This window comes from Somniosus microcephalus, chromosome 5 (genome assembly GCF_052327205.1).
Source record: "Somniosus microcephalus isolate GS21.2 chromosome 5, FLI_Smic_1.0, whole genome shotgun sequence".
NCBI classification, from domain to species: Eukaryota; Metazoa; Chordata; class Chondrichthyes; order Squaliformes; family Somniosidae; genus Somniosus; species Somniosus microcephalus.
Window position 1 is genome coordinate 37,495,753 of NC_140991.1, and position 144,179 is coordinate 37,639,931.

Consider the following 144,179-nt stretch of genomic DNA (forward strand, 5'->3'; position numbering starts at 1 on the left):
GGAGCAGGAGTAGGCCAATCGGCCCCTCGAGCCTGCTCTGCCATTCAATCAGATCATGGCTGATCTGATCCTAACCGCCAATCCACTATCCCAGAACCATCTCCTGAATCTAACAGAATTAGACACACGAAATGGGAGCAGGATCAGGCTACACGGCCCCTGGGCCCACTCTGCTACCCACAGGGCCATGACCGATCCGAACCTAGACTCATGTCCAAATTCCTGCCCGCTCCCCGTAACCTTTAATTCCCTTTACTTCTAGGAAACTGTCTATTTCTGTTTTAAAGTTATGTAATGATGTAGCTTCTACAGCTTTTTGGGGCAGCATATTCCATGGACCTACCACCCTCTGAGTGAAGTAGTTCCTCCTCATCTCAGTTTTGAAAGAGCAGCCCCTTATTCTAAGACTATGCCCCCTAGTTCTAGTTTCACCCATCATCGGGAACATCTTCCCCGCTTCCACCCGATCCAACCCCTTCACAATCTTATATGTTTCAATAAGATCGTCTCTCATTCTTCTGAACTCCAATGAGTAGAGTCCCAATCTACTCAACCTCTCCTCATATGTCCATCCCCTCATCCCCGGGATTAACCGAGTGAACCTTCTTTGTACTGACTCGAGAGCAAGTATGTCCTTTCTTAAGTATGGACACCAAAACTGTACGCAGTATTCCAGGTGCGGTCTCACCAATACCTTGTACAACTGAAGCAATACCTCCCTATTTTTATATTCTATCCCCCTAGCAATGAAAGCCAACATTCCATTGGCCTTCTTAATCACTTGCTGCACCTGCATACTAACCTTTTGAGTTTCGTGCACCAGGACCCCCAGATCCCTTTGTACTTCAGTACTTTCCAGTTTCTTGCCATTAAGATAATAACTTGCTCTACGATTTTTCCTGCCAAAGTGCATAACCTCACACTTTCCAGTATTGTATTCCATCTGCCAAATCTCTGCCCACTTACTTAGCCTGTCTATGTCCCCTTGCAGGTTTTTTATGTCCTCCTCACTCACTACTTTCCCTCCCATCTTAGTATCATCTGCAAACTTTGATATGTTACACTCGGTCCCCTCCTCCAAATCGTTAATATAGATTGTAAAGAGTTGGGGACCCAGCACTGACCCCTGCGGAACACCACTAGTTACTGATTGCCAGTCTGAGAATGAACCATTTATCCCAACTCTCTGCCTTCTGTTAGATAGCCAATCCTCTATCCATGCCAGAATATTACCCCCAATCCTGTGATTTTTTATCTTAAGCAATAATCTTTTGTGTGGCACCTTGTCAAATGCCTTTTGGAAGTCTAAATACACTACGTCCACTGGTTCCCTTTTATCCACCCTATATGTTACTTCCTCAAAGAACTCCAGCAAATTTGTCAAACATGACTTCCCCTTCATAAAACCATGCTGACTTTGTCCTATTAAATTATGATTATCCAAATGTCCTGTTACTGTCTCCTTAATAATGGACTCCAAAATTTTATCTACCACAGATGTTAGGCTAACCGGTCTATAGTTTCCAGCCTTCTGTCTACTGCCCTTTTTAAATAAGAGTGTTACATTTGCAGTTTTCCAGTCGGCCGGGACCTTTGCCGAGTCCAGGGAGTTTTGGAAAATTATTACCAATGCATCCACAATCCCTACCGCCACTTCCCTCAAGACCCTAGGATGTAAGCCATCAGGTCCAGGTGATTTATCCGCCTTGAGTCCCATTATTTTACCGAGTACCACTTCCTTAGTGATTTTGATCATGTTTAGCTCCTCCCCCCTTTAGCCCCCTGTTTGTCCAGTGTTGGGATATTCTTAGTGTCTTCTACTGTAAAGACTGATGTAAAATATTAATTCAGTGTTTTGCCATCTCCATATTTCCCACCATTAATTTCCCGGTCTCATCCTCTAAGGGACCAACATTTACTTTAGCCACCCTTTTTCTTTTTATATAACTATAAAAACTCTTACTATCTGTTTTTATATTTTTTGCTAATTTACTTTCATAATCTATCTTCCCTTTCTTAATCAATCTTTTTGTTATTTTTTGCTGTCTATTAAAGTTTTCCCAATCCTCTATCCTCCCACTAGATTTGGCTACCCTATATGCCCTTGTTTTTAGTCGAATACTATCCTTAATTTCTTTACTTAGCCACGGATGGCTGTCTTTTCTTTTACACCCTTTTCTTCTCAGTGGAATATATTTTTTTTGGAAGTTGTAAAATAACTCCTTAAATGTACACCACTGATCATGTATCGTCTTACCCTTTAATCTATTTTCCCAATCCACTCTACTCAATTCCGCTCTCATACCTTCATAGTCTCCTTTATTCAAGCTTAGCACGCTTGTTTGAGATCCAACCTTCTCACCCTCTAATTGAATATGGAATTCAACCATGTTATGGTCACTCATTCCAAGGGGATCCTTTACTAGGACATTTTTAATTAATCCTGTCTCGTTACACAGGACCAGATCTAAGGTTGCTTGCCCCCTGGTCGGTTCAGTTACATACTGCTCAAGAAACCCATCCCTAATACACTCAATGAACTCATCCTCAAGGCAGCCCTGCCCAATTTGATTTGTCCAATTAATATGATAGTTAAAATCCCCCATAATTATAGATGTTCCCTTATTACAAGCCTCAACTATTTCCTGATTGATACTCTGTCCAACAGATTTGCCACTGTTCGGAGGCCTATAGACTATGCCCACTAGTGTTTTTTTCCCCTTATTATTCCTTACCTCCACCCAAACTGTTTCATTATCCAGATCTTTTGACCCAATATCATTTCTCTGTATTACAGTGATTCCTTCCTTTATTAACATAGCCACCCCACCTCCCCTTCCTTCCTGCCTGTCCTTCCTGATCGTTAAATAACCTGGTATGTTTAATTCCCAGGCATTGTCACCCTGCAGCCATGTTTCTGTAATGGCCACAAGATCATACCCATATGTAGTTATTTGTGCCATTAACTCGTCTATTTTGTTACGAATGCTACGTGCATTCAGATAGAGAACTTTCAAAGATGTTTTGTGACACTTAGTTCCTGCTTTTGCCCTTTTTATTACTTTACCTTTTACTCCATACCTTCTGCCCCTTCCTGACACGCTCTGGTTTTTAATTTCCCCACTGCTACCTAAGTCTATGACCTTCTCTGTTGTCATTTTTATTATTTGCTCTCTAGGAACCTCCCCCCCACTAGTTAGTTTAAAGCCCTCTCTACAGCCCTAGTTATATGATCCGCCAGGACTCTAGTCCCAGCACTGGCCAAGTGAAGCCCGTCCCGACGGAACAGCTCCCTCCTGCCCCAGTACTGGTGCCAGTGTCTCTCCTCATACGACAGTCCTGCCATCCCAGGAATCAGTCTGGTGAACCTTTGCTGCACTCCCTCTAAGGCAAGTATATCCTTTCTTAGGTAAGGAGACCAAAACTGCTCACAGTACTCCAGGTGTGGTCTCACCAAGGCCCTGTATAAATGTAGTCCTTGCATGTCCTACGAATCACAAAAAAATAATAATTCTGGAACCCTGCCCCCAGTTCACTGGACTCGGCAGGGAGTGTCAGGTCACTTGCAAAGATTGACACGGGCTCATTTTAGGAGTTGTAGTGTGATACCTGGTGACCTTGTACATTGACTGCTAAAGTACCCAGCATTTCAAAATGGCTTTGCATCTGTAATAAAGTGTGACATGTGGTGTATGATGTTTATGTGCTCTGAGTTGGGAGTGTATGAGAATATCAGGGGGCAGAGTCTGTGGGCCGGAGAGTACAGTGCGCTATGTTCTCGGGCCTGGGAGAATTTAAAGGGAAGTCTCATAATCTGTGGGTATGATAGTCTATAATTCGACAATACTTTGAAGGGCGTCCAACAGTGTGGGAGGATTGGGGAGAGGAGAAGGTCTGGGCTCTGGCCCAATTGTGGGGAGGATGGGGTGAGGAAAATGGCAGCTGTGTACCTCCCTGGATAATAAAAAGAAAGAATTGCATTTATATAGCGCTTTTCATGACCACCGGGCATCCCAATGTGCTTTACAACCTTTACTTTTTGAAGTGTAGTCACTGTTGTAATGTAGGAAACGCAGCAGCCAATTTGTGGGCAGCAAGCTCCCACAAACAGCAATGTGATAATGACCTGTTTTAATAATCTGTTTTCAGTGATGTTGATTGAAGGATTAATATTGGCCAAGACACCGTGGGTAATCACGGCTTTCAAAAGAGAGTTGGATAAGTATCTGAAGGAAAGAAATTTGCAGGGCTACCAGGAAATGGCAGGGGAGTGGGGCTAGCTGAAGTGCTTTTGCAGAGAGCCAGCACAGGCTTGATGGGCCGAATGGCCTTCTTCCATGCTGTAACCATTCTATGATTCTATGCGAACTTCCCAGCTCTTCTTCGAAATAATGCCACTGGATCTTTTACGTCCATCTGAGAGGGCAGACAGGTCCTCGGTTTAATGCCTCATCCGAAAGACGGCACTTCTGACAGTGCAGTGCTCCCTCAGTACTGCACTGGAGTGTCAGCCTAGCTTTATGTGCTCAAGTCTGTGGAGTGGGACTTGAACCCACAATCTTCTGACTCAGAGGTAAGGGTGCAACCCACTGAGCCACAGCTGACACATCATTAGCCAATTCCCTTCTAACTGCCACAAGTATCTTTATTGATCAAGTGCTTACCGTCCTTTGATGGTGTTATCGCTGTCTTAATAAAGTTGCTCTGCTTCGCGCAGAACCTGACATAATATGAATTTTGTCAATGAATTTTTCTGCTGATCAAAGGCAGTTATATTTCTGATTGGGTGGAAAGTTTCTGTGGACCAATAAAACCATATCAATGGCAGAAACTCACTTGCAGTGATAAACAAAGCAAGAGGATGATGTGAATCCAGATTTAGGCTCAGATTGTTATTGTTCCTTTCTTTGCAATGAGCAATATTTCATAATTGCGTTGCATTTTATGGATAAAGAATGCGCACACACGTACTGTGGTAACTAATGACTACTGTTGATAGCTCTAGTCATTAATAATGTCCTCAGGGTAACAGAAGTGATGTGCTGAGTGCATTATGTGACACAGGTTACCGCAGGAACCTAAGGGACAACAATCTACTTTCATTGCCTGAAAATTGCAGTCAGTGTTTGTTTTTATTATACTCTTGAGATATGATTATTTATGCTGCATATATCTGAAATCAGTAGTCAACAGTTTCCATTTCAATGGCTGTTGTCAGCAATCGCTGAAGACCATTTTCCCTTGACGTTATTCAGTAAAAATTGCTTCCTAACTCAGAAGAGCTAGTAGTGGAAGGATTCATAGGCTGATTGATAGTCTGACAGGCCTTGTCTGTGTGGAGTTTGCACATTCTCCCCGTGTTTGCGTGGGTTTTCTCCGGGTGCTCCGGTTTCCTCCCACAGTCCAAAGATGTGCGGGTTAGGTTGATTGGCTATGATAAATTGACCCTTAGTGTTAGGGGGATTAAATACGTGGGGTTACGGGGATAGGGTGGGATATGTGTTGGTGTAGGGGTTACGGGGATCGGGTGGGATATGTGTCGGTGCAGGCTCGATGGGCCGAAATGGCCTCTATCTGCACTGTGGGGTTTCTGTGATTTCTGTGACGTGAATGCTGCTTTCAGGGTCGCAGCCATCTTTAAACCAGCTGATAGGGCGGCTAGTTATATATAGCAGAAGGTATTTTTTTGGGTTCCCACTACCCATAGGATGAGGGGTGGGGCCATCCACATCCACGGACGCAGGTATCCCGCTTGATGTCAAACTCAAAACTCAGTGCTGGGGCCCTGGTCTCCACTCATCAGGACTGTTTGGAAGTAGGGTTTAAAACCTTCGCCTTCTGACTCAGAGGCAGGAATACTACCACTAAGCCAAACAACAACAACAACTTGCAATTATAAAGCGCCTTTAACATAAGGAAACGTCCCAAGGCTTTTCACTGGAGCGTTATCAGATAGAATTTGACACTGGGCCACGTAAGGGAATATTAGGACAAGTGACGAAAAGCTTGGTCAAAGAGGCAGGTTTTAAGGAGCGTCTTAAAGGAGGAGAGAGAGAGATAGAATGGTGGAGAGGTTTAGAGAGGGAATTGCAGAGCTTAGGGCCTAGGCAGCTGAAGGCACGGCCACCATTATCGCTCCCACGGCCTAAAGTAAATTAGAACCGGCTGGCCTAGATTTTTCCAACCGCCGTGGTGAAAGAGTTAACAAACTGTGAATTACAACTTTCATAATCTATTTAGCACCCTACTCCATATCGACGTCTGTCAATGGAAGATTATGAGTGGGTACTGCTTTGTATGAGACATGAATAGGTAATGTGTGATGAATTATTTTATTGTTCATGTATACAATACGCAAAGTAAAGGCTCATTTCACTCATATCCTGTCATTTATAACTATTAAATGTGCACTGGATTTTCTTTCATTTTCAGATGTATAGAGACCATTATGCTGGCTTAAAGCTCTTCAAACAGTTTGAACTCAGCAATATGCTAACATTGCACCGAAAATGTAACCTTTGAATATTTAGACAATACCAGTGGAAGTTGATATCACAGAACCTTAATTTCCTGCATATGTGAATTATGGTGACGAGGGCCTTAGAAAAGGTTGTTTTCTTAGTTTCCTTTGCCTTTGCAGGCCACTTTCCGCAATTCCACCTGCTTCTGTTGGAAGGGTGTGACGGGTCTCAGCGCAACAATCTCCCCGATTGCTGTCGATGTCACTGCATGAATACTTGAGAGAAGAGGCCAGGCAATGTAGAGCAAAGTAGAGATGGTCAGAAATCTCCCACCAGCCCCACTGCCCCTTGCACCTTCACCTGCAGTCTTCCCCTGATTGGTGCTTAGCAAATAACAACGACAGGCACACATATAGTGCCTTTAACATAATAAAATATCCCTAGCCATGTCATGCAAGAAAGCAGGCAAAGTGGCAGTAGGTTGAACACGCGGTCAAAAATGTACGTTTTAAGTTTACTTTGCGCTTTTTTTAATTGCTTTTTTTAAATAATAGGGCCAAATTTTCATCCTCCCATTGCGTAGGAACAGGCCAGTAGTGCCATGAAAATAGCAATGCAGCACTTACAGCCTCGTTCCCTCTGATGTCCAGGTCACTGCCATGTTGGATGTGGGTTCTTGAAACGCACGGTCCAGGCACCTAAAGGATACGGGGGAGCCTCATCAGGTGATGATGCAAATCAGGGTCATTTGTGGTCAATAGGACCGTGATGTCATTTTGAAGTACCAATGGGTGGAGCGAGGCCCCATGTATGTTCTGTCCAATGGCACTTGGCACCATGCACACTCTGACCAATGGTACCTGGCACCGTGCACACTCTGCCCAATGGTACCTGGTACCACACACACTCTGCCCATTGGTACTTGGCATCATGCACACTCTGCCCATTGGTACTTGGTACCACACACACTCTGCCCATTGGTACTTGGCTCAAAGCACTCTACTCATTGGTACTTGGCACCACACACTTTCTGCCCATTGGTACTTGGTGCCACACACACTCTGCCCACTGGCACTTGGCATCATGCACACTCTGCCCACTGGCACTTGGCATCATGCACACTCTGTCCACTGGCACTTGGCAGCATGCACACTCTGCCCAATGGTGCTTGGTACCACACACACTCTGCCCATTGTTACTTGGTACCACACACACTCTGCCCAATGGTACTTGGCACTGCGCACACTCTGCCCAATGGTACCTGGCACCGTGCACACTCTGCCCAATGGTACCTGGTACCACACACACTCTGCCCATTGGTACTTGGCATCATGCACACTCTGCCCATTGGTACTTGGTACCACACACACTCTGCCCATTGGTACTTGGCTCAAAGCACTCTACTCATTGGTACTTGGCACCACACACTTTCTGCCCATTGGTACTTGGTACCACACACACTCTGCCCACTGGCACTTGGCATCATGCACACTCTGCCCACTGGCACTTGGCATCATGCACACTCTGTCCACTGGCACTTGGCATCATGCACACTCTGCCCAATGGTGCTTGGTACCACACACACTCTGCCCATTGTTACTTGGTACCACACACACTCTGCCCAATGGTACTTGGCACCGCGCACACTCTGCCCATTGGTACTTGGTACCACACACACTCTGCCCAATGGTACTTGGCACCACACACACTCTGTCCAATGGCACCTGGCACCGTGCACACTCTGTCCAATGGTACTTGGCACCATGCACACTCTGCCCATTGGTACTTGGTACCACACACACTCTGCCCACTGGAAATTGGCATCATGCACACTCTGCCCACTGGCACTTGGCATCATGCACACTCTGCCCACTGGCACTTGGCATCATGCACACTCTGCCCAATGGTGCTTGGTACCACACACACTCTGTCCAATGGCACTTGGCACCGTGCACACTCTGTCAAATGGTACTTGGCACCATGCACACTCTGCCCATTGGTACTTGGTACCACACACACTCTGCCCAATGGTACTTGGCATCATGAACACTCTGCCCATTGGTACTTGGTACCACACACACCCTGCCCAATGGTACTTGGCACCATGCAAACTCTGCCCATTGGTACTTGGCACCACGCACACTCTGCCCATTGGTACTTGGCATCATGAACACTCTGCCCATTGGTACTTGGTACCACACACACTCTGCCCAATGGTACTTGGCACCATGCAAACTCTGCCCATTGGTACTTGGCACCACGCACACTCTGCCCATTGGTACTTGGCACTACACACACTCTGTCTAATGGTACATGGCACTGTGCACACTCTGCCCGTTGGTACTTGGTACCACACACACTCTGTCTAATGGTACTTGGCACCGCGCACACTCTGCCCATTGTACTTGGCACCATGCACACTCTGCCCATTGGTACTTGACACCGTACACACTCTGCCCATTGGTAGTTGGCACCATGCACACTCTGCCCATTGGTACTTGGCACCACACACACTCTGCCCAATGGTACTTGGCACCATGCAAACTCTGCCCATTGGTACTTGGCACCTTGCACGCTCTGTCCTTTGGTACTTGGCATCATGCACACTCTGCCCATTGGTACTTGGCATCATGCACACTCTGCCTATTGGTACTTGGCACCGTGTACACTCTGCCCATTGGCACTTGGCACCATGCACACTCTGCCCATTGGTACTTGGCACTGCACACACTCTGCCCACTGGCACTTGGCACCACACACACTCTGCCCATTGGTACTTGGCTCCATGCACACTCTGCCCATTGGCACTTGGCACCATGCACACTCTGCCCATTGGTACTTGGCACATGCACACTCTGCCCATTGGTACTTGGCTCAATGCACTCTACTCATTGGTACTTGGCACCGTGCACACTCTGCCCATTGGTACTTGGCACCATGCACACTCTGGCCATTGGTACTTGGCACCATGCACACTCTGCCCATTGGTACTTGGCTCAATGCACTCTACTCATTGGTACTTGGCACCGTGCACACTCTGCCCATTTGTACTTGGCACCATGCACACTCTGGCCATTGGTACTTGGCACCATGCACACTCTGCCCATTGGTACTTGGCACCTTGCACGCTCTGCCTTTTGGTACTTGGCATCATGCACACTCTGCCCATTGGTACTTGGCATCATGCACACTCTGCCCATTGGGACTTGGCATCATGCACACTCTGCCCATTGGTACTTGGCACCGTGTACACTCTGCCCATTGGCACTTGGCACCATGCACACTCTGCCCATTGGTACTTGGCACGGCCCACACTCTGCCCACTGACACTTGGCACCACACACACTCTGCCCATTGGTACTTGGCTCCATGCACACACTGCCCATTGGCACTTGGCACCATGCACACTCTGCCCATTGGTACTTGGCACATGCACACTCTGCCCATTGGTACTTGGCTCAATGCGCTCTACTCATTGGTACTTGGCACCGTGCACACTCTGCCCATTGGTACTTGGCAGCATGCACACTCTGGCCATTGGTACTTGGCACCATGCACACTCTGCCCATTGGTACTTGGCACTGTGCACACTCTGCCCATTGGTACTTGGCACCTTGCACACTCTGCCCATTGGTACTTGGCACTGCGCACACTCTGCCCATTGGCACTTGGCACCACCAACACACTGCCCATTGGTACTTGGCTCCACGCATACTCTGCCCATTTGTACTTGGCACCATGCACACTCTGCCCATTTGTACTTGGTACCACACACACTCTGCCCATTTGTACTTGGCACCATGCTCACTCTGCCCATTGGTACCTGGCTCCGCTCATGCTCTACCCATTGGTACCTGGCACCTTGCACACTCTGCCCATTGGTACTTGGCACTGTGCACACTCTGCCCATTGGTACTTGGCACCATGCACACTCTGCCCATTGGTACCTGGAACCTTGCACACTCTGCCCTTGGCACTTGGCACCGTGCACACTCTGCTCATTGGTACTTGGCTCCATGCACACTCTGCCCATTGGTACCTGGCTCCACTCATGCTCTACCCAATGGTACGTGGCACCATGCACACTCTGCCCATTGGTACTTGGCTCCATGCACACTCTGCCCATTGGTACCTGGCCCCGCTCATGCTCTACCCAATGGTACATGGCACCATGCACACTCTGCCCATTGGTACTTGGGTCCATGCATACTCTGCCCATTGGTACTTGGCACCATGCACACTTTGCCCATTGGTACTTGGTTTAGAGTGGTCTAATCAGTGGCCTTTCAAAGCTTCTCAAAAAAGTATGAAAAACAGGTTCTCAAATGATTTTGTGGGGCCAGGAGGAGCATTAATGCTGACCCCACAAAAATCGCACACTCTGTCCCGATGTCTGCTCCTCCAGAGTCCTCCCCTGATATTGCCCTTCCCTTAACGTATCTGCACTCACCGGGTTCCACGATGAAGTCATTGGATCTTCCGCCCCCTCTGGTTGGTGAGCTGCTCCAAACCTGCGAGCAGCTCGCTAAAGGAATGCTATAGAAGCCAGGCCATGAAAAAAGTTTGGGCCTCCAACCACTTCTATCAGGTAGGTGGTAGGCAAGGATTTTAAATTCAGTGTTCTTGAGGGATAGGGAGACAGTGGAGACTAGCAAGAACAGTTGGAATTGGCAAGTGGGACTTGGTACAGGACAGAATCCAGGCGGCGGAGTGTGGAATCTATGTTGGATGAAGGCCTGCAAGAGGGCACTGGAGAAGTTGGGCCTTAAGGTGATGAAGGTGTGGATAATGTTTCAGTGGCCTCGAGGGTGAGGTAGGGTCAGAGGAGGTAGGGTCAGAGGAGGCAGACAATGTTGTAGAGGTGGGAGTATGCGACCTGAGTGATAGATGTGATTTGAAGCTCAGCTCAGAATCGAACAGGACAGCAAAGTGGCTCACAAACTGTGAGAGAGCAGCTGGGGAGGGGAACTAGAGTTGGGGCAAAGGCTACGCAATTTTTTGCAGGAGCCAAATATAATGGACGGATCTTTCAATCTTGGTGAGGAGGTAAAACGGGCAGTAGTGGATCAGCTTCAATGGAAAGGAAAGGTGGGCAGGGTGCATGAGGGGCGGCCGATCCGCTCCCGCCATTTTACGCCACTGTCGAATTGGGAAGTTCCAGCGAATACCTTTGGTTTCTTCACGGTTCAATTAGAGAAACTTCTGGGTCAGCTAGGAGGTCTGACAAAGAGGAAGCGATAGTCGGAAGACATATTGGCGAGTATACTATTGTGTGGCCCTGAGCAACATTAGACATAAGATAACAGGATAAAACGCATGACTTTCTGCTTGTGATCCAAAGGCTTAATTACCTGTGGCACCATTATAGTGCCCAAATCTGAAATCCTTTCATGTTATACACAAGGAGTATAAGCCAGAGATCTCCATTGAGTTGTCTCAATGCCTAAATGAGTTGGTCTTTTACTAAGGACTAAAAAATTGCACCTTTCACGACCTCAGGACATCCCGAAGCGTTTTACAACTAATTAAGTACTTTTGAAGTGCAGTCACTATTCTAATGTAGGAAATGCAGCAGCCAATTTACACATAGCAAGGTCCCACAAACAACAATGACCTGTTTTAGTGGTGTTGGTTGAGGGATAAATATTGCCCAGGACACCAAGGAGAACTCTGCTGCCCTTCTTCGATATAGTGCCATCCACCCGAGAGGGCTCAGTTTAACATCTCATCCGAAAGACGGCACCTCCAACAGTGTAGCACTCCCTCAGTACTACACCGGCATGTCAGCCTGGAATTTGTGCTCAAGTCTCTGGAGTGGGCCTTGAACCCACAACCTTCTGATTGACTTGGAGTCGAGGGTGCTACCACTGAGCCACAGCTGACACTCATTTGAAGATTCAATTCATTGATCATCAATCCCCTGCGACATCAGAGCATGCAATAATTTTTTGGAGGGTGGGCGGGGGGCAAGTCTAGTGGTGTCCACCTAAGAGACACACCCAACTTTTCCACCTTTTCACAAAGATCAGCTGCCATACTGGGACCTGTCGGAGATGTGTTCAATAATACAATAATACAATACAAATCGCTTTATTGGCATGATAAGGTACATCTTATGTTGCCAAAGCATCAAAATACATTTATGGTTGAACACATAAACGCGGTTCCATTCATACAGTGTATAAACAGGTATATCCCTGAGTTTATAAATATATTTTCGCCTTGTTTATATATACTCTTGTCTTAGTTTACTGGTTGTCCCTCTGTTCATGGCAAGCTGTAACATAGTGTGCCGCCAGCCTCATTGGTGATATGATCCTGTCATCTTTCTCCCAGTGCCGCTCAGGAAAGATGTTAGTTTGGACATCAACCGATGGCATCAGCACACTTAACAGCATTTACGCTACAGCTGTAAACATAGGTTTGTTCTGCATTTCACCTGTTTCAAATCAAAATGCTCTGTGTGAACAGTGAAAGCTAATTTACTCCAGTGTTACAGCACACTCACTTCCTGGGTTGGGTTTAGAATTGTGAATCAAATGGATTAGAACCAGGCTGGTATAAACAGTATGATTTGAATCCCTGCTGGTTTCCTGCTCTGCCTGACACTCCAGTGCATTTTCTGACAGATAATTTGATACTGCCAAGCACAAGTACAGAAATGAGAGGGAATTTTAGAGAGGAATTAAACACAATACAGACGAACAGATTAAAACCGAACTTGGGCCTCAGTCGAATGCTTGGAATGAATTCGAAAAGGATTGACAGAATTAAAGACTATTGTGGAGGGGAGAGGGGGCGGTTTGAAACAAAGTACTTCAATAGGAGAGAGAGAATAAGAAGAGTTTAAAAAGCTCGTATCAATGTTTGAGTCCTCTGGCTCTCATTATGTCAGGTCACAGACCCAGCATGGCAGGCAGCTCATTTAGTTACTCAAAGATTGAGTCTGTAAAGTTGTATAATGCAATTTATTTTAATTATAGTTATTGGAAAATGGCAGTGAATACTAATTTTAACATAATTAAACATGCTGCTAGTACCGACGCAAGCAATATTTCTTCTTGTCTTCTTCACCCCTTAATCAATCCAAGTCAATGGCCAACACTTGTTGCAGAATCGATATTTGTACAGATTCCTGCGATGCCATCAGTTCTATGGGTTTTATGTCCACATGTGCTGCCAATTTATATTTCCACAACATGGAACGGGTTATCTGAAATCTGACCAGCAATGTGCACGTGTTGTATAGGCCCAGAGTCTGGTTTATTTTTTGCTTTTAACTTAGGCAGCAGTGAGCGTGTGCTGCAGTGAGCGAGACATTATTCGAAAGCCACAAACACGGGGCAACAGTCAATAATGGAGCAAGTCGAATTCAATCGTATCAGTTAGTTCGATGTCAGTGGTGGGGAAAAAGCTGGAAGGCATTAATGGGCAGCATGATGTCTCATCACCTGTAGAGGTCGGCAGTTATTCGAGAATCCCGGCATGAGAAACAGAGCTTCTGCTTCTCTAACCTGATGGAGTCCTCCAAAGAAAGAACCACGTTAGTGGATGACGGCAGGCTGCTTGATGTTGTCTACCTTGACTACCAGCAAGTCTTCTGACAAAGGGCCACACGGAAGGCTATTGGGGAAGATTGGCAATCAGGTGTTATATGGTGGGATATACCGGTAAACCTGACATCGGTAGTGGGGAAAATGCTAGAGTCCATAATAAAAGATGTAATAGCAGAGCACTTGGATAACAGTGACAGGATCGGACAAAGTCAACGTGGATTTACAAAAGGTAAATCGTGCTTGACTAATGTACTGGAATTTTTTGAGGATGTAACTGGTAAAATAGATAAGGGAGAACCAGTGGATGTGGTGTATTTGGACTTTCAGAAGGCTTTCGATAAGGTCCCGCATAAGAGATTCGCGTGTAAAGTTAAGGCGCATGGGATTGGGGGCAAGGTATTGACTTGGATAGAGAACTGGTTGGCAGATAGAAAGCAAAGAGTTGGAATAAACGGGTCGTTTTCCGAGTGGCAGGCAGTGACTAGTGGGGTACTGCAGGGATCGGTCCTTGGACCCCAGCTATTCACAATATATATTAATGATCTAGACGAGGGAACTAGATGTAATATCTCCAAATTTGCAGATGACACAAAGCTGGGTGGGCATGTGTGCTGTGAGGAGGATGCCGAGAAACTACAGGATGATTTGGACAGGTTGGGTGATTGGGCAGAAGCATGGCAGATGCAATATAACGTGGATAAATGTGAGGTTATCCACTTTGGTAGCAAAAACAGGAAGGCAGATTATTATCTGAATGGCAATAGATTGGGCGAAGGGGAAGTGCAATGAGACCTGGGTGTCCTTGTGCACCAGTCGCTGAAGGTAAGCCTGCAGGTGCAGCAGGCGGTTAAGAAGGCAAATGGTATGTTGGCCTTCGTAGCGAGAGGGTTTGAGTACAGGAACAAGGATGTCTTGCTGCAGTTGTACAGGGCCTTGGTGAGACCACATCTTGAGTATTGTGTGCAGTTTTGGTCGCCTTATCTGAGGAAGGATGTTCTTGCCATGGAAGGAGTTCAGCGAAGGTTCACCAGGCTGATACCCGGGATGGCAGGAATGATGTATGAGGAGAGATTGGGATGATTGGGCTTGTGCTCGCTGGAGTTTAGAAGAATGAGAGGGGATCTCATTGAAACTTATAAAATTCTGACAGGACTGGACAGACTAGATGCAGGAAGAATGTTCCCGATTGTCGGGGAGTCCAGAACCAGGAGTCACAGTCTAAGGATAAGGGGTACGCCATTTAGGACAGAAGTGAGGAGGAATTTCTTCACCCAGAGAGTGGTGAACCTGTGGAATTCTCTACCACAGAAGGCAGTAGAGGTCAATACATTAAATATATTCAAGAAGGAGTTGGATATATTTCTTAAGGCTAAAGGGATCAAGGGGTATGGGGAGAAAGCAGGGACCGGGTACTGAATTTGGATGATCAGCCATGATCGCATTGAATGGCGGAGCAGGCTCGAGGGGCCGAATGGCCTACTCCTGCTCCTATCTTCTATGTTTCTATGTTTCTATGGATAGGAAATTGTTTGCATCTTATAGGCAGAGGGTGATTATCAATGGGAGCAGACCAGCTCATGGGTCGAGTCCTGCGGGAATCTGTGCTAGGACATTTGTTGTTCACCATCTTGGATGAGAGCAACAATGGAACCATTCATTAGCTTTCAGATGACACCGAAATGTGCCCAGGAGTTTGGAATTTAGATCAAATAACGAGGGTGCAGGCTGATAGGTTAAGGGTAAGGGTGGTTCTAACTTGAGATCTTGCTCTACGGCTCCCGAACCCCCTTAACAGCCAGAGGCAGGCCAGTGGAGTGGGTATCACCATCTTTAACCCCTTCATACTGTTGTGTATGTAATATGTGTGCTACTTGAACCTATGGACAGGACTGCACTACTTGTTGGGCGTAGTGATACGCAGTACCACTCCTGGCCATAGGGGTATAAATAGTACTGTGGGTACTGATCTCCCCTCAGTTCCCGCCTGTGGGCATGAAGTAAAGACCTACGTATAGTCCCTACCTCCAACCAGTAAAGACCTGTTTTATTGTTACTGATTAAGTCTGAGTATTAATTACTTGAACAACTCACAGATTTAACACTGGCGACGAGTCTGATTCGGACCCTGCGGCAGTCACTCCACGGCAGCTTCGTCCACAGCCAGGACATTGCAGAGAGGTTTCCACCCTCTCCACCCCACTGGAAGACATCCTGACCTCGGAGCCTCCATCGGCGACCGTCAGCTTCTTCTCCAGCTTGGTGGTGGGTAAGCCGTTGTCTGAGCCGGGCAGCGACGCGACAGGCAGTCGACCGCGTTGGCCGCACGAACGGGGCTGGGGGAGCTGGAGGAATAGGGCGCGAGAGCCGCTTCGAGCGGGAGGCGTTTCAACGGAGCGATCGCATCTCCTGATAAGAGCCGAGAGCCGCTTCGCGATCCAGCGATCGCATCCGCTGATAAGGGCCGCACTCGGGCGATCGCGGCGAAGATAAGGGCCGCACTCGGGGGCTGAAGGGAGACGGCGTTGGGGGACGGGTGAAGACCGCCAAGCGCGGGAAAACCGCCATTTTGTGGGCGGAGGACGACGGCAAGAGCGGGAAGCCGCCATCTTTGATAACAAGTAAACAAAATAAAATCTGAGAAATTGCAAATCTACAATGCCTAAACACGGGAATATTAGCACCTTTGATAGTGACCTCGAAGATTGGGCCATATATGTTGAAAGAGTAAAAAATTATTGTAAGGCCAATAAAATTCGTGACCAAGATAAAGCTCTAACATTATTAAATTTAATGGGTGCGAAGACTTACGGGCAATTGAAACACCTGTTATCACCAGATGAACCGGCGGATAAGACGTTCGATGAGATTGTTACTGTCCTGAAAGATCATCTAAACCCCACGCCGCTGATGCTAGCGGAACGATTTAAATTTTACGACAGAAGGCAGCTACAGCATGAAAGCAATGCTGATTATTTGCTGGAATTGCGTAAATTAGCGAAATATTGCCAGTTTGGAACGGGACTGACAGAGGCACTTCGAGACAAATTTGTGTGTGGTTTATTTAAGCAGGATACACAAAAGCGACTGCTCGAGGAGAATGAGCTGACGCTTGAGAAGGCGGTCACTATGGCAGCAGCACACGAAGCCGCAGCGAGAGGCACGGCAGTAATGCAGCTACGGTCACCGGAGCTCAGTGCACACAAATTGGGTGTGAGTTCTGGCAAATGTTATCGTTGTGGAAAGACAACGCATGATCAGAACCAGTGGTTTAAAAACCAAGAATGTAGAACTTGTGGTAGGCTTGGACATATAGCTAGAGTATGCAGGTCAGGGAAGAAGACCAGCAACAAGAAGTCACCGCAAGGAAAATACGCAAAGGTACACAAGGTGACCGAACAGGAGTCCGATTCAGACGCTAGCAGTAATGAACTGGCTAGCTTAAGCTGTAATGAACTGGCTAGCTTAAGAGTACTCAATGCTGGTAAGGGTGCAGACCTCCAGACAATTTGGGTCACTCTTCAGATAGAAGGAGTCCAAGTAAAACTGGAATTGGACACTGGATCGGCATTGACGGTCATAAATAAGAAAGATTACGGAAAGTTATTCCAACATATTCCCCTACAGGATACGGGGATTATATTGAAAACATACACGGGGCAAAGAGTGTACCCCATCGGGAAAATAGAGGTTGCAGTGGTCCACAAGGGCGAAGACAGTCAAATAATGGACTTATATGTGATATCTGAAGGAGGTTCTCCACTACTAGGACGGGAGTGGATTAGGAAAATGAATATGGACTGGCATTTCCTACAAACAATAACGAGTGAGAACTCGGTGAAGATAGTCGGCCCAGACTCTGGAACGGATGATGGTAAGCCCAACTCAGGTGCAAAAGACAAAGTTTCAGCACAGAATTCCACTGAGCAACAACAACATAGTTTAACTGTGGATTCTGAGTCTGGCAAGTCTACTGATGTGCCCATTTCTGAGGGACACCGGGCTCGAACTCAACTCCATTTCAAACTACAACAGCAATTAGAACAAATGCTTCGCCGTTGTGAGCAAGAGTTGAATGCAACGAAAGAGTTCTTTGATATAGAGTTGGAGAATCTGGAAAGACAACAGAAGCAGCTGATGGAGAAAATGGAGCAGGAGCACACAAAACGTCTGATGTCAGAGGAGTTAACGGTCAGCCAACTCCTGCATATGCTGAAGGACAGGACTCTGAAATGGGAAAAACTTGAACACGAACTTCAATATTCAAACGAAAGGGGTTCGGAGCTCTCAAAGGTTATTGGAAGAGCTGAGGTGGCAACACAGACTGAGATGACTGCAACAGAGCAGCCCTTGGATGCCAAAAGTACGCTGACTCACGTCAACGTAGAACAACAGACCGCTGAAACAGCTGCTCCGGTAGAGGGATTGAATAGTCCGATCAATCAATCTCCAAAAGAAGTTGAAGTAGTAAAATCTCAAATGAGGTCATTAGTAAACGACTTGCTGAAAGCCCAGAAAAAGCTGGATGAAGAGGTACGCATGAAGAAGTCTCTTCAGGAAAGATGTCTGGACTTGGAACAAAAGCTGGCTAACGCCCAGCTGGGTATGGAGGAAATAGAAGACCCTCTCGCTGGCCTAGATCAGGACGACACCGAATATTACTATGTCCTGTCCTGCCCAACTTGTAACTTCGACTCCCACCATACAGAAATCATGGAGGAGCACCGAAAGTCTACGGAACATCGGGAGAAGGTGGCTCTACTACGGAAAAAGGAGGGAGAGAAGGAGGAACTGCGCATGCAGCTGGCAGCTGACAGTGGAGCCCAGAGAGTCTCCAAGAAGCAGAAAAGGAAAAGTCGAAACAGAAGATGACCCATCTGAACCATTATTACCTCTACCAGATCACACACGTGGTCCCTCCGAACGGAGCCAATTCAGTTCGGAAGTTCAAACTGTTAAATCCATGGAAGGACTATTGAATGAGTCACTCCAGCAACGTGAACCGACTCCACCACAGAGATTGAATCTGTGAACTGTTTTCCGCAGAGACTGAATCTGTGATCTGTTTTGACATGAAGTTATCTATGTATCTATGTTATTCTGTTATGTAAACCTGAAGTTATATATGTATATATGTTATTACGTTATGTTAAATGGGGAGATGACTGTAAAGCTAGGAAGGGAGGAATGTTGTGTATGTAATATGTGTGCTACTTGAACCTATGGACAGGACTGCACTACTTGTTGGGCGTAGTGATACGCAGTACCACTCCTGGTCATAGGGGTATAAATAGTACTGTGGGTACTGATCTCCCCTCAGTTCCCGCCTGTGGGCATGAAGTAAAGACCTACGTATAGTCCCTACCTCCAACCAGTAAAGACCTGTTTTATTGTTACTGATTAAGTCTGAGTATTAATTACTTGAACAACTCACAGATTTAACACATACAATATGAGAGAAGGCTGTGGAGCTCATGGGAATGCACTCTGCTCCTACTGTGGGAGATGGTGAAGCCAGCGACATATCACCAGCACCAAGTTAGTGACTGAACACTTACACTATCGCCCTGATGTCCCTGGGAAGCAATGCACAGCCACACAAGCTTCCACCCACCTTCTCTGTCTCCTTAATCCCAAGGGGGTAATGCTCACCCATTAATGGTTTCTATCCTTTTCCTGCAGATCCACCACAGCAACAGGGAGCACAGGAGGAGGAAGAACAGATATTTCACTACCTCCTGCTACGATGACGTGGAGGATGATGATGAAGAGTCCAAAGATTTCAAGACTACTGGACTGGATGAGGTTTTTCTATTCATTGCACTTGAAGAACCATCTGCTCCCATCTTTGGGAGATGGTTAGTGAAGTTGCCAAGCCTCGTTCAACAACTAAACCTCATACCACAGATCACGCAGTGAGAAGAGCATGTCATACCTTCATGGGAATTGGATAGTATTTGTATTTTCCTGCTCTTCTAGAAATAAAACACAAATAATCACTTGGCTATGGTTTAGTTTATATCTAAATCTGACGTTAATCTGCAACAATTTGTCTGAATAATACTGGGGCTCTGCATCATCTCACCACTCATGCACCAGATTAACCAGAAACTGAGATCAGAGCCAGAGCACTTTATTCCGTGTATGTTGCAGTTACTTAACATTGTAGTGAATATGTTACTTCAACAAACAAAAGCCTATCAGATGATTTGTAATGTTCCACTCTATCAATCAGTGCACTCTCATTTAAATAGCCCAGTGGTATAAAAAAAATTGTGCTTTTTTAATGCAATAGGGAAATGCTTTTTTTTTCACACTGGATCTCTTCCCTCCTGCCTTACTCTTTGATAGATTCTCTGTCAAGTCAAAACATTAAGAAGTATAATTAATTTATATCTATATTATATTAAAAAGCTTATGTATGGGTGCATGCCCCATCCCAAAAACTTAACTTCCAGGATTTTTGAGTAATGTTCCCCAAGTTAGTGGTGCTGGAATATTACCAAGCCAACATTTATAATGGGAATTCCCGATTTACTTCCGTCAACAAAGGGCTGTCTCGATTCAGGCCTCCATCCAGTAGGTGGTGGCGTGGCAGCTCCTCTGTCCCTCTCCCAACAATTTGGGTTTTTGTACAGCTGCCCATCAATCTCCTCCACCCTGCTCAGCCTCTCCCTTTGAGGTTCATGTAAGTTCTCAGCTTTTGCGACCATTTTTGTGATCTTCTTCCCAGTACCATGGACAATGCCACAGGAGGCTTACTAATAAATAGCAAAACATTTTTGACCCCTTCCTCCCGCGCCCCCCCCCCCCAATCATTTATTACCTAAATGATTGGGAGGAGGTTAATTTGGGTTTCACTGGTTTATATCTAAAGCTTAGATATGATGTCACATCAATGGGTAGATATTGGTTTTGTCCTTCGATTGAGAGGTTAAACCAGGGCCCCGCCCACACTCTCAAGTGGATGTAAAAGATCCCATGGCACTATTTTGAAGGGCAGAGTAGTTTTCCCCGGTGTCCTGGCCAATATGTTTCGCTCAACCGACATCACTAAAACAGATAATCTGGTCATGTATCTCTTTGCTGTTTGTGGGACCTTGCTGCCACGGTTCCTACATTACAACAGTGACTGCACTTCCAAAAGTACTTAATTGGCTGTAGAGCACTTTGGGACATCCTGAGGTCATGAATGGCATTATTTAAATGTTCTTCCTTTCTTCTCGTTCTTTGTAAGAGTGTAACTGACCGTGACATGTACAGGTGACCTTTCTTGCTCATCACAGTTGGTAATTGTGGCACTGTTTGGGAATGTATGGAGAAAACCAACCTCTTGCCGTTGGTCTGAGTCAGTCCCAAAGTTTTCAAGATGACTGGACTGGATGAGGTTTTCCTATTCATTGCTGAACATCTTTCTTTCTATAATCTTATAAAGATGTGAGTCCTTTTCAAGATCATAATGACTACAGCATCACAGGAGGCATCAGCTGCTCAGTCTGACCAGGAGCATGTGCCAGGAACACGCAATCTACTGCAGCTGTACCTCGACATTCTGTATCAATCGGAAATGTCTATGAAGTGTACCACTGGCAAAGCCTTAAATGAACACCTCCTGCTTCTAAAAAAAAAACTCAGCCACGTTATGTTGTCACAACACCTTGGTGCTTTGAATGCAGCATTTTAAACACAGGTTTAACTGTCACCTGCTGAGGTAGGGTTCTTTCAACATTGAGGACACTGGGCTTGCACATTAACATCAGAGCGCATGCCCTCCATGATTTCTGTGTTCACAGCAGCCAAATGGTCCAGCTTTGTGAGATACCTTTCCTTGTCATAGTAGCCTCGAGCTTCTCACAATGTACCAAAAAAAACAAATATAACATATCAGCACTAATTGAACTAAAAGAGCAAAAATTAACTTTCAGCATCAACTGTAATGTGCTTGCATAAAATCAAGCCCAGGGATATTGGCTTAGAAGTTGAAGAAGCTCCTAGATTCAGTGAAGCCAGTTGTGTTCAGTAAACTAGAACAAGAACATCAGTTACTATTGGATTTGTTGGCAAACATTTCAGTAGCAACAGACAGTGACTTTCATTCAGAAATTTGTCAGCACTTTTCATTTGGTTTAGAAGCTTGCAAGTCTGCCATCTGAATGAAAGTGCATCATGAAAATGGGCCATTAGCATGGGCTAGATGTGGGCTGAGGGTTAGAGTTGGTCTGATGATTCGAGTTGGGCTGAGGGCTGGAGTTGCGCTGCAGGCTAGACCTTGGCTGGGGGTTAGGGTTATGCTGAGGGGTAGAGTTGAGATGAGGATTGGGTTAGGGTGAAGGTTGGCTTACACTAATGATGAAGGTTGATTTTAGGATTAGGGTTTGGCTCATGGTTAAGGTGAATGTATTTTGGAAGGCAGCTTTATTTTGTTGAAGAATAATGATTATTTTGACGTGGAAGACCCTGTAATAGATTGATTCACAGGAGCATGTGAGAGATCTGTCACGGGGCAAATATATTTCATGAAACCATAGACATTTCAGACCTATATTCTCTAGAGTTTAGAAGAATGAGAGGTGATCTCATTGAAACATACAACATTCTTACAGGGCTTGACAGGGTAGATGCAGGGAGGATGTTTCCCCTGGCTGGGGAGTCTAGAACCAGGGGTCACAGTCTCAGAATAAGGGGTCGGCCATTTAGGACTGAGGTGAGGAGAAATTTCTTCACTCAGAGGGTGGTGAATCTTTTGGAATTCTCTACCCCAGAGGGCTGTGGAGACTCAGTCGTTGAGTATATTCAAGACAGAGATCGATAGATTTTTGAATATTAAGGGAATCAAGGGATATGGGGATAGTGCAGCAAAGTGGAGATGAGATAGAGGATCAGCTTGATCTTATTGAATAGCGGAGCAGGCTCGTAGGGCCAAATGGCCTACTCCTGCACCTAGTTCTTATGTTCTTATGAAAGTGGCTCTGGTATCATCCAATGTGGCCTTGCTGCTGCTGCTCCTGTTCCTCACCATTGGCCATGCACTTCTGCTGCTTTTTTAAAATTCATTTTTATGGGATGTGGGCGTCGCTGGCAAGGCCAGCATTTATTGCCCATCCCTAATTCCTGGGTTCAAAGGTTGCATGCGAGCGGTCAAGATTTGGTGGGTGGCACAATCCAAGCGGTGCTGGTGGTGGAGGGGTTGGAAGAGGTGAGTACCCCTTCTTAACAAATCCCACTTTAATCACTGTCTAAAACTCACTGTTAGAAGAGGAACAAAAGTTTCACCCCATCAGTCTGGGCTGCATTCAAATCCATGGTCGAGGACTGGAAGCACAGTGTTCTACCCCTCACATTCCTCGCCTTTTCAACCATGGGGATACTTTAAGTTTCTAGTTTGTGTCTCATTGACACAAAAATATAAACATCTTTCAACACTGCCAAATGCCAATAAAAGGGACCCTAACCCTATTTTAGCTCCTTCTGCAATCTGCCATTTAAAAAAAATTGTATATTAATCCTTAAGTATCCATTGAAAAAAGTATTACCGGCATTTATCTGGTATCTTATGTGTCAATGCACCTTGAATCACTTCACACAATGAATTGCCTTTGGAATGCAGTGACCGTTGTTGTGTAGGTAAACACAGTGGCCATTCTGTGCCAGCAATGTCCCATAAACAGTAAAGTGAATTGTTTTTTTGGCACCAATGAGTCACATAGTAAGAAATTCAAATAGCCCTCGACCAGTGATTAAAATATAAGAACATAAGAACGTAAGAACATAAGAACATAAGAAATAGGAGCAGGAATAGGCCACTTGTCCCCTCGAGCCTGCTCCGCCATTCAATAAGTTCATGGCTGATCTTGGGCTCAAATCCACTTCCCTTCCCGCTCCCCATAATCCATCACTCCCTTATCTTGCAAAAATTTGTCTATCTCCACCTTAAATGTATTTAATGACCCAGCCTCCACAGCTCTCTGCGGCAGAGAATTCCACAGATTTATGACCCTCTGAGAGAAGAAATTCCTCCTCGTCTCAGTTCTAAAAGGGTGACCCTTTATTCTGAAACTATGCCCCCGAGTTCTAGATTTCCCCACGAGGGGAAACATCCTCTCTGCATCTACCTTGTCGAGCCCCCTATATAAGCATAGAAATTGCTGCTGGCATAAAGGCATTAAAGGTTGGTAGCACATATTTCTGGTCCACACTCTCTTCTGTATTTCTGACAAACTCGAGGAGATTTCTGTGTACTGGAGCAGTGTAGACTTAGAGGCGACCTAATAGAGGTTTATAAAATAATGAAAGGGCTAGATGGCATGCCTATTGATAGATTATTCCAGATTGACAGGAGAACCAGGGGACATGTGTAGTAGGAAAAGTATCAGAGTCATGAATAAATAGGAATAGGTTAGATGTTAGGCTGTTCTTCTATTCCCAGAGAGTAGCGAGCCTCTGGAATACATTGCCGGCTGGTGTGGTGGGTGCGGACTCTCTCTGCATGCCTTCAAGAGGGAGCTGGACTGGTTCTTGACTGGGGCGTCATATAGAAGGGAAGTGGATTAACAGATAACAAACACATGTTCCATACGATCTCCTGCACTGGTTTTGAATGACTGAGAGGGTTGGAGGGGAATTTTTCACAGTTTTCCCCCCCCTTATTGGCCCTGGATTTTTCTCTGTTCTTTTGCCTCTCCTGGGAGGTTACACGGTCATGGGGGGAGGAGGGGGGGGGGAGGAATTGCCTAATCACGATGCCCCAGCCATCATGAGTGTGGGGCAGGCTTGATGGACCAGCTGGTCTTTTCCTGCCTGTCATTTTAGTAAGTACATAATGAAAGAAAGGCTTGCATTTATATAACGCCTTTCACGACCACCGGACGTCTCAAAGCGCTTTACAGCCAATGAAGTACTGTTGTAATGTTTTAATGCACATATTAGCACAATTAAGCCTATTAATGCTGGTATAGTTGGGGATGAACTGGATATGAACCATCTTGCTGAGCTTCTAGATCCTACCTGGAACCTTCCTAATGAATTTTTGCAGCACCTTTTCCATGACTCCAATAACCTTCCTATAATTGTGTGCCCAAATCTGCACACAGTATTCCAACTGTGGCTTAATAAATGTCTCATATGAATTCATCATCACTTCCTTGCTTCCTTTTGTACATTCTGGGGTTACTTTAACAGAAGGAGCCTCAGCCTATAAAAACACTGAGTTACTGACACACTGATAGATCTATGGAGATGCTGACTGTCAGCAACTTGTTCCCTGCCTCCACATTCAGTTTGGAAAATTGACACAAGCGATGTCCCCTCATCACCCTTACTGCAGAACTAAACCTTCATGACAAAACAATTTTAAGATAATTGGCAAAAGAACCAGGGGGACGATGAGAAGAACTTTTTTTTACGTATTGAATTATGATCCGGAATGCACTGCCTGAAAGGGCGGTGGAAGCAGATTCAATAGTAACTTTCAAAAGGGGATTGGATAAATACTTGAAAAGGAAAGGATTGCTGGGCTATGGGGAAAGAGTAGGGGAGCGGATCTAATTGGATAGCTCTTTAAAAGAGCCGGCACAAGCATGATGAGCCAAATGGCCTCTTTCTGTGCTGTATGATTCTATGATTGATTCTATGATTCGCGCCACACAAGTGCCAGGCAATGACTATCTCCAACAAGCGAGAGTCTAACCACCGCCCATTGACATTCAATGGCATTACCATTGCCGAATTCCCCACCATCAATATCCTGGGGGTCACCATTAACCAGAAACTTAACTGGACCAGCCACATAAATACTGTGGCAACAAGAGCAGGTCAGAGGCTGGGTATTCTGTGATGAGTGTATCACCTCCTGACTCCCCAAAGTCTTTCCACCATCTACAAGGCACAAGTCAGGAGTGTGATGGAATACTCTCCACTTGCCTGGATGAGTGCAGCTGCAACAACACTCAAGAAGCTCGACACCATCCAAGACAAAACAGCCCGTTTGATTGGCACCCCATCCACCACATTAAGCATTCACTCCCTCCACCACCGACGCACCGTGGCTGCAGTGTGTACCATCTACAAGATGCACTGCAGCAATTCGCCATGGTTTCTTCGACAGCACCTCCCAAAGCCGCGACCTCTACCACCTAGAAGGACAAGGGCAGCAGGTGCATGGGAACACCACCACCTCCAAGTTCCCCTCCAAGTCACACACCATCTTATCTTGGAAATATATCACTGTTTCTTTATTGTCACTGGGTCAATATCCTGGAACTCCCTCCCTAACAGCACTGTGGGAGTACCATCACCACATGGACTGCAGTTGTTCAAGAAGGCAGCTCACCACCACCTTCTCAAGGACAATTAGGGATGGGCAATAAATGCTGGCCTTGCCAGCGACACTCACATCCTATGAACAAATTTAAAAAATGATTCTATGCAAAGTAGTTAAGAGACATGATCCATTTATAATGTAAAGTCAAGCATATTATTTAGCTTTGACTGTGATTGTTAAATTAGCATGAGTACAAAATTAGCAAGCAAGTTACTGGCGATCAGGAGAAATTAATTGTTTCACAAAGTAGTGGATACATGGAAGCAGCTCCCAGCGAATGTAATTGCTGGGATTGTAGTCCTCATCCACCGAGCTGATTAAATGAGACGCGAATGGCATCAATCTGGCCATTTCTAGGAGTACATAACTATATTCTGGTGGGGTCCACCAGGCTAAGAAAGTGCCCATGAAAGAGTCTGTCTGAAGTTTGGAACCATTCCTCATAGTGACAATAAGGTGGCAATTCCTATTAATGACTCGCTTAAACAATGCACCGCTTAGTCTAGGAAAATTCATAACCTTTCGTCATGTTCGAGGCTGTGTGAAATAAATGGAATGTGCAAGCAAGTGGAAAGTATGACATTAAGCTTATCAAAGGTTTGTATTGAAACCTTGGGTGAAAAGAAAAACTATTGGATTCAGACCCTGGTCCTCCACAGGATTACTGCCACAGTGCTATGATGCGATATAATTGGTTGGTCCTCTTTGGTAGAACACAGAATGTATTCCTCAAGTGAGTTGTGCAGATTCAATTCATGAGTGTGATAAATTCCCTATTCAAACTGGGTACTTTACAGTATTTGCTTTATATGTCACATGTATGGTATAGCACGTTATAATGAAAGAAGTTTGATGCGGCAATTAAAATAAAAATGCAATTAAAATTAAAATGCAATTTTATTTTAATCTGGTTTATTGAAAAGGCAAAAGGTGCAATAATACGTCTTACACTTTTACATGAAATATTTTTGGCCTCTCTCGAAGGTTCACCTTTTGTGGAAATCCTGTTAAAGTTAAAATCTATGGGTAGGTACATTCACTCTAAATCACTGATTGAATTACAAGTCTTGGGTATAGTAGCCATCTGTCACCTCATACCTTTCAAAGGAAGCATAACTGGAGTTTGCCCTCAGAGGGAACAGGCTTAAAATGTGTCACACTTTAGGGTGTCACATTTCAGGCCGTCACGACTGAAAGCGTCACTTGTCTGCCAGGCGGAGTATGAGGCTGGATTGAAATGAGGGCTTATCTGGCAAACTACTGAACAATTACCCAAACTAAACATGAACAAATCAAAAACAGTTTAATGCAGCAATCAGTTCGGAGGTTACAATATGCAGGATCTGCTGGGACAGTGATGCACTTTTAGAGCTATTGGTGCATGTTTTCAGCAAGAGTGTCTTGGCTTGTTCAGGGCCAAGGTACTTGTCTGGAGGTTGTGATGCCCTGAATTCTGTGTGACTGCACAGCAGGGTAAATTTGTCCGACCTTTGCCCCCAGCAAGGAGCTGCACTCAAAGGTGAGTTTGGGTCAGAAACAGACTTCAGGAAGACATAGACGATCTGGTGAAATGGGCAGAGACACATGGCAGATGAAATTTAATGCAGAGAAGTGTGAAGTGATGCATTTTGGAAAAAAGAATGAGGAGAGGCAGTATAAACGAAATGGCACAATTTTAAAGGGGCTGCAGGAACAGAATACCTGGGGGTTTAGGTACACAAATCTTTGAGGGTGGAAGGACAAGTTGAGAAAGCTGTTAAGAAAGCATATGGGATCCTTGCCTTTATAAATAGAGGCACAGAGTACAAAAGCAATGAAGTTATGCTAGATCTTTATAAATCACTGGTTAGGCCTCAGCTGGAGTTAAGTGTTCAATTCTGGGCACTGCACTTTAGGAAGGATGTCAAGGCTTTGGAGAGGGTGCGGAGAAGATTTACTAGTGTGGGGGATGAGGGACTTTGATTATGTGGAAAGACTGGAGAAGCCGGATTATTCTTTTTAAAGCAGTGAAGGTTAAGGCTGATTAAATAAACGTGTTCAAAATTTTGAGGGGTTTTAATAAAGTACATAGGGAGAAATTGTTTCCACTGGCAGGAGGGTTGGTAACCAGAGGACACAGGTTTAAGGCAATTGGCAAAAGAACCAGAGGCGAGTTGAGGAGAAATGAGTTCATGCATCTAGTTGTTATGATCTGGAACGCACTGCCTGAAAGGCTGGTGGAAGCAGATTCAATAGTAACTTTCAAAAGCGAATTCGATAAATACTCAAAAAGGAAAGAAAATACAGGGCTATGGGGAATGAGCAGGGGAGTGGGACTATTTCAAAGAGTCGGCCCAGGCTCGATGGGCCAAAATGGCCTCCTTCTGTGCTGTATGATTCTATGGGCTAGAAATTTGGTGCCCTAGTGCCTCCGGGGGGCGATAACGGGGCGCTAAGGTCTTACCACCAGGCGCAAAATTCACCTGCTGGTTGCTGCGGCGGTAACCCCTATAGCCACGCCCACCTGCGGCTGGAGATCGTGATGTCATCCGGCCGCTCATTGCCCCGGTAGCACCCCGGAACCGAAATTCATTTCCGCCCCCTGAAGCATCGCCGGGCGAAAACAACGCCAGCTTCAGGGGACGTGCATCGGGCGTCCGGCCGCTTCGGGGGCGATGCTTAAAGGCGAGGTGGCCGAGGTAAGTATAAAAAAAGTACCTTTTTTGATCCTTTTTTTGTGGGTTCCTTCCCGTGAGCGACTCTGAGTGAGTGCCGGGCTGATCGCATGGGTTCGCCGCTCCCTTGGTAGTCCAGGTAGGTGCCCTTTCTTTTGCAGAGCCTGCAGTGATGGACCTTCCCTTTAAGGGAAGGAAGGAGCCTTTGAACATGGCAGCGCTGCACGGCCCAGTGTGCATCGCTGCAGAACTCAACGCCCTGCCTGCTGCCAATCGCGCTCCAAGAGGGAAGTGGAGCGCTTAATTTACCGAGAAAACCACATTTTTTAAAAGTTAGAAAAACATAGCGCCTGCCGCTAATTTTTCAAACTTTTAAAAATTATCGCCCCTGATGTAAGAAAACTACTAGGCACTTGGTCTGAGTATTAAACAAGGCTTTAATCAACTGTTTTTCAACATGGAGATCTAGTTGTGTCCTTCACTAGTTCCTGTTAAAGAATGTCCTGAGCAAGCTGGGCCCATGCCTGAGTATTTATACTCTCCCTGGACAGCGCCACCAGCAGGCCACCCAGTATTATTTCATAAGTCATTTCCACATGAATGACAAGATTCATGTCAGCCCCCAATTTCACCCCCTCTGATTCTATGAAAATCAAGTGCTGCGGGTCCATCTGCAACTTGCATTCTGTCTCACTGGAAGCAATGGAACTGTGAATTTACCTGCACGTTCCCATTGCAATCTGCAATTTCGTGCTGTGCAAAAGCTACCAATGAAGTCCAATGCCTTCACTAAGCTTTTTGCACTGTTGCATATCTATTTACTGCTTGTGGGTTCAAGACCCACTCCAGTGACTTGAGTTCAACAATCTAGGCTGACACTCCAGTGCTGGACTGAGGGAGTGCTGCACTGCCGGAGGTGGCGTTTTTCAGATGAGACGTTAAAACGAGGCCCCGTTTGCTCTCTCAGGTGGACGTAAAAAATCCCATGGCACTATTTCGAAGAAGGGCAGGGGAGTTACTCCCAGTGCCTTTACCCCTCAGTTAACATCATTAAAATAACAGCAGATTACCTGGTCATTATCACATTGCTGTTTGTGGGAGCTTGCTGTGCGCATATTGGCTGCCGTGTTTCCTACATTACAACAGTGACCAAGCTTCAAAAGTATTTCATTGGCTGTAAGGTGCTTTCGGACATCCTGAGGTTGTGAAAGGCGCTATATAAATGTAAGTTTTTTCTTTTCTTATTTTTAACCAATACAGCTGTGAATTTTCACATATCTCTATAAATGCAAGATTGACTGATCCTGAAAAGAGCCTAGAAGCCATTAATAGCACAGAACTGAAGTTCTGCAGTCACTTTCTGAGCTATTGGCTCCTCTGTGGCATTCATGGGTTCTGACTCAATGCTCTCCTGCAACTTGCTGCAGAATCTTTCCTTTATGTGAAAGAACTTTATAGCTCGCTCATGCTGTCTAATGCATCAGCACTTTTAGAGAACCAGAGAATTACTGCAAGGTATGTGGCTCTATCCTGTGGATGATGGGTTTCTCCCCATCATATTGTTGGGCTTTGTCTCTCAACAACAACAACTTGTATTTATATAGCACCTTTAAAGCAGTAAGACATCCCAAGGCGCTTCACAGGAGCATTATCAAACAAAATCTGACAGCGAGCCACAGAAGGAGATATTAGGGCAGATGACCAAAAGCTTGGTCAAAGAGTTAGGTTTTAAGGATCGTCGCGTCTTAAAGGAGGAAAGTGAGGTAGTGGGCCGGAGAGGTTTAGGGAGGGAATTCCAGAGCTTAGGGCCTTGGCAGCTGAAGGCACGGCCGCCAATGGTGGAGCGATTAAAATCTGGGATGCTCAAGAGGCCAGAATTGGAGGAGCGCAGATATCTTAGAGTGATAAGGCAGCTAAAATGTTCTGATATTTAAATATCAGCCTTGGCTCAGTCAGTCAGTTGTGGGTTTAAGCCCCATTCCAGCGACTTCAGCACGTAACCTAGGCTGACTGTCGGAGGAGATATTAAACCAATCAATGGCACAGTTTTAAAGCGTGTGCAGGGACAGAGGGACCTGGGAGTTAATGTGCATAGGTCCCTGAAGGTGGCAGGACATATTGAGAGAGTGGTTAACAAAGCATATGGGCCTAGAAATTTGGTTGTGGGTTCGCCAGGGCTTTAGCGCCGGAAATTTAGCGCCGGCGCTAAGTCCCCCTGCGCGCGCCAAAAATTCAGTAGCGCCACGCCCAAACGGCTGCCGGCGCTACTAGAGGGTGTCAGCGCCTCGAAATGGGCGCTGAGTGCCGCATTGCGGCGCAATTCCGGCGCTGCGGCACCCGATGCGGTGCGGCAGGCTGGGGAAGTGCAGGCCTCCTCCTTCAGTTAAGGAGGAGCTGCCTTCACCCGCCCGCTGGCCGTTCAAATGTTCAGAAAAATGAGCCCGGCACCTCGGACAAGTGCCGGGCTTGCAGGCCAGACGCATCTGTTCCGCGGGGGGGGGGTGGAGGAGTCCGGGGAGGGAGGTGCGGGCAGGCGGCCGGCGGGAAAGCGGCCGGCCGCCGCGCGACCTTAATGCGCCGGCGCTAACTCCTGCAAGACTCGGTTGCCAAAGTCTTAGTTGCGGCTGCCACGGGCGAGGCGGCCGCAACTCAATTTCGGCGCTGGGGCCCGTCACCACGGCAACCGGGACGCTGCGCACACCGATGACGTCATCGGTGCCGGCGCAGCGCAACCGGTGTAACGCCGACGGAAGGGCCCCACTGAATTTACCAACTGGCCATAACTCCGGCGCTAGGCCCTCCAGCGCCCCAAATGGGGCTATAAGCCTACTGAATTTCTAGGCCATGGGATCTTGGGTTTCATAAATAGAGGTATTGAGTACAAAAGTAGAGAAGTTATGCTGAATCTTTATAACGCGCTGGTTAGGCCACAACTGGAGTATTGCGTCCAGTCCTGGTCACCACATTTTAGGCAGGATGTGAAGGCCCTTGAGAGGGTGCAGAGGAGATTTACCAGAATGGTTCCGGGGATGGGGGATCTTAGCTACAAGGACAGGTGGGAGAAGCTGGATTTGTTTTCATTGGAGCAAAGGAGGTTGAGGTGTGAGTTGATAGAGATGTACAAGATTATGATGGGTTTGGATAGGCTAGATGGGGAAAGGCTGTTCCCACTAGTTGATGGTACAACGACTAGGGGACACAGATTTAAGATTTTGGGTAAGAGATAAAGGGAGGACGTGAGGAAAAACTTTTTTACGCAGCGAGTGGTGAGGACCTGGAAATTGCTGCCGACGGAAGTGGTGGAAGCAGAGACACTCAATATTTTCAAGGGGAGACTGGATAGGCATTTGAGGGAAATAAACTTGCAGGGCTACGGGGATAGAGCAGGGGAATGGGACTGACTGGATTGCTCTACAGAGAGCCAGCACGGACTCGATGGGCTGAATGGCCTCCTTCTCTGCCGTTATGACTCTATGAAAAAATATCAAGCTGATGCAAAAAAAAAATCCGATAACACTTTAACCCTCAGCCAACAACAATAATAACAGGTTATCTGGTCATTTATATCATTGCTGTTTGTGGGACATTGTTATATGCAAATTGGCCGCCACATTTCCCCAATAGGTTACAACATTGACTACACCTCAGAATTACTCATTGGCTGTGAAGCACTCAGGGATGTCCTGAGATTGTGAAAGGTGCTATATAAATGCAAAATCTTCCTGCTTTCTTTTTGTCTGTGGTATAATTGAGATCCTATGGTTCTCACAATTGCTATTGCTCTAACCAACTGGACATCAGTGCCTCTTGCATTAAAAATAAGAGGGAAAATCTACCAGGCGATGAACCTGATTATGGTTGCATTATTGGTTAAATTCCCGAATTCGGGGGTCCCGACACCATCCCGCCCCCAACCCGCCTCCATGTAAGTTTCAAAGGAGGCGGGTACCCGCCCCGCACTGGGACCCGCCTACCCGAGGCGGGAAGGGATTAGTGCCAATTAACTACCTGCTAACAGGTAGTTAACAGGCAGTTTTTAGCCTAATCCCTATTTTAAAACTTGAAACGTGGGATTCCCAACGGCTCCAAACCATGCCAAGTTAGAGGAGTCGGGCCGTTGGGTTGAAGGACTTGGAGGGGTCGAGATGTCGGTGTTCAGGTGAGTGATGGGTGCATGAGTGCAAAGGTAAGTGTGTTTGTTGTGTCTAAAGTGTGTAAAGAAGTTTAAATTACCAGTACTTACCTTTTCAGTCTTCCTTCTTCTAGGTTTCGGGAGTCCATCATCTAACCGGCACAGAAAGCAGAATGGCTGCGATCTGTCAAAAGTGACAGCCTGCAGCTTTCTGTGCCGGTGAGATTTCTAACTGAGTCTGTGTAGAAGGACTCAGGTTAGAAGTAAGACTGTCAGTGTTTGACAGCTTCAAACAGCTGTGAAACACTGATATTTAATCTGTCAAAACGTCTTGACAGATGAAATTTCAGTCTGTGATGTCACCTGTTGCCGGGTGGCCCTTAATTGACCTGCTGGGCGGGCTCAACAAGGTCAATCAAGTTAAAATCGCGTGGATTGGCCACATCTCGATGGAAGCGGGACTACAACCCCGAAAGTTGTAGTCCCGCCTCCTTCCCGACTTCTGAATGAAAATCACCCCCATAGAGTTATACAGCACAGAAAGAGGCCCTTCGGCCCATCGTATCCGCGCCGGCCATCAAGCCCTGTCTATTCTAATCCCATTTTCCAGCACTTGGTCCGTAGCCTTGTAAGCTATGACGTTTCAAGTGCTCATCTAAATGCTTCTTGAATGTTATGCGGGTTCCTGCCTCTACCACCCTTTCAGGCAGTGAGTTCCAGATTCCAACCACCCTCTGGGTGAAAAAGTTTTTCCTCCCTCAAATCCCCTCTAAACCTCCTGCCCCTTACCTTGAAACTATGCCCCCTGGTTATTGACCCCTCTACAAAGGGGAAAAGTTCCTTTCTATCTACCCTATCTATGCTCCTCATAATTTTGTACACCTCAATCAGGTCCCCCCTCAGCCTTCTCTGCTCTAAGGAAAACGACCGCAGCCTGTCCAGAACGGTAATGATATTACCGTTGAGATAACTACAATGGCAACCAGAAATAGAATGGTTAAGCTGCCCCACCTCTATCAGGGACAATATTCAGCGCTTAACAGTAGTGGAATCCAATTTAATTTTAGTGGTCACTATAAACGACTACAGACAAACCTGTTGAAAACACCTTTTACAGCAGACTTGACTAAGATAGTATTGGCAGGTTGAGGATTAGAGCTGCAGTCAGTGAGTAGCAAAGGTTGAAGTGACTCTTTCACCTCTGTCTGTGCCAACAGTCCATAAAATGTACTCGCTGATTCAGCCGCCACAGTGCAATGGAATCGGCCCTGTTTTTTTTTAAGGTGGCCCATTCAGCATTGGTGTATAATTGGCATAAAATAAAACAAGGAAGCATCAGGAAAGATAAATAAATCAAGATGAACTCATTGCCTTTAACATTTAAATAACTACCTTTTTATTGAAAAAAAAAGCTTAGGGGTAAACAAGAGGTCAAAAGGAACTATTTAATGAGAAACACAGTATTGGCCAGGATCAACGAGTAGTAACAAGTGTTTATGACTGCACTCCCAGCAGCAACCTCATAACATCCTTCTGGTCTCAGGAGGGTTATAAAAATGTGGCATCATTGAACAAACACAGGATATCGGTGCTTGAACTTTGTTTTCCAGCCCCCCTCCCCCCCACCCCACAAGAATATAAAATCAAAGTCGCAAAAACCTTAGGGACGAGAATGAGTTACACAGCCTGTGAAAATGGAATAACTCTTGTGACATACTGTCAGTGCTACACACGGTGTGCCATTTCTTTCAACTTAAAACCACTCTTCTGTAGAGTGAGCAATTAGATAGTTCACGTCGGTTTTTATCTCCACCGCACCTAATTATTGCAGTTCTGAGATGTAAAATTATTAGCGAGAAAGTAAATGACTGCAGCAGGTAATTTTACTAACCTATGATGTAAGATATAAATAGCTGCCACTGTGAAAATGAAGGAATCTTGCTTAGCTAGGAACCAGAGGAACTGGCCAACACAGACATCAGAGGAACTGGCCTTAATTCTTTAACTGTTTAGGTTTAGTAACACTGGGGTAAGCTCTACCCTGATCGCTATATATGTGACGTCCTAAATGTAGTCCAAAGATTTATTTTGTTTGGCTTATTTAGCAAAAACACATTCATAACTCTGCTAAACTTTACAGTCTTCCGGCTAGGTTTGAGCTGTTGCACAAGCACGGTGTTCCTTTAAAATTACTAGTAGATGCCCTGTGGCATTGCTCAAGGTCAGTCTAGAATTTGAAACATAGATGTGATGCCCAGCTGCTAAGGCAGAGCAGTGTTTAACCTGGCTTGTCCGTACCAGGCCACTGCTCATGTAGTTTTGATGGGAAAGTGGTCTAAATGCATATGATTATAACTGCTGTAAAGTACTGAGGGCGATTAACCCCTTGTAAATATCTGGCTTCAGGTGCGATATTTTGAAGTGCATTGGATACGTGCTCAGTACAAAACTTTTTTACAGAATAAATAACTGTTATATCATAAAGGAGAGCAGACTGACATAATACCAGGGGATGTCAATGATAGGTGTACATGCAACATTCCTTACTTTTCTGTCATAAAGGAAAAATTAAACTCTTCTGTGTTTGTCAATCAGTTGTCATCTTCAGGTCAACCATGGACACAACAACTCCTTGACAACACACGCTTTTATCTGCCAGCTCTTGCAAATGTCTACCTGTTGTCACTCTGCCGTTTGGATCTTCTGGTACACAATCCCACCGTCCCAACTTTGGCCCTCCATCCAGTCTTTTACCCCAGAGGACCCATTCTGTCACTTTTGCAAGGTACTGATCTTCAGCCACATGTCACGCTTGATCTTCGGCTGTAATGTGCTCTGTTACTCCATGCAGGCCAATCCTTCTCAGTACTTCAGTATTAACCGCACAATCCTAAAATAACAATAACTTGCACTTATATAGCGCCTTTAATGTAGTAAAATTTCCCAAGGTGCTTCATAGGAGCATTTTCAAACAAAATTTGACACTGAGCCACATAGGAGATATTAGGACAGGTGACCGAAAGCTTGATCAAGGAGGTAGGAGTGTCTTAACGGAGAGGAGAGAGGTAGAGAGGTGGAGAGTTTTAGGGAGGGAATTCCAGAGCTTAGGGCCGAGGCAGCTGAAGGCACGGCTGCCAATGGTGAACCGATTAAAATCAGGGATGCGCAAGAGGCCAGAATTGGAGGAGCGCAGAGAACTCGGAGGGTTGTAGGGCTGTATAATAATGTATTTCGTTAGTAATATAACACGCTCCATTACTCTGTTTGTAAAATTAGAGATAGTTGAGAAATCAAGAAACACCTTTGTGATTGGAACATAGTCTTTATTAATAAATTCCAACTTTTATATGTCACGGCACTTCCATGTGCAGTAGAAGTCATGTAACAGATTTATACTAAAAGCATTTATTTCATAGAGAAATAATAAACCCCACTTCACATGGACTTTAGTAACACCCACACTTAATACTCAAGAAAGTGATGGAAAAAAGTATCCTGACTTTTTGAGGCTGTCCCACCTCTTAATGATTAGTTTGATTACTATTTATCTACAAGAGGTATATGCTAATACATCGCAATTGACTCGGTGCTAAATGTAGATTAATGGTAATAATGCACAAAGTTGGTTTCTCAAATTTCAACTGACCACTAATAGTCCAGCATACTTTTTTTTCACTCAGAGAATTGTCGGGATCTGGTACGCTCTATCTGAAAAGGTGGTGGAAGCTGATCCCATAAATTATTTTAAAAGGGAGTTGGACGGATACTTGAGGATGAAGAACTCACAGGGTTACGGACAAAAAGCAGGGAGTGTGGGGCGAAGCACTACGGCTCTTTCGAAGAGCCGGTACAGGAATGACAGGCCGAATGGCCTCCTTCTGTGCTGTAAGTTTCTACGCATCTTTCTATGAATCTACTACATCTAGGATGGTTCCATGGCAATTAAGAATGGGTTTGTGGAAAGAAATGATGAATGCAAGCAATGCATATGGGGAAGGGCAACACTGAGTGCATTTACATTCTTTCATTGCTGCTGTTGGATCAAGTGATTAAGCTGATTTCTAGATCACGATTTGCATTAGGAAACAGCATTGAGTTCAACTCAAACTGACCCAAAACGGAATGTGGCATCTCATTCTGAGCGTGCTCTGACCATGTGCTGGAAAGCATCAAACTATCAGCCCAGCACATGTGCTGTGATCATCATTGAGCAGGAGGTGATCATCAGTTGGGTCTGATTCTAATTTCAATCACAGTGCTTTGCAGTCAGATTGAAACCAGCCTGCAAAAGGTGGGAACATTTACTCGGAAGTTACAACGAGTCTAGGCAATCGTGCCCTGGCAATTTTAATAGGAAACAGCTGCAAATGCAAAATAAGTGCAAATTTTGCAGTTTTGGTCCAGTCGAGGCTTAGAAAAATTGCTTGAAAGCACATTTAAAGAAAAGAAGCTGGAGGTATGGGGTCCCACCTCTTTAATTCCATTATGATTGTACAATGTTGGCCTTTGTGACAGACTGTAGTAAGCTGCACACTTTTGCAAAACATGATCCTTTCACTTCTTGAACCTATAAATTGTTTAGCAAACAGAAGGCGTTTCGCACTGAAAAACCCGTAACATCATCCATCTCCACCCCTGCCTCAGCCCATCTGCTGCTGAAACCCTTATTCAGGCTTCTGCTACCCTCAGACTTGATTATTCCAATGGTCTCCTGGCCGGCCTTCCATACTTTACTGTCCATAAATTGGAGCTCCTCCAATACTCTGCTGCCCTTGTCCTAACTCGCACCAAGTTCCACTCACCCATCACCCCATAGTTGACCTACATTGAGTCCCGGTCCACCACCGCCTCCATTTTAAGATTCTCATCCTCGTGTTCAGATCCCTCCATTGCTTCGCACCTCATTATCTCTGAAGCCACCTCCAGCCCTGTAACCCTCAAAGAACTCTGCATTTCTCCAACTCTGGCCTCTTGTGAATCCCCCATGACTGTCATCCCACCACTGGCAGCTATGCCTTCAGCCGTCTGGGCCCTAAGCTCTGGAATTCCCATCCTAAACCTCGTTGCCTCTCCACCTCATTTTCCTCCTTTAAAACCCTCCTTAAAACCTCCTCAGATCAAACTTTTAGTCACTCCTCCAAATATCCTAATATCTCCTTCTCTGGCTTGCTGGTAATTTTTTTATCTGATTGCACTCCTATGAAGAACTTTGGGACATTTCCCTACGTTAAAGGCACTCGTTATTATTGTAGCAATGCTGCTGCCACAATTTTCCGATTTCCTTGAACCTCTTCTGCATCTGAAAACTTTGGCAGGTGACCTGAAAATCTACCTTACCAAGTGGACATGTGATAAGCCATATGATGTGATGTAAAAGAAAAGAAAGAAATTCATTTATATAGCGCCTTTCACATCTCCAGGATGTCCCAAAGCGCTTCACAGCCAATGAAGTACTTTTGAAATGCAGCTACTGTTGTAGTGTAGGCAAATGTAGCAGCCAATTTGCACACAGCAAGATCCCACAAACAGCAATGAGTTAAATGTTTTAGTGTTGTTGGTTGAGGGATAAATGTTGGGAGAATTCCCGTGCTCATCTTTGAAAAGTGCTCTGGGATCTTTTACATTCTTTTGAGAGGGGAGACAGGGTTTAATGTTTCATCCAAAAGACATCGGCCATGATTTTTCCTATCGATGCGACTTGGGGGTGGAACAGCTGCCTTCTGGGTTCCAGTCCCGCCCCCAGCGACATCAGATGCACAGACGCGATTTTGCATCAAATGGCCTTGTTAAGCCCGCCCTGCGGGCTTGCCGGCCAATTAAGAGGAAGCCGGTGTCCGATGACGTCAGTTGATGATGCGTCAGCTGCCGATTTTCTTAAAGGGGCTACGCATCATTTTTTTTGACAGCTGATTTTTCAGTGTTTGACAGCATTGAGGTGCTGCAAATGCTGACAATCACTGTACAAAGGTGAGCCCTTGCACCCAGGCTCTCCAGTGACTCCCTCCAAAGGCTAGAACAGATGGCAGCTGCAGGTGAGGTTGCAGACGCGATCTGTCACTGGTGAGAGAGGTTCTCCCAATGAGGTGGGACTACACACACAATCCAAAACTTGTCACCTACAGAAAAGTGTAAATGCATTAAAAATTATTTTCCCAACATTTTCTTATCTCAAACTCACCAGTGAACCATTGGATCCTTCACACCACTTCTGCAGCTGTCATCAATGCAGAAACATTACAGTAGGCCCACAGCATGCCACACTTACCTGGCGTGGTGTCCGGACATCGGGAACCCCGCAGTAGACCTGTCAAAATTGCACAAAGCCTCTTAACTGCCTGCTAACAACCTGTTGACAAGCAGTTAAGTGCCTATAATCCTCTTCCCACCGCTAGGTGTCGGGTCCATGCGCAAATCAGGGACCCGACACCTGGGAAGATTGTTTGGAGGCGGCTTGACAGCGGTTTTCCGACCTGCTGTCAATCTTTGCAAATTTGCCAGATGCCCCGCCTCCACACCCGCCCCCTGAGCGCCGGCAAAATTCCAGCCATCACTTCTGACAGTGCAGCACTCGTTCAGTACTATACTGAAGTACCTTGACTTCCAAAAAGCATTTGACAAATTTCTGCATGAAAGGCTTAAAGCGATGGAGACTCTTAAGGTAAAATGCAAAAATGGATAAAAAGTTGGCTGAAGTAGTGGGTACTTGTTAGAAGAGTTATTTTGGGTTGGGAGCAAGTGCTGCGATGGGCGCCCAGGGATCGATGTTGGAACTTTAAACATTTCTAATTAATTTAAATGAATTGGATTCAATATTCAATCCAAACTGGTGAAATTTACTGATGATGTCAAATTAGGAGTGGCCTTTGAATCTGAGGCAACAGCCCAGGCACTACAGGATGAGTTTGACAAAATATGTAAGTAAGTTGAGTAAAGGCAGGCAAAAGTTAGCATGGACAACTATTAAGTATTACATATAGGAAAAAGAAAGGGATGTCCTATGCAGTCCACAGATGGTCTCGAAATAGGTAAGGATAAATTTCGAAAGAGATCTAGGCGGTTCTAGCAGACTTTGTGCTGAGCTCACCCTATCACTGCAAAGCAGCAATCAATAGAAGCAACTAACAAGCTGAACTATAGAGCCAAAACAAAGGAGCACAAGTCAAAGGACATCATGCTTAAACTGTGTAGTGCTCTGGTCAGATCATACCTTGACTACTACGTCTACTTTTAGTCAACAACACACAAGGGAGGAGTTAAACCTTGGAGCCACTGTAGAGAAGAGCGATGAGGCAGATCCGGAATTTCAGGGGATTGAGTTGTGAAGAAACTTGGGGTTATCAGCCTTGAAAGGAGGTGACTGAAAGGTGACCTTATTGAGGTATAGATGGGAAATGATATATGGAAGGTAAACCTGTAGCACTGCTTCAAATTAAACCATGGCAGTAGGACAAGGACCACACCAGCGAAAGGCCAAATTAAAATTGATGTTAAGAAACTTTTCTTCACATAAAAAATGATTAACATGTGAATGGACTTTGAATTGGGCAATGGAAAGAAAGAAAGGGAAAGAATTTGAATTTGTAAAGTGCCTTTCATGTCCTCGGGGCATTCTAAAGCATAAATTACTTTTACGATAGCAAAACACTGCAGATGCTGGAAATCCGAAATAACAACAGAAAACACTGGAAAAACTCAGCAGGCCAGGCAGCATCTGTGGAGAGAGAAACAGAGTTAACGTTTCAGGTTGAAGACCTTTCGTCAGAACTGGAAAAAAGCAGGAAATGGAAAGCAAGTTTAGGGGAAGTGTTAAATCTGTGAGTTGTTCAAGTAATTAATACTCAGACTTAATCAGTAACAATAAAACAGGTCTTTACTGGTTGGAGGTAGGGACTATACGTAGGTCTTTACTTCATGCCCACAGGCGGGAACTGAGGGGAGATCAGTACCCACAGTACTATTTATACCCCTATGGCCAGGAGTGGTACTGCGTATCACTACGCCCAACAAGTAGTGCAGTCCTGTCCATAGGTTCAAAGTAGCACACATATTACATACACAACATTCCTCCCTTCCTAGCTTTACAGTCATCTCCCCATTTAACATAACGTAATAACATATATAACTTCAGGTTTACATAACAGAATAACATAGATACATAGATAACTTCATGTCAAAACAGATCACAGATTCAGTCTCTGCGGAAAACAGTTCACAGATTCAATCTCTGTGGTGGAGTCGGTTCACGTTGCTGGAGTGACTCATTCAATAGTCCTTCCATGGATTTAACAGTTTGAACTTCCGAACTGAATTGGCTCCGTTCGGAGGGACCACTTGTGTGATCCGGTAGAGGTGATAATGGTTCAGATGGGTCATCTTCTGTTTTTCCTTTTCCTTTTCTGCTTCTTGGAGACTCTCTGGGCTCCATTGTCAGCTGCCACAGCTGCCAGCTGCATGCGCAGTTCCTCCTTCTCTTCCTCCTGTTTCCGTTGTAGAGCCAGCTTCTCCCGATGTTCCGTAGACTTTTGGTGCTCCTCCATGATTTCTGCACTTTGGGAGTCGAAGTTACAAGCTGGGCAGGACAGGACATCGTAATATTCGGTGTCGTCCACCAGGTCATAGTAATATTCGGTGTCGTCCTGAGCTAGACCAGTGAGAGGGTCGTCTATTTCCTCCATACCCAGCTGGACGTTAGCCAGCTCTTGTTCCAAATCCAGACATCTTTCCTGAAGAGACTTCTTCATGTGTACCTCTGCATCCAGCTTTTTCTGGGCTTTCAGCAAGTCGTTTACTAGTGACCTCATTTGTGATTTTAATACTTCAACTTCCTTTGGAGATTGATTGATCGGACTATGCAATCCCTCTACCGGAGCAGCTGTTTCAGCGGTCTGTTGTTCTACGTTGACGTGAGTCAGCGTACTTTTGGCATCCAAGGGCTGCTCTGTTGCAGTCATCTCAGTCTGTGTTGCCACCTCAGCTCTTCCAATAACCTTTGAGAGCTCCGAACCCCTTTCGTTTGAATATTGAAGTTCGTGTTCAAGTTTTTCCCATTTCAGAGTCCTGTCCTTCAGCATATGCAGGAGTTGGCTGACCGTTAACTCCTCTGACATCAGACGTTTTGTGTGCTCCTGTTCCATTTTCTCCATCAGCTGCTTCTGTTGTCTTTCCAGATTCTCCAACTCTATATCAAAGAACTCTTTCGTTGCATTCAACTCTTGCTCACAATGGCGAAGCATTTGTTCTAATTGCTGTTGTAGTTTGAAATGGAGTTGAGTTCAAGCCCGGTGTCCCTCAGAAATGGGCACATCAGTAGACTTGCCAGACTCAGAATCCACAGTTAAACTATATTGTTGTTGCTCAGTGGAATTCTGTGCTGAAACTTTGTCTTTTGCACCTGAGTTGGGCTTACCATCATCCGTTCCAGAGTCTGGGCCGACTATCTTCACCGAGTTCTCACTCGTTATTGTTTGTAGGAAATGCCAGTCCATATTCATTTTCCTAATCCACTCCCGTCCTAGTAGTGGAGGACCTCCTTCAGATATCACATATAAGTCCATTATTTGACTGTCTTCGCCCTTGTGGACCACTGCAACCTCTATTTTCCCGATGGGGTACACTCTTTGCCCCGTGTATGTTTCCAATATAATCCCCGTATCCTGTAGGGGAATATGTTGGAATAACTTTCCGTAATCTTTCTTATTTATGACCGTCAATGCCGATCCAGTGTCCAATTCCAGTTTTACTTGGACTCCTTCTATCTGAAGAGTGACCCAAATTGTCTGGAGGTCTGCACCCTTACCAGCGTTGAGTACTCTTAAGCTAGCCAGTTCATTACTGCTAGCGTCTGAATCGGACTCCTGTTCGGTCACCTTGTGTACCTTTGCGTATTTTCCTTGCGGTGACTTCTTGTTGCTGGTCTTCTTCGCTGACCTGCATACTCTAGCTATATGTCCAAGCCTACCACAAGTTCTACATTCTTGGTTTTTAAACCAACACTGGTTCTGATCATGCGTTGTCTTTCCACAACGATAACATTTGCCAGAACTCACACCCAATTTGTGTGCACTGAGCTCCGGTGACCGTAGCTGCATTACTGCCGTGCCTCTCGCTGCGGCTTCGTGTGCTGCTGCCATAGTGACTGCCTTCTCAAGCGTCAGCTCATTCTCCTCGAGCAGTCGCTTTTGTGTATCCTGTTTAAATAAACCACACACAAATTTGTCTCGAAGTGCCTCTGTCAGTCCCGTTCCAAACTGGCAATATTTCGCTAATTTACGCAATTCCAGCAAATAATCAGCATTGTTTTCATGCTGTAGCTGCCTTCTGTCGTAAAATTTAAATCGTTCCGCTAGCATCAGCGGCGTGGGGTTTAGATGATCTTTCAGGACAGTAACAATCTCATCGAACGTCTTATCCGCCGGTTCATCTGGTGATAACAGGTGTTTCAATTGCCCGTATGTCTTCGCACCCATTAAATTTAATAATGTTAGAGCTTTATCTTGGTCACGAATTTTATTGGCCTTACAATAATTTTTTACTCTTTCAACATATATGGCCCAATCTTCGAGGTCACTATCAAAGGTGCTAATATTCCCGTGTTTAGGCATTGTAGATTTGCAATTTCTCAGATTTTTTTTTTTTTTTTTTACTGCTATCCAAGATGGCGGCTTCCCGCTCTTGCCGTCGTCCTCCGCCCACAAAATGGCGGTTTTCCCGCGCTTGGCGGTCTTCACCCGTCCCCCAACGCCGTCTCCCTTCAGCCCCCGAGTGCGGCCCTTATCTTCGCCGCGATCGCCCGAGTGCGGCCCTTATCAGCGGATGCGATCGCTGGATCGCGAAGCGGCTCTCGGCTCTTATCAGGAGATGCGATCGCTCCGTTGAAACGCCTCCCGCTCGAAGCGGCTCTCGCGCCCTATTCCTCCAGCTCCCCCAGCCCCGTTCGTGCGGCCAACGCGGTCAACTGCCTGTCGCGTCGCTGCCCGGCTCAGACAACGGCTTACCCACCACCAAGCTGGAGAAGAAGCTGACGGTCGCCGATGGAGGCTCCGAGGTCAGGATGTCTTCCAGTGGGGTGGAGAGGGTGGAAACCTCTCTGCAACGTCCTGGCTGTGGACGAAGCTGCCGTGGAGTGACTGCCGCAGGGTCCGAATCAGACTCGTCGCCAGTGTTAAATCTGTGAGTTGTTCAAGTAATTAATACTCAGACTTAATCAGTAACAATAAAACAGGTCTTTACTGGTTGGAGGTAGGGACTATACGTAGGTCTTTACTTCATGCCCACAGGCGGGAACTGAGGGGAGATCAGTACCCACAGTACTATTTATACCCCTATGGCCAGGAGTGGTACTGCGTATCACTACGCCCAACAAGTAGTGCAGTCCTGTCCATAGGTTCAAAGTAGCACACATATTACATACACAACAGGAAGGGAAACTGAAAGCAATGAAGTTGAACAAGGTTGAAGAGACAAACGGAAATCTCGTCGAAGAGAAGAGCAGAAGTATAGTCACTGTTGTTATGTAGGCAGTCAATATGCAAACAATGAGATCCTGCAAACTACAAATAAGGTGAATGTTAATCTAATTTTGGTGGTATTGGTTGAAGGAAGAATGCTGAGCACAGCTGTTCTTTTGAATAGTGCCAAGATTTTTTTTACATCTAACTGAGCAGACAGACAGGGTTTGATTTAACATCACATCTGAAAGACAGCGCCTATGACAATGCAGCACTCCCTCAAGAGAACACTGAAGTGTTATCATACGTTATGCACTGGAAGTCCTATAGTGGGAGCTTGAACCCACAATCTTTTAACTTCCTGTCCAAAGTGCTGCCAACTGAGCTGAACTAATAGAGACAAACCTCCCCCACCCCCCCCCTGAAATAATTCAAGTAGCAGTCCTTCTGGGTGGATGATGGCTGAATTGCCTACTTCATTCATATCCATCTTGAAATCTCGTGAGTGCTTCAATTGGGTGCAAATTCTTCTGTAGATCCCAAGACTGTGACACAGCTTCGTACTGCCTGACGTTACCCATCGGTATGGATTTTAACCTTTGATCCTTTGCACTGGGTTCAGCTGTGATACTGGCTCGGATCCTAAATATGTTCAAGCCCAGGTATCTTGTTCTTTACATGTGCGGCGCTTTCAAAGGGTAAAATAAATTGCGAGGAAACTGAAGAAAATGTAAAGATATTTTTTCAATGAAGACGCGGAGATTGTGTCCACCGATGGCTCAGTTGGTAAACGCACCACACAAGCTATGAGGGTACCAAATTCAATCATCGGTTAAACCTGAGTGAGCTGAGTCAAAAAAAATGGCTTCAATGAACCAAGGTTAGGGAGGGGAATAATTAGCTTGGGCTCCTGCTCCTGATCACTATCCAGGGAACCGCTATTGGAAAGTGCGCTTGTGTTCTACGAGGGCAGGATTGCCCTACCATTGGCAGCCATGCCTTTAACCATCTAGGCCCCAAGCTCTGGAATTCCCTGCCTAAACCTCTCCACCTCTCCACCTATCTCTCCTCCTTTAAGATGCTCCTTTAAACCTGCCTCTTTGACCAAGCTTTTGGTCACCTGTCCTAATGTCTCCTTCTTTGGCTCGGTGTCAATTTTTGTCTGATTAGGCTCCTGTGAAGCACCTTGGGACATTTATCTATGTTAGTTGTTGTTGTTGATTGGGCTCAGTTGGGATGTACCCCTCCCTCATGGTGAAGTAATCTGAGAACATAAGAACATAAGAAATAGGAGCAGGCATAGGCCATTCGGCCCCTCAAGCCTGCTTCACCATTCAATAAGATCATGGCTGATCTGATAATGGCCTCAACTCCACTTTCCTGCCTGTTCCCCATAACCCTTGACTCCCCTTTAGCTCAAATATCTGTCTATCTCCACCTTGAATATATTCACTGACCCAGCCTCCACAGCTCTCTGGTGTAGAGAATTCCAAAGATTCACGACCCTCTGAGAGAAGAAATTCCTCCTCATCTCCGCCTTAAATGGGCGACCCCTTATCCTGAAACCTTATGGTCGAGGCTCGCACTTGCAGAATGGCCACTTGAGTAGGGTACCAGAGGGCGGTTGGCACCCGTGGAACAGCTGCCCCGACAAGAGGCAACGCCTTCAGGAAAGGACTGGAAAAAAATTGGAGAATATACGGAGAAGAAAACTGGGGAAAAAAAAGAGAGTTTCAGAGATTAGGAAAAACGGGCCTTCACTTCCTGCCCTGCAAATTCATTTAAAAAAAGCAAAATTAAAAGATGTTTCAATCCTAAGAACTGACAAAGAAAATCCTAGATGAAGGAATCACACAAGTTCCTGCAGCTCTTGTTCAGAGAGCGAGAATATCGACCAGTGGCAGATTCCATTGATTACATGTCACTTGTGTTATTTAATCATACTCTTCTTTTTTTCCTGTTTGCACTGTTTCTCTATTGTCTGGCGCAGTGCCCCAGCCGAGGCCTTCAGAATAACTAAACCTTCCCATGTCCACTTTGTTTTTGATAGGTGGGTAAATAGCAGGCTACAGGTACTGTGAAGCCATTCTGACTTTATATGTACTTTAGCAGGATCTAGTTACGTATCTACGTGACTATTCCTTTGTGTCAGAGCTCCAAGAATTCGAAACATTCCTGCTGGATTATTCACCTCTGATAACCAGACGAGTGTCAAATATTTAGCTGTCTGTAACAAATTTTTAAAAAAATGAATATTTTATTTCAAAATGCTGTCATTGTGAAGGACAAAAGGAAAAATTGCTCTTTTATTGAAATAGCTCCCTCCCATCACCACAGCGATGGCTTTCACTCAATGCAACCAAAGATTGTGACAGTAATGTGACGTCATAGTAATTTCTACCATCATTTAGATGTTTGTGGGACCTTGCTGTGTATAAATTGGCTGCCGCATTTGCCCATGTAAGACCAGTGACTATAAAGGTAGTTAATTGACTGTGAAGTGCTTTGGGATGTCCCAAGGACATAAAAGGCACTGTACAAACCAAGTTCTTTCTTGAAGAAAAGTACCGGTAAGTATTTCATTTGTCTAATTTTGAAATGTATTTTCTCTCCATCTTTAGTCTTCCATTGCTGCACATCCATTCCCAGAACACAAGTGCAGGGTGGGAGGGAACACTTCGAGGCAGACTGTTGCCAGTGGTTGAAGGGTCTTGGATGAGGACGACACAGAAATAAGGTTAAATGTAAGAGATTTAGGACAAAGAGCAGGACAAACTTTTTTTTGGTTGCGAGGCTGTGGAATACACTTTTAGGAATATCTCCTAATGTCCCTTAACTTCTCCTGCCTTCTATCCTATCACAAACCTTCCCTTTTGTTTTTTCATCCCCTCCCCCATTTCCCAGCCCCTACCCTTGCTTAAAAATCTGTTCCATTTCCTGCTTTGTTCCAGTTCTGACGAAAGGTCATCGACCTGAAACGTTAACTCTGTTTCTCTCTTCACAGCTGCTGCCTGACCTGCTGAGTATCTCCAGCATTTTCTGTTTATATATGTGGAATACACTGTTGGAGCTGGGGTTTGAAGCAGAGACTGTATCAACATTTTAGAATAGGTTAGCTTGGTAGTTGAAGGAAAGATGGATAGAGGGATAGGGAACAGCGTGGGCACATAGGGGGAGATTTTGCTAGCCCTGGGGAGGCAGATTTGGAGGCAGGACTGCCAGGAAAATGGCAGAAGCTCGGGGCGGGTACCCATCCCGGCCCCAACTCCGCCTCCGTACCATCTTCCCAGGAGGCGGGTAGCCGACCCATGCCGGGTTCCGTCTGCTGGAGGCGGGAAGGGGATTACAGCCACTTAACTGCCTGTTAAGAGGATTATCCCCATTTTTCCAGCAGATGTGCGGTCTTCCCGACGTCAGGAAACCCCGCCAGGGTCACCGAGGCGAGCAGTGGGTCTGCGGGGGTCGGAGGTGTCCAAAAGTGCACTGTGGAGGTGAGTGATGGGTGCAAGTGTGGAGAGCTAACTATGTGAGGTGAGTGAAAAGTGATAGAAAATGTTTCCTTACCTTGCAGGCTTCAATCGGGGAGGCGGAGGCTCCGGCACCTCAATGGCAGAGATAACAAAATGGCTGCTGCATTCTCCGATGCAACAATCATCTGATTTCTGCTCACAAAATAGGTTTGGAAAACCTTGAGTACAAGAACTCACCAAACAACAGAGAATGTCAGTGTTTGACAGCTTCTCAAAGCTGTCAAACGATGACAATTCATCTGACAGATGAAATGTCATATGCTGACGTTCTCTGTAACCGGCTTGACCTTGTTAAGCCCACCCAGCGGGCTTAGCAGGTCAATCAAGGGAAAATAGTGTGGGTTGGCCACAAGTCGATGGAGGCGGGACTAAAACCTGACAAGCAGCAGTCCCGCCTCCAACGTGCCCCCATGGATCAGAACCATTCTTACGTGGAGGAGAAGCACTAAAAGAAAGAAAAAACTTGCATTTATATAGCGCCTTTCAGGACCTCAGGACGTTCCAAAGCACTTTACAGCCAATGAAGTACTTTTTGAAGTGGAGCCACTGTTGTAATGTAGGAAACGTGGTAGCCAATTTGCGCACAGCAAGCACCCACGAACAACAATGTGATATTGACCAGATAATCTGTTTTTAGTGATGTCTTCTTCGAATTGTGCCATGGAATCTTTTACGTCCATACCTGAGAGGGCAGACAAGGCCTTGGTCTCACGTCTCATCTGAAAGGCGGCACCTCCGACAGTGCAGCACTCCCTCAGTACTGCACTGAAGTGTCAGCCTAGAATTTTGTGCTGAAGTCTCTGGAGTGGGACTTGCACCCACAACCTTCTGACTCAGAGGCGAGAAAGCCAACAACTGAGCCATGGCTAACACCTAATACGACTAATACCAACAGCTGGGCCCCACGGCTTGTTTCCCTCTTGTAATTTCGATATAATTCTACGTAATTCCTGTGGGGCCTTTCAGCTTGATTCTGATCTGGGCAAGAGGACAGGCTATCGACCTCCCAACAGCTTCTGTGCTAATGCTGCTCTCTGCTCAGGGGATGCTTTGCCTGTGGGCTGGCATGGTCTGGCTTGTGTCTTTTTTTCTTCCATAATGTGTCTACCTAGCAATCCAACTGAGCACTAAGAAAAGTGATAGGTTGGATCTGAATCTTCTTCTTCTTATGCAGTCCCTCGGAACCGAGGATGACTTGCTTCCACATTAAAAATGAGTTCGCAGGTGACTGATGAGTCCAATGTGGGACCTACAGTCTCTGTCACAGGTGGGGCAGACGGTGGTTGAAGGGGCGGGTGGGTGGGGTGCTTGGGTTGACGTGCGCTCCTTGCGCTGCCTGCGCTTGGCTTCCGCTTGCTCCCTGCGAAGAGACTCGAGGTGTTCGGCGCCTTCCCGGATGCTTCTCCTTCACTTGGTGCAGTCTTGGGCCAGGGATTCCCAGGTGTCGGTGGGGATGTTACACTTTTTCAAGGAGGCTTTGAGGGTGTCCTTGAAGTGTTTCCTCTGCCCACCTGGGGCTCTCTTGCCGTGTCGAAACTCCGAGTAGAGCACTTGTTTTGGGAGTCTCGTATCGGGCATGCGGACAATGTGACCCGTCCATCGGAGCTGATCAAGCGTGGTCAAAGCTTCGATGCTGGGGATGTTGGCCTGAGCGAGAACACTGACGTTGGTGCGCCTATCCTGCCAATGGAGTTGCAGGATTTTGTGGAGGCAGCATTGGTGATACCTCTCCAGTGCTTTGAGGTGCCTGCTGTACATGATCCATGTCTCTGAGGCATACAGGAGGGCGGATATCACTGCTGCTCTGTAGACCCTGAGCTTGGATCTGAATACCAGAGCGTAGACAACTCCAGAGTTGTGAAGCAAGCATCTCAGCTACTACACATATAAGGAGAGGAAAGTCTGTGTGGACCCAGTACGTCCTGTTCATAGTACTGCCCACATGGTTTGTTAAGAACAATATATATTTCTGAAAATATTCTTTGAGCTTTTATTTTATAGCTGTCAACTTCCTTACTATAACAGAGACTCAGCCTGTTTCTTCTGCCCTCTAGGCTGCTCTGGTCTTGCCAATAACAGAGAGGCACCCTATGAATTCAGGAAAATGCTCAGTCCACGCTATACTTTTATTACCAAAATTACAAAGCCACGGATAACATGTTATCCTTGTTATTTTCTGTGTTTTGCCCTTTTGTTAAAGCTTCTTATTTGCGACTGGGAGTCAGCAGTGAATTAAAACTGTATATCAGCTACAAAGGAAATGCATCTCACTCGTGAAAATCTAAACCCACATTAACTTAATAACATTTAATAAGGTGTTTACAAATGTTTTCAAAGAAAAGTCATAAATTAGAGATCACCCAGGATGTCTTCTCTTCCTGCCATTAAGCAGCCATTTGTCTTTGAAAAGTTTTGCCTTATTTAACAGTTGATACATGTAGCCATTCTGCTACCTATAATTAGATTAAAGGTAAATTAAATTACTATACACAAACATGGAAATTATTGCGCTGCCGATATCAAGTCTCTGTTTCCCTGTTATCCTTCTATAATTATCTTCTTTTTGGTAAGATTTGAAAAAAAAAATCACCTGGTGAAGGGAAAGGGTTAAAAGATTAAAAGTGATTTATTTGCTTGTGTTTTTTTTTTGTTACATTTTTGCATTATCTGTGCTTAAACGAGAGAGGATCTACCAGGTGAAAAAGCTGGAATATGCCAGACAGAGAGAGGGGTTTACGCCAAGCGATTGCTTCCTTTTGTGGTTGTTCAAGTGGAGATGACACTGATTTGGAGCTGAGGTAAATCTACGAGGTGAGTTTATTCACTCTTCGCTTTTGTTTGGCTGGGCAAATCTCCATTGCTCAGCTTGCCCTTGAAGCGGCTCGAGAAGAGGCCTGCTGTATCAATACTGGCCGCTCAGTAAATGGGCATATTTTTCCTCTGACCTTTGACGTAGCTGACGACGCCACTGGTGGGTGGGGGGCTGGGGAGTTGGGCTGGCGGGGGGGGTGGGGTGGGGGGGGAGGGGGTGGAGTGAGCAGTTGACCCCATTCAGCCCTGAAGACCCAACCCAAGGCCACAGCCAGTGTAGAACAAACACCATCTGACAGTTGCTATACACACAGCACACAGCATAGAAATCCCCGGCTGCGGCCTAAAACTGATATCGACAGGTTTTTTTTTGTGTGTTGCAGAAGGCTGTAGGTCTCCAGAAGGCGTTTACAATGTAAAATGCCGACTTTTGACCTTACTGCCTTGACAATTGAAGAAAAAAAAGATGATTAAACGTTTAGCCACTTATTCACATTGATAATTTTTTGCCAGATTACTTAGTAGGCGACGTTTAACATTTGACAGCTCATTATTTATCATGAGAGAAAATGTTAAGCGACCACGAAAAATAAGAAAAAAGTGCCATTACTAGATCGGCATGGATTGTACTGAATGGAGTACTTTCTGTAATTCTCCAATGTGGGAGGCTGACGTACAATATATCAACTGTGAGTGGGCCTTTTAAAGCGGCTTTTGGAGATTCACAGGTTTCGATGAGATTGCACATAAAACAGTGAATGGCGTGGGGCTGCCCAGCTGATGCCAGCCGCGCCTGATTGTTGGCAAAAGTGCCCTCTTGCATGACCCCACGGGGTCGCCTATCCGCATTTCTTCCGTCGCTGTATCAGAAGCATTTTTGTTGCATGGCGTAGACTTGCAGACAGCAGCCAGTCTACCTCCTGCCACCACCACCCGCCACCCCAAACCTCAACGATTGGGCATGGGGCCAGTCTGCACAGGGATAGACTCAGGCCTGCCGTTCAATCCCGCTCGTCATACTTGCCCTGCTCTGTTGCATTCCGCTTGCCGAGAAATGGCATCGCAGTGAGTAAAAACGCACCCACTTGCGACAGTACACAGAGCCGGCCCGTGATTGGAATGGCATGCAATATACAAAAATGTCTTGAATTTTGTTGCAGACAGTTCTTTCCGCAAAGGAGGGCGCTCAACAGTATTCCGACACTTTAACCAACCAACCTGCACCCCCCACCACCCCCCCCCACCCACTTTACAGCAATAGTCTCTTTTGCTTTCTGTCCTCAAAAAACAGCAATAGTAAGAATCTGAAAAATTAATATTGTTGAAAGGTTAAACTACGTGTATTTCTCCCCCTCGATTTTCGGCCCGGTTTGCCCCACTGCTCCTGAAAGTGCTGCCTTATGCTGGAATAAATTAAGGGGAACTGATAGGGTAGATGGAGAGAAACTATTTCCGCTGGTTGGGAAAGTTAGAACCAGGCCTTTCAGGAGTGAAGTTGGGAAACATTTCTACACGCAAAGGGTGGAGAAGCTCGGAACTCTCTTCTACACATGGCAGTTGATGCTGGGTCAAAATGCAGGACAAATCCAATTCGGCCAATTACCGCCCCATCAGCTTACTCTCAATCATCAGCAAAATGATGGAAGGGGTCGGCAACAGTGCTATCGAGCGGCACTTACTCACCAATAACCTGCTCACTGATGCTCAGTTTGGGTTCCGCCAAGACCACTTGGCTCCCGACCTCATTACAGCCTCGGTCCAAACATGAACAAAGGAGCTGAATTCCGGAGGTGAGGTGAGAGTGACTGCCCTTGACATCAAAGCAGCATTTGACTGAGTGTGGCATCAAGGAGCCCTAGTAAAACTGGTCAATGGGAATCAGGGGGAAAACTCTCCATTGGCTGGAGTCATACCTAGCACAAAGGAAGATGGTTGTGGTTGTTGGAGGTCAATCATCTCAGCCCCAGGACATCACTGCAGGAGTTCCTCAGAGCAGTGTCCTAGGCCCAACCATCTTCAGCTGCTTCATCAATGACCTTCCCTCCATTATAAGGCCAGAAATGGGGATGTTCATTGATAACTGCACAGTGTTCAGTTCCATTCGCAACTCCTCAGATAATGAAGCAGTCTGTGCCCGCATGCAGCAAGACCTGGACAACATTCAGGCTTGGGCTGATAAATGGCAGGTAACATTCGTGCCACACAAGTGCCAGGCAATGACCATCTCCAACAAGATAGAGTCTAACCACCTCCCTTTGACATTCAGTGGCATTACTATCACCGAATCCCCCACCTTCAACATTCTGGGAGATCACCATTGACCAGAAACTTAACTGGACCAGCCACATAAATACTGTGGCCTCAAGAGCAGGTCAGAAGCTGGATATTCTGTGGCGTGTGTCTCACCTCCTGACTCCCTAATGCCTTTCCACCATCTACAATTCACAAGTCAGGAGTGTGATGGAATACTCTCCACTTGCCTGGATGAGTGCAGTTTCAACAACACTCAAGAAGCTCGACACCATCCAAGACAAAGCAGCCCGCTTGATTGGCACCCCATTGACCACCTTAAACATTCACTCCCTCCACCACCAGCGCTCCATGGCTACAGTGTGTACCAGCTACAAGATGCACTGCAGCAACTCGCCAAGGCTTCTTCGACAGCGCCTCCCAAACCCGCAACCTCTACCACCTAGAAGGACAAGGGCAGCAGGTGCATGGGAACACCACCATCTCCAAGTTTCCCCCAAGTCACACACCATCTTGACTTGGAAGTATATCGCCGTTCCTTCATCGTCGCTGGGTCAAAATCCTGGAACTCCCTCCCTAACAGCACTGTGGGAGTACCTTCACCAGACGGACTGCAGCGGTTCAAGAAGGCGGCTCACCACCACCTTCTCAAGGCCAATTAAGGATGGGCAATAAATGCTGGCCTTGCCAGTGACGCCCACATCCTGTGAATGAATTTTAAAACAATTGTTAATTTTAAATCTGAGATTGATAGCTTTTTGTTAACCAAAGGCATTAAGGGCTATGGGGCAAAGGCGGGTATATGGAGCTGGGTCACAGATCAGCCATGATCTCATTGAATGGTGGAACAGGCTCGAGGGGCTAAATGCCCTACTCCTGTTCCTATGTTCCTAATATTCTTTAAACTTTATGGCCTAGAAATTCATTAAGGCGCTGCCAGCTTTGCGGCCAGTTGCCGCCTAAAGAGGGCTTCTGCGCCAAAAAGGAGTTTGCGCTGATATTCAGCGCAGCGGTAGTGGCGGCGGTAGCCATTAGCGCTGCGCCGGCACCGATGACGTCATCGGTGTGCGCAGTGCCCCGGTTCCGCCCCGAAACCGGCCCGATCCCCATATTGAGTTGCGGCCGCCTCCTCCGCAGCGGCCGCAAACAGCAACCAGAAAACGGGGCCGTACTGTAGCCTTAGTGGGGCGCTTTAAGGTGGAGGTGCGGCCGGCCACTTTTTCGGCGGCTGCCTGCCCGCACCTCCTTCCCCGGCCTCCTCCACCCCCCCCCCGCGGCATTGCCGGCTGCTTTCCGCGAACCCGGCACTTCTCCGTGGTGCCGGGCTCATTTGCCGACACTATCCAGCGGCGATCTCCCCGTTGCAGGCAGCTCCCCCTTAAGAGAAGGAGGAGGCCTGCAGTACCGCAGCCTGCCACTCCGCAGCGGCTGGCGCAGCGGCGCCAAGAGCGCTGAAATTCAGTTTCAGCGCCCCAAGCGGAGGCGGGCACACCCTGGAATAGTGCCCGGTTCCGAATTGGGGCGCAAAAACTGAATATCTGACGATCGCAAATGGCTCCCCGCCCAGCGCTAACTTTTGGGCGCTAGCCAGCTGGCGGGGCCATAGTGAATTTCTAGGCCTATATCCCTCATCCAAGTGGCCATTCTTGATGTGTGAGCTTAGGCAGTGGGACCAATTTTCACCGGTGACAAAGGGTTTCCCAGTGGGAATCACCCTATCGGAAATGTTTGGAAGACGAGATGCTTATTGACCATCTGCCGATACCTGTAACACCCACATTTGAAAACATAAGTCAACATACCTTGTTTGGCACATCATTTCCATTTTTGGGCAATCGACCAGCGCAACTATTTTATACTTGGGCCACATAGGAACAGAGGAACAGGAGTGGACCATTCAGCCCCTTGAGCCTTTCAATTAGATTATGGCTGATCTGTATTTTAACTCCATTTAGCCGCCTCGGTTCCATAACCCTTAATAACCTGGTTTAACGAAAATCTACCGATCTCAGTTTTTAAATTTTCAATTGACCCTAGCTTCAACGGCTTTTTGGAGGAGAGGGTTCCCCATTTCCACCACCTTTTGTTTGAAGAAGTGCTTTCTGACATCACCCTCAAACGGCCTAGCCCTCGCCGGTGAGCTGCACTACCCGAAAGGGTGTCCCACTGCTGCTCAACAGCTTTGAGCTGGCTGAATATCGGGCGGGGGCTAGTACGCCACGCTGGCCTGCAGGTAAGTCCGGGAAGCGAACACAGAGTGGGGTTGGGGGGGTGGGGGGGCGGGGGGCGGCGGGGGTTGCAGGTGTGGGGGGGGGTCCTGCCCGAGTCAGCAGCAACCCGCAATATTTCTGTGGAGCCAGGAAGAGCACTTCTGCTCCTCCAAGCACCACACCATAATATAACCCAGCAATTCTCTGGGTTACAGAAGCATAATACTGCGGATGCTATAGTTCCCTGGGTTGTTTTTGGAGTGGCCAGCCGTGGTCCCTTTAAGGACCACTACTTGGACCGCTCACCACCTCCACCCGTGTATCCCGGAAATTTTCAATCGGGGTCGTAACAATGTTGTAGGAGCCCAATTTGCATAATCAAGAAGCCCATCATCTGTGGGTGGACGGAGCCACCCAACGGAAAGCCCCTTTAAATGTGGCGGTGACTGGAGCATCGACGTTAACAGGGTGGTAAGTCTACTTACCCTATTTTGAGACCGTCACTTCCCCGTTAATGTCGATTTGGCCAGGTGAAAATTGATTCCAGCGATCCTATCATGGGAAGCCCTTATCTGACACCCATGCACACACACATTCCAGCCAGGCTCAATGGGCGACAGTCAGGAACAGGATCCCTAGCACATTTTCCTTCTCCATCGAGAAGCACCATGGAGTATTCTAGAACACTTAATTGCCATTCCAGCAGAGATCAGCTATCTCAGCATGGATTAAGACTGACCTGCGACCTTGGCCTATATGGGTGTGTATCATGTTGGATCCGTGATTTTTAAAGTATGATGTTTTCCAATAACTACACGGAGGCTGTAACTTAACAATCAACAGGTGTTTACTGGAGTAGGGTAGTCTCAAGACTGACAGTACAGAGGCATGCTCAAGGCTTATATACAGGTGTGGTCACTGCCGGTACTACAGTATACAGGAGCTGTAAAAGTAGTTCTCTCTTAAAGGTACATACACTACAGTTCCTCCCCTTTTAGATTAGCAGTACCCATAATATTCAAATAACAATTAACACTTTAACATGCACATTAAACAGAAATAGTCCATTTATAGATTCAGTCTTTGGGGCGGCTTCCTGATCCTTTCTGGATAGCGCCTTTCCTGAGGTTCTTGTTCTTGGTGCGGAGGCGATTCTGGCCCCCTTTCGTCGGTTAGTTCATCAGTTTCCACTACTACTGTTTCTGAGGTAGATGCTACCGGTATGTCGGGTTCATCCCCAGGTATGCGAGACATGGGGTTGACTCGTTACTGTGACGCTAAGATCTGGTCGACGTGGCGTCTCACAATGTTCTCCCCGACATCCACTGTGTACATTAATGGCCCCTGCCGTATGCATATCATTCCAGGTTGCCATTTCTCTGTTCTGTAGTCACGGGCCAAGACTGGTTGTCCTACATTGAAGCTCCTTGTCGGCTTCTCATTGATGTGCTGGAATTGTTTATCCTCAACATTTCTTCGCACATTTGGTCTGAGCAAATCCAGATGAGATCTCAACCTTCGGTTAAAGAACATCATGGCCGGGGTCTGGTTGGTAACTGCATGTGTCGCATTTCTGTAGGCTAACAGGAAATTGTCCACCGTATGCTGTAGTGGAATTTCATCATCGCACATGGCCTTTATCGCCTTTTTAAATGTTTGTACGAACCTCTCAGCCAATTCATTTGTGGCTGGATGATACGGGGCGGATGTGTAATGCCTTACCCCATTCCTTCTCATAAATTTCCGAAACTCTTCGGACACAAACTGTGGTCCATTATCAGAGCAAATCTGCTCTGGCAAGCCATTCCTGGCAAATATGGTCCGTAGGACTGCAATCGTTTTCTCTGTAGTGGTTGAGGACATTTTTATCACCTCAGGCCATTTTGAGTGCGCATCCACTGCTATTAAGAACATTGAGTCCATGAATGGACCAGCAAAATCAATATGCACCCGTTGCCATGGAGAGGAGGGCCACTCCCATGGGTGTAGAGGGGCATGTGGTGGTGCATTTTGGACCTTCTGGCATCCTGAGCAGCTCTTGGTTAGGTCCTCGATTTGTTGATCAATCCCCGGCCACCACACATAAGCCCTAGCAAGGCTTTTCATTTTCACCCCTCCCAGATGACCTTCGTGAAGCTCATTGAGCACTCTCTCCCTTAACTTGGGTGGAATTGCGACTCGGGATCCACACATCAAGGTCCCCTGGCTTACTGACAGCTGTTCTCTTCTGGATGAGAATGCTGACAACAGTGAGTCGCCATGTGTTGGCCATCCCCTCACCATCAAATCATATACCCGAGACAGTGTCGGATCATTGCGGGTCTCCTTCTCTATATCTGTGTTAGTTACTGGCAATCGTTCAATTATTGACAAATAAAATATCTCGACAGGGTCCACTGCTGGTGCTTCCTCCACAGTAGGCAGTGGCAAGCGTGAGAGCCCATCAGCGTTTCCATGCTGTTTCGTGCCTTTATATTATATTTCATATTGGTTCGCCCCTAGAAAAAGGGACCATCTTTGTAACCGTTGTGCAGTCATCACCGGAACGCCCTTCTTTGGATTAAAGATGGAGACAAGTGGTTGGTGGTCAGTCAGCAAGGTGAACTTCTGCCCATGCAGATAGTGGTTGAATTTTCTTACTCCCCATACTAGGCTGAGGGCCTCCCTGTCGATCTGGGCGTAGTTGCGCTCGGCTGAGGTTAGTGACCGAAACGCAAAAGCTACTGGCGTCTCCAACCCGTCTCGGAATTTGTGCGACAGCACCGCTCCAATACCATAGGGTGATGCATCACATGACAACCGAATTGGTAGTGCTGGGTTGAAATGGGCCAACACCTCTTTTGATGTGATCAATTCTTTGCACTTCTGGAAAGCTCATTTACATTCGTCATTCCACTTCCATGGTACCCCGTTTGCAGTAGGGTGTTCAGTGGGTGTAATACTGTAGACAAATTTGGTAAGAACTTATGGTAGTAGTTCACCAGCCCGAGGAACGACCTCAGTTGTGACACATTTTCCGGTGCTGGAGCCTTGACTACTGCCTCAATCTTTTCAGGGGACTTATGTAACCCCCCTTCATCAATAACATGGCCACAATACGAGATCTGCTTCTGGAAAAACTCGCACTTGTGGCGATTAGCTCGTAGCCCATATTCCTTTAATCTAGTGAGCACCTTCTCCAGGTTGGCGAGGTGATCATTGTCATTTTCGCCCGTGACCAGGATGTTGTCCAAATAACACTGGGTCCCTGGAATCCCTTGCAGGACTTGATCCATTGCCCTTTTCCAAACAGCCGGAGCCGATGCTACCCCGAACACCAGCCGGTTGTATTGGTAGAGACCTTTATGAGTGTTGATCGTGAGGTATTGTTTCGAGGCTTCTTCTACCTCCATTTGCAAGTATGCTTGGGCCAGATCAATTTTGGTGAAGCGTTTACCTCCAGATAGCGAGGCGAAAATATCCTCAATCCGTGGAAGCGGATATTGTACCGTGTGAAGGAGTGGGTTCACTGTTACCTTAAAATCCCCACAGATGCGGACCTTCTTTGGTTCCCCAGGCGTATTACTCAACGACCTCTTCATTACAGGAACGATGGGTGTAGCCCACTCGCTCCAGTCTACTTTGGACAGTGCTCCTGAACGTTCCAACCCTTCCAGCTCTGCTTCGACGGCTGGTCGGATCGCTTAAGGCACCGGTCTGGCCTTAAAAAACTTTGGGCTTGCATTTTCCTCTATTTTAATCGTTGCTGTTATGCCTTTTAGTGTTCCGAGTCCCTCCTGGAGCACTTCTTGTGCATCAGTTAGCATTTTTGACAGTCGTCCAGGTGTGACATTGTCATCCTTTTTGGCCTCAACCTTCAGTGCCTGTATGGAATGCCAATCTAATTGTATCTTCCGGATCCATTCACATCCTAGTAGTGGTGGTCCTCCATCTGGCAATACATATAGGTCCATTTTAGGTATTTCCTGGCCTTTGTATATCACTTTCACCCTTATTTTTCCTTTGGGGTAGACTTTTTGCCCCGTGTACGTCTTCAAGACAATCTCTGTAGCTTTCAAGGGTATATGTGAAAATAGCCGCTTGTAGTCCCTTTGGCTTATGACTGTTAGGGCTGATCCAGTGTCCAATTCCATTTTCACTTGGACTCCGTCTATCTTGAGTGTGACCCAGATAGTCTGGTGATCCTCCATTTTGATTACCTTATGTCGTTTCAGACAACCCAGCTCCTTGCTTCTGGAGTCTGTATCACTTTTCTGTTCATCTGAACTACTGTCCATCACCTTATGTACCTTTTTGTACTTCTCCTGTGGAGATTTCTTGCTGCTGGTTTTCTTCCTTGACCTGCAGACTCTTGCTATGTGTCCTGCTTTTCCACACTGTCTGCACACTTGGTCCTTGAACCAACAATCCTTCTGGTCATGTGTTGTTCTGCCGCAGCGATAACACTTCCCTGCTCCATATGACATTTCATTGGTGCCATATTCTTGCGGTCTCCGTTGTATCTCTGCCGCGCCCCGTGCGGCTGCTTCGTGTGATACTGCCATGCTGAAAGCCTTGTCCAGCGTAAGATCCTTGTCTGATAGAAGCCGTTTCTGGGTTCCTTCACTTTGAAGCCCACACACAAACTTGTCCCTTAACGTATCTGCTAGTCCCACTCCAAACTGGCAGTGTTTCGATAGCTTGCGCAGTTCCTTTAAGTACTCAGCATTACTTTCGTCTTTATGCTGGTTCCTTTTGTGGAACTTAAATCTTTCTGCTATCAGCAGCGGTGTGAGGTTTAAGTGGTCCTGTAGGATTCCTACTAGGCTTTCGAAATTCTTATCCACGGGCTTCTCTGGGGTTATTAGGTTTCGCAGTAAGCCATAAGTTTTTGCACCCATTGAATTTAACAAAACCTGTGCTTTCCTAGCATCTGCCACTTCATTCGCCCTGCAGTACACCTCAATGCATTCCACATATGTTGCCCAATCTTCGACTTCATTGTCGAACGCAGTGATACTGCCACTCTTCGGCATCCCTGGGTGTGATTTAACTGTCTAAAATGGCGTCTCCCGCGCTCTTCCTTCTTCTCCGCTGGCACAAAATGGCATCTCCCGCGCTTTCCTTTCTTCCCGCGCTCACCCTTCTTCTCCACTGCGGCTTCTAAAAATGGCGTCTCCCGCGCTCTCCCTTCTTCTCCCCGCGGACGCGGTTCAGCCCTTGAGCCCTGGCTGTGCTCTGCGCGTTCTCCTGTGTGCCTTTCCTGTTGTCGTCGCTCGGTCCTGAACCCGGCTGCTGCTTTACCCTCTCTCTCTCTCTGTTTGTTTTTCCTCGACGCCGCTCAGTTTTCAACCCCCGGCCGCGCCCTGTGTGCTTCACCCTCTGTCTTACCCCATCGACGCTGCTCGGCTTTTTCTATGCCGTCGGTCGGCTCCAGCCGCCGCTGTCTGGGAAGGGTCTGCGCTGTACCTGTTGCCAGTCTGTTGCTGGATCATTGTGGCTGGGGAACCAAGCCCGGCTCTCAACAGCCTCCCCTGCGATGTTCACTCTCTGCCAGATGACTGGGCGGTTGCTCGTGGTCGATGCCCGTGCTTCTGGCCTCGACTTTCTTCCACCGCCCTCCCGGAGCGAATCCTTGAAGGGAAATGCAGAGTTGCAGGCAGATTCGAATCGACCTCGTCGCCACTGTTGGATCCGTGATTTTTAAAGTATGATGTTTTCCAATAACTACACGGAGGCTGTAACTTAACAATCAACAGGTGTTTACTGGAGTAGGGCAGTCTCAAGACTGACAGTACAGAGGCATGCTCATGGCTTATATACAGGTGTGGTCACTGCCAGTACTACAGTATACAGGAGCTGTAAAAGTAGTTCTCTCTTAAAGGTACATACACTACATATCACAGTGACTGTACATTCATAGAATCATAGAATTTTGCAGCACAGTCGGCCCATTGCACTTGTGTTGGCTCTCTGAAAGAGCTATCCACTTTGTTTCATTCCCCCATTTTTCCTTTTCAAGTATTTATCCATTTCCTTTTTAAAAGCTATTGTGGATTCTGCTTCCCCCACTGTTTCGATAGGGCATTCCATATCCTCTGTGTAAACAAAAATCTTCCAGCCGAGAGTCGTGGTGAACAGTCGTTTGTCGGACTGGAGGGAAGTATACAGTGGTGTGCCCCAGGGATAGGCATTAGAACTGCTGCTCTTTGTGACATATTAATGGCCTGGTCATGGGCATACAGGGCATGGATTCAAAATTTGCAGATGACACAAAACATGGATATGTAGAATAGCAGACTTCAGGAGGATATAGACAGACTGTTGAAATGGGCAGACACCTTGGGCTGGATTTTGTCAATTCCTCCCCCCGGTAGATTTAACGCAGAAAAGTGTGAATTTTGGAAGGAAGAATGAGGAGAGGCAATAGAAACTAAATGGTACAATTTTAAAGGGGGTGCAAGAACAGAGAGACCTGGGGGTGTGCGTACAGAAATCTTTGAAGGTGGAAGGACAAGTTGAGAAGGCTGTTAAAAAAGCATACGGGATCCTTGGCTTTCTAAATAGAGGCACAAAGTACAAAAGCAAGGAAGTTATGCTAAACCTTTATAAATCACTGGAGTTAAGTGTCCAATTCTGGGCACCACACTTTCGGAAGGACGTCAAGGCCTTGGAGAGGATGCATAAGAGATTTACTAGAATGCAGTGAATCACCTCTGTCAATGCAGCACTCCCTCAGTACTGTACTACAGCGCTAGCCTATATTATGTGCTCAAATTCAGGAGTAGGAGCTGAACCCACAATCTACTGAAACAGAGGCAAGAGTAGGGCCAACTTTTAGAGATTTACCAGAATGGGACCAGGGATGAGGGAATTTTATTATGTGGAGAGACTGGAGAAGCTGGGATTGTTCTCCTTAGAGCAGAGAGGGTTAAGAGGAGATGTAATAGAGGTGTTCAAAGACATAAAGGGTGAAAAATTTGGTTGCTTTGCGCCTCCCGTTAGCACCCTAAGAAATTCAGCGGGAGATTAGCGGCGGCAGTAACTGTTAGCGCCCCGTGGTACTGTGCTGCCGGCGATGACGTCATCGCCGTGTGCAGCGCCCTGCTCACGCCCTGGCCGCGATCTTCGGTATCGCCCCCTGACTTACCGCCGGATGCTATGTCCAACAGGGTCAGGGGGGCCTACCTGCGGCTGGGCCAGTCTAATTAAAGGCGAGGTGCCGGGTGGCCATTTTTGTTGCTGGCCGCCTGGCAGCACCTGCCCCCGTTGCCGTCCCCGGCCTCCTCAGCAGCCCCCCCGCGGAGTGCCGGCTGCGCTCCGTGAGCCCGGCACTCCTCTTGAGTGCCGGGCTCTTTTGCTGGCACTCTGATCCCTGGTGGCCCAGTTGGGCCCTGGGTCACACTGCGCTAGGCCCCTCCCCTTTAAGAAGTGGAGGAAGGCCTGCAGCACCGCAGTAGCGCCCTGCTTCCCTCTTGGGGCGCTACCGATGAATTTCAGCCGCGGGGGCGCTAATCTTTCCGGGGCGCGACTCAATTTTTCCCCCAAAAGGTTTTGATAGAGTAAGTAATGAGAAACTGTTTCCACTGGCAGAAGGGTCGGGTAACCAGAGGGCACAGATTTAAGGTAATTGGCAAAAAAGCCAGAAGTGAGATGAGGACCCTGCGCTCATGACTCTTACAAGGACAATTTTTTTACGCAGCGAGTTGTTATGATCTGGAATGCACTGCTTGAAAGGGCGTTGGAAGCAGATTCAATAATAACTTTCAAAAGAGAATTGGATAAATACTTGAAGGGGAGAAAACTGCAGGGCCATGCGGAAAGAGCAGGGGAGTGGGACTAATTGGATAGCTCTTTCAAAGAGTGCTCTTTGACAAATGCGTTGATGTGTAAAATTCCACAGTCCACTCCTTTACTGAATGGCGTCTATATCATTCTATGATTCTACCTTCTCCTTTTGAGGAGGGGTGGGGGAGAACCACAATAATCAAACTATTAATACACTCGCAATCAGGAACAGGATGCAGAAGTGATTTTTTTCCCCTCCCCAGCCCAATAGTTCTGAGACTAATTGTAGCGAAGCTCAACTAAATCAGCATTGAGAAATGATTGATGGCAAATAAAACATTTTAAAGATCTGTGCTGTAATTAGCACCTAGTTCACATTAAAATGTTTAAAAAAATAATTCAAGGCATTTGGGTGTCAAAAGTGACACTGAAGTTTTCAAACAGATCAATGTTAGATTAAACAAGGATGGAACGTAAATAAAAGTTAGAACACAGCAAGGTACATTTTGCAAGGTTCCGAGTGCTCTATTTATCTGATATGCACTCACTAAGTATGATCCCCTCCCTCAGTGGCCTGGCGTCTCACAAAACCTATCTCGATCAAGATCAATTTAACAACAAGCTGTTTAGTTAGCATCTCTTTATCATTTGTCACCTTGGTTAAGCTTTATACTTAACATTTCTAAGTTATTTGTTGTGTGAGCGCTTTGAGACATTAGGACATGAACAGGCAAATATTAAATAAATGAAAGCACAAAACCTTCTTAATGTTAACACAAATGAGAAAAAATGGAGCCTCTGAAAACCCTCTGCCTTTTCTGTTGGTGTGTGTGCAGCATAGTGGGCGCCACTGACCTCCGCTCCTGACTCTTTCAGCGTATCCAGGAGTCAGGGTGGGGTCAACTAAATAACATATGGTCGGCGGGTACCCGCACCAGTATCGGCGCATCAGGTGTGGTGGGAGGGTGCGAAATGCAGTGTGGGATATCTGCCTCGGGAACCCCTGGTGACCACCCACAAGAGTGGAGGCGCCGCTCCCCAATCTCTCAGGGATTGAAATCATGCTAAGCAATATTAGTGTCAAATGTGTTGATGTTTAAAATTCCACTGTACACTCCTTGAGCAAAGGTGTTAACCTACAGGTGGCATTAGGCTAATATAAAAGCCCGTAAACACCTGCCTTTTAAAACCGACTAGACAGACCCCTTAGTTGTTTTTAGTCTCCACTCTTCAGAAGTTACCAGGTCTCGTTCTCTCTCTCTCTCTCTCAGTTACCCTGTCTCTCTCTCACTCTCTCAATTACTCTCGCTCTCACATTTAAGACTGAGATGATGAGGAATTTCTTCACTCAGAGGGTTGTGAATATTTGAAATGTTCTACCCCAAAGGGCCGTGGATGTTGAATCGTTGAGAATATTCAAGGCTGAGATAGATAGATTTTTGGACTCTTGGGGAATCAAGAGATATGGAGATCGGGTGGGAAAATGGAGTTGAGGTCAAAGGTCAAAGAATCATAGAATGGTTACAGCACACAAGGAGGCCATTCATCCCACCGAGCCCGTGCCGCCTCTCTGCAAGAGTACTTCAGTTAGTCCCACTCCCCTGCCCTTTCCCCATGCTCTACAAATTTTTTTCCTTCAGGTACTTATCCAATTCCCTTTTGAAAGCCACAATTGAATCTGCCTCCACCACCCTTTCAGGCAGTGAATTCCAGATCCTAACCACTCGTTGCGTAAAAAAGTTTTTCCTCATGTCGCCTTTGGTTCTTCTGCCAATCACCTTAAATCTGTGTCCTCTGGTTCTTGACCCTTCCGCCAATGGGAATAGTTTCTCTCTATCTATGCTGCCTAGACCCCTCATGATCTTGAACACCTCTATCAAATCTCCTCTCAACCTTCTCTGCTCTAAGGAAAACAACCCCAGCTTTTCCAGTCTATCCACGTAACTGAAGTCCCTCATCACTGGAACCATTCTTATAAATCTTTTCTGTACCCTCTCTAAGGCCTTCACATCCTTCCTAAAGTACGGTGCCCGGAATTGGACACAATATTCCAGTTGAGGCTGAACCAGTGTTTTATAAAGGTTTGTGGCAGAACCACTGAATGACTCTGGCTAACTGTATATAATTCTCTTTAACAATGTTCTAACACCAGTCTAAACCTGTACCATTGTGTTAGGCATTACTGTGTCTTGTATATAGAGTTTGCATGTATGGGGCGTGGCCCCTTTAAGAGCGCGGGAAAACGCGGGCAAACGCGATGACATCACGTCGCAAACCACGGGACTGCCCAGGCAGTCCTCGTGGCATCTCTGTTGAGTAAAGACCTGTTTGATTGTTCTCTTGTGTCGATCTCCGTTATTCGTAGGAATTCATTAATTCCTACAGGTTCATCATAATTTCCTTCTTTTGTACTCTATGCCTCTATTTATGAAGCCCAGGATCCCGTAAGCTTTTTTAACTGCTTTCTCAACCTGCCCTGCCACCTTCAACGATTTGTGCACATATACCCCCAGGTCTCTCTGTTCATGCATCCCCTTTTGTACCCTTTAGTTTTTATTGCCTCTCCTCGTTCTTCCTACCAGAATGTATCACTTTGCACTTTTCTGTGTTATATTTCATCTGCTACGTGTCTGCCCATTCTACCAACCTGTCTATGTCCTCTTGAAGTCTATCTCTATCCTCCCCACTGTTCACTATACTTCCAAGTTTTGTGTCAGCTGCAAATTTTGAAATTGTGCCTTGTACACCTAAGTCTAAGTCCTTAACATATATCAAGAAAAGCAGTGGTCCTAGTACTGACCCCATCAGCCATGATCTTATTGAATGGTGGAGCAGGCTCGAGGGGCCATATGGCCTACTCCTGCTCCTAATTCTTATGTTATCTCTCTCTCGCATATCCCAGCCTCAGCCCGGGCTTCTCTTCTGCCCACAGACCCGGACGCCAGAATGAACCCAGTGTACAAGTCAGCCATGGTTTGGAAGTTAGGGCTCTCTGAGGTCTCCAGGCTGGAGTCATGGCCTGAAAGATCTTGGCATTCAAATATGTTGATGGGCCCTCCTATAAAGCAGAGTGGGGAGGATTGAGGGACAGAAAAGGGTGAGGAAACCCTCCATTTTTTCTCATTTTTGTCCACGCACAATGTCACTGGAGATCAAGAATAACTCCTGAGAGTTTGGATTTTGGAATTAATTGTATAAAGAAAACACTTGGGGGGAAAAATTCGGTTGCTTTGCGCCTCCCGTTGCAAAGCAACTAGCGCCCGGGCGCGGCGATGTTTGCGCCACTCGTGAAATTGACCAGACATTTTGCGGCTGCGCTAAACACTACCGCCATGATCTCTTGCGCCCGCAGATCGTGATGTCAGTCGAGTGTGCAACGCACCGGTAGCACTCAAGACCGAATATTGAGTGGCACCCCCTGCCTTACTGCCTGCCGCTAGCAACGACAGGTTGAGGGGAGCGTTTTGCAGTCAGGAAGGGACTGGGGGAGCGCTATTTAAAAGCGACCGCTTCCTGCCTTTTTTATCGGTGACATTTTTGCACCACGCATTCTGACAGAGAGAGAGAGAGAGAGAGACTTCTGGAGAGATTCAACGCTGTGCGAAGGAGTTTTGGGTACTGAGCAGCACTTTGCAGGTTCATTTTTATTTGACCTCCCTTGCATCAATTTAGAAGAGACTATGTGGGGTGCACTCTGAGCTCTTTCCCTGGGCCTCTCCATTGTTCTTTCCAGCAGATTTGATGTACGGGTCTCTCCAGGCCGAGATTCAAGGCTGCAATGAGCAGGGTATGGATGGAGAGCAAGATCGACCCTCCCCTTTAAGAATTGGCTGGCACCAGTGTGTCTGTGTTCCATTGCTCACTGGCATCACATGAGCTTAAGAGAGGTGTGTAGCGTCTGATTTAGCACTCCAATCACCTCCAGGGGCGATAGAAGCCAAGTTTGTAGTCGGAGGCGATAATTAGCGCCAGGCGCTATACTTTACGCCCGGCCAATAATTGCACCCTAAACGGGGCGATACTGAATTTCTCTCCCTTGTTGGTTTTGCTCTAAAAATGTCAACCAGAGGAAATCCTCCCCCTTAATCTCTAACACGTACATCATCAGGGCTTCATAAATTTCTTTGGGGACTCTCCCGATCAGCCGTCATAACTTGGCATAAACCCCATTTGTGCAGCTATTCAACGATTCTGCCAATCTTCCGAAGTTAAGGTGGCCGATTGGGAGAATCACCAAGGAAATTCCCAGTGTAGATGTAAATAAATAATGAGTTTAAAATTAAAGCCTAAGGGGTAGAATTTCATGGGTAGTAGCACTAAACGGGTGGTATTCCATCGGCTGCCCGCTTGATGTTCACTTCGATTGAAGTCAACGGAACTGAATATCGGGTGTGGCGTATAATGGACGGCTGATTCGATAACACCCGTTTTGTGTGAATTTCTACCCCTTTGTACTGTCTCCTCAGATATAAAGCTATGGATTATTGTAGACCAGTTATACCACACAGTCTCTGGGCAATGTGGAGCAATTTCAGCAAACTGCACAGCGCAATTCAGGTACGAAGATGTCAGAATCAAAGTGGTATGTTAGCACCTCTGGGAGATAGGCTTCAGCTTCACACCAACTGTAGTGGAAGCGCAGCCAATGAGAAGCAAAGCCAAAGACCTTCCCAGGCAGCCAATGGACCTCCTGGGAACTTTATAAGATTCATTCTTCATCTTCTTACTATTAGCTGAGAGCCAAACAAAGAGTAAAATTTAAAGCTCGCGGAACAGCACCTCATCTTCCGATTAGGCACTTTACAGCCTTCCGGACTCAATATCGAGTTCAACAATTTCAGATCATAACCTCGGCCCCTATCATATTTTTATATATTTTTTATCCACACTTTTGGTTTGTGCCTTTTTCCTTTTTTTTCTCTTTCCCACATGGCAGCTGTCTCTCATTCTGCCAGCGCATTTCACACTTCATCGAGAGCCATCCTTTGTTTCTTTACCTGCCCTATTACCATCTCGTCTCGCCTTGAATATCTCTTAATGTCTCTTCACCTCTCACAGACCTTCCCTTTTGTTCTTTCATCCCCTCCCCCATTTCCCAGCCCCCAAACTTGCTTCTTAATCTGTTTCATTTCCTGCTTTTTTCTCAGTCCTGACAAAGGGTCTTCGACCTGAAACGTTGACTCTGTTTCTCTCCATGGATGTTGCCAGCGTTTTCTGTTGTTATTAAAATTGAATTGGTGTTTGGACGTTGTGCACTTGCATACATCTACAGAGTTCAATTTATTCTGACCAGAGAACAACATGGAGCTGGCAGTGTAAATTGGGTCTATTGGTGCAGATGTAGGGGTGTCTGGTCGGTACTGCTCCACCAGTGGTTGCACTCTGAGTCCGAAGGTTGTGGGTTCAAGTCCCACCCCAGACTTGAGCACATAATCTAGACTGCGACTTCAGTGCAGTACTGAGGGAGTGCTGAACTGTTGGAGGTGCTGTCTTTCAGATGAGATGTTAAATCGGATGAGGCATCTGCCCTCTCAGGTGGATGTAAAAGATCTGATGACACTGTTTCAAAGAACAGCAGGGGAGTTCTCCCCGGTGTCCTGGCTAATATTTATCCCTCAATCAACATCACTAAAACAGATGATCTGGTCGTTATGTCATTGCTGTTTGTGGGAGCTTGCTGTTTGCATATTGGTTGCTGCGTATCCTACACTACAACAGTGACAACACTTCAAATGTATTTCATTGGCTTTAAAGTGCATTGGCACATCCTGAGGTCATGAACGGCGCTATATAAATGCAATTTCTTTCTTTCCTTTCCTTCCTCACAGCCCAGCATGGCTCACAGCCTGAACTAATGGCGTGTTCGGCAACATTCAAGAGCTTCAGGTGAGTCTTTTGCTTGGTGTACAGCTGCTCGGGGATGGGCTGAAAGGTAAATCTGACACGTGTTACAGCTGCAAACTGCCTGCGTCCTGCTGGGCTAGTTTGGGAAGTTGTGTAGATGGAGGAGATAGACTGCGCTCTCTCTCTGTCTTTACCTGGCTGTAATGACCTGCCTACAGTGGCTGGAGTGTGGCACAACTGCTCAGGCCATCACTACATTTCTCTCAGGGGGCCTCCTTCCTGTATTGGTGATTGTCACCAGCATAATGTGGAGAGATCAATCTGCAAAACTTCAGAATCTTGATTACCCAGGGTGGGTACCTAATGGTTCATGTGAGAGAACGGGCATTCACTTTGTAAAATCAAATTGTAAACCTGACAGAGTTGGTTGGTTTTACTGAAAACCTTGCTTTGTTGGTTCTGCAAAAGGTCTCCAGTCTGAAAAGTGGTGAGTACACCTTGAGACCTTATGCTTGCTGCCTATTAGTTGTCATAGTAAATGTGATGTGAAGTAAGAGCTTTCTTTTTAAAATGTTTAATAATAGGGAAAATTGTGCAATTATTACAAAGCCATTGGGTCTCATAGTGCCTCAGTCCTGCCCCCACAACGTTACACTTAAGTTGACACCATTGCTCGATTCTGCTAACCATACATTGCTTTCAACAGGTAGTGATCTCAAACTAATATGAATAGTGTAATAATAATACACTTAAATGTGTAGTTAGATGTGAGACTTCCATAAATGTACTGCTTATGACACGTTTAGCAAGTCAATTGAATTTGAATGTTCTTTTGAGATGTAATTTTGTTGATCATTAAGCCAATGGATGGTTTCAGTGTTGCTTTACATTCACCAGGTATAAAATATATTCCCAAGTATCTCATAGGCTGGGAAATTCCTCAGAGCTGCTCCTGCTCCACTGGCATTACTTCGAGGGAAACTCTGATTACGTCATAGATGGGGATTCTACCATACCTTTGGTGAAGTAACGTCAGTGGAGCGGGAACAGCTGTGAGGACTTTCCTGGCCATAGATTACTAGCAATGCTGCAATTATGACTGTGTGTTCTCACATCCAATTGAAAGGATTATCCCTGGATGTGAAGGTGATGCACTACAGTGTTGTAGCAACCAAGCAGTAAGATGCAGGTGTGCAACCACAACTTCCCTGCCCTAGGTAAAATGTGAGAAGGTGAGTCAACCCCATAAGCTCTCATGTACTTCCCCCAACAGGTACAGGGCTGCACCTCTTTGCCCTTTCAGTTGGGCATGTCGGACAAGAGCAGGATGTAGAGAGGTGAGGATTCTTTCTCTAAAAGTGCAAAATAATAAAGAAGATATTTCAGGCGGGTGGACTGTTTGGTCATTTACAGTCCTGCTTGAATATGATACCATTGGGCACCAATGGGGCAGCACCTCCGCCCCACTGATATTCAACTCTTGGGCGCCTGCTTTTCAGGTTCAAACCAAATGGAATTGGCAGTGAATCACAAAGAGCAAGTGCTTTCCAAGCTAGATGTTAGACACTTGAAACGTCTATTTCATAGGCCAATAAGAGGACAAAGCAGCCTGCTTGATTGGCACCCCATCCACCACCTTAAACATTCACTCCCTCCACCACCAGCGTACCGTGGCTACAGTGTGTACTATCTACAAGATGCACTGCAGCAACTTGCCAAGGCTTCTTCGGCAGCACCTCCCAAACCCGCGACCTCTTCTACCTAGAAGGACAAGGGCAGCAGGCGCATGGGAACACCATCACCTCCAAGTTCCCCTCCAAGCCACACACCATCCTGACTTAGAAGTATATCGCCGATCCTTCATCGTCGCTGGGTCAAAATCCTGGAACTCCCTCCCTAACAGCACTGTGGGAGTACCTTCACCACACAGACTGCAGCGGTTCAAGAAGGCGGCTCACTGCCACCTTCTCGAGGGCAATTAGGGATGGGCAATAAATGCTGGCCTTGCCAGCGACGCCCACATCCCAGAAACGAATTAAAAAAAAAGAGCTGCAGACAGATACATCACCAGAGCAATCAAGATGTGGCTGATAGTCATGGTGCAATGGCACTATTTCAAATTTAGCTGGTGATTCTTGTTGTGACCTCTGAAAATAAAAAGCCAAACTGCAGCAGTTCATTGACTGTAGTCTCTTCTAACCTATCCCCACCTTGTTGCTTGATTTATCACCTGTCGTGACTTTCAGCAATTATAGCCAAATGTGTTGAAACAGCACATACAAATAAAAATGCTGGAAGACAGTAAAGTATTGTTTTAACAAACAAAATTCGCCAAGAACATCCTATGAAGTAATCCATAAAAAGTCTCAGCTGCACGACTGAAAGTTAAGAATATCAGACGCGTTAGAGAGAAACATGATTCGCATTTACACAAGCTTTACATGTGGTTTCCAACACAGCACCATCTTTTTCATGCATCTGCTCCTGAAATATCCGCTATGCAATCAAACACTAATTAAGCAACCTTCAGCGCTTTTCATATTCAGTGAGAGCTTAGGAACAGTTTCCACCCCCCCCCCCATCAACCCACCCCCTTTTGTTGAGTGCTTTAAAACACTTCTCTGTTTCGCGGTATAGGATCTGACTTGCTCTGAATAAACAAACAACTCACTAACTTTTGAACCACACACGTCACAAGCCAACATATTGGCTTTGGCTCACGGGTAAAATGCAGAGCAGAAGCTTATAGTGAAACGGTACTGCCACTTATATAAAAAGTAACATGCTTGGCTGTCCCAACGGGCTCAGTTGGTACGTGCATCATGTGTGCAATGGTGACATACACACCCAAGAAAGCCCCTAGGTACATTTCCCATTCTGTCCAGAGCTAGCTGGTCTCAGGATAGCAATAGGGGCACTATAATTGTCTGTATTCCCTTTTGATTAGGAAGGGGGGCAAAACTCAGTCATGCTTTCCACTCCTGATCTATCAATTAATTCCTGCTGCGAAGTGCACTTGGGTCGACATCGGACAGGATCTGGCTTGGCTGGCATACTCCTCATGGTTGAACCTCTTGGCAATACTCAATGTCCAGGTTCACACATAAAGAACAATTGCTGTGGAAAAGAAATCCATCAGGAGGCTAAAGGAAGGCTTAAGGAAATCAGAGGATGTAGTCTCCCAGGAAAGTTCAGACTTTGGTGTTCATGAGTTTGGTCTTGTGGCTTAACTTTTGAGGTCATTGCGATTATATCAGATGACATTGTCAAGGATAGGGATGATTGTGCAGGAAGTTAGCAACTATCTATGGAAGTGGCTAGGGATGCCCAGAAGTTTGACTAATATTGCTCTATACAGTTCAAAGACAAGATTTTAGCTATTGCTGACCTCCATTGTGGAAGAATTCAATGCCGGTAAGGTACGGCTGCAAAATATGCGCCAGAAATTCCAAGACCCAGTGACCCATGAATGAAGTGCCCTTATTGCGATCTGACAAGAAATGGAGCACGTGGGATGCCACAGAAAGAGCAGAGCCAAGTACCAATGCACAGGGACATTATGGGGTCAGCGACTCAAGGATATGCCGCTGTTGTTACAGGCATTTTAATGTAGAAAGCAAAAGTTGGTGGTCGGAGAGGTGGGAAAAGAAAGAGGCAAAGCACCTGGATGGGTTGGGAATGGAATAGAGGACGAGAAGTTCTCGTGGATTGGCGTTTGCAAGATTCACCTATAATGTGCTGCCTGCGCCTTTTAAAAAATTCATTCTTGGGATGTGGGTGTCTTTTGCATTTATTGCCCATCCCTAGTTGCCCTTGAGATGATGGTGATTCAACTGAACGGCTTGTTAGGCCACTTCAGAGGGCAGTAAAGTGCCACCTCCCATTAGTATGGATCTGGAGTTGAGTTGCACATAGGCCAGACTGGGTGAGGATGGCAGGATTCTTTCCCTAAAGGACATTAGTGACCCCAGTTGGGTTTTGACAACAATCTAACAGCTTTAAGGTCACTTTCACTGACACCAGCTTCTTTTTTTTATTTTCAGATTTGTATTTTGAACTGAATTTAAATCCTCAAACTACCATGGCGGGATTAAAGCTCAGGTTCTACTGGATTACAAGTCCAGCAACATAACCACTACTGTACGCTATTTTACCCACCTGTGAGCCTATCCGTGTGGAGGTTCAAAGGTGAGGTTTGTGTGATGGAAAGACGACATAGATAAGACCCTGATGCCGCTTTTGATTTAAAATGCACGGCACCCATGTCACCCACTGAACCTGAGTGGCAAGCGGTCAAACCAGCGTCTCTTAAAGGGACCACTGGAGAAAGGTGAGAAATGTTTTGGGGGAGGATATTTTTGGGAGCGGGAGAAGCTTGATTGCTTGCCCTGCGCCTTCACAAAAGTCCTCCCCGACTGTTGCCTTACCTTCTGGTGCCTCCCCCACCCCTCCCCCCCAGAATTAGCCTGACCCTGGCCCTTCCCCTTCTGCCGCTTGGCTCTGCCAACATGCCCCGGTCGGCGAACTGCCTATTAGCACTCACTTAGCATTGGCAGCTCGCTGCTTTCAATTCATTGAGGCCTAATGCATGAGGCCTCTGGCGAGCTACGTCTTGCCCAGGGGTTTGGTAGCTAAGTGGTTATGTTACTGGACTAGTAATCCCAAGGCACTAGACTAAAAATTCAGTTCTGGAACTGTGAGTTCAAATCCCACCAAGTAAAAGTGAAGCTGTCAAATTGATGCAATAAACCCACTTTCGAGAAGGAAACTTGCTGTCCTTACCTCATCTGGCCTGTACGTGACTCTGAAGTGGCCTAGCAAGCCACTCAGTTGTATCAAACTGCTGCAGAGAATCAGTAGTTCAAGAAGAAAGCCCATCACCAATCTTCCCTGTAATTTTTTTCGGGGCCCTGTGTGACCCCTTTAAGGGGCCGCACGAGCTGTACATTGAAAAACCGGCAAGCCGGCTGCGTGGGTTCCCTGGAGCGGCTGTGCAGCTTAAAGGGAAGATTGCACACCACCACCTTCTCTGGGCAACTAGGGAGGGGCAATAAATGCCGGCCTTGCCAGCGACGCCCACATTCTGGGAATTAATTTTTGGAGAAAGGGCTGGCGTTGGATTGGCCCTGCCCAGTGTACCCTCTACATCCAGCAATAGTGTGAGCTGACAGATTATCTGTAGACTACAAGAGTGCATTGTTCACAATATCATTGGTAATCATTTAAGGTACATATAATTTCTCAGCAGCGAGATATTATAACGCGATTAATCATATCACGGCATCTGCCATTTCTTCCAACTTCTGAGAAAATGATTCTGTTTTTTTAAATGTCTTTTAATCTCTCTTCTGCTGTGGTCTTTTAAAAAGATTTTTATTAGGGGACATACAACCGGCAGCGACACGAGATGCAATCTTTGTGAGATTACATCAGAAGATGAATGATGCCGCCTCGACCTAAATGCGCCCAGTGTTGAAGACATAATTCTAAAGACAACATGCAAATTGACTAAAGAAATGGTGCAATCTATCGTAAAAAAAAAATACGAGAGACGGTGACAAAATGCAAGCAGTATTACACAGACCAGTCGCTCATCTGATTCCAATGAGGGTTAATGGTTGCATTTAGACCATATAATCATAGAATCTTACAGCACAGAAGGAGGCCATTCAGCCCATCATGCCTGTGCCAGCTCTTTGGTAGAGCTCTCCAATTAATCCCACCCCCCTGCTCATTCCCCATAGCCCTGCAAATGTTTCCTTTTCAGGCCTATATCGAATTCCCTTTTGAAAGTCACTATTGAATCTGCTTCCGCCACTCTTTCAGGTAGTACATGCCAGATCAGAACAGATGTTATATATTATATATATGTATGGATCTGCCATCTATACTGTGCCATGCTGTTGTCCCCTATAGACCCTTAACCTCATACATTTATTTTCCCCCCGTTGTGTGGTATTATTTTATCTGACAATCCAACTGCTCAGGCAGAAAAAAGAAAGCTTCTTCAAATTGCTTTGATTTCTGCTCTGCTTATTATATCTTCCATTATTTTGAATGTGGAACTTGCCACCACATGGAGAGGTTGAGATGAATAGCATAGACGCATTTCGGGGGCAGCTAGCTAAGTACATGAGGGAGAAAGGAATAGAAGGTTATGCTGATAAGGTGAGATGAAGTACGGTGGGAGGATGCTCGTGTGGAACATAAACACCGGCATGGACCAGTTGGGCCGAATGGCCTGTTTCTGTGCTGTAAATTCCATGCGTATTTGGTAAATAATGAAGACATGGATTGTGAGCAAATATGATCAAAATAAACATTCACTTTTAACATTTTCATTGGTGTCCGCTGTAAGAAAACAGTGAAAGGGCAAAAGTTTCTGCTGCGACGGCCTATCAATCTATAATTAACTAGCTGGAGTGCCCGGCGGTGCCGAGGCTTTGTCAGGGGCATGTTGTTGTTGGAAGAGAGAGCAACTGGGGGGGGAGAGAGAGAGCGACTGGGGGGGGGGAAGAGAGAGAGCGATTGGGGGGGAAGAGAGAGAGCGACTCGGGGGGGAAGAGAAAGAGTGACTGGGGGGGGAAGAGAGAGAGCGACTGGGGGGGAAGAGAGAGAGCGACTGGGGGGGAAGAGAGAGAGAGACTCGGGGGGGAAGAGAGAGAGTGACTGGGGGGGGAAGAGAGAGAGCGACTGGGGGGGAAGAGAGATAGCGACTGGGGGGGGAAGAGAGAGAGCGACTGGGGGGGGAAGAGAGAGAGCGACTGGGGGGGAAGAAAGAGAGTGACTGGGGGGGAAGAGAGAGAGCGACGGGGGGGAAGAGAGAGAGCGACTGGGGGGGAAGAGAGAGAGTGACTGGGGGGGAAGAGAGAGAGCGACGGGGGGGGGAAGAGAGAGAGCGACTGGGGGGGAAGAGAGAGAGAGACTCGGGGGGGAAGAGAGAGAGCGACTGGGGGGGGAAGAGAGAGAGCGACTGGGGGGAAGAGAGAGAGCGACTGGGGGGGAAGAGAGAGAGCGACTGGGGGGAAAGAGAGAGAGCGACTGGGGGGGAAAGAGAGAGAGCGACTGGGGGGAAGAGAGAGAGCGACTGGGGGGGAAGAGAGAGGGCGACTGGGGGGGAAGAGAGAGAGTGACTGGGGGGGAAGAGAGAGAGCGACTGGGGGGGGAGAGAGAGAGCGACTGGGGGGGAAGAGAGAGAGCGACTGGGGGGAAGAGAGAGAGCGACAGCGGGGGAAGAGAGAGAGCGACTGGGGGGGAAGAGAGAGAGCGACTGGGGGGGAAGAGAGAGAGCGACGGGGGGGAAGAGAGAGAGCGACTGGGGGGGAAGAGAGAGAGCGACTGGGGGGGAAGAGAGAGAGCGACTGGGGGGGGAGTGGAGGGGGGAGGGGAGGGGGAGAGGGAGTGGGGGAAGAGGAAGTGGGGGAAGGGGAAGGGGAAGAGTGGGGAGGGAGTGGGGGGAGGGGGAGTGGGGGAAGGGGGGGAGTGGGGGAAGGGGAAGGGGGGAGGAGTGGGGGAAGGGGAAGGGGGGAGGGGTGGGGGGGAGGGAAGGTGGTGTGGGGGGGGAGGGGAGTGGGGAGGGGGGAGGGGAGGGGGAGTGGGGAGGGGGGAGGGGGGATGGGGAAGGGGGGTTGGGGAGGGGGAGGGGAGGGGTGGGATGGGGAAGGGGGGTTGGGGAGGGGGAGGGGAGTGGTGGGGGGGAAGGGGGGTGTGGGGGGGAGGGGAAGGGGGTGGGGGAGGGAGGGGGAAGGGGGTGGGGGAGGGAGGGGAAGAGGGGAAGAGGGGAGGAGGGGGTGGGGAGGGGGAGGTGGGGTGGGGGGGAGGGGGAGGAGGGGTGGGGAGGGGGGAAGGGGGTGAACGGGAGGGGGAAGGGGTTTGGGGAGGGGGTGGAAGGGGGGGTGGGGGTGTGGGGGGGAAGGGGGGTGGGGAGGGGGGAAGGGGGTGTGGGGGGGAAGTGGGTGGGGGGGGAGGGGGGGTGGGGGCTGGGGGTGTGGGGGGTGTGGGGGGGAAGGGGGTGTGGGTGGGGAGGGTGGAGGGGGTTGGGGGGGGAAGGGGGTGTGGGGGGGGTGGGGGGTGGAAAGGGAGGGGGGAGATAAACTTTAAGTACGGGAAACTCTCCAGAGTTAATGTTGAGAGATACGGAGATTCTTATCTCTGTATTTAACAACAAACACTGTTGCTTAGCAACAGCTTCTAAACACTGGGTGTGGCCCTAAAGCTCTGTAGCTAAAGCTGTTGCTATAGCTACAGACCTTGCACAGCTTGATTGTTCAAACAAAGCAAAAAAAACAAAGAATGAAAAACAGCTGCTGATTTTTGCGGTGGCTCCAGATTGCCGGATAGCTCACCTCCGGATAGCACAAAGTTTCCTGTACTTATAAAACATTTTTGGTAAATCTTTCTATAACATACACTTTACAACTTCACCAATCTTTTTATTAAAAAAGGGGTGCTCACCTGAGTGTGTTTTATCACAAACAATGGCCGCCGCTTGCTTTTCAGTTGGAAAGATTAGGCCCCGCCCACACAGTCGATTGTCTGTCACAGACACAGATTTGGAGCACAGAAGCCCCACCCACTCTATGTTCCTGTACTAAGATGGCCACGCATGCACTCTGTTACACACTGAATCAAAATGGCGTCGCACTGAAACTTTTCACCCTCCTTGACAAAGATGGCTGCCGTTAACTTGGGGCTGTCAGCAGAAGAAATTTCCTCAACTGCAAACACAGGATCTTCAGATTATTATTCGGGGCTTGCGACCTACCCCAGTTGCTTATGAAGCCTCCCCACCTACTGACCCCGGGAATGGAGCTGAGGCAGCACACCCGCTGCCCTCTGCCAGTGTTTGTCTCTGTCTAGGCTGGGAGCCTGGGTCTAGAGTTCCACTGCTGGCAGTTGGAGAAGTCTAGGCCCCGGGCCTGGAAAAACGGTGAAAGGTAGGAGAATTATAGAGGTTAGACAAAAGATTTACAAATTAATTAACTTTTTTTAAAAACAATTTGTGTTTTAAAAGCAACTTTTTTTTTCTGGAACTGTAGGTTTGAAAAGAAACACGCAGAAAGTGGGAAAAGGAAAGGAAAAGTTTGGAATCAAGATGGCGGCGACTCACCTCGGTTCAGAACGATAAGGCCCGCCCACACATGCACCGATTGGTCGACCGTCAGGTCACCGAAGCGTAGGATTGGTCAATCGTCCCGTCACTCGACCGTAAGAGGGCCCGGTCGCACGCGTCAGGAACCCGGCGTACGATTGGTTGACCTCGAGGTCACTCTATTGCTAATGAGCGGATAATGAGCGGATAATGAGATGCTAATGAGCGGAATGTTGAACGTTTTTCGGATACCGCGGGCGCGATTTTTGTCCGGCCGAAACGTAAATACGCTTATGACCGTTTCGGAACGGTAAGCTTTCTTTCGATGTAACGCACGCGTAGGTACGCTCTATAACTTTCGAGCGCATAGCCGGACAGATGCACACGTGAGGACAGACAGACAGATAGACAGACAGACAGACAGACAGACAGACAGACAGATCGATCCGTTTATATATATATATAGATTAGAAACCAGCTGCCAGCCTACTTTCAGACTGTCAGGTGGGAAGGTTTTCAAACCCGCACCTGTACCACCAAGCTGTTAAATATTGTGACCTACTGGCACTTAGCTTACTGCTGGTGGTATGTCAAGATAGTCCATCATCAGATATCAGCAGTGACCACATGGGTATTTGAATAATGCACAAGTGAGGTCTGTGGCCATCATAAGTCACTATGGGTAGAAGAGTGCCTCTGAGTGTTACGTTTAACAAAACCGTAAACCTGTTCTTCATGAGTGGATTGTAGTTTTGTTATGCATAACACACAGAGGAAATCTCCCTCCTTCCCACCCCCCCACCCCACCCATGTGGTGATGCTGATGGCAAAGCTGATTGGTAAATGGAGATGCATTCTTTTAGTGGATGAGGCAATGACGAGGTTTCAATATTGGGAACATGTAATGGACTAGACACCTCTAGAAAAGCTTAAAATATACAAAAGGGTTAAAAGGACAGGTGGGCATTCCCTCGGATATAACCTGGAAGGATGGGGGCATGCCTGCAAATCAGGAAGGACAATAATAGGTTGGCCTTGATGACTGTGATGTAAGGGTGATGTAAGGTGCCATGAGACATTTCAACGGATGAAAGAAAAACCATGAAGGGAGAGAGTTACACGTTCTGCCAACTGCACCAGATAAGATGGATAACACCCGGCGACCCTCTGGCTGGTCAGACAGACACAGGCAGGTTATTTCTATAAAATGCATCTATAAGGTCCCCTCCAAATACTGCAGCACTCTTGTGTTACAGAATGCCTCCATTGGTTGGAATCATACCTAGCACAAAGGAAGTTGGCTGTGGTTGTTGGAGGTCATTCATCTCAATCACATGACATCACTGCAGGAGTTCCTCAGGGCAGTGTCCTAGGCCCAACCATCTTCAGCTGTTTCATCAATGACCTTCCCTCCATCATAAGGTCAGAAGTGGGGATGTTCGCTGATGATTGCACATTGTTCAGCACCATTCAAGACTCGTCAGATACTGACGCAGTCCGTGTCCATATGCAGCAAGACCTGGACAACATTCAGACTTGGGCTGACAAGTGGCAAGTAACATTCGCACCACACAAGTGCCAGGCAATGACCATCTCCAACAAGCGAGACTCTAACCATCTCCCCTTGACATTCAATGGCATTACCATCGCTGAATCCCCCACTATCAACATCCTGGGGGTTAACACTGATCAGAAACTGAACTGGACCAGCCACATAAATACTGTGGCTACAAGAACAGGCCAGAGGCTGGGAATTCTGCAGCGAGTGTCTCACCTCCTGACTCCCCTGATGCGCTATCAATTACTCATAAAAGACGGAGAGTTAGGAGAGTAACTAAAGGCTTTTATTAGCAAAGAACAGAGCATGCCTCTCGTGGTTGACTGGGTTCCAAGAAGGCAGGGGGCTGCAGGTCAATCACCTTTATACCTGGGCCTGTGGGTGGAGCCAGCCGAGACATGTTGAGGCATGCATAGGTACAACAGTGTGTAACAACAACAACAACAACAATGGTTTACCACATTCACCCCTTGTTTAAAATTGAGTCCGGCGGGGTGAAGTGTACTAAAGGTTCGTGTAAGTAAGTCTATCAGGTGGCCTTGTATGCCGTCCTGATCATCGTGGTGGCGGCGGTGATGGTGCAGCATCCAACGTTGAGTCTGGCGTCTCATTGAGTGGTTGGGTGGTCAATGACGGGTCCTGGGGCTGCGGCATGCCGTCTAGCGGGGTTGGGTTGTGGGTAGTGGTGGATGGCAATGGTAGTGTTTCAGGGGCACCCAAAGGTGCGAGATCTCGTGTGGGGGCTGTGTCCTCCCGCCCGTCCGGGTACGCTACGTGAGCGTACTGGGGGTAGGCGTGGGTAGTGGTGGGTGGCGAGGGGGGTGTTTCGGGAGCACCCGAAGGTGCGAGGTCTCGTATGGAGACAGTGTCCTCCCGCCCGTCCGGGTACACCACATAAGCATACTGAGGGTTGGCATGGAGGAGGCTCACCCTCTCGACCAGGGGGTCCGTCTTATGGGACCTCACGTGCTTCCGCAGTAGGACGGGTCCTGGAGAAGTCAGCCATGTCGGTAACGAGATCCCCGATGTGGACTTCCTGGGGAAGGAGAACATTCTCTCGTGAGGGGTAGCATTGGTGGCTGTACAGAGCAGTGACCGAATGGAATGGAGCGCCGCAGGGAGGACTTCCTGCCAGCGAGAGGTCGGAAGGCCCTTAGATTTCAAGTTTAAAAGGACTGCCTTCCAGACCGTCGCATTCTCCCTTTCCACCTGGCCATTCCCCTGGGGGTTGTAGCTGGTGGTCCTGCTTGTAGCGATACCTCTCGAGAGCAGGTACTGCCGGAGTTCGTCGCTCATAAAGGATGAGCCCATGTCGCTATGAATATAGCTAGGGAAACCGAACAAGGCGAAGAGGTCATTCAGACATTTAATGACCGTGGTACTGGTCATGTCTGAGCAAGGGAAACGGGAGTACTCATCAATTATGTTGAGGAAGTACACATTGCAGTCGGAGGAGGGGAGGGGCCCTTTAAAATCGATGCTCAGCCGTTCAAAGGGGCACGTGGCTTTGATCAGGCTTGCTCTGTCTGGCCTATAAAAATGCGGTTTGCACTCGGCACAGATTTGGCAGTTCCTGGTCATGGTCCTGACCTCCTCGATGGAGTAGGGCAGGTTACGGGATTTGATGAAGTGGAAAAACCTGGTGACCCCCGGGTGGCAGAGGTCATTGTGGAGGGTCTTCAGTCTATCGACCTGCGCGTTGGTGCATGTACCACGTGATAGGGCATCTGGGGGCTCATTGAGTTTCCCGGGCCGGTACAAGATATCGTAATTGTAGGTGGAGAGTTCGATTCTCCACCTCAAGATCTTGTCGTTCTTGATTTTGCCCCTCTGCTTATTATTGAACATAAAAGCTACTGAACGCTGGTTAGTGAGCAGGGTAAATCGTTTTGCGGCCAGGTAGTGCCTCCAATGTCGCACAGCTTCCACAATGGCCTGGGCCTCCTTTTCGACAGAGGAATGTCGAATCTCGGGGCCCTGGAGGGTCCTTGAGAAAAAGGCCACGGGTCTCCCCGCCTGGTTAAGGGTTGCAGCTAGGGCAAAGTCGGATGCGTCGCTCTCCACTTGGAAAGGGATGGACTCATCCACTGCGTGCATTGTGGCCTTCGCAATATCTCCTTTTATGAGAGTGAAGGCTGCACAGGCCTCTGCTGTCAGGGGGAAGGAGGTGGACTTGATGAGGGGTCTGGCTTTGTCCGCATAGTTGGGCACCCACTGAGCATAGTACGAGAAAAACCCTAGGCATCTCTTCAGTGCTTTTTGGCAGTGGGGGAGGGGGAGCTCCATAAGGGGGCGCATCCTGTCGGGGTCGGGGCCGATGACTCCGTTCTCCACTACACAGCCAAGAATGGCAAGGCGCTTGGTACGAAACATACATTTGTCCTTGTTGTATGTTAGGTTCAACCGCTGGGCCGTACGGAGGAATTTCTCTAGATTAACATCATGGTCCTGCTGGTCGCGGCCGCAGATGGTGACGTTGTCTAGATAGGGGAAAGTGGCCTGGAGCGCGTTCTGGTCGACCATCCGGTCCAGCTCCCGTTGGAAGACTGAAACCCCGTTGGTGACGCCGAAGGGAACTCTGAGGAAGCGGTAGAGACGACCGTCAGCTTCACAAGCTGTGTACTGGCGGTCCTCAGCCCTGATGGGGAGCTGGTGGTATGCCGACTTCAGATCAATCGTCGAGAACACCCGGTATTGTGCTATCTGATTGACCATGTCAGATATGCGGGGGAGTGGGTATGCATCTAGCTGGGTGTAGCGATTGATCGTCTGGCTGTAGTCAATAACTAGGCGCTGTTTTTCGCCAGTCTTCACTACCACCACTTGTGCTCGCCATGGGCTGGTGCTACTTTCAATAATCCCTTCCTTCAGGAGTCTTGCTACCTCGGATTTAATGAAGCTCCTATCCCCGGCACTGTAACGCCTGCTTTTGGTAGCGATGGGCTTACAGTCGCAGGTGAGGTTAGCGAACAAGGAGTGGGGGGGGACTTTAAGGGTGGAGAGGCTGCAAATGGTGCGCGGCGGGCGATTTAAAAGCTGCTGGCTGCAGACTGTGCGTGGGGGGAGGGGTCCGTTGTACGCTAATGTGACACTCTTAAGGTGGCACTAAAAATCCAACCCCAGTAGAACGGCAGCGCAAAGATGGGGCAGGACCAGGAGTTTAAAATTTTTGTATTCTGTGCCCCTTACTGAAAGGGTCACTACACAGTAGCCACTGACGTCCGCTGACTGGGCTTTGGAAGCCAAAGAGATCCGATGTCGCGTCGGCAGGACCGGGAGAGAGTAACTGCGCACCGTGTCGGGGTGGATAAAGCTTTCCGTGCTCCCGCTGTCAAAAAGGCAGGTAGTGGCGCGGCCGTTTACCGTAGTGTCCATCATGGACCTGGACAGTTGATGAGGGAGAGATTGGTCCAGCGTCACGGAGGCCAGCGTATGGTCGAGCGAGTCGATGTGGTCGTCAGATGAGGCGGTGGTTGAGTCCGGGTCCCCCGTGGTTGAAGTTGGAGACGTCCGAGATGGTAGACAAAATGGCGGCGCCCATGGTCCCGATCCCCACGCGGCTGGGGGAGCCCAAGATGGCGGACAAGATGGCTGCCCCCACGGTTCGCACGCGGCGCTGCTGGCGTTAGCGGTTTTACCTTTGCAGGTGCTGACATAGTGTCCTTTCTTCCCGCAGCCGGAGCAGGTAGCGTTTCTCGCGGGCAGTGTGCTCTGGGGTGTTTTGCCTGGCCACAAAAATAACATTTCTGTGCCTTGGACATCGCAGCAGCAGTTGAAGGTGGCGGTCCCATGACCCAAGGTTGTGGCGTCCACGTTGCGGAGCGGTTAAGGGAGAAGGCGTCCATATTCCTGTGGGCCGCGTCGAGCGAGAGCGCGAGGGACACTGCCTTTCTCAGGTCCATTTCTCCCTTTTCCAACAGTCTCTGCCGGGAGTAGTCGGACCTTAGACCCGCAACGAAAGCATCTCGGATCAGTCCCTCCGTGTGTGCTGCGGCTGGTACTTCTTTGCAATCGCAGTCTCGGCCGAGTATCCGTAGTGCCCGTAGGAAGGCCTCCACCGATTCCCTGGGCTGCTGTCTGCAGGATCTTAAGAGGTGCCGGGCATAGACCGTATTTACCGGGCGTGCGTATTGCCCTTTTAGCAGACCGATAGCCGCCGCGTAGGTCGTCGCGTCCTGGATTATTGTATAAACTTGGTGGCTCACCTTTGAGGCCAGGATTTCCAACTTGTTTTCGTCCAGGGTCACAGTTGAGGCTTGCAGGTAGGCCTCGAAGCAACGCAGCCAATGCGCGAATTTGGTAGCCGAACCCGCTTCTTGGGGGTCTAGGTTCAGGCATGTTGGTCTGAGGGCTCGCAGCAGCTCCTGCCGCTCAGCGTTTGGTGCAGCAGCCTGCTGTTCAGCGTTTGGTGCAGCAGCCTGCTGTTCAGCGTTTGTCGACATTTTGTTTTTGCTAATAAAATTGATGCGCTATCAATTACTCATAAAAGACGGAGAGTTAGGAGAGTAACTAAAGGCTTTTATTAGCAAAGAACAGAGCATGCCTCTCGTGGTTGACTGGGTTCCAAGAAGGCAGGGGGCTGCAGGTCAATCACCTTTATACCTGGGCCTGTGGGTGGAGCCAGCCGAGACATGTTGAGGCATGCATAGGTACAACAGTGTGTAACAACAACAACAACAACAACAACAGTGGTTTACCACATCCCCAAAGCCTTTCCACCATCTACAAGGCACAAGTCAGGAGTGTGATGGAATACTCTCCACTTGCCTGGATGAGTGCAGCTCCAACAACACTCAAGAAACTCAACACCATTCAGGATAAAGCAGCCAGCTTGATTGGCACTCCATCCACCACCTTCAACATTCACTCCCTCCACCACCGGCGCACTGTGGCTGCAGTGTGTACCATCTACAAGATGCACTGCAGCAACTCGCCAAAGCTCCTTCAACAGCACCTTCCAAACCCGCGACCTCTACCACTTAGAAGGACAAGGGCAGCAGACGCATGGGAACATCACCACCTACAAGTTCCCCTCCAAGTCACACACCATCCTGACTTGGACCTGTATCGCCGATCCTTCACTGTCGTTGGGCTAAAATCCTGGAACTCCCTTCCTAACAGCCTTGTGGGTGTACCTACACCATATGGACTGCAGCGGCTCAAGAAGGCGGCTCACCACCATCTTCTCAAGGGCAATTAGGGATGGGCACTAAATGCAGGCCCAGCCAGCCAGTGACGCCCAAATCCCCAAAACTCCTAATCCCATGCCACCATACACAGTACAGCTTATACCAGCCTCTACCCACAATAGTTACAGCCTAACAGATAAGGCAAGTAGTCACCTGGCGATTTTGCCAATTCTTCGTTGCTCTTTCCTATCTGACCTGCACCAATCTGGTTTTGGCCTGATAGTCAAGCCTCTTACACCGCTTTGCACCGGACAGAAGCCTCTTCACCACACACAAAGAGAGAGAAGCCAGAACGATGCCTGTTGCTGCTGTTGCTATCCCTGAGGTATCTCAGGGAGGTGGAGCATGTTGTCATGGTAACATTGTATGATTAAAGTTGCTCAATTTTACTCGGTCTGAACAGCTACAATGCTTATTTTACCCTGCCTGGTGTGTGGGATATTCTTCTGGCTTCCCTCAGGATATGCATTTTTCGTGTTCTCCTGCCTTCCCGGGTGGCATTCCATGGTCCAGCTCTGCTCTCCGAAAGGACCATTGTGAGCTCAAACCAGACCCAGGGGCTTTTCGATGATAAGGCTAATGGCTCATGTTGAAAGGCTGGGAGTATCCATTTTGCGGTGCAGTCAATTATCAGTTTAAAACTTGGGTCAAAATCCAGCAAATCTATGCACCTGGAAGGAATTGTGTGAGGGGGGCTGAATGCTAGTTCGATAAAATCTCAGGAACATAATTTGCATGAGGTCTGCAAACAGTTTAACGGCATAACGAAAAACAAAGGAAAAAGTGAGGAGAGGAACCGTCGGAGGAACAAAGGACTGACGGAAGCTGAAAGAGAAATTGTCCAAGAATCCAGCTTGGAAAGTTTGGAGATGGTTGGAGATGTTGAAGTGGGAGAATCCATGATGAATTCTGCTCAGTATCTCTCGATGCTGAGATAATGAGACTATTATCACCGGAGCAAAGCAAGCTCAGAAGAGATTTAATAAAGGCTTTTTTAAGATCATAACGGGTTTTGATAGAGACAATAGGGAAAGGCGATTTCCTCTGGCTGAGAGATCATTAATTTTAAATTGTCACTAGGAGAGTGAGGCGAGGAGAAATTTATTTATGCACATGATTATTGGAGTATGGAATGCTTTGCCATAGTGCATAATTGAGGCAGGGACCATTGGATCTTATAAGGAAAATTGGATAAATGATTCAGCGGAAGATACAGGACTATTAGGATAAGAGAGCATGGCAGTGGAGTTATTTTTGGGGTTGCTCTAGCAAAGCACAGGGACCGACACAATGGGCAAAATGCTATCCTTCCGTGCTGTAATGTTTCTGTTAAAAGCGTTACATTTCAACCATCTGATCGGCATATTCAGGACTTTTTGCCATTATATTGGTCCAGAGGAATCACATGACGGATACCACTGTTATTCCTTTAACATTTTGATTAGTTTAATATGGCAACTAATAAGGCATGTGGGCAGAAACTCACCAGATTTCTTTTCTTAGAGTAAAGGTGGCTGATCTTATCCCTTTCCCCCATCCCATTTCCCACTGCTGCCCAGATCTTATCACCCTGGGGTGGCAGGTGTTCCCACCCCCCGCCCGCACCCTCCCCGCCCCCCCCACTCCGGGGCATAAGGCTGAAGGTTTCACCCTCTCAGAAAATCGTCTGGGGGCCTGCTGGTCTCAGCGCCTGAGTTCCTGATACGTGTTGCGAACTTGAATTCGTAAAAAACCTGTCCTCTGCTTTTAATGCTTTACTTTACACACGAGAGTTCAACAGCAACTTGTATAAGTTATTCCGTTAGAAACATCGTAACAAAGGACAAGCTGGTAAAAACTGATGGCAATCCTTTTGGGGGAGATGAGTGGGGAGCAGATTGGGTGACCGCTTTGCGGAACACCTCCGTTCAGTCCGTAAGGGTGACCCCGAGCTTCCGGTCGCCTGTCATTTTAATTCACCGCTCCATTCCCACTCGGACCTCACCGTCCTTGGCCTCTTGTATTGTTCCACGGAAGCTCAACGTAAACTCGAGGAACAGCACCTCATCTTCCGATTAGGCAGTCTGCAGCCTTCCGGACTCAATATCGAGTTCAACAATTTCAGATCATAAGCTCGGCCCCCATTTCATTTTCTCTTGTAATTGTTCCACTCCTTTCCCCCCCCCCCCTTTCCTTTTGTTTCTCTCTCACACCTGGCAGCTATCTTTTGCCCTGCCAGTACACTTTACACCTAATCCCAGCCTATTACCATCTCGTCTAGCTTCTAATCTCTTTTACTTCTTTTGTTTCTTTTATTCTTTTGTCCGATCGCAGCCCTGCCTTCGATCTAGTTTCTTTTCTTTCCAGTTTTGAAGAAGGGTCCAACCCGAAACGTCAACTCAAATTTCTCTCCACGGATGTTGCCTGACCTGCTGAGTTTTTCCAGCATTTTCTGTTGTTATTTCGGATTTCCAACATCTGCAGTATTTTGCTATCGTACGGGGTCTCTTTGGGTTAGCCTCAAGGTGATCACTTGACTTTATTCTACCAGTGGAGAGCCCTCACCATGGTGATTGGGGTTATACTTTGCTAATCCTGCTGCAAAATACACTCTTAATACTTCAGTATACTCCAATATGTTACACATCACTAATATCACCGGAATACTTTGACATACCTTGTAGATACTTCACGAAAAGTTTAAACAACATTGGGTTTTCCTGATACTGCGTAGGAGATTGGCCGAGGTGGTCAGAAGGCACACAGTCGGAGGAGAGCTTCTGAAGTACATCAGAAGTCAGAGGAAGGAAAGAAAGAAAGATGTAGCATGTTTCACCATCTCAGGATTTCCCAAAGCACTTTACAGCCAGCTAAGTACCTTTGAAGTGTAGGCACTGTTGTAATGTTATCCCCCCGGTTTTCCTGACCAATATTTATCCCTCAACCAACATCAATAAAACAGATTATCTGGTCATTATCACATTGCTGTTTGCAGGAGCTTGCTGTGCGCAAATTGGCTGCCGCGTTTCCCACATTACAACAGTGACTCCACTTCAAAAAGTACTTCATTGGCTGCAAAGCGCTTTGAGACATCCGGTGGTCGTGAAAGGTGCCATATAAATGCAAGTTTTTCTTAATGTAGGAAACGCGACAGCTAATTTGCGCACAGCAAGCTCCCACAAACAGCAATGTGATAATGACCTGATAATCTGTTTTTTTTTAATGGTGTTGATTGAGGGATAAATATTGGCCAGCGCACTGGGGATAACTCCCCTGTTCTTCTTCGAAACAGTGCCATGGGATCTTTTACGTTTCACCTGAGAGAGCAGACGGGGCCTCGGTTTAACGTCTCATCCGAAAGACCACACCTCCGACAGTGCAGCACTCCCTCAGTACTGCACCTCTGACAGTGCAGCGCTCCCTCAGTACTGCACCTCCGACAGTGCAGCGCTCCCTCAGTACTGCACCTCCGACAGTGCAGCACGCCCTCAGTACTGCACCTCCGACAGTGCAGCACTCCCTCAGTACTGCACCTCCGACAGTGCAGCGCTCCCTCAGTACTGCACCTCCGACAGTGCAGCAGTCCCTCGGCACTGCACCTCCGACAGTGCAGCGCTCCCTCAGTACTGCACCTCCGACAGTGCAGTGCTCCCTCAGTACTGCACCTCCGACAGTGCAGCACTCTTTCAGTACAGCACCTCCGACAGTGCAGCGCTCCCTCAGTACTGCACCTCCGACAGTGCAGCGCTCCCTCAGTACTGCACCTCCGACAGTGCAGCACTCCCTCAGTACTGCACCTCCGACAGTGCAGCGCTCCCTCAGTACTGCACCTCCGACAGTGCAGCGCTCCCTCAGTACTGCACCTCCGACAGTGCAGCGCTCCCTCAGTACTGCACCTCCGACAGTGCAGCGCTCCCTCAGTACTGCACCTCCGACAGAGCAGCGCTCCCTCAGTACTGCACCTCCGACTGTGCAGTGCTCCCTCAGTACTGCACCTCCGACAGTGCAGCACTCCCTCAGTACTGCACCTCCGACAGTGCAGCACTCCCTCAGCACTGCACCTCCGACAGTGCAGCACTCCCTCGGCACTGCACCTCCGACAGTGCAGCGCTCCCTCAGTACTGCACCTCCGACTGTGCAGCGCTCCCTCAGTACTGCACCTCCGACAGTGCAGCGCTCCCTCAGTACTGCACCTCCGACAGTGCAGCACTCCCTCAGTACTGCACCTCCGACAGTGCAGCACTCCCTCGGCACTGCACCTCCGACAGTGCAACGCTCCCTCAGTACTGCACCTCCGACAGTGCAGCACTCCCTCAGTACTGCACCTCCGACAGTGCAGCACTCCCTCAGTACTGCACTGGAGACAGTGCAGCACTCCCTCGGTACTGCACCTCTGACAGTGCAGCACTCCCTCGGCACTGCACCTCTGACAGTGCAGCACTCCCTCGGTACTGCACCTCTGACAGTGCAGCACTCCCTCGGCACTGCACCTCTGACAGTGCAGCACTCCCTCGGCACTGCACCTCTGACAGTGCAGCACTCCCTCGGCACTGCACTGGAGACTTAGCCTGGACTTTTGTGCTCAGGTCCCTGGCGTGGGGCCTGAACCCAAGACCGTCTGATGCAGAGGTGAGAATGCTACCAAATGAACCACGGCCAACAAAAGTTAGTTACATCAGATTGAAGGAAAAGGATTAGTGGGTGTCTCAGGAGTCAGTGCTAGAGCCACTATTGTTTACAATCTAACCATTATGGTATGTGGGCAAAAACATTTGAAGATGAAATTCAATGCAGAGAACTGTGAGGTGATACATTTTGGTTGGAAGAATGAGGAGAGACCATACACACTAAATGGTACAATTTTAAAGGGGGTGCAAGAACAGAGAGACCTGGGGATGTTTGTGCACAAATCTCTGAAGGTGGCAGGACAGGTTAACAAAGCTGTTAATAAAGCATATGGGATCCTGGGCTTTATAAATAGAGGCACAGAGTACAAACACCAGGAGGTTATGCTAAACCAAAACTAGTTCGGCCCCAGCTAGAGAATTGTGCCCAATTCTTGGCACCACACTTTAGGAAGGATGTGGAGGCTTTGGAGAGGGTACAGAAAAGATTTACTAGAATGGTTCCAGGGATGAGGGAATACAGTTATGTGGATAGACTAGAGATGCTGGTATTGTTCTCCTTGGAGCAGAGAAGGCTAAGAGGAGATTTGATAGAAGTGTTTAAAATCATGAAAGATTTAGATAGAGTAAATAAAGAGAAACTGTTTCCGAAATAACAACAGAAAATGCTGGAAAAACTCAGCAGGTCAGGCAACATCCGTGGAGAGAAATTTGAGTTGACGTTTCGGGTCGAACCCATTGTTCAAAACTGGAAAGAAAAGAAACGAGATCGAAGGCAGGGCTGCGATCGGACAAAAGAATAAAAGAAACAAAAGAAGTAAAAGAGATTAGAAGCTAGGCGAGATGGTAATAGGCTGATGTTAGGTGTAAAGTGTACTGGCAGGGCAAAAGATAGCTGCCAGGTGTGAGAGAGAAACAAAAGGAAAGGGGGGGGGGAAAGGAGTGGAAAAATTACAAGAACTGTTTCCAATGGGTGAAGGGTCGATAATGAGAGGGCACAGATTTAAAGTGTGATTGGCAAAAGTACCAGAGGCAACATGAGGAAAAACTTTTTTACACTACAAGTGGTTAGGATTTGGAATGCACTGCCTGATACGGTGCTGGATACAGATTCAATAGGAGCCTTCAAATGGGAATTGGATAAATACTTGAAGGACAAAAAAATGCAGGGATATGGGGAAAGAGCGGGGGAGTGGGACTAACTGCATTGCTCTTTGAAAGAGCCAGCATAGACTCGATGGGTCAAATGGCCTCCTTCTGTGCTGTACTATTCTGTGATTCTAGGATTCTATTATCCTATGCCAATCTGGTCCTATGGATGTTCCCATTATAAAAGTGTCCACATTTACCTGCAATACCAGTTATGCCTGTAGGTGGCACTGTGATAGGAATTTTCAATGGTCACCGTTGCTAACGTTAGAAGCATAATAATGGTGACACCATAACAGCTCATCTCAAGAACAAACCTGGAGGAATTGCTGTCTTTTCAGAAATGTGGGCATCTTATCAATGAAGGCATCTTGTCAATGAAGACATCTTGTCAGTGCAAGTAGGCACCTTGCTGTTTCAAAAAAAAGTCGGGGTCTCTTCAAATTTGAAATATTGGAACTTCTTCACTGCTTGAAAAATCAAGGCCTATTAAAATCAGGACCTATTAAAATCAGGACCTATGTCATTTAAAAAAATGTCAGAACATCTTTAATGTTAGAAAGATCAGGTCCTCTTTATCCATTGAAAAATCCGAGAGACCCTTGCTGAGGCACTCTTCCAATCCACCCCACAAAGGCACTTCCCCTTCCCCACACTGAGGTATTCTTCCAACCTACCCCACGAAAGGTACAGGAAATAGGAATAGGAGCAGGAGTAGACCATACGGCCCTTCGAGCCGTATTCAATGAGATTATGGCTGATCTTCTACATCAGCTCCACTTTCCCACCCGACCCCCATATCCCTTGATTTGTTACTGCCCAAAAATCTATCGATTTCAATCTTGAATGTACTCATCGACTGAGCATGCACAGCCCTCTGGGGTGGAGGATTCCAAACATTCTGCTGATACTGAATGCTACTCACAGAATACGTCGACACACAGCACCTGCAACAGAAACTGCTACACTAGCACTGGAAGTGCAAGAACAACCCAGCCTTACTTTTACACCCCCACCCGCCCCTGCCAAGCTGAGGTACTTTTCCACTGCCCCAATGCTGAGATTCTTTTTCACTGCCCCACCCATCCCACGCTCATGTACTATTTCTCTGCTCTTCCGCTGAGGTATTTTTTGAATGCCTGCAGATGAGGGTAGGGGGGTGGCAGGTTCCATTCTCTGAAGGACATTAGTCAACCTGTTGGGTTTTAATGACAATCTGGCAGCTTTTATTGTTATTTTTTTGGTGCTAGCCCACAAATTACCAGACTGAATTCAAATTTCAGAGCTTGTTAAAGTGGGATTCTGAACCCATAACCTCTGCGTTGTTAGTCCAGTATCATTACCACTAGTCTACTGTACCCATACAGAACTGTGGGGGAGAGAGCTGAAAGTAGCAAGGGTCTGGATAGATTAGGTGATCGGACTGACAAATCGCTTAACACAGACAAGGTTTTGAGACTGGGAAAGAGAAATAAGTAGTGAAAATATAGGACGATTGGTCACAGCCAAGAGGGTACAATACAGGACAGAGATCTGGAGGTATTGAGATACTTTTCATACTCCTCCCACTGCGTTAGTTTGGGAGTATTAGTGGATAACTTGTCGAAACCATGTGACAGCAGGAAAAAAGGCAATCAAGATCTTATGCTGTTGTGAGTGGGGTAGAATATAAGTCCCAGGAACTAATAGTGAGTTTATATGAAGCACTGGTTTGGCTCCACTTCTAATTCTGCGTACAATTTTGCCCACCGTAGGACAATGGGGACTTCCTAGCTCTGGAAAAGGTACAGAAGAAGGCAACTAAACTGATGCAAGGAATTAGGCGTCTGAGCTACAAGGAGAAATTAAGGAAGTTAGAAATATTGACATTGGAATAAAGGCAGCTCGGGGTAGGCCTTGTTTTGAAGATTTCTAAGGGGTGTAGGTGAATGGAATGCTATTACAGTCTTTGATAGACCCACAAACTTGGTTACCAAGGGTGTGGACTGAAACTCTGAAGAAGGAAGGTGAACAGATAGTTTAGATTTAACGACTTGACACAGAGGGTGGAGAAGACATTTTATGAAGTTGGGGGCGGCACAGATGCACCACAGTGGACTTTGGCGGTCTGTGCATTCTTATGTCAAGATGTTAACGTAGGTTGAAATATTCAAAATTCGGTGATATTTTAGATTCTTATTTGTGTAGGTGATGAACTGGTTGGCAATTTGTTGTTTCCCGTGTGAGCACCTCTTGTCATAGTACTTGGACATTTCAAAATCGATTGACAGACGAGGCTAGATTTTCAGAACAACACTGCCCAAAATTGGGTGGGATGGCAGCAGAAAATGGAGCAAAATCGACGGCAAGGCCTAAGGCCGTGTCCCTGCTTTGAGCTGCATTTCCCTGTTAGTATTGCCTCCAGCCACCCTCTCCCCACCAACTGCATGCAAATGCTAGCAGGGATCGATGCCCAGCTTCTTAGCAGATTTTATTCCTGTCCAATGCTCCCTAGGACCACCTGGTGAACGGTAGGCAGTACGCCTGGGATATTAGCAGCAAGGCCCAGAATTTGGTAAATGGAAGGAAAGGACCAAATAGACGCCTCCTCTACCTCCAATTCAGCCTGCCTATACACTTATCTTTGCACACCTTGCTCTCAGCTGAGGCCTACAAAACCAAGAGGTTTCTTCATCTTTGGGGAGGTTTCTGCCCCTTCGACATCCCTCGCCACCTCTTTGGAGGCTGCAGTCTTGCCTCTCTCCACCCCCAACGAGGAAAATCCCACCCTTGTTGCCAAATTTTGATAAAGGTGAAGAAAAAGGCAAGTCACTGTGAGAATATTAGGGTTGAATTTCCTCGGGGCCTCTCCTGTTCTGCTGCCAAAACTTTGGTGGCAGTTCAATGGTAACCCTGGTTACGGAGAGGCCCCGAGGAAATTCTCCTAATGTTTACATCATTTTTGACCACATTTCCGTTTACATCACTGTGTGGTAATGTCACAGACATCCCCTGTATGGGTGTTGTAACTGTACAAAACCCCATACGAATGACCTATGTGACATTTTACTTTTACTAGGGGCTCCATCAAGCTACAGGTACTGGACTGAGATCAGTAACTGCTTAGAGAGATGAAGGGTAGCATAATCGAGTTATACTAGCAGGTGTATCTCATTGTTCCAAGGAAAATGGTCCTTGCACATGAACAGGACTTTGGTCACCAACATCCAAATGCTGGTTAAATTTTGGTATTAACAAAAAGCCAGTGAGATATTTGACTCTTCCCTACCATTAAACAGTTGATAATGAAGTTGACCAAGTTCTTTGTAGTCCATTTAACAGTCTGGGAACTATTCCGAATATGCTTTGTACTAGTTGCAGTTATAACGCAGCTGATGTGCAACCAAAGCAGCTCGAGACTCTTGGAAGTAGGCACTGTTAGGAACATAGGAACAGGAGTAGGTCATTCAGACCCTTCGCGCCTGCTCCGCCATTCAATTAGATCATGGCTGATCTGTTCCTCAACTTCATTTACCCGCCTTAGCTCCATTTCCCTTGATATCCTTACCGAACAAAAATTTATCGATCTCAGCCTTGAAAGCTCCAAATTGTCCCAGTGTCCACAGCCTTTTGGGGGACAGAATTCCAGATTGGTTCGGGCAATTTGACACCTGAGTTAGACTATACAGTTTGTCTCGATTTGAAACTGAACCTGCTTCACAACAAAGTAAAATGTGTCATACAACCGGCCTATAATACCTTAACTTCATCTACTTTACAGGGCCTGTGGGACTTTATTTTCTAATTGGAATGCGTTTTGCTTGACTGGCTAAAGTACAGGTTATTTGGAATCCCAAAAATAACATATTACTGAGCTCCTGACAGTCTGACTGGTAAAAGTACAGCTATTTGAATTCATTAATTGTTAATGATTTAGCTTGCAAGTGTGTAGAATATTTTGCTTCACATAATTGAATGGATTAGTCAAATTGATTGAAGTAAGGACATGCTCTTAGAATTTAGTTAAAAAAAACAAATCCACATACTTGTTCCCCAGCTAGATAGCTCGTTTGGAGATATGGAAAGCAAAGCAGTGCAGAGCGTATTTGCTAGGGGCTTTGGTCTTAATTTTATTTTACTTACAGCAATAGAAACTAGTGGGTGAAATACTTTCTTATGCTTCTTGTTCCCTTTGTTTCTTTATGCAGAGAATTGTTGGAGCATGGAATTCTTTACCAAGTCAAGGTAGAGACCCTCACATCTTTTGAGGTAGAAGGTGTGGTACTATGGGGAGAGAGCAGGGCAGAGATGTGGGAGTCGAGTAGGTATAGTACTAGGCTAGCAACTCGGAGATTGCAAGTTGTAGAATTCAGTTCATTGAGCCTAATAATTTATTGGCTGTTGCAAGAAAAAGTGGCCGTGGAAGCTGCTGGATTGTTGTAAAAACTGAACTGGTTCAGTGATGTCCTTCAGAGATTGGAATCTGCCACCCCCGACCTGGCCTGACCTACATGTGACCCCAGTCCCACATTCCGTGGTTGACTCTGAATGTCCTCTAAACAGCCAGGGTTAACAGTAAAACCAAAGCCGAATAATGCGGATGCTGGAAATCTGAAACGAAAACAGAAAATGCTGGAAACACTCAGTGGGTCAGGCAGCATCTGTGGAGGGAAACAGTTAATGTTTCAGGTCGATGGCCTTTCAAAGGTCATCGACCTGAAACGTTAACTCTGGTTTTTCTCTGCACAGATGCTGCCTGGCCTGTTGAGTGTTTCCAGCATTTTCTGTTTTTATTGGGGATGGCAATAAACACTGCCATGCCAGTGCTGCTCACATCCCAAGAATAAAAACAAGATTTGTTCTGGATTGCTCTGGCTAACAGATGTGATGGGCAAAATGGCCTCTTTCTGTTCCATATACAGTACCTCTATGGTTCTTCCGCTCTGTCGTGATACTCTGAATGGGGAAAGGCTTCCTCTGTCCGCTGCATGTAACAAAATTGTAAACTTGCTTCTAAAGAATGGCTTTGCATTTTCATTACCCGCAGCACACAGGGGGATTCTTTTCCCATGGGCTCGTTCTCATGGTTATGTTTCTTCTCTCTCCCTCTCTGTTTGCCCTTCTCTCACTGCTGTTTCCTCACTTGCAAGTGGCTACAAACCTGGAACCATTGATTGATGCATCGCTTATGTACATAGGAACGGTTTTAAAATGACTGCTGAAATTCTCCAGCATTCTCTGAGAAAATCCAATACGCAAACAGAATGCACGCTGTAACAATACGGTAACTGGCCCTTGTAGGAAGGTTTGATTAAAACACTGTATGCCCCAATAGCATTGTTGCTGGTACCTCTGAAAGCCTATAGTCTTTTTGTTGCATTTTAGCGCTGCCTCTTCTGCATTTACTGTTGCAATCTCTTCTTTTTTTAAATTCGTTTATAAGATGTGGGCATCGCTGGCAAGGCCAGCATTTATTGCCCATCCCTAATTGCCCTTGAGAAGGTGGTGGTGAGCCGCCTTGAACCGCTGCAGTCCGTGTGGTGAAGGTGCTCCCACAGTGCTGTTAGGGAGGGAGTTCCAGGATTTTGACCCAGCGACGATGAAGGATCGGCGATATACTTCTAAGTCAGGATGGTGTGTGACTTGGAGGGGAACTTGGAGGTGGTGGTATTCCCATGCGCCTGCTGCCCTTGTCCTTCTAGGTGGAAGAGGTCGCGGGTTTGGGAGGCGCTGCCAAAGAAGCCTTGGCGAGTTGCTGCAGTGCATCGTGTAGATGGTACACACTGCAGCCACGGTACGCTGGTGGTGGAGGGAGTGAATGTTTAAGGTGGTGGATGAGGTGCCAAGCAAGCGGGCTGTTTTGTCCAGGATGGTGTCGAGCTTTTTGAGTGTTGTTGGAGCTGCACTCATCCAGGCAAGTGGAGAGTATTCCATCACACTCCTTACTCTTCTCAGGCCAGTCCGTTTGCCTGGCCTGGACGGACCCTCCCCTGGTGGGGGTCAACTTCCACCTATCTGGAGGCTGCTAGATCTCATCTCACTGGGGATACTGGCCTCCAGTACTACACCAGGTACCAAGCGAGCTGGGGGAGTGGGGAATCCTGGAGTAGTCCCCGGATTCGCCATCTCCCCCCACCCCCATCAGTGATATTTGCTTTGTGAAGAGCAGGTAGACGTCATGCCCCTTTTACAAGACAGGCTGGGAAATCCCAGAAGCGGCAGCGTCCCTATGCAACTGTTACCCTGCCATTTTCCGTTGGGTTTTGCCGGTTTCCCACCAGAGTTACCAGAAGCCCTGCAGATTTTCCGGGCTATTATTGAGAGATTGATGATAGTTTTACCCTATACCATGTCAGATGGCTACTGAGCAGCAATAATATTGGGATATTTTATTTAATTCAGGGGAGCAAGGTAACGGTTAAATAGTACACATCGAAAGAAAGCCGGACATCTAGCGCACATCTCTCAGAAACAGCATTTACTATGAAATGCTTTTGAATTGCAGTGGCTGTGACTGTGGGAAACACAACAGCCATTGTATGTACAGCAAGATCCCACAAACACCAAAGGACTAATTAATCTGTATTTGGTGATGTTGTTTGTGGAAAGAATGGTGGCCAGGTCAACTGCCTGCTCTCCTTCAGGTAGTGCCATAGGATCTTCGACGTCAACTCGAACCACTGGAATGGGTGGGCACAACCTCAGCATGTTGGCCCGGATTTTGTGGTGGTAATGACAGCGAAGCTGTCAGCATTCGCCGGAAACTGACAGCAACTTCAGGATTTAGCGCATGCGCAGATAAACGCGGAAATCCTGAAGTTGCCGTCAAGTCATTCCCTGCTTCACCACAGGTTGTGCTTGGAACTCCCCAGAGCCGACAACCAATTCAGTCACTTGAACTGACGAAAACGTTCCCTTTTACAATGGAATATCACTGTTAAAAATCCCCTAAAATGTTAAGCCTTGTTGAAAGAAATGTAACTGGGTTTTTAACGGTGTATTGACTTTCTGGCCCTGAAAAACTAATTTTATATTTGTGGACTGTCACATTTTTCCATGAATATGATAAAGAATTACTAGTTTTTAATATATATATTTTTTTTAAAGTTTGTTTATGATATTTCAGCTTCTACCTTAATCCTATGTGTATGTCCCAATCTTTATTTCGCTCTCTGTAAAATTTATTAGAAGTAATTTTTACTTCCTGGTTTGCTGTCTGCGAGAGTTCTTCAATATGATTGGCTGCTTAGCCTGCTTGATGACATCACTGTTGTGGGACGCTGGTGATTTGCTTGATTTGGTGCCAGATTCAAACTAAAGTCGGGAGAGCTGAAATTCACGCCACAGAGATCGCTAGATCCTTGTGGGCACCTTTCTTCAACGACGAGCGCCGTCACTTCTCCACTGACCGCAAATTCCGGGCCAATATCTCATCTGGTGGTACTGTATTGTGATGTTTTATTATATTAAAGGCACTATATAAATGCCAAATGTTGTTGTTGTATTTCCTCTTAAACAGCATTGAAGTGGCAGTCCAGATTATAAGCTCAAATCCTGCTCTCGGGCTTGGGCCCATAACCTTCTGACTTGGAGACAAAGGTATTAGTAAATGAACCAAACTCTTGTAGCGAGACATTGTCCTTGTAATGTCAAGTCCCTTTGCTTGGAAGCATCGTATAATTTGGGTAGACTCTTGCTAAAGCTAGTAGTTGAAAAAGGTGCAGCTCCAGCTATGATATGGTAAACCATTGGCAAACGTAGAACTCTGTGCCAATGTTGCAGTGGTTGGAGTTTTGTGTCTCTGAGCTTTGGTACACAATGACCAGCACTGTCATTAAAATACGATGGTGGTGATGTGGCTCCTATATTAGGGATTTTAACCCGGCTCGCTCAGCAGAAACCTGGCGGCTGGGCAGTTAAAAATTGCCCTGGCTCTTACCTGTCAGGGAACCACCCTGATCGCAACATCTGCAATTTTTAACCTGCTCTCCTGAGCAGGCAGCAAGGACCTGCGCCCAGAGCCAACAGGGTCCTTCTTTACATATGCATGTTGTGGCCCGATGACATCATTGAGACCCGACTGTAATTTTAACCCAGGCCTGAGCGGGGAATCCACCTGGAGTTAAAATCGGGGTAAGTGTCAGAGATTAATTAGGTTTTTTTCCTTCCTGCCTCTGAGTGTTTCCTTTCTTCACCTCTTCTTCTCCAAATGCCACCGCAGGAAAGAGATTATAATCACTGGCCAGCATTCATTGAGTCAAACAGCACATTCTCTCTTGGTACACTTACTTATGCAAAAGAGCTGATGTTTGGTAAAAGTAGTATATTTGTCCATCATTGTGCAATCACAGTTGCTATGCAGCCCCACACTTAATGTAATGTTTTATTTTCCTTGATGTGGTTGCCTCTGTGCACATTCTTGTCTTTCAGCAATATAACCGAATGTCTTGCGTAGATGACGATCTCCATGTTTGGCTATTCCTCAGCAACTGTTTAAAGCTCTTCTTACTACTTAAAGATGACTCATTTCTTTTATGCATTACGTCATTCTCTATGTATATTTTTCTAGGGAAATAAGATCTATACTTTGTGTCAGTGATCTATTTATCTTCACCACTACTCATTCACCGTTGCTTGTCAGTCCCTATCCTTGATGCCAACGATATGCGCTCCACTTCCTATTGGTTCTGTGAATATGATGCCCCCAGTTTGGACGTGTCTTCTATTTCACCTGTGCGGACATTTCACACACCTCAGTGCAGGATTGTGTGGCATGCATAACGCTTCCACATCATCACTAATTCAGAAAGTGGTATATTTCTTTATTTTGCTATGCCGCCTCTGGCTATGTCAGTCTAATTGCACTGACATATAATAACAAATTACTACCGCACTGGATTCTCATTCCCAAGAGTCTCTTGTTGTTTACCGATGCTTAAATCTCTGCTGCTAGCTGGTCGATAGCCAGTGTGACTAGAAACTGCTGTGACTGGTAGGGAGCATGGTTATTCAGGCCGCGGATGCACTGGTGTACTTGTCGCACACAGCAGGTAAATATGCATTGTTCACTTTTTAAGAGGTAATAGTGTTATCAGACAAATGTATTTTGATTGTCATTGATTGATATTGGAAGTATTGATTTAATGGGTTGGATCAGCTCCAGGTTCAATGGCTTTTAGCCAGTTCAGACCAGACCAAACTAAACCAAGGCTAAACTAAGTGCTACTTCAGTCAGCCCTATAATAAATCACAGCTGTTATGCAAAATAAAAGGACATACGCATGAACTTTACCTTAAAAAGTCCTTGAAATGGCCGAGTATATATTGCTTTTTATTGACCCCCTGTATTCATCAAATCATTTTTCTAATTCCACAGATAAAACGTCTGCAGGTCCAGTGGGTTACTAGCTGGAAAATTAATCATTACAGCTGTCCATAAGCAGGCAGGTAGACAGGTGCCAAGTGCAAAGAAGAATGACGTGTTAAGATGTAACTGGGACATGGGTGGATTCCATTTTACACTGTCTGGAACTGTAGTAACATTTTATTCCAGATGAGATCTTCTTTGCTGAATAACAATTGCTTCCCAACAGTCTTTGAAAATAATGCTCTGCTCAAAGAGTTTTGAACTACAAGTTCCCTGTATGTTAAACTCTAATTTCAAGAGCTGTTATACATTCTATACGTTTTCTGTTGTTATTTTTTAATAAATAAGTTTGGTGTGGACTCTAAAAGGGTAATTTTCCCAGTTTGCGCTCCTGGAGAGGCGCCTCGCCTGCTAGGAGTGTTGATCGGAAAAATGTGCCACGCGCGCCCGATTTTCCAATATATGCTTCTGGCTGGTCAGGTTCCCCCGTGGAAGTGCACCGTTTGACAAGGTCCCCTTAAATTTCTGCCAGTAACCAAAATGTTTCTATCTACAGTCGATGGTTATCTTGCACCGATGGCAGTATCTGATCGCCAGACGCTGTTTCAATTGGGACATTGGCTGTGCTCCAATAACTTATCTAAGTGGTCACCATCCTTCATGTGTCAGCCTGTACAGTGACCTTCGGCAGGCAGTTTGACGGTGGGAGGTTATCGTGAATCCAATCATGTCCTCACTGAACGCCTTCTGGGTCTGTGTGGCTCAGTTCCTCCCTCGAAGTGTTTCCCGAACTGAGCCATCAGGAGTGCCTTTAAAAAAAATAGTATTATTAAAATCATGGCTCCAGAAAACTATTGGAAAGAAACGTGATGTTCGACCTGTGCTGAAAATAACCAGGACATGTTGCTCAGATACTGCATGTTTCCTGCAAATGTACAAGGGCTCCCAGCTTCCGAAAAAAATCTCCCATCTTCAATATGATATGCAGAAGAAAAAAGCAGAAATAAAGAGAAAAACAAAAATAAAAGATTATAAAGGGCGCATTGAGCACTGAGATTTTGTAACCACAGAACCATTTTGTTAATGCTTGGCTTCTGCCGCTGTAATGGACCCTTACTTAGAAAATGCTGCATTCATGAATAATCCAGAGAGAGCTGCACCAAGTTTACCTTTCTGATTCAAATATTTATTCACAATTCTCCCAACAGTGACTTGGGTGCTTGCAATATATTTCTTGCGCCGTTCTCCACAGTAACCCCTCACGACTGATAAGTCACTTATCACTGATCCTGCTGCTGCCATGCCCTCTTATTCTGTGGTTATTTTGCCTGATTCACAGAACGTCAGCATAAAGCACACAAACCACGTGTGACATTAGCTATTACCAGGGAGATTGCGTCTGTAAAATGGAAAAAATGAAAGGCAGAAGTTCACGCAAAGCGCTAGGCTTAGCCTGGTCTGATTATAGAGGGGGGGTGGGGGAAGAGAGGACGTAGCTTCTCCCTCCATCAGTGCATTCCCCACCCCCTCTGTGTTACTATGGCCTTGCACAGAGGTCACAGTCATGCAGGAGTTCTGCCATCTTGCATAAATTAACCCTTGAAATGCTAAAGTAACTGTTTTCTAGCGCTAAGGGAATTGTAATGTGATCCTTACAGGGCTGAATTCAGATACTGCTCAAAGACCAATGCAACCCTTGCAACATTATTGCAACATGTGTTTGCTTCTTTGAACCTCTTCAGGCTAGAGGAGACGTGTCATTGCATCTTGTGAAGCGCAGTCAAGGTCAACTTAGCTACAAGAAGATTAATCGTCTGCATAAGACAGCAACATTTCAGCACTTTGCCCTGAAATATGATGTACTTTGCATTTTAACTTGCCTAGATTAACCCTTTGAGGATTGTCACAACAGTTATACAACAATTATAAAAACATAGACAACACTGTGGAGGGAAGCCATATGATTGTGTTTCGAATATCTTTAAAAATTATTCAACATTATTTATAATAAATAAAAATTCTTACAGATATTGAACAGTTGAGAGGATATATTTTCAAAAGAAGCGTGTACTATGAGCTGCATAAGAATTGCAAGTTATCATTTGGACTTCAAACTACCATTTTATTTTAAAATAATGCATGAAACTTTCATAACACTTTTTCCTAACTTTTCCACTTAATTGGTTTCAAACAAATGTATTATGTGGAAGTATGTGGCATTATGCTGATAGAGTTAGATGAGGAAAGACGGGAGGAGGCTCTAGTGGAGCATAAACGCCGGCATGGACTGGTTGTGTCGAATGGCCTGTTTCTGTGCTGCATATCCGATGTAATCCTTCGTTAGCTTGCCTAGGTTGGTAACACTCTTACATCTGAGACAGAAGGTTTAGAGGCTAGGCCCCACATCCTGGAATTCCCTCTCTAAGCCATTCCACATCTCCACCTCTGTCTCCTCCTTCTTTAAGACCCTTCCTAATACTCACCTCTTTGACCAAGCTTTTGATCACCTCTCTTACTACCCCCTTCTTTAGGTTGGTGTCCATATTTTCCTTATGCCTCTGTGAAGCGCCGTGGGGCATCTTTCTATGTTAAAGATGCAGTACAATGCAAGCTGTTGTTGGTTTAGTAATAATTAATTTTGCTGCACTACAGGATCTGAGCGCATAGTTTAGGCTAACAGGCCAACGCAGTATTCAGGAAGTGCTGCATTATTCAAAGACAAACTCAGAGTTCTCCCAGTGTTCTGGCAAACATTTGTCCCTCGACCAACACCACCAAAATCAGATGAGGGCCTGGAACTCGCTGCCGACGGAAGTGGTGGAAGCGGAGACACTCAGTGTTTTCAAGGGGAGACTGGATAGGCACTTGAGGGAAATAAACTTGCAGGACTACGGGGATAGAGCGGGGGAATGGGACTGACTGGATTGCTCTACAGAGAGCCGGCATGGACTCAATGGGCCGAATGGCCTCCTTCTGTGCCGTTATGACTCTATGAACTGGTCATTCATCTCTTTGCAGTTGGTGGGATCTTGCTGTGTGCAAAATGGTGGCTTGGTTGTCCACATAACGACAGTTACTGCACTTCAAAGTAATTCAATGTATGTGGCGAGCTGTGAGAAATTTCTGAGAGATGTGATATGAGAAGTGTGATAAGGTACTATATAAATGCAAGTCTTTCTTTCTATGTACCTGTAGTTGCAAACAAATAGCAAAAGTCTCTTAAAAAGTCATCAGGTCAACTAAAGCTCACCTTGTCATATCTCAACTTTCTATCTGAGAAAACTGTTAGCTTTTTGTTATTCCTACAGTTTTGAAATGCAGTTGATCTGCAAAGTGAGTTTCTTATTAATAAAAGACGAATACATGAAAATAGAAAGTTAAAATTCACAAGTGAAAGAATCCAAAAGGGATCATACGTGGTGTGAAGCCAAGCTTTTGGGATTGGGGTGGGGGATTGGGCGGGGGGGTATTGGGGGAGGTGGGTAATGGGACAAAACTCATTTCATAATGGTTAAAAAACCAAACTAATTCAATGCATCTAATACTAATGGATTGAGGTGGAAGGAGAATTACCTCCTCTGCTCGTACTCTGGCTCACTGTAACAAAGCTAACCAAATAATATAATACCTCTCAAGGGCACTTGACCGGAAGTCAGAAGAAGATATTCTAATCTTATATAGGTGAGTCAGGGTGAATGTTATGATGCAGGCACCAAGATAATGTGACCACTGAGCAGTGAGCCTAGCACTAACCAGTAGTGTGCTGGACCAATGTCGTGGGAACGCTATCACCTTCAAATTCTCCTCCAAATCACATACAATCCTGAACTTTTTTTTAATCGTTCATGGGATGTGGGCATCGCTGGCAAGGCCAGCATTTATTGCCCATCCCTAGTTGCCCTTGAGAAGGTGGTGGTGAGCCACCTTCTTGAACCGCTGCAGTCCGTGTGGTGAAGGTACTCCCACAGTGCTGTTAGGGAGGGAGTTCCAGGATTTTGACCCAGCGACGATGAAGGAATGGCGATATACTTCCAAGTCAGGATGATGTGTGACTTGAAGGGGAACTTGGAGGTGGTGGTGCTTGGACATATATTTCTGTTCCTTAATTGTCACTGGGTCAAAGGTCCTTGTGTTCTCTGCCTAATACCATGATAGAAGTGCCATGAGTACAAGATTGCAGAAGTTCAAGGAGAAGGCACACCATCGCCTTTTCAGGACAACTGGGGGTGGGCAATAAATGCAACCTTGCCAGTATTGCCCACATCTCGATCACGAATAAGAAAAAAGAGATAATTATTTATTCATGGTAAGTTCCGAGCTCATATTGGGTCTAATGCTGAGAGCTCTCCAAATCTGTGTGTGTGTTGGGAGAGGAATTTCAGTCAAACAGTAAGGAACAATAGGAACATTAGGAGCAGGGGTAGGCCATTCAGCCCCTTGGGCCTGCTCGGCCATTCAATTAGATCATGACTGATCTGCACCTCAACTCCATTTAGCTGCCTTTGCTCCATTTCCGTTGATACTCTTACCTAACAAAAAGCTATCTATCTCAGTCTTGAGAGCTCCAGTTGCGGATTTCTACTACCCTTTGTGAGAAAAAGTACGACCTGATTGTGCTCCTGAATGGGCTAGCTCTAATTTTACGATTATGTCCCCTGGCACCAGAGGAAATAGTTTCTCCTATCTACCCTCGAAAACCTTTTAACATTTTAAACACAAGAGGGCCGGGATAGTTGGATCTGAACATTGGAGGGCTTTGCAATGTTCTCTTTCTGGGAAGCCTTCTTTCTTTGAGCTGATTTCCCAGTGGTTTCTGCCCACTTCTCTTTCCTCTCCCCTTTTTTTTTCCTCATTCCATTTTCTCTCCCTCTTCTGCCCTGTCGTTTTTCCCTCCAGGAAACACTAGACTCTCACCTTCCACAAGCGGTTCTTGCGTACTTCATGTCTGCTTTTCTTCACTCTTGTTGGGTGTTGATCTTTCCATTATTGCTTCCTGCGGTTTGGGGATGCTGCTGGCCTCATTGGGGATACGTCTCACTTGACTGGGTGGTGCCTAGTCCTTCATACTTGATTAACTTGGACTGAACATAAGAACATAAGAATTAGGAGCAGGAGTAGGTCATAGGGCCCCTCAAGCCTGATTCAATAAGGTCATATGTAAGAAGTCACACAACACCAGGTTATAGTCCAACACTTCACCTGAAGAAGGAGCAGCGCTCCGAAAGCTTGTGATTTCAAATAAAGCTGTTGGACTATAACCTGGTGTTGTGTGACTTCTTACATTTGTCCACCCCAGTCCAACTCCGGCATCTCCACACAATAAGGTCATGGCTGATCTTCGACCTCAACTCCACTTTCCCGCTCAATCCCCATATCCCTTGATTTCTCTGGAGTCCAAAAATCTATCGATCTCAGCCTTGAATATACTCAACGACTGAGCATCCACAGCTCTTTGGGGCAGAGAATTCCAAAGATTCAAAACCCTCTGAGTGAAGAAATTCCTCCTCATCTCAGTTTTAAAAGGCTGACCCCTTATCCCCTAGTTCTAGACTCTCCAGCCAGGGGAAACAGTAATCGATTTGGTCCAATCTGTGCTCTTTCAGCCTTTAACTTTGAGTTTTGCTGGTATTCCTGTTTTGTAATTCCTCCTCGTGTAAGGTTCGTTGTAATTTTGATTGCCTCTGCAGTGTGATATAATTAGATTAGTTGAAATTAAAAATAAACAAACAGGGGGAAAAAAAAATATAAGAATGGGGGAATTTTAACTTGGAGTGGGATCACAGCTCTGGCCAATTAATTTCCCAGTTGCCGGGGGCAGCAGGAGGCCTTTGGTAGTTTTAACCGCCAGGTCCCATTTAAATGCCACCAGTCCACTTCCCGCCTGGAATGGGAACCGAAGATCAGGTGGCCCCTGGTTGGCTGCCAGATTCCAGGTAAGTGGGTCTCGGAGGGAAATTGGGGGGAGGGTGCGGAATTCCAGGGCAGGGGAGGCCAGGGCCTTTCCTGTGGGGAACAAAGGAGCATTCTGGACTTACATTGAAACAAGTAAGTTACAATTTTGTAAGAACAGTGTAAGATGCTGAGCCAAGGTGTTGAACGCTGTAGGTTTATAACGTGATGATATTCGGTGATCCAGACGTTTGCTACTCAAATTAATGAATTAACGTCACACATTTGGGGAGCTGGATTATGGAGATTAAATCACCAGCATTCCATAATACTTTAGTTCAAAAATCACTGAATTAATGAGGACCCGATCAACAATTCATAACGGTACTTTACTCTACTCTGCTTAAGTGCATCCCTGCTGAGTGGCTCGATTTGTAAAGCCCAGTTTCCCTCTTTCAGTTCTACAGGAGCCTGCACTGTTGAGAATATAATAATGGAGGGATTTTTTTTTCATTTAAAGGGGAAGTATGTTCTACTAAAATGATGCTGTAATTCTAAATGTTACAAAGGGAAGTTCCGGTCCACGAGTCATGAATGGGAGAAGAGGAGGGAGCAACTCGCCAAGGCTTCTTCGGCAGCACCTCCCAAACCCGTGACCTCTACCACCTAGAAGGACAAGGGCAGCAGGCGCATGGGAACACCACCACCTCCAAGTTCCCCTCCAAGTCACACAACATCCTGACTTGGAAGTATATCGCCGATCCTTCATCGTCACTGGGTCAAAATCCTGGAACTCCCTCCCTCACAAGCACTGTGGGAGTACCTTCACCACACGGACTGCAGTGGTTCAAGAAGGCAGCTCACCACCACCTTCTCAAGGGCAACGAGGGGTGGGCAATAAACGCCGGCCTTGCCAGCGACGCCCACAGCCTGTGAATGAATTAAAAAAAAAAATTCCCCCACTGTAAACCAATCATGATGTTGGTGAAGCAGATATTCATGATGTCACATGAGGGGCAGTTCACAAAATGGAGCAAGTCTAGAGGGGAGGTGAAAGCAGAGATTAGAAGGGCTAAAAAAATTTAAAATAGGAAGAAGAATATCAGATAATATAAAAGGTAATAGTGTAGGAACGGAGGTTCCTATCTGAATAAGGTATTCGACTCGATGAATCAAATCAACAGGTTTTAATGAACAACGAAGTTAACAGGGAAACTACAGGAGAAACAGTACACAGGTCTATTCAGCTTGCTGGGCACTCGACGACTACTGGAAGATTCTGGAAGCTGACGTCATGACGTCATCGCGTTCTTCGCGCCACTGGTGGTCACGTGATCGGTGTCATGACGTCATCACATGGAGTGCAGGAAAACACAATACAGTACAGTTAACAGGCAGTTTAAAGGTGCAGTCCGCGGTTGCACTACACTGTAGTTAAAGGGATTATTACCAATTGTTCTGAGACCCTTGGTGGCTCCGCCACAGGCGCCCCCCCAGAATCCACTTTAACGGACATTGTCAACCGAGTAGGAGGCTTAATGATCCTGGCCGAACGGCGACGAAATTCAGGCAGCGGAAACGGGGCATTAGTAGAAGAACCAGTGCCTGATTGCGGCTGAAGCGGCGTCCCAGGCGAGGCAGAAACGGTAGTCAGAGGTGCAGGCGTGTCAGAGGCCGAATCGGGCTGTTCGACGGTGGGCTGGTGCACGGCTGGTCTGGCGGCTAACGGCGGTCGGCCACAGCGAGGCGGTTGGGCAGCCACGACAGGCTCACTCTGATCCAGGCGGGCTGGTTTGAGCTGGTCGATAGAGATGGTATCAGACTTTCCACCGACTTCGACTGTGAAAAACTTTTCCCCTGATGAGATGACACGAAAAGGTCCGGTATACGGTGGCTTGAGTGGGTCTCTGTGACCGTCTTGTCGAATAAAGACATAGTCCGAACTCATGAGCTCTGTCGGGACGTGAGGCCTCTGCAGGTCATGGTGCGAGGTTGGGATGGGCAGGAAATTCCTGGCCGCCTCCTGATGAAGTAGGAGCTGTTGAGCTGCAGACCATGGTTCGGTGTGTGGAGGGAGAAAGTCACCTGGTACTCTGAGTGTCTGGCCATAAACCAGCTCAGCCGATGAAGACTGAAGATCCTCCTTTGGTGCTGTCCGGAGGCCTAGCATCACCCATGGGAGCCTGTCCACCCAGTTGGGTCCCCTCAAGCTGGCACGGAGGGACGCTTTGAGAGACCGATGGAACCTTTCGCACAGGCCATTCGCCTGCGGATGGTACGCGGTGGTACGGTGCAGCTTGGTACCCAGGCCTTGTGCCACTGCGTTCCACAGCTCTGATGTGAATTGCAGACCGCGGTCCGAGGAGATGTCCGATGGCACCCCGAACCGAGCCACCCACGACGAAAGAAATGCCCTGGCGACGTCTGCTGTGGTGGTAGCGGCCAAGGGAATCGCCTCTGGCCACCTGGTGGTCCGGTCTACCACCGTCAAGAGGTGTGTGAACGCGACCCGGGAAGGGGACCTACTAAATCCACGTGAACGTGGTCGAAATGGCGCTCAGGCACCGGGAAGTTGGCCACCGGAGCCTTGATGTGACGGTGGACTTTGGATTTTTGACAATCGACGCAATTGTTTGTCCAGTCCCGGACGTCCAAATGCATGCCTTTCCAAACGAATTTGCGGGACAGTAGCCGTTGAGAAGCCCACATCCCCGGGTGAGATAACCCGTGGATTGCCTGGAATACCTTCTTGCGCCATTCGACCGGCACAATGGGCCGGGGCACTCCCATGGATGTGTCGCACAAGAGCGTGGTTCCTGCCGCTTGAAACGGCACGTCTGCAACCTGCCAACTGGAAGGCGTGGTCCTACACGCTTGTACCTCTGGGTCTGCCAGTTGATCCTCTGCCAGTCCGACGAAATCGATGCCCAGGTGAACTGCCTGGACTGGAACCCGGGAAAGGCAATCTGCCACGAGATTATCCTTGCCTGACACGTGCCGCAAATCCGTTGTGAATTCGGATATAAACGTGAGGTGGCGCTGCTGCCGAGCTGACCAAGGTTCCGCCGTTTTGGCCATGGCAAAGGTGAGCGGCTTGTGGTCCATGAATGCAGTGAATGGGTGGCCTTCTAGCAGGAAACGGAAATGCAGAATGGCCAAAAACAGGGCTAGCAACTCTCTGTCAAAAGTGCTATACTTTCGCTCGTTCCTGCGCAGTTGGCGGCTGAAAAAGGCTAATGGCTGCCAACCCCCATCGACCCACTGCTCTTGAACTGCTCCGATGGCGTAGTCGGAGGCATCCGTAGTGAGGGCAACAGTCGCGCCCGGGAGTGGGTGTGCTAGCATAGTTGCATCCGCCAACGCCGCCTTGGTATCGCGGAATGCCTGGTCCATTTGCGGTGTCCAAGTGAGAACATCCTTGCCCGACTTTCCTTTTAGTGCTTTGTACAGAGGTTGCATTAACCGGGCCGCCTTGGGGACGAAACCATGATAAAAATTTACCATCCCCAAGAACTCTTGTAGGGGTTTGACCGTGTGAGGCCGCGGGAATGCGGTAACTGCCTCTACCTTGGTGGCTAGCGGGACGGCACCTTCTGGGGTAATCCTGTGTCCCAGGAAATCAATGCTGGATACTCCAAACGTGCATTTAGCCGGATTGACAATAAGGCCGTGTTGGCTGAGTCGGGCGAAAAGTGTACGTAAATGGGCCATGTGAGCTGTCGTATCCTTGCTGGCTATTAGGATGTCGTCCAAATATACAAAAATGAAGGGCAGGTCCCGTAAGACAGAGTCCATCAACCGCTGGAATGCTTGCGCTGCGTTTTTCAGACCGAATGGCATGCGGAGGAACTCAAAAAGGCTGAACGGAGTGATGACTGCCGTTTTGGGGACATCTGGAGGGTGCACCGGAACTTGGTGATATCCACGAACGAGATCCACTTTAGAAAATATAGCGTTGCCAGCCAAATGTGCCGAAAAATCTTGGACGTGGGGAATAGGATACCTGTCCGGTGTCGTGGCGTCGTTTAAGCGTCTGTAATCCCCGCAAGGTCGCCATCCGCCGCCTGGTTTGGGTACTATATGCAGTGGGGAGGACCAAGGGCTGTCCGAACGCCGGATGATCCTGAGGCGCTCCATGGTCTGGAACTCAGCCTTTGCGGCTGCCAGCTTGCCGGCTTCTAATCGCCGCGCCCGAGCGTAAACGGGTGCTCCGGTCGTGGAGATATGGTGCTCCACCCTGTGCTGTGTGCTTGCAGCCGAAAAAGTAGGCCTGGTGAGCTCTGGGAATTCGCCGAGCAGGCGCGTAAACCCGTCTTGTGACGGAACCGCACAGGCCACCGACCAGGACACGGCAGTGCTGCGGTGGCAGGGCACTGCGTGGAAAGTGGACGCATTAATGAGTCGGCAGTGTTGGACGTCGACCAGCAGACCGTTGGCACAGAAAAAAATCAGCACCCAGGATGGCCTGTGAGACCTTAGCTGTAATGAAGTCGCACACAAAACGCTGACCGGCGAAGGTTAAGTTTACCGTCCGTTTCCTGAACGTACGCATGGCAGCGCCATTTATTGCCACGAGGGAAGGCCCCTGGCCGCCGGATAGTAGGTCCAGCTTTGAAGCTGGGAGGATGCTGCACTGTGAACCAGTGTCACACAGGAATCATCGGCCCGTAACGGAATCCGTAACGTAAATGAGTTTGCCCGTTGAGCCCGCCGCCATAGCTAACTTGCTGTGCTTTTTAGACCTTGTCGTCTGTCCGGGAGGACGCGGGCTTGTTGGAGTTTTTTTTTCTTGAGGGAAACTGCAAGGAGGCCGGCAGCATCGAGCTTTGGCACCAAAACGGGCGTGGTACGCGCACCATCCTGCTGGGGGAGGGCTGGGCTTCGCTTGCGTGGGGGAAAGGCGCCTCGTGGCTGCACAACATTGCTGAGTAACAGTAAATATCTTGTCTGCCTCTGCAGCGAGTTCAGCACCGTCTGTGATGGCAGTGTTGGCCAATGCCGCCTGAACCGGTTCGGGTAGCTGGCAGAGGAAAAGCTCACGGAATAAAAAGCATTGGGGTTCCGTGCCCAACAGCGTGAGCATTTGACTCATCAGCTCTGACGGTTTTGAGTCCCTGAGGCCGGGCATGGAAATAAGCTTGCGCGCCCGCTCCGACTTATTAAGATCAAATACCTGTAGCAAACGGGCTTTAAGCGCTTCGTACTTGCCCTCCTCCGGTGGGCTTCCAAGGATGCTGATGACCCGCGAGGCCGTGGCACTGTCGAGAGCGGCAACCACGTAATAATAACGGGTCGCATCCGCTGTGACCTCCCGGAGAGCGAACTGTGCTTCTGCCTGGAAAAACCATGCTGCTGGCTGCTGTTCCCAGAACTGCGGCAGTTTAAGGGCGACGGCGTTCGTGTTCATCCTCGACGAAAGTTGTCCGACGAGATCGGGGTCACCAATGTAGGAACGGAGGTTCCTATCTGAATAAGGTATTCGACTCGATGAATCAAATCAACAGGTTTTAATGAACAACGAAGTTAACAGGGAAACTACAGGAGAAACAGTACACAGGTCTATTCAGCTTGCTGGGCACTCGACGACTACTGGAAGATTCTGGAAGCTGACGTCATGACGTCATCGCATTCTTCGCGCCACTGGTGGTCAAGTGATCGGCGTCATGACGTCATCCCGTGGAGTGCAGGAAAACACAATACAGTACAGTTAACAGGCAGTTTAAAGGTGCAGTCCACGGTTGCACTACACTGTAGTTAAAGGGATTATTACCAATTGTTCTGAGACCCTTGGTGGCTCCGCCACAATAGCATGTTAAAAAGTAAAAGTAAAAGAATAGTTAAAGAGAGGGGTAGGACTGATTAAGGACGAAGGGGGGAGTCTAACTGTAGGAGATGAAGATATAGTCATGTTCAGATACAGATCAGCCATGATCTCATTGAATGGCGGAACAGGCTCGAGGGGCTGAATGGCCTCCTCCCGTTCCTATGTTCGTAGATATTGAATAAATACTTTGAATTGGTTTTTAAAAATGAGGGTGGAAATGAGAATGCTCCGCACTAGAGGAGGATATGGAACAATACGCTAACTGCGGAAAAGGAATTTGATCTGAAAAATCTAGCAGAACCCAAGGTGGGAAAGTCACCGGGCACTGACAGCATGCACCCTCAATTGCTGAAGGAAGTCAGAGAGGAGGACCCATGGCACAACTTTTTCCAATCCACCTTAAATATGCAAATTGCGCCATGGGCCTGGAGAGGAGCCAATATAACATCCTGGATGCACAAAGTAATCCTGGTTCTCCAATAAGTAGGGGGTGGATTGCCTTGGGGCTTCTCCTGCTCCGTCGCTGTAACTTCACACCATTCATCATGTGTATAAATTAAGATTCTGCCAAACCTCTGCCGACCTCGACGGAGCAGGAGGAGGAAATTCATCCCCGTAATTCCCTGAAAGTACAAGTGCAGATCGTCAAAAGCCGCGAAAAAATGGCGACTTTTGTTTTGGGTTTTATAAACGGGGTGCAGAGTACAAGAGCAAAGAAGCAATGATAAATTTGTGCAAAAACATTGGTTAGGCCACCGTCAGAGTGCCGTGCGCAGTTGTGAGCACCCTATTATAGAAAGGCCATTAAAGCCGCAGACAGCTGGAGTCTGGATTCACCAGAATTATGCGAGCGATGGGGAAACGATGACCCCGAAATTTGGCGAGGTGCATGTTCAGAGCGGGGTGGGGGAGTTATGGACGGGAGAATCAGAAACTGCAGGTCGTGTTTAATTGTTTTTCTCGAGATGTCTTGCCCGACAGCCAGCCTGAGCACAATGACCAAATCTCATCCCGAACTCCTTATGAAATGCCCCACACAAAAGCTCAGCTGCAAAATTGATAGGTAAGAATATCATGTTTATCAAGAGATAAACGTGATGCTGAGTTCCATAAGCTTCACATGTGGTTTCTCAAACTAAGGTCACCTTGCATACATCTGCTCCTAAGAAACCATCTGCAGCAGAAGAAAGTATTAATTATGTACCCTTCCGACTGTTTCGAAAGCTAATGAGAACTTAGGGATACTGCACAACTTTAAGGTTTTCCTTCTTATTTAAATTACTTTTAAACACATTTTTCTCTCTCCCCGCCACCCCCCCTTCTTTTGGTATAAGATCAAACTTGCTTTGAAAACAAGAAAACGTAGACAGCTGGATCCATTTGTGAAATGCAGGTCAGACACGATGATAATTGTTTTGATGAATGGAAGAAACACAGTAACATGGTGCTAGACTATGAACCCAGTTTCTCTCAGCAAAGAATCACCCCCACCCCCCATCCCATCGCCCCAGGTTTTAAACCTTCTTTTCTCTTTCAGTCTCTTTCTCTTGCCCGTCAACCTGCTGCGCACTTGCAGTATTTTCTGCTTTTGCTTCAAGTTTGCCTGTGACAGGTCAAATCAACGTTTGCAAGCTCTTCAGACTTTGAGTGCCAGCTCACTATTTTGGTCGCAATGTATTACTGACCTGTCACCAACCTGTCTGCAGGTTCAGTCCATAGGTCGGTCGCCTGGTTCTGCAATGTAGCTGCATATGGTGATTATCTGAAAATAAAGTTCATTTCTCTGAATTTTATACAACAGCTAATTACAATTTGTGCATGTGGTTTTGTGCAGGAAAGAGGAGGGATGTAGGACTAATTGGATAGCTCTTTCAAAGTGCTGGCACAGACATGATCGGCCAAATGGCCTACTTCTATGATTCTAGAGTCTACTTGATATCCAACCTGCAATATGTATAGAGACCTTAACTGTTGCATTATAGATGATCTCAAGATTATATCAAGAGAGTTTGATTAAACTCTCCCTTAATATTTAAGGAGAGTACAGGAGGTTAGGCAGAACTTTTGTACATGGAAAAATAGATTTGTGGAATTTGCCAGGTAGCAATCCTGTAATATCTCCAAGTTTGCAGATGACACAAAGCTGGGTGGGCGTGTGTGCTGTGAGGAGGATGCCGAGAAACTCCAGTATGATTTGGACAGGTTGGGTGATTGGGCAGAAGCATGGCAGATGCAATATAACGTGGATAAATGCGAGGTTATCCACTTTGGTGTCAAAAACAGGAAGGCAGATTATTATCTGAATGGCAATAGATTGGAAGAAGGGGAAGTGCAACGAGACCTGGGTGTCCTTGTGCACCAGTCGCTGAAGGTAAGCATGCAGGTGCAGCATGGGGTTAAGAAGGCAAATGGTATGTTGGGCTTCATAGCGAGAGGATTCGAGTACAGGAACAAGGATGTCTTGCTGCAGTTGTACAGGGCCTTGGTGAGACCACACCTTGAGTATTGTGTGCAGTTTTGGTCGCCTTATCTGAGGAAGGATGTTCTTGCCATGGAGGGAGTGCAGCGAAGATTCACCAGGCTGATACCTGGGATGGCAGGAATGACGTATGAAGAGAGATTGGGTCGATTGGGCTTATACTCGCTGGAGTTTAGAAGAATGAGAGGGGATCTCATTGAAACTTATAAAATTTTAACAGGACTAGACAGACTAGATGCAGGAAGGATGTTCCCAATGGTCGGGGAGTCCAGAACCAGGGGTCACAGTCTAAGGATAAGGGGTAAACCATTTAGGACAGAGATGAGGAGGAATTTCTTCACCCAGAGAGTGGTGAACCTGTGGAATTCTCTACCACAGAAGACAGTGGAGGCCAATTCATTAAATATATTCAAGAAGGAGTTGGATATATTTCTTAAGGCTAAAGGGATCAAGGGATATGGGGAGAAAGCAGGGACAGGCTACTGAATTTGGATGATCAGCCATGATCTCGTTGAATGGTGGAGCTGGCTCGAGGGGCCGAATGGCCTACTCCTGCTCCTATCTATATATATAAATCGGTACTTCTGTCATTCTGTCTATCTGTCTATCTGTCTATCTGTCTGTCATCGCGTGTGCATTGCGGGTATGCACTCGAAAGTTACAGGGCGTACCTACGCACGCGTTACCTCCAAAGAAAGCTTACGCTTCCGAGACGGTTTTAAGCGTATTTACGTTTCGGCCGGGCTAAAATTGCGCCCGCGGTATCCCAAAAACCTTCAACATTCCGCTCATTAGCATCTCATTATCCGCTCATTAGCGACAGAGTGACCTCGAGCTCGACCAATCGTACGCCGGGTTGCTGGCGTGTGCCGCCGGGCCAATCGGTGCGTGTGTGGCTGGGCTTTATCGTTCTGAACCGAGGTGAGTCGCCGCCATCTTGATTCCAAACTTTTCCTTTCTTTTTCCCGCTTTCTGCGTCTTAAAAAAAAACATTGCTTTTAAAACACATAGGGCTAGATTTTCAGTTGCTTGCGCCAGCAGTTAGCGCCTTAAGAGAAGTGATTTTCGGGCGCTATGCGTGTAGCGCCTGGGCGCAGCGCAGTTTGCGCCCCGCCCCAAATTAAGTTGCCCGTTAGCGCCGGCGCAAAGTTTAGCGGCCGCCCGGATGCGCGCGCAGAAAATGACGTCACATCCTCGTGCAACGCTCTTTGGCCGCCCCGACTCCAAACTTCAGTCGGACCGCCCCATTGTGCGCCTGGCGTCCAGAGCGTTTGTAAAATGGAACGCAACACACCCTGGGGAGCGCAAATTAAAGGGCACTCGTACAAAAGGCACTCTGCATGTGTTGTGTGGAAGTAAGCTGTGTGTTGTTCTGAACGGCCTATTTATGTTTCCGGGCACCAACCAACCAATCAATTCTTCCTCCTCCTCCTCCTCCTCCTCCTCCTCCTCCTCCTCCTCCTCCTCCTCCTCCTCCTCCTCCTCCTCCTCCTCCTCCTCCTCCTCCTCCTCCTCCTCCTCCTCCTCCTCCTCCTCCTCCTCCTTCTCTCTCTCTCTCTCTCTCTCTCTCTCTCTCTCTCTCTCTCTCTCTCTCTCTCTCCCCCCCCCCCCCCCCCGTTTCACCCCAGACTTTGCATTTGAAAAAAATACATGCACCCTTCCCCTTTAAGAGCTCACTGGCACCAGAGTGTCTGCCGTGCGCTGCGCCCGAGCTCGGGTGTTGCGCTCTCCACCGCCGGCTTAGCGCCTAAAGATACTAGTGGAACGCCTCTTTTAGCGCTCCACCAACCTCTTAGGGCGAAGCCACTGAATTTCCAGCAACGGGGCGCTACTTTGGGGCGGGCGATAACTTCGGGCGGGCGCTAAGCTTAGCGCCCCAAAACTGTCTATACTGAAAATCTAGCCCATATTGTTTTTAAAAAAAATGATTTCGAAAGTAATTAACTTATCTAATCTCATTAATTTTCCTACCTTTCCCCGTTTTTCCAGGTAGGCCTAGAAGCCTCGGCGTCTCCTCCGCACCCACGCCCGAGCTAGGCACCTCCCGGCCCCACTCGAAGGCTGGAGGGCCGAGCCTCAGCCCAGCGCCGCTAGGGTGCGCGCGCAGCAGGAGCTGAGACGTCTCTCTCTGCCGGGGCTTGCTGAGCGTCCAGCGTTACCCTGGCAACGGGCGCAATCGGCGGTCTTCACCTCGGGGGGAGGGGGGGGCGGCTGCGACCCTCGGCGGGGGGGGGGGGCCGCGACCCTCAAGGGGGGGGGGCCGCGACCCTCGGGGGGCGGGGCCGCGCGCGCAGCAGGAGCAGCTGAGACGCGGCGTCTCTCTCTCTGGCTTGGTCAGCGTCACGGTTGCCCTGGCAACCGGGCCCGCCGGCCGAGAGAGACGCCGCGTCTCAGCTCCTGCTGCGCGCGCAATCGGCGGTCTTCACCTCCGGGGGGGGGGGGGGGGCGCGACCCTCGGGGGCCGCGACCCTCGGGGGGGGCGCCCGCCGCCCTCCCTCCCCTCCCTCCCCCCCGCCCTCCATCCCCCCTCCCCTCCCCCGCCCTTCCCCCCCGCCCTCCCTCCCCCTCCCCCCTGCCCTCCCCCCCCGCCCTCCCTTCCCCTCCCTCCCCTCCCCCCCCCGCCCTCCCTTCCCCTCCCCCTCCCCCTCCCCTCCCCCCCCGCCCTCCCTTCCCCTTCCCCTCCCTCCCCCCTCCCCTCCCCTCCCTCTCTTCCCCCCACCCCTCCCCTCCCTCTCTTCCCCCCAGTCGCTCTCTCTCTTCCCCCCAGTCGCTCTCTCTCTTCCCCCCAGTCGCTCTCTCTCTTCCCCCCAGTCGCTCTCTCTCTCTCTTCCAACAACAACATGCCCTCGAAAAAGCCTCGGCACCGCCGGGCACTTCAGCTAGTCTTCTATGTATAGGGCCTGTGAAGCAAATACTGTAGTTGTAACTGTGTTTAGCAGACAACTTGATATGTTTTTGGAGAGAATGGATTGAAGGGTTTGGTGAAATAAATGCATTTGTTTCTTGTTTTAGAAACAGGCAACATAGGCCATTCAGCCCCTCGAGCCTGTTCAGCCGTTCAGTTAGATCAAAATGGTGATTTGGAGCTCGACTCCATTTACCCACCTTTGCTTCATATCCCTTGAACCCTTACCCAACAAAAAACTATCAATCTCAGTCTTGAAAATCTCAAATAACCCAGAATCCTAATGAGGAGAGCGCGTTCCGGATTTCCACTACCCTTTGCGTGAAACGTGCTTCCTGATTTCACTCTTAAAGGGCCTAGCTCTAATTTTAAGATTAGGCCCCCTTTTTCTGGATTGCCCCTAGAGGAAGTAGTTTCTCTGATTCTATACTATCGAATCCTTTTATCGTTTCAAACACCTTGATTAGATCATCTCTCAATCTTCCAAACTTAAGGGAATAAACGCCAAGTTTATGCAACCTGTCCTCATAATTTAACCCTTTAAGCCCTGGTCTAATTCTGGTGAATCTGTGCTGCACTCCGTCCAAGGCCAATACATTTTTCCTGAGGTTCGGTGCCCAAAACTGAACGCTGTACTCCAGATGGGGTCTGACCAAGGATCTGTACAACTGATGCATCACTTCCTCACTTTTGAATTCCAACCCTCTTGAGATAAGGGCCAACATTACATTAGCCTTTTTGATTACTTTTTGTACCTTTGCACTAGATTTTAGTGATTTGTGTACATGGACATAAATTGCTTTGTTTTTCCACAAATCCTAGTTTTTCACAAGTAGGAAAATATTCTGATTTGTCTTTCTCAGGACTAAAGTGGGCGGCTACACTCTACCCCACATTGAACTCCATCTGCCATAGTTTTGCCCATTCACTTTATTCTTTGTCCCTTTCTAACTTCTTGCTCCCATCTACACAACTTATTGTGTCTCCCAGCTTAGTGCCACCTGTAAACGTGGATATACAATGCTATATTCCTTATTCCATGTCATTAATATATGTGGTGAAAAACTGAGGCCCTAGTACAGATCCGTGGGGAACCTCACTTGTCTCATCTCACCAATCAGAGTACATTCCCTTTATCCTTACTCTCTGTCTGCAAGCTCCCAGCCAATTACTGACCCATGTCAAGGTTATCTCCAATTCTGTGCACTTTTCTTTTTGTTAACAATCTCTTGTGCAGAAACTTATCAAATGACTTATGGAAGTCCGTATAGACAACATGCATAGATATTCCCCTATCCACCATACTAGTGACCACCTCAAAAAATTCAACTATATTAGTCAGACATGACCTACTCTTGACAAATCTATGCTGACTCTCTTTGATCAGCTGATACTTGTCCAAGTGCTCAGTCACTCTGTGTCTGATGATAGATTCCAGTAACTGCCTCACAATTGATGTGAAACTGACAGGTTTGTAGTTACCTGGTTCTCCCTCCTTCTGTCCCTTCCTAAATAATGGAGTGACATTTGAAATTTTCCAATCCAAAGGCAAAATTTCTGAATCTAGAGAGCTTTGGAAAATTATGCCTAATGCACTTGCAATTTCCTAACTTATTTGTTTTAATTTCCTGGGATGGAAACCATCAGGTCCTGGAGATTTGTCTGTCTTAAGTCCCATTGTTTTCTCCATTACCATTTTTTAAATCCACTGAGTTCCTCCCCCTGTACCATTGGTATTTTGTCCTCTTCCTCCACTGTGAAAATGGATATAAAACATTCATTTACCAAGTCTGCCATTTCCTTACTACCCATTATAGTCTTGCCTGCATGTATCTTTAATGGGCCAGCATTCTGCTATACCACTCTCTTTTTCTTAATATATTTATAAAAATGTTTGCTGTAAGCTTTGATATCCCTTGCAAGGCTATTTTCATATTCACTTTTCTGCACCTCTTAATAGTTTCTATGTATCCCTCTGTTGCCTTTTATATCTCTCCCAGTCCGATGGATTTTCACTTTTCCTTGCATTTGAGCAAGCCTTTTCATTTAACTTGGTACTGTTTCTTACCTCATTTGTTAACCATGGTTGCTTAACTACACAAGTCTTTGTATTGTACTAGATACTTTTTTGAATACTTCCCACTGTTTATCTGTAGGTTTATCCATTAACAGTTCAACCCAGTTTACTGTGGTCAATTCATTTCTCAGCCCTTCAAAGTTTGCCTTAGTTAAATTTAAAACTTTGGTTTATGACAATCCCTTCTCCCTGTCAAATCTAATATCAAATTCAATCATATTATGATCAGTATTTGCAAGATGTCCTCTTACCATCAAATAGTGACCATAATATGATTGACTTTGGTCTTATCTAAATAAAAGGTTCTGACGAAGGGTCATTGACCTGAAATGTTAACTCTGTTTCTCTCTCCATGGTGCTGCCTAACCTGCTGAGTGTTTCCAGCATTTTCTGTTGTTGTTTCAAATAATAGGCTTGTTGGTCTAATTTCGGTCTTCTGATCCTAGAACACCTTGGGGGAGAAATTCGGTATCGCCCCGTTTGGGGCGCAATTATCGGCTGGGCACAAAGTTTAGTGCCTGGCGCTAATTATCGCCTCCGACTGCAAACTTGGCCTCTGTCGCCCCTGGAGGTGATTTGAGTGCTAAATCAGGCGCTACACACCAGTCTTAAGGCGCTAACGCCAAGGCGCGAGGCGCTACCTCAGAGCGCTGGCGAAGCTCAGGTGATGTCAGTTAGCTATAGAACACAGACATACTGGCGCCGGCCAGTTCTTAAAGGGGAGGGTCGATCTTGCTCTCCAGCCACACCCTGCTCATTGCAGCCTTGAATCTTGGTCTGGAGAGACCTGTACATCAATTCTGCTGGAACCAACAATGGAGAGACCCAGGGAAAGAGCTCAGCACTTCAGCGACGGGGCTTTGGTGGTTCTGGTTGGCGCTGTGGAACGGCGAAGGGCAGTACGCTACCCACAGAGTGGCAGGAGGCCATTGCCACGCGAATACAGAAGAGTCTGGAGGGAGGTGGCTCAGCACGTCTCCTCCAGGAGCCTGGTGCCCAGGACCCACTCCAATGTCAGAAGAAGTTCAACAACCTCACTCGGGTGGTCAGGGTGAGTGGTTGCTTTTCAATACCTCTACATCCCTCCATCTCAACTTTTCTCCGTGCCCAGAGGGCTTAAAAACCCCAAATGCCCAACACTCATCCAAGACCTATGGCCATCTCATAAAACACACACGCACATTCCACACCTTGCATACATTAAGGGCTATTCAACTATGGGAGGCATATCAGGCAAGCACATGGCTGCATATATTAAGGGCTATTCAACTATGAGAGGCACATCAGGCAAGCACATAGCTGCACATTCACTCAGACGCTGTCCTTTTTCTTGCAGGCCAAGCTATCTCATAACAGGCACCAGCAGCAACGGACGGGTGGAGGACTGGCTGAGCTGCAGACCCTCGGCGATTTGGAGGCGCGCGTGCACAGGATCGTTGCCAACGAGGTGATAGGTGCCGTGGCCGCTGGAGAGCTCGACCCTCTTGGAGACAGCAATGGTATACCACCATTGAAAGGTACCACCAACGCTGCCTCCGCAAGATCCTGCAAATCCATTGGCAGGATAGGCGCACCAACATCAGTGTTCTTGCTCAGGCCAACATCCCCAGCATCGAACCGTTGACCATGCTCGATCAGCTCCGATGGATGGGTCACATTGTCCACATGCCCGATACGAGACTCCCAAAACAAGCGCTCTACTCGGAGCTCCGGCACGGCAAGAGAGCCCCAGGTGGGCAGAGGAAACGCTTCAAGGACACCCTCAAAGCCTCCTTGAAAAAGTGTAACATCCCCACCGACACCTGGGAATCCCTGGCCCAAGACCGCACAAAGTGGAGGAGAAGCATCCGGGAAGGCGCCGAACACCTCGTCTCTTCGCCGGGAGCAAGCGGAAGCCAAGCGCAGGCAGCACAAGGAGCGCACGTCAACCCAAGCACCCCACCCACCCGCCCCTTCAACCACTGTCTGCCCCACCTGTGACAGAGACTGTAGGTCCCGCATTGGACTAATCAGTCACCTGAGAACTCATTTTTAATGTGGAAGCAAATCATTCTCGGTTCCAAGGGACTGCCTAAGAAGAAGAAGAAGTTCATCAGCTTTCTCTCCTCTCTCATTCCACTTGCCCCTCACAACACCAGCCTTTTACACTTTCAATCCAACTTACTAAATGTCTCCAGTCCTTGCTACCTTACTGCCCCCCCGTCCTGATGCTAAAGCCACTCTTGTACCTCCTTGCTTTCAGATAGTGAACCACCAGCTAACCAGCCTGTCCCTCAACCAACCAGTGGCAGCGACGCCCCAGGCGAGGAGGAAGCCGGAGCCTCACTGCCTGCGTCTCCTGAGGGAGCCCATGCCCACACTGGGACCACGCCTTCCCTGGAGAGGAGCAGGGGTGAAGAGGCCGATGAGGACGAAGCTCCGGAATCCTGCAGGCTGCAGCAACACCATGGGGGTAGGGAAGCTCGGGGGCCATCTCCCTGGAGGGCGAGTAGGCAAGCAAGTCCTGCTGCACTGGACACAGTGGAGGAGCGCGTCATCGCGGAAATGAATTGCCAGGCCTTGAGCATGCACACTGAGCTCATGGGTGCAATGGCAAGGGTGCCCGAAAGCATTGGTGGACTGGCTAGGAGTGTGGAGCACTCCGCTGCAGCACAGGCCGATGCAATGCAACAGCTTAGTGCTGCAATTCAGTCACTGGCTGCCGCCATCCAGTCTCAGACTGCTCTCATGCAGTCTCAGATTGATGTCATGCAAGCACTGACTGCTGCCATCATCGCTGGTTCGGCCACATTGCCCCAGGGCTCTCACAGCGACGCAGCAGGCCAGCAATCTGTGCTCGAGCAGATTGCTCCGGATGCTGAGGTACTGCCCCGTGAGAGTGCCAGTGTGTCAGTCGAGCAGGAAGGTGCTGTCTTCTCTCAGGATGACAGCATTGCTGCTCCCACCACTGTCACTTCCCCATTGCATTTGACACCGCTTGCAACACAGCCAGCCCAGACCGCTGCCGCCCATGCAGAGTTGGTGCAATCTGCAGCCGGGGCCTCCAGGCCCAGAGCTGGTCAAGGGCGTCTTTCAAGGGCATCTGTAGTCTCTGCATCTGGCATTCACAGCCTTCCACCAGCCTTGCTGCAGCCACTGGGGCCCTATTACGGAGGAGCAGTAGGGTGGGAAGGGGGGAAGTGCGCAGGGGATGGAGATCACCCTCGAAGGGCAAACAGTAGGAGGTCTAAATAAATGGTGGGAATGTTTGTAGTAAAGGTCGAGGTTCGCGTGATTACATATGTTTACTGTTTTGGCGTTTTTCTCCAGCTTGTGAGAACCAGTTCTGTTAATTCATGATTTGTTGTGTTTGTTTCTAATTGTTTGTCCTGAATAAATGACACACACAGTTTGTCAAAGAAAAAAGTTGTTGTATTCTAAATTTACATTTTTGGCCTTTGGAATCATTCCAGCTTTGGCCGGCAAAAGGGGGTGCGGGTTGCTTTCCATGATGTTGTTCTCCATGCCAGAAGCCATCTTCTGAGTAGGGGCCTAGAAGCGGCTTGTTATCAGCCGTTCACGGACGGCCCTTGCAGTTTCAACATTGTGCGCCTCCCTCCCACGTTGGTGCTGCTGCTGATCATCCTCCTCATCCTCCTCCTCCTCTTCCTCTTCCTCCTCCTCCTCCCCAGGTGGTGCACCAATCCCTGGTGGCATTGGCTGGGCCCTCCGGATTGCCAGGTTGTGAAGCATGCAGCACACAACTATGAAGAGGGAGACTCGCTCAGGAGAGTACTGCAGGGCTCCTCCTGAGTGGTCCAGACAGCGGAACTGTTGCTTGAGCACGCCAATCGTCTGTTCCTGGTGTTGATATGGCTCTCATTATACCGCAGCTCGGCAGGGGTGTCATCAGCCAGGTGCAGAGTGGATAACCCTTGTCCCCGAGGAGCCAACCACTTGGCTGATGCGGTGCCTGGAAAAGGTCTGGCACACCAGTCTGGCGCAGGGTGAAAGCATCGTGGCTGCTGCCAGGATAGCGGGCATTGATGGCGAGTATCAGCTGCCTGTGGTCACAGACCAACTGCACATTTAAGGAGTGGTAGCCCTTGTGGTTTTGGAATACCTCTGCATTTTCATGTGGTGCCTGCAATGCCACATGCGTGCAGTCAATGGTGCCCTGCACCATGGGGAAGCCCGCTATCCTAGCAAAGCCACATGTGCGTTCATGCTGTTTAGCCCACGCCATTGGGAAAGAGATGTACTGGCATCTCTTTTTATGCAGGGCATTTGTCACCTCCCAGATATAACAATGGACAGCGAACTGGGAGATATTAGCGATGTCCCCAGTAGATGATTGAAAGGAGCCGCTGGCATAAAAATTCAGAGCCACTGTCACCTTCACTGCCACCAACAGAGACGTCCTGGTCTTAAGTTGAGGCTACAGATCTCGTTGCAGCAGGTGGCAGAGCTCAGTGACCACCTCTTTGCTGAAGCACAGCCTGTGCAAACACTGCTCCTCAGACAAATGAATGTAGGAGAATTGTTCCCGGAATACCCTGGGAGGGTAAGGCCTCCTGTGCAGAGGCCTGTTGGCCCTCCTCCCTCTGGCCATGTTTGCCACTCTCTCTCTGCGTCTCTGATGCCTCCGATTCTGCAGGTGCAGGACGACGCCCCGAATCAGTGCAGCCCCCATAGTCTCTTCTAAATCGATGCAAGGAAGGTCAAATCAAAATCAACCTGCAAAGTGCTGCTCGGTACCCAAAACTCCTTCACACACTGTTGAATCTCTCCAGAAGTCTCTCTCAGAATGTGTGGTGCAAAGATGTTGCTGACAAAAAAAGGCAGGAAGCAGCCGACTGAAAAACGTTCCCCTCTACCTGTCATTGCTGGCGGCAGGTGGAAAGGCAGGGGGCGCCACTCAATATCTAGTCCGGGGCATTGCACGCTCGACTGACGTTACGATCTGTGGGCGCAGGAGATCGTGGCGGTAGTGTTAAGTGCCACTGCAAAATGTCTGGTCTGGTGCAAACATCGCCGCGCCCGTGCACTAGTTGCTTTGCGCCCCGTTTGTGCCCTCTTAGGGTGCTAACGGGAGGCGCTAATCAACCAAATTTCCCCCCCCCTTGTTCTTATGACTATAATTTTATTTCATTGCTCGTGAAGTGCTTTGGGATGTCCTTTGCGAGTCCAATGATACTGAGCTCCCTGCCCCACCTGCCTCCCCTCCAACCCTTCCCAACTGATGCCCTATCTGAAATGAGCTGATTCAGATCAGACTGGGAAACCTGGGATCTTCCAATTTATAAGGTTTGAGTACTATACTGGGCAGTGTTTACACCCACTCGGGCTATTCAGAGCTTTTAAAAAATATTGAGAACACATCATCCATTTTAATTTCATTTGAGGACACTTAACGGAAACAGACAAGCAGTGAGAAGGTACTATTCAGTAAGGATAACCGTCTACAGTACTGAAATCAGAAATCCACTGGCCATCATTTAACGCTGGTTTTTTTGCCCGAGAAAATAAGTCACAACTGATATACAGAATAAACAATGTGACTTACACGGGAAATTTGTGCAGTTCGTTGCCAATGCTGGGCATACCTTTTAGCATGCTGGAAGCCGCACTTTTACTCTTAGTTAGAAAAGGTGTAAACCCCACATTTTGGGATTTGCAAAGAAAAAGAAATATAAAAAAAAAGACACCTTTCATGCGCGCTATACTTTTGTAATGATACCATCTTTGAAAGTTTCATTACTTACAAATTAAAACGTGGGAAATGCACAGCAGGCTGAAAGAGAGCGGGGGTAGGGACACTCCTGAGGTTGATTTGTGGGGGAAAACAAACATCTTCTCGTGAGGAGTGGCGTTAGTAGCAGTACACAGTAGCGACCTTATCGAGTGGAGCACGTCTGGGAGGACCTCTTGCCAGCGGGAGGTGGGGAGGCCTTTAGACCTTAGTGCTAAGGTGACCGCCTTCCACACTGTCGCGTTCTCCCTCTCCACTTGCCCATTACCACGGGGGTTATAACTAGTGGTCCGACTCGTGGCTATCCCCTTCGACAGCAGGTATTGGCGCAGTTCGTTGCTTATGAACGACGCCCCCCTGTCAGTGTGGATGTAGTTGGGCATGCCGAACGTGCAAAACAGGTTGTCGAGGCACTTGATGACCGTGGCACTGGTCATGTCTGGGCAGGGGTAGGTGAATGGGAAGCGGGAGTACTCGTCCACAATGTTGAGAAAGTACACATTGCGGTCGGTGGAGGGGAGTGGTCCCTTGAAATCCAAGCTCAGGCGCTCGAATGGCCATGTAGCTTTGATCAGGTGGGCTCGGTCGGGCCTGAAAAAATGGGGCTTGCATTCCGCGCAGGTGCGGCAGTCCCTGGTCATAGACCGGACCTCCTCGATAGAATAGGGCAGGTTACGGGATTTTATAAAGTGGAATAGCCGGGTGACCCCCGGGTGGCAGAGGCCATTGTGGAGGCCCTGTAGCCTGTCCCCCTGGATGGTGGCACACATCCCTCGTGATAGGGTGTCGGGGGATTCGTTGAGGGCCCCCGGCCTATATATTATGTCATACTCAAATGTGGAGAGTTCGATCCGCCACCTGAGAATTTTGTCGCTCTTGATCTTCCCCCTCTGTTTGGTGTTAAACATGAAGGCTACCGACCGCTGGTCGGTAAGCAGGGTGAAGCGTTTGCCGGCTAGGTAGTGCCTCCAGTGCCGCACTGCCTCCACTATGGCCTGGGCCTCCTTCTCTACCGAGGAGTGCCTGATCTCGGGCCCTTGGAGGGTTCTTGAGAAAAAGGCTACGGGCCGCCCATCCTGGTTGAGGGTGGCTGCTAAGGCGAAGTCGGACGCATCGCTTTCGACCTGGAAAGGGATGTTTTCGTCCACTGCCCGCAGCGCGGCCTTCTCAATGTCATGTTTAATGCTGTTGAAGGCGGCGTGGGCCTCGGCCGTGAGCGGGAAGGACGTTGATTTCAGGAGGGGACGGGCCTTGTCGGAATAATTGGGAGACCTGCAAAGTTCTTAGTGATTAAAAGCCTTTAGTTGAATCCTTAAACTCCTTGTCTTTGAGTTATCGATGGCACATCAATTTTAATCACTAAGAACTTTGCAGGTCTTTACACATTGGGTTCGCCTGCTAGAATGACTCATACAGCTCTTGAGACCTTAATATGGCAAAAGACAGGGGCGTAGCCAATACACACAATAGGAAAAAGGGGGCGGTACACACACCATACAAAGCAGGTAAAACACAGGGGGTGATGAAGGCATATATTTCATCACACCTACATTGGCTCCCAGTTAAGCAACGCCTCGATTTTAAAATTCTCATCCTTGTTTTCAAATCCCTCCATGACCTCGCCCCTCCCTATCTCTGTAATCTCCTCCAGCCTCACAACCCTCCCCGAGATATCTGCGCTCCTCTAATTCTGCACTCTTGAGCATCCCTGATTATAATCACTCAACCATTGGTGGCCGTGCCTTCTGTTGCCTAGTCCCTAAGCTCTGGATTTCTCTGCCTAATCCTGTCCGCCTCGTTACCTCTCTTTCCTCCTTTAAGACGCTCCTTAAAACCTACCTCTTTGACCAAGCTTTTGGTCACCTGCCCTAATTTATCCTTATATGGCTCGGTGTCAAATTTTTTGTCCTTTAATACTCCTGCGAAGCGCCTTGGGATGTTTTATTACGTTAAAGGCGCTATATAAATACAAGTTATTGTTGTTGTTGAAGTCAATGTGAATACAAATTAGGAGAGATGTAAAACGGGCTTCCGACTCGCTATCACCTGTTTCACACGAGTGCACAAAGTCAAGATATACCCCACTGCGTTTTGGAAACTTTAAAGAAACTGTGAGGCAAACAGCATAGATGCACTAAAGGGGAAACTACATTAAACACATGAGGGAGACAGGAGTTGAAGGTTATGCTGATAGAGTTAGATGAAGAGGGGTGGGAGGAGGCTCGTGTGGAGCATAAACACCGGCACGGACCAGTTGGGACGAACGGCCTGTTTGTGTTGTACATTCTATGCAGCTTTATGTAAGTTGGCACCTATGGAGTACTGTATTTACCTTTATATCTCTTGATTAAATTCAGTGACACTTTTTATGACCCAATTTGTGCCAGTGGGGTGAAATTGCATTGTGCGATATTAGCAAAAGAACTCTTAATGAGTTCACGTGAAATTCCTTTGTCCGTTGTTTTAACAGCGGCACACTAATAAATGTAAAATACGCAGGTTAATCCGTCTGTTAAAATAGCAGACAAAGGAATCTTGTACAACCACATTAAGCTTTCAGACATGCTTTTTTTTATATAGACCATTTTTACGCTGCAAAAGGAATTTAAGACCTCCTGCCAAATTAGAAATTGTTTGGACAAAACTGCAAATAAATAGTGAGGTAAAAAGGCCAAGCCACAAGAGTCTGAAATACAAACAGAAAGTGCTGGAAATGAACCAGCAAGGGAGTTGGTATCTGAAAGAGGAAGACAGGTCCCACCTGAAACGTTCGCTGAGGTAAATCTTGACTTTGTCCGATAGCGTAAAACGGGTGATAGTGAGTCGGCAGCCCATTTTTCATCTCTTCGCCACTTTTATTTCCATTGACTTCGATCGGGAGAGATGTAAGAGGGGTTGCCGACTCGTAATCGCCTATTTTACACAATCGCACAAAGTCAAGATCTGCCTCTGAGTCACTGTATTAAGATGACAAATTGCCATTGATTCCCCGTGTTTGACATCTTTAAAAAAAATGTTGGCGGAAATGTCGTAGTTTGTAACTTTTTTTTGTCATCATGCCGATCTTCAGACCATCAAGCACCGTTACAGTCTGCAGTCAAAACAAAATGTTTTGTTAGCGACTTGCTTCTTAGCCCACGCATCTTGTTAGAGTGAAAAGGCTTGGAAGGGAATATCTTAACATGACACTTTGATATGGCAGACACCTTTTTCAAGAAAAAAAACTGCTAATGATAGCTTCTTGTGCATGTGCCAAGTTGTCATTTGATACCTGCGGTGCAGTGCTTGTCTAAGGCCCCTTGACTAACAGCTTCCTCTGTCAAATATGTCTGTATGACAGAAAAGCTGTGATGGTCTTTCTGCTGCCTGTTCTGATGATGACAGGCTCGTGAGAGCCTTGTGAAAAGAGGAGCGGACCTGATCCAACCCATGGGCTTGTACAGGTGAGAGTGCTGGGATCAAGTACAGATGTTTGAGAGGCAAGCCTTGGTGCTGACTGACAGCCGCTTTCATCATCGCTGCGACTTGGCTTTGACAATGCCAAGAATTTTGATTGAGGCCAGAAGGAATGTGCAAGCTAAAATATCAAACTGCTCTTGTTTTTTCATGTGATAATGTCAATCTGAGCTCCCAGCTCTCTTTGATATGGAGCCATTTGTATCCCCCTTGTGTACTTTTAAGCATAAAAAAGCAGTTCAGAGGGACACCTAACCAGTGCTGTACAATATTCCCTTTACACCTCCTCATATAAAAAAGACAAACATTAACACACTGTAACAAAGAGGGGTGACCTAATCGAGGTCTTTAAAATTGTGAAGGGGTTTGATAGGGTAGACGTAGGGAAGATGTTTCCACTTGTGGGGGAGTCCAAAACTGGAGGACACAAATATAAGATATTTCCTAATAAATCCAATCAAGAATTCAGGAGAAACTTCTTTAGCCAGAGAGTGGTTAGAATGTGGAATTTGCTACCACAGGGAGTAGTTGAATAGCATAGATGCATTTAAGGGGAAGCACATGAGTGGGAAAGGAATGGAAGGATATGCTGACGGGGTGAGATGAAGTGGGGTGGGAGGAGGCTCGTGTGGAGCATAAACACCAGCACCGACCAGTTGGGCCGAATGTCCTGTTTCTGTGCTGTAAATTCTCTGCAACTCATTTATTTTACACTGTAAGAATGTTAACAGCTTCTTCTTTCACACTGTGGGCTGATTGAGTAAAGATGACACGAGCCACAAGTCGACATGTCAAAGCAAGTCGTCCAGCTGTATGCTTGACGTGCTTCTCTGAGATATGCTTGATACTGCTCGATGCAAAATGAATGCTCCCCACAAAAAGGGAGTAATTTCTCAGAAAAAATGTACGTTCACCACATGAGCCCCCTGATGCACACCCGAAACGACATACCAAAATTCTGCCAAAGGTCGTGTCCACTTTTGACAGAGGGGACTAGCTAATTTAGTGACGGGTGAACACATTTTCAGAAGAGGTTAAATTGTAAAAATAAAGCATGAACTTGTATTTATACAGCGCCTTTCATAAACTCAGGACATCCCAAAACGCTTCACAACCAATTAAGTAATTTTTGAAGTGTAGTCACTGTTGTAGGGAAACGTGGCAGCCAATTTGCACACAACAAGATCCCACAAACAGCAATGTGATAAGCGATCTGTTTTCAGTGATACTTGGTTGAGGGATAAATATTGGCCAAGATACTGACCCTTTTACCCGGGATCTTTTACGTCCACCCGAGGGGGCAAACGGGACGTCGGTTTAACGCCTCATCTGAAAGACTTTAAGGCCTAGAAATTCGGTTGGTAGCGCCAGCGATTAGCGCCTAAAGAGCCCGAAAATTGGGGCGTTACCCAATTTTCGGGCGGGCGCTGTGAATATAGCGCCACCTCCCATATTGAGTATGATTTTAGCGCCGGCACTAACTCTTTGCATGCGCCCGCGGGCGCAGGCAGATCATGACGTAATTTCAGTGTGCAACGCCATTTTTGCGCCCCGGACCGGATATTCGGTGGCGCCTGCAACCTTTCCGCCTGGCGCTATTAGTGACAGTTGGATGGAGCGTTCCCAAGCCCTTCTTGGACTCGGGGGGCGCTATTTAAAGGGGACAGCACTAGTATAAAAGCTTCAGCCATTTGGGCTGGCCATCCTGATCGTTGCTGGAGAGAGTTGCTGACCTTCTGTTGGACAGTAATTTTCTCATTGAGCCTTCGGAGGCACTGGCACTGGCAGCTTGAGGGCCCGGCTCCCGAGCTGGTGATGCAGCATCTGAAAGCAGGGAGGTGGAAGAGTGGCTTTAGCAAAAGGACAGGTTCGCAGCAAGGGATGCCAGATTGCGGCAAGGCTATGACATGGGTCCACAGTGAGAAAGCATGCTGGCGGGGGGAGCAAGTAGAAGGAGACAGTTGTAAGAGGTGAGAACCTTACCATCGCTGTCGACAATGGGGTCGGTAGCTGCAGTGGTTACAGGACCATTCAGACGTCCTCCAAGAATCTGGTGGACTCTCTCCTCGAGATCCGTGAGAGTGACCACTTGTGGAGGTCCTCCACCGGTGCAAAGCTGGTCTTTGCCAATCCTCGCCAGCATGGACTGCAGGGGAAAGGAGGGGAAGTTATGTTACCTGATGCCCTGAGTGATCATCTCATGCCCCCCATGGTGCAAGAGCCCTTACATGACGCCCTGAGTCAAATGTGCATGTGTGTGCCCAGAAAGGGCCATGGATGCTTGCTGGCAGATGGCCAATGGGGCACAGGCCACCCTGTAGCCATAAAGTCAGGTGCAAATGAAGGGATGCAGAAGTTTGCAGGAACAACACCCACCCTCACGACCCGAGTGAGGTCGTTGAATTTCTTTCTGCATTGGACAGGGCTCCTGGTCACCATGCTGCTGGAGTTGACCCTCTGGCATACATCCCTCCAAGCTCATCGGTAGTCCTTATGATTCGGCCTCCTGCCATTATCTGGGTAGAGAACATCTCGCCGGCACTCCACTGCGGCAACCAATTGCTCCAGAGCCTCATTGATGAAGCGCTCTGCTCTCTGTCTCACCTTCTCCACCTGGTCCAAGTTTTTATCGCCAGAGAAGGGCCTGCGCTTATTCTGAGGTCTGCAAGGCGCAGAGTGTGGATGCTGAAGCTGACTGACCCACCCCTTTAAGAGCTAGCCGGCGCCTGGAAGTCTCGTGGTCATCGGTAATTGACAGCACCTGCGCTGAGCCCGTCTGCTCCGATATTGGGTTGCGCCGGAAGTTTAGCGCCTTAGGAGTCCCGTGTAATGCCTGAATTCACGCCTCAATCACCTTTAGGGGCGATGCAACCCAATATCGCGCCAGGCGGCGATAAGTTTCGTCTGGCTATAAACTTTGCGCAGCGCCAGTTCTAACGCCTCAAGCCAGGCTATACCCAATTTCTAGGCCTAAGAATCTTGTATCGCGCGTCACCCTGAATTGATTGCACAATGCCCAACAGCTGTGTGTAGTTCATCACTGTGGTATGGCTGTTCCACGTCACTACTGCCTTGGAAGTGGAAAAATTGGGTAGGAGTGTGTCCTTTGTCCCCAGTTATTTCAATTGCTGCAGTTTCTCTTTGGAATAATTATGTGTTGAAATGCTTCAAATGCTACCACCCATGAGCAACCCTTATTAGTCCTCATCTTACATAAATCAGAGATTTGTATGAAAGCTCTGTTTAGGCCTATTGTTTGTTGACAACTGTGAGAGTTTATGGAATATCTTTTTTCTTCTTAGAATTCTAGGTTGCAGAAATCCATTTCCCGCAGAGACTAACAGTGCCACAAAAAAAAGCTATGTGTTTCTTTTTGTGATTTAGTCCGTTTAAAACCCGATGGAACGGTTGCTGCATTAATATAAAGAGCATGGGCCGCAAAATCCGGCACCTTCGCGCCGGCAGTTAAGGCTGGTTTCGTGAAAAAAATGGCGGCTGCCTCGCTGCCACCCACTTCCGGCGCGGCCTGCGCTGGTCACCATCTGGCTGAGGGCGATAGTGCGTGCGCCGGCAGTATGCAGAGTAGGCAGATCGTGACGTCAGTCAGTGCGTAACGCTGATTTGACGCACGACCTGCCATTTTGGACGTCGCCGTTCCAAACTACGCCCTCTCCTAAACACGCACAGCTGAACGTGTGTTCAACTGCATGAGTGACCCCCCCCCACCAGCACTATGTCAAAAGATTCCTTCATCCTGTGCCAGTCCGCTGTGCCAGCAATCTTCCAGCCACCTAGTTGAACCCGGAGACAAGGGCTATCCACTCTACGCCTGATTGATGACTCCCCTCTGCAACCCAAACACTCGTGGCCAGCAATCATATAATGGCAGCCATGCTGCCATGAGGAACATAAGAACATAAGAAATAGGAGCAGGAGTAGGCCAATCGGCCCCTCGAGCCTGCTCCACCATTCAATAAGATCATGGCTGATCTGATCCTAACCTCAAATCTTCTATCACTCTGCATCCACCCGAACCCATGTGATCTCCCGGGAGAGGCGAAAAACCAGATAAAGACCCAATGGCCAATTTGGGAGAAAAAATCTGGGAAATTCCTCTCCGACCCATCTAGGCGATCGAAATTCTTCCAGGAGATCACTCTGTCCCTATATTTTCTACAGTACTTACCTTCTGTAAAGACGATCTCCACCCCAGCCAGGAACAGGAATAAAACCATCTCCTGAAATCTAACACAGAATTAGAACACAGTAGGAGCAGAACAAGGCTACACGGCCCCTGGGCCCATGACCATTCCGAACCTAGACTCATGTCCAATTTCCTGCGCGCTCCCCGTAACCCTTAATTCCCTTTACTTCTAGGAAACTATCTATTTCTGTTTTAAATTTATTTAATGATGTAGCTTCCACAGCTTTCTGGGGCAGCAAATTCCACAAACCTACCACCCTCTGAGTGAAGAAGTTTCTCCTCATCTCAGTTTTGAATGAGCAGCCCCTTATTTTAAGATTATGCCCCCTAGTTCTAGTTTCACCCATCATTGGGAACATCCTCACCGCATCCACCCGATCAAGCCCCTTCACAATCTTATATGTTTCAATAAGATCGCCTCTCATTCTTCTGAACTCCAATGAGTAGAGTCCCAATCTACTCAACCTCTCCTCATATGACCACCCCCTCATCCCCGGGATTAACCGAGTGAACCTTCTTTGTACTGACTCGAGAGCAAGTATGTCTTTTCTTAAGTATGGACACCAAAACTGTATGCAGTATTCCAGGTGCGGCCTCACCAATACCTTGTACAACTGCAGCAATACCTCCCTGTTTTTATATTCCATCCCCCAGCAATAAAAGCCAACATTCCATTGGCCTTCTTAATCACTTGCTGCATCTGCATACTAACTTTTTGAGTTTCGTGCACCAGGACCCCCAGATCCCTTTGTACTACAGTACTTTCCAGTTTCTTGCCATTAAGATAATAACTTGCTCTATGATTTTTCCTGCCAAAGTGCATAACCTCACACTTTCCAGTATTGTATTCCATCTGCCAAATCTCTGCCCACTTACTTAGCCTGTCTATGTCCCTTTGCAGGTTTTTTATGTCCTCCTCACTCACTACTTTCCGTCCCATCTTTGTATCATCTGCAAACTTTGATATGTTACACTCGGTCCCCTCCTCCAAATCGTTAATATAGATTGTAAAGAGTTGGGGACCCAGCACTGACCCCTGCGGAACACCACTAGTTACCGGTTGCCAATCTGAGAACGAACCATTTATCCCAACTCTCTGCTTTCTGTTAGAGAGCCAATCCTCCACCCACGCCAGAATATTACCCCCAATCCCGTGATTTTTTATCTTGAGCAATAATCTTTTGTGTGGCACCTTGTCAAATGCCTTTTGGAAGTCTAAATACACTACGTCCACTGGTTCCCCTTTGTCCACCCTGTATGTTACTTCCTCAAAAAACTCAAGCAAATTTGTCAAACATGACTTCCCCTTCATGAAACCATGCTGAGTTTGTCCTATTAAATTATGTTTATCCAAATGTCCCGTTACTGTCTCCTTAATAATGGACTCTAACATTTTACCAACCACAGATGTTAGGCTAACAGGTCTATAGTTTCCAGCCTTCTGCCTACTACCCTTTTTAAATAAGGGTGTTACATTAGCAGTTTTCCAATCTGCCGGGACCTTTGCTGAGTCCAGTGAGTTTTGGAAAATTATTACCAATGCATCCACAATCCCTACCGCTACTTCCCTCAAGACCCTAGGATGCAAACCATCAGGTCCAGGGGATTTATCCACCTTGAGTCCCATTATTTTACCAAGTACCACTTCCTTCGTGATTTTAATCGTATTTAGTTCCTCCCCCCCCCTAGAGCCCCCTGTTTGTCCAGTGTTGGGATATTCTTAGTGTCCTCTACTGTAAAGACTGATACAAAATAATTGTTCAGTGTTTTTGCCATCTCCATGTTTCCCACCATTAATTTCCCGGTCTCATCCTCTAAGGGACCAACATTTACTTTAGCCACCCTTTTTCTTTTTATATAACTATAGAAACTTTTACTGTCTGTTTTTGTATTTTTTGCTAATTTACTTTCATAATCTATCTTCCCTTTCTTAATCAATCTTTTAGTTATTTTTTGCTGTCTTTTAAAGACTTCCCAATCTTCCATCCCCCCACTAGATTTGGCTACCTTATATGCCCTTGTTTTTAGTCGGATACTATCCTTAATTACTTTACTTAGCCATGGATGGCTTTATTTTCTTTTACACCCTTTTTTCCTCAGTGGAATATATATTTTTTGGAAGTTGTAAAATAACTCCTTAAATGTACACCACTGGTCATGTACCGTCTTACCCTTTAATCTATTTTCCCAGTCCACTCTAATTAATTCTGCTCTCATACCTTCATAGTCTCCTTTATTCAAGCTCAGCACGCTTGTTTGAGATCCAACCTTCTCACCCTCTAATTGAATATGGAACTCAACCATGTTATGGTCACTCATTCCAAGGGGATCCTTTACTAGGACATTTTTAATGAATCCTGTCTCATTACACAGGACCAAATCTAAGGTTGCTTGTCCCCTGGTCGGTTCAGTTACATACTGCTCAAGAAACCCATCCCTAATACACTCAATGAACTCATCCTCAAGGCTGCTCTGCCCAATTTGATTTGTCCAGTTAATATGATAATTAAAATCCCCCATAATTATAGCTGTTCCCTTATTACAAGCCTCAACTATTTCCTGACTAATACTCCGTCCAACAGAGTTGCAACTGTTCGGAGGCCTATAGGCTACACCCACTAGTGTTTTTTTCCCCTTATTATTCCTTATCTCCACCCAAACTGTTTCACTATCCTGCTCCTTTGACCCAATATCATTTCTCTGTATTATAGTGATTCCTTCCTTTATTAACATAGCCACCCCACCTCCTCTCCCTTCCTGCCTGTCCTTCCTGATTGTTAAATAACCTGGTATGTTTAATTCCCAGTCATGGTCACCCTGCAGCCATGTTTCTGTAATGGCCACAAGATCATACCCATATGTCATTATTTGTGCCGTTAACTCATTCATTTTGTTACGAATGCTACGTGCATTCAGATAAAGAACTTTCAAATATGTTTTGTAACACTTAGTTCCTGTTTTTTCCCTTTTTAGTACTTTACTTTTTACTCCATACCTTCTGTCCCTTCCTGACACATTCTGTTTTTTAATTCCCCCACTGCTACCTAAGTCTATGACCTTCTCTGTTGTCATTTCTATTATTTGCTCTCTAGAAACCTCCCACCCACTAATTAGTTTAAAGCCCTCTCTACAGCCCTAGTTATATGATTCGCCAGGACTCTAGTCCCAGCACTGGCCAAGTGGAGTCCGTCCCAACAGAACAGCTCCCTCCTGTCCCAGTACTGGTGCCAGTGTCCCAAGAAGCAAAACCCATTTCTCCCACACCAGTCTTTGAGCCACGCATTTAACTCTTTAATTTTATTTATCCTAGCCAAATTCGCTCGTGGCTCAGGTAATAACCCAGAGATTATTACCCTTGAGGTTCTGTTTTTTAATTTGACCCCTAGCTGCTCATACTCCTTTAACAGAACCGTCTTCCTTGTCCTATCTACGTCGTTTGTACCAACATGGACCATGACAACTGGATCCTCCCCCTCCCACTCCAAGTTTCTTTCCAGCCCAGAAGAGATGTCCTTAACCCTGGCACCAGGCAGGCAACACAGCCTTCGGGACTCCCGCTCTTGACTGCAGAGAACCCTATCTATCCCCCTAATGATACTATCCCCTACCACTACAACATTTCTTTTTACTCCCTCCACTTGAATGGCCCCCTGTACCACGGTGCTGTGGCCAGGTTGCTCATCCTCCCTGCAGTCCCCGCTCCCGCCCTCACAGGGAGTAAGAACCTCGATCCTGCTGGACAACAACAAGGGCTGCATCTCCTTCAACACTACATCCTGGATCCCTGTACCTCCCTCACTCGTAGTCACACCGTCCTGTCCCTGACCATGGACTACATCTGCAGTAATTAACTTCATAGGTGTGACCATCTCCTGAAACATAGGCCTAGAAATTGGGTATAGCCCCACCAGCTCGTTTGCGCCGTAAATTTTGCGCCCGCTGCGGAGCCAGTTGTGCCTGCCCCATATTCACTTTTAGTGCCCCGAAGCGGAACCGGGCGCTGTCCCAGTGTTTGGCCGCCCCGCTTCGGGCGCTGAAAGTGAATTTCAGCGCTCCCGGTCCCGCTGCGCCACCCGAAGCAGTGCGGCAGGCTGCTGTACTGCAGGCCTCCCCCTTCTCTTAAGGGGGAGGTGCCTGCAACGGCCGGAGCCCCGATTGCAAGTGCCGGCAAAAGAGCCCGGCACAACGGAGAAGTGCCGGGCTCCACGGAAACCAGCCGGCAATGCCGTGGGGGGGTGGTGGAGGAGGCAGGGGAAGGAGGTGCAGGCAGGCAGCCGCAGAAAAAGCGGCCGCCCCGCACCTCCACCTTAACTTGCGCCACTAAGGCTGCAGTAAGGACCCGGTCTCCCGATGTTGTTAGCGCCCGCCACAGAAGAGGCGGCCGCTACTGAAGATGGGGATCGGTGTGGTTTCGGCCGGTACCGGGGCACTGCGCACACCGATGACGTCATCGGTGCCGGCGCAGCGCTACCGGCTAACGCCGATGTTGGGGCCCACCTAATTTCGGGCGCGACGCAACTTCCGGCGCAACCCACTCTTTCGCCCCTAATTGGGCGCAAACGCAACTGAATTTCTAGGCCATAGAGTCCAGGAACTTCTCCCCCTCCCTGATGTGTCGCAGTGTCTGAAGCTCGGTCTCAAGCTCCATAACATGGAACTTGAGTTCCTCTAGCAGCAAACGCTTGTCACAGATGTAATCACTGTGAGCCTCAATGGGGTTCACCGGCTCCCACATCTCGCAACAGTAACACATCACCTGCTCCATTCTATATAATTAATTTAATTTCTTATTATTAGTTATGAAGACCCTGCCTGGATATATATGATAATATCACACCACTATTCAATAGGACTTACCAACTTAAAGGTATAAAAGAGAAGAGAAGGAAGAAAACCAACCAACCAGCTGATCACCAACCTCCTCCTTGAATACTGTCTGTGGAGCCTGTTTGGTTGACTCGTCTCGCTGCTCCGCCTCCGCAGTGCTGCCTAAGCCTGGGAGTGGGGAACAAAACAGAGCAAAAAACACACCCTCACCTCCCACTTATCCGAACTCTCCCACTTAGCAAAACTCCAACAGCACTCAATGCACAAAGCACTCCGTGCACTGCACTAGCCCCTCCCCTTTTATACCCGGATTCTACTTCCTGTTTAAACTGCCCAAGAGTTTAAAAAACCCTTAAAAAATTAAACTTACTTCAAATAATTGACTTCTTAACACACTAAAATTCACAAAATACACTTAAATGATTTTTCTCCCACTTAGCAAAACTCCAACAGCACTCAATGCACAAAGCACTGAGCCTCATCGAGCAGACGTTCGGCCTACAGAAGCAACGGTTCCGCTGCCTTGACTGCTCGCGAGGTGCTCTCCAGTACTCACTGGAGCGGGTATCCCAATTCATGGTGGCCTGCTGCATCCTCCATAACTTTGCCTTCATGAGGGCACAGCCACAGGTTCTGCGATCACCTCAGGAGGAGGAGGAAGAGGAGGAGGAGGAGGAAGGGAGGAGGCAGCCTGCACTCCCCGTTCCGGATGGGCTGACCGTGAGCGCATCATCAGACTCTGGTTCCCCTGAATGAAACCCCAGATCCCCGTTGCTCAACACTTCCCCATCTTACCATCTCTCTGTCACGGTACATCACAGTACCCTCTTGGCCACAATACTGAAATGAAAGCCACCACAAAACAAACATTCCAAACATAATTTATAAATGATTAATCCCAGTATTACATTACAAAGTCAACTAATCACCCTTGTGTATTCCCTTAGTGCCTGTCTTTCATGTACCTTTGCCGATTCAAGTGCTCCTACGAAGTGCTTCTTCTTCTTAGGCAGTCCCTTGGAACCGAGGATGACTTGCTTCCACATCAAAAATGAGTTCGCCGGTGACTGATGAGTCCAATGCGGGACCTACAGTCTCTGTCACAGGTGGGGCAGACGGTGGTTGAAGAGGCGGGTGGATGGGATGCTTGGGTTGACGTGCGCTCCTTGCGTTGCCTGCGCTTGGCTTCCACTTGCTCCCGGCGAAGAGACTCGAGGTGTTCGGCGCCATCCCAGATGCTTCTCCTCCACTTTGTGCGGTCTTGGACCAGGGATTCCCAGGTGTCGGTGGGGATGTTACACTTTTTCAAGGAGGTTTTGAGGGTGTCCTTGAAGCATTTCCTCTGCCCACCTGGGGCTCTCTTGCCGTGCCAGAGCTCCGAGTAGAGCGCTTGTTTTGGGAGCCTCGTATCTGTAATGATCAATAACATGTCATTCTATAGTGGACACTAGGTGGAGCCGTAGAGCTGTATATAGCTGTATGTATAAGACTACACTACCCAGCTGTATATATATTAAGACTACATTACCCATGAGGCTAGGCTACCCACAAGGCAACGGTCAAGATGGCAGCCTGCACACAGGAGCACACATGCTGCATTTATACAGATACAGTACCTAGAGAACGTGTACTGAATAAATGACTAGCTAGAAGGTAGCTGTGTTCATAATAAGAATGTCTAGTTATTAATGAACATAACATGGTACCAGGGTGGTGAAGATCTGCTGAAAATTGTGAAAAGCGACATGGAGAATTTGAAGCCACCAGAGCGTTTGAATCTCAAGGGAAATGTCAACTACAATTGGCGGATTTTTAAACAACAATTCGAACTCTACATTGCAGCCATCAGATTTGGTACGAAGCCAGGCGCAAGGAAGATAGCGTTGCTGCTTACGGTTGCAGGCCCACAGGCGATAGAGGTATTTAATACATTTGTATTTAATCCAGAGGAGAACAGAGGAAAATTAGAAGATGTGCTAAAAAAATTTGATGCACATTGCTCTCCCAAAAAGAATGAGACGTATGAAAGATACATCTTCCGTTCTCGGACACAGCAACAAAATGAGACTTTTGATAGCTTTATAACTGATCTGAAACTGAAAGCACAGACATGTAATTTCTCTGAGCTCAAAGCATCCATGATTCATGACCAGATTGTGTTTGGTATTCATGATAAAAAAGTCAGGGAACGTCTGTTGAGAGAAACCGAACTAAATTTGGAAAATGCAGTGAAAATATGTCAAGCCAGCGAGCTAGCTCGAAAGCACGCGAAGACTTTCAGTGAAATCAATAATGATGCAATTGTAATGACTGATAATGCTGCTGTTGTTGCTGTGTCCTACAAGGGGAAGAAACGTGGGCAGAACAGAAATGAAAAGCAATCGGAGGATGACATTTTTAATTGTAAACGCTGTGGTTACAAACACCAGTTAAGACAATGCCCAGCGATTGGAAAAATGTGCACAAAGTGTAATGGAAAGAATCACTTTGCCAAACAATGCTTTTCAAAAGTAAAAACAATGAAAGGGCAACAAGTTAATGTGATTGAGGACACTGATTTAAGTGAGACATTTTTTGTAGGAATGGTGTCATGTGATGATATCAAAAAAGATACAGAATATGTGCAGCCCTCTGAAATGGACAATGCTGAAAATAAAGTTAATGCAGTAAAAGAGGACAAATGGATGATCCCACTGCAGGTAAATGGAGCATTAGTTACCTTGAAACTAGACACTGGGGCAAAAGCAAACTTAATCAGTATGAGTGACATTAACAATATGAAAGAAAAGCCCAAAATACAGAAAAAGTCAGTACTACTGAAGAGCTATAATGGGCAGAAAATAGATAGCTTAGGTGTATGCAGACTTAAAGTGACAGTCAAAGACAAAGTGCATCATCTCATGTTTTCTGTTGTGGCTGAAAGACTTGATTCGATACTAGGTGACAAAGCTTGTGAAGACTTAGAACTGGTCAAGAGAGTCTACCGTATAAACTGTGCCATAAGCAGACCAGATGACTCAGGTGATGAAGCAGAGAGCCCATCAAGGATGAAAAGGCCAAAGGGTATCCATGTCTTCAAAAAGCCTAGTTTCTCCAAGAAGAAAGAAAAAGACTTTAAGATCAAAGAGAAGCCAAAGGAAGAAAAGCACAAAGAGGAAAAACACAAGGAGAAAAAGTCCAAAGATATAACCGCAGCAGATGTTGTTAAGCAGTGGAAAGAGAAAAAGAAAAAGAAGAAGCCTGCACCAGAGCAGGAAGCAGTTCCGGTGGATACTCCTTCTTCCCTCAGGCCAATCTTTGGTGTTCCATTAGCCGAGGCTGCTGAGAGGACTATGCTGTATGATGGGATCCAGCTGCCAGCAGTTTTTCGAGAGTGCATTGATTACATTGAGAGTTATGGCATGAAGAGTGAAGGAAACACTGAAACACTCTCCAAGCAAAGATCGCAAGGAGACCTCGATCTATACAAGAGCAGATTGATGACAATGCCGCAACTGCATCTTGTCATTCACCGCCAGAACAATCGCATGAAGACACATCAGACTTACCCGTGTTGAGAAGATCCACACGTGAAGTAAAAGAGCCTGATAGACTTAATCTTTGAGTACAATGTAAAGCTTTGAAAATGTGTTGACTGTTTTGAAAATGTTTATGTTTATAGAGCACTAACAAAAGTGTTACTGATATTATCTTTATTATTTTCTTGAAAGTTGATTGATATTGATTTTGTTAAACCTCAAAGAAAGGGGGATGTAATGATCAATAACATGTCATTCTATAGTGGACACTAGGTGGAGCCGTAGAGCTGTGTAGAGCTGTATATAGCTGTATGTATAAGGCGACACTACCCAGCTGTATATATATTAAGACTACATTACCCATGAGGCTAGGCTACCCACAAGGCAATGGTCAAGATGGCAGCCTGCACACAGGAGCACACATGCTGCATCTCTACAGATACTGTACCTAGAGAACGTGTACTGAATAAATGACTAGCTAGAAGCTAGCTGTGTTCATAATAAGAATGTCTAGTTATTAATGAACATAACAGTATCGGGCATGCGGACAATGTGACCCATCCAGCGGAGCTGATTGAGCGTGGTCAAAGCTTCGATGCTGGGGATGTTGGCCTGAGCAAGAACACTGGCGTTGGTGTGCCTATCCTGCCAGTGGATTTGCAGGATCTTGTGGAGGCAGCATTGGTCGTACCTCTCCGGTGCTTTGAGGTGCCTGCTGTACATGATCCATGTCTCTGAGGCATACAGCAGGGCGGGTATCACTGCTGCTCTATAGACCATGAGTTTAGTGCCGGGTTTGAGATCCTGGTCTTCAAACACTCTCTTCCTCAGGCGACCGAAGGCTGCACTGGCATACTGAAGGCGGTGTTGGACTTCGTCGTCGACGTCTGCCCTTGTCGACAGTAGGCTCCCGAGGTATGGAAAGTGGTCCACGTTGTCCAAGACCTTGTCATGGATTTTGATAATCGGGGGGCAGTACTATGTGGCGGGGGCAGGTTGGTAGAGGACCTTTGTCTTACTGATGTTTAGTGTAAGGCCCATGCTCTCGTACGCTTCGGTGAAGGTGTTGACGATGGTTTGGAGTTCGACCTCCGAGTGAGCGCAGACGCAAGCGTTGTCTGCATACTGTAATTTGACGACAGAGGATGGGACGACCTTGGATCTGGACTGGAGGCGACGGAAGTTGAACAGTTTCCCGTTTGTTCTGTAAATTAGCTCCATTCCAGCGAGGAGCTTACTGAGAGTGAGATGGAGCATTGCAGCAAGGAAGATTGAGAAGAGCGTTGGTGCGATGACACAGCCTTGCTTGACCCCGGTCCATACGTGAATTGGGTCTATGGTGGAACCGTTGGTCAGGATCATGGCTTGCATGTCGTCGTGAAGCAGGCGGAGGATGGTGACAAACATTTGAGGGCAGCCGAATTTGAGGAGGAAATTCTATAATCCCTCACAGTTGACAGTGTCGAAGGCCTTTATGAGATCAAAGAAGGACATGTATAGCGGTTGGTGCTGTTCCCTGCATTTCTCTTGCAATTGACGTGCGGTGAAGATCATGTCCATTGTGCCCCTTAGTGGGCGGAATCCACATTGCGACTCTGGGAGGAGCTCTTCAGCCACTGGGAGAAGGCGATTGAGGAGGATTCTTGGGATGACTTTCCCTGTGGCATACAGCAGGGTAACTCCTCTGTAATTACCACAATCGGACTTGTCACCTTTCTTGAAGATGGTCACAATTACGGCATCTCTGAGATCCCCTGGCATGCTCTCCTCCTTCCAGATAAGAGAAATGAGTTCATGAATTCGCGCCAGTAGTGCTTCTCCACCATGCTTTAGTGCCTCGGCAGGGATTCCATCTGCTCCTGAGGCCTTATTGTTCTTCAGTTGTCGGATAGCCTTTTCAACCTTATGCCGGGCTGGGGTTGTGCTGAGATGGTGGCGGGTAGCATGCTGTGGGATGGAGTTGAGGACACTCACATCGAAGACAGAGCTGCGGTTAAGGAGATCTTCGAAGTGCTCCTTCCAGCGGGCACTGACTGCCTCTCTGTCCTTGATGAGTACCTCTCCGTTCTTGGCCCGCAGTGGGGTAGGGCCTTGGGTGCTTGGGCCGTAGATGGTCTTGACTGCACTAAAGAATCCACGCACGTCATGGTTGTCGGCTAGCTGCTGAATCTCCTGCGCTTTCTCCACCCACCATCTGTTCTTTAAGTTGCGTGTTTTTTGTTGGGTTTCAGCCTTCAGGTTTCTGTAGAGTTGCTTTCTTGCTCTTGAGTTCTGTTGCTGTTTCCAGATCAGGAATGCCTTGCACTTGCGGCTTATTAGCTCCTGGATCTCCTGGTCGTTCTCGTCGAACCAGTCTTGGTGTTTCCTGGTCGAGTGCCCGAGTGTCTCTTCACAGGTGCTGATTATGGAGGCCTCGAGTGCAGACCAGACGCTGTGGGCACTGTGTCTCTGCATCACTGGGAGTCGTCAGGTTGTTTGTGAGGTGCAGGCTGAATAGGGCTTTCTTAGTGGGGTCTTTGAGTGCTCCAGCATTAATTTTCCTGCGGCATTGTTTCTGTTGCCACCACTGCTTTGGGGCTACATTGATGGAGATGACAGAGCAGATTAGATGGCGGTCTGTCCAGCAGTCGCCGGCTCCTGTCATGGCGCGGGTGATGCAGACGTCCTTGCGGTCCTTCACTCGGACGATGATGTAGTCCAGCAGATGCCAGAGCTTGGAGCGAGGGTACTGCCATGAAGCCTTGTACTTTTCTCTCTGACGGAACAATGTGTTGGTTATGACAAGGCCATGTTCTAAGCATTTCGACAGGAGGAGGGTACAGTTGGAGTTGGCTTTCCCTACCCTCTCTCTGCCGATCACACCTCCCCAGAGGTCTGTGTCCTTTCCAACTCTGGCGTTAAAGTCGCCAAGGAGGATCAGCTTGTCGCCCGTTGGGACTCGGGACAGGGATTGTTCAAGGTTGGAGTAGAATTCCTCTTTGGTCTCGTCTGTGGCTTCCAGTGTTGGGGCGTACGCACTGATGACCGTAGCGCACTGGTTCTGGGCTAGGGTGAGCCGAAGAGTCATGAGGCACTCGTTTATACCGCTAGGAGAAGTGCTACCCCTGTGGCTGCAGCCTGGCTGGTGGAAGGCTGCTGACTTTCAGTGGGGGACACTGCAGATGGCCTTGCAGGATGACATCAAGCAGCTCTGGGCCTAGAAGGCCCAGCTGTAGACTGCACCACCTCAGCATAGGTGGCAGCAGTCTGGGCTGGCTGGCTGACAGGCAACAGCAAGGGCACTGGCGGAGTGGCAGTGGTGGAAGTACGAATGCGGTCATCCTGAGAGAGGACAGCAGGTTTGTGCTCCACAGC